Source organism: Schistocerca americana, chromosome 1, assembly GCF_021461395.2.
Source record: "Schistocerca americana isolate TAMUIC-IGC-003095 chromosome 1, iqSchAmer2.1, whole genome shotgun sequence".
In the NCBI taxonomy this organism is placed as follows: domain Eukaryota; kingdom Metazoa; phylum Arthropoda; class Insecta; order Orthoptera; family Acrididae; genus Schistocerca; species Schistocerca americana.
This window is the reverse complement of record NC_060119.1, coordinates 1,124,646,986-1,124,774,324: the sequence shown is the minus strand read 5'-3', so window position 1 is coordinate 1,124,774,324 and position 127,339 is coordinate 1,124,646,986. Positions and strand designations below refer to the sequence as shown.

General features: G+C 43.0%; 1 protein-coding gene across 1 annotated transcript; it reads left to right on the top strand.

Moving 5' to 3' along the window:
* The first annotated feature begins 43,595 nt into the window (after positions 1–43,595).
* Positions 43,596–126,954, top strand: LOC124551087 (caspase-1-like). The gene is made up of 5 exons (XM_047126020.1): positions 43,596–43,777; positions 72,933–73,201; positions 89,207–89,385; positions 100,266–100,407; positions 126,607–126,954. The coding sequence occupies exons 1-5, from the start codon at positions 43,644–43,646 to the stop codon at positions 126,876–126,878; spliced, it is 996 nt and encodes a 331-aa protein (XP_046981976.1). The 5' UTR covers positions 43,596–43,643; the 3' UTR covers positions 126,879–126,954.
* Positions 126,955–127,339: the final 385 nt, after the last annotated feature.

Sequence of the window (127,339 nt, the reverse complement as noted above, 5' to 3'; positions counted from 1 at the left end):
ACGCGCCGCTCTTTTTTGGATCTTCTCTATCTCCTCCGTCAGACCGATCTGGTACGGATCCCACACTGATGAGCAATACTCAAGTATTGGTCGAACGAGTGTTTTGTAAGCCACCTCCTTTGTTGATGGACTACATTTTCTAAGCACTCTCCCAATGAATCTCAACCTGGTACCCGCCTTACCAACAATTAATTCTATATGATCATTCCACTTCAAATCGTTCCGCACGCATACTCCCAGATATTTTACAGAAGTAACTGCTACCAGTGTTTGTTCCGCTATCATATAATCATACAATAAAGGATCCGTCTTTCTATGTATTCGCAATACATTACATTTGTCTATGTTAAGGGTCAGTTGCCACTCCCTGCACCAAGTGCCTATCCGCTGCAGATCTTCCTGCATTTCGCTACAATTTTCTAATGCTGCAACTTCTCTGTATACTACAGCATCATACGCGAAAAGCCGCATGGAACTTCCGACACTATCTACTAGGTCATTTATACACTCCTGGAAATGGAAAAAAGAACACATTGACACCGGTGTGTCAGACCCACCATATTTGCTCCGGACACTGCGAGAGGGCTGTACAACCAATGATCACACGCACGGCACAGCGGACACACCAGGAACCGCGGTGTTGTCCGTCGAATGGCGCTAACTGCGCAGCATTTGTGCACCGCCGCAGTCAGTGTCAGCCAGTTTGCCGTGGCATACGGAGCTCCATCGCAGTCTTTAACACTGGTAGCGTGCCGCGACAGCGTGGACGTGAACCGTATGTGCAGTTGATGGACTTTGAGCGAGGGCGTATAGTGGGCATGCGGGAGGCCGGGTGGACGTACCGCCGAATTGCTCAACACGTGGGGCGTGAGGTCTCCACAGTACATCGATGTTGTCACCAGTAGTCGGCGGAAGGTGCACGTGCCCGTCGACCTGGGACCGGACCGCAGCGACGCACGGATGCACGCCAAGACCGTAGGATCCTACGCAGTGCCGCAGGGGACCGCACCGCCACTTCCCAGCAAAATTAGGGACACTGTTGCTCCTGGGGTATCGGCGAGGACCATTCGCAACCGTCTCCATGAAGCTGGGCTACGGTCCCGCACACCGTTAGGCCGTCTTCCGCTCACGCCCCAACATCGTGCAGCCCGCCTCCAGTGGTGTCGCGACAGGCGTGAATGGAGGGACGAATGGAGACGTGTCGTCTTCAGCGATGAGAGTCGCTTCTGCCTTGGTGCCAATGATGGTCGTATGCGTGTTTGGCGCCGTGCAGGTGAGCGCCACAATCAGGACTGCATACGACCGAGGCACACATGGCCAACACCCGGCATCATGGTGTGGGGAGCGATCTACTACACTGGCCGTACACCACTGGTGATCGTCGAGGGGACACTGAATAGTGCACGGTACATCCAAACCGTCATCGAACCCATCGTTCTACCATTCCTAGACCGGCAAGGGAACTTGCTGTTCCAACAGGACAATGCACGTCCGCATGTATCCCGTGCCACCCAATGTGCTCTAGAAGGTGTAAGTCAACTACCCTGGCCAGCAAGATCTCCGGATCTGTCCCCCATTGAGCATGTTTGGGACTGGATGAAGCGTCGTCTCACGCGGTCTGCACGTCCAGCACGAACGCTGGTCCAACTGAGGCGCCAGGTGGAAATGGCATGGCAAGCCGCTCCACAGGACTACATCCAGCATCTCTACGATCGTCTCCATGGGAGAATAGCAGCCTGCATTGCTGCGAAAGGTGGATATACACTGTACTAGTGCCGACATTGTGCATGCTCAGTTGCCTGTGTCTATGTGCCTGTGGTTCTGTCAGTGTGATCATGTGATGTATCTGACCCCAGGAATGTGTCAATAAAGTTTCCCCTTCCTGGGACAATGAATTCACGGTGTTCTTATTTCAATTTCCAGGAGTGTATATATTGTGAAAAGCAATGGTCCCATAACACTCCCCTGTGGCACGCCAGAGGTTACCATAACGTCTGTAGACGTCTCTCCATTGATAACAACATGCTGTGTTCTGTTTGCTAAAAACTCTTCAATCCAGCCACACAGCTGGTCTGATATTCCGTAGGCTCTTACTTTGTTTATCAGGCGACAGTGCGGAACTGTATCGAACGCCTTCCGGAAGTCAAGAAAAATAGCATCTACCTGGGAGCCTGTATCTAATATTTTCTGGGTCTCATGAACAAATAAAGCGAGTTGGGTCTCACACGATCGCTGTTTCCGGAATCCATGTTGATTCCTACATAGTAGATTTTGGGTTTCCAAAAACGACATGATACTCGAGCAAAAAACATGTTCTAAAATTCTACAACAGATCGACGTCAGAGATATAGGTCTATAGTTTTGCGCATCTGCTCGACGGCCCTTCTTGAAGACTGGGACTATCTGTGCTCTTTTCCAATCATTTGGAACCCTCCGTTCCTCTAGAGACTTGCGGTACACGGCTGTTAGAAGGGGGGCAAGTTCTTTCGCGTACTCTGTGTAGAATCGAATTGGTATCCCGTCAGGTCCAGTGGACTTTCCTCTATTGAGTGATTCCAGTTGCTTTTCTATTCCTTGGACACTTATTTCGATGTCAGCGATTTTTTCGTTTGTGCGAGGATTTAGAGAAGGAACTGCAGTGCGGTCTTCCTCTGTGAAACAGCTTTGGAAAAAGGTGTTTAGTATTTCAGCTTTACGCGTGTCATCCTCTGTTTCAATGCCATCATCATCCCGTAGTGTCTGGATATGCTGTTTCGAGCCACTTACTGATTTAACGTAAGACCAGAACTTCCGAGGATTTTCTGTCAATCGGTACATAGAATTTTACTTTCGAATTCACTGAACGCTTCAAGCATAGCCCTCCTTACGCTAACTTTGATATCTTTTAGCTTCTGTTTGTCTGAGAGGTTTTGGCTGCGTTTAAACTTGGAGTGGAGCTCTCTTTGCTTTCGCAGTAGTTTCCTAACTTTGTTGTTGTACCACGTCTGTAAAGAATTCGCGTTAGTATTTGGCAGCCGTGACTTATTAAACTGATAGTTCGGTAATTTTCACATATATCAACACCTGCTTTCTTTGGGATTGGAATTATTAAATTCTTCTTAAAGTCTGAGGGTATTTCACCTGTCTCATACATCTTGCTCACCAGATGGTAGAGTTTCGTCAGGACATACAACAATGATAAAAACAAAGGATTTTAGTAAATAAAAGAACCAACCTTTGATTCTCTATGTACCTCTACTCCAGCATATTCGATTAGTAATCAAAACGTCCGCCGTTCGGGGTTGGAACCAACCCACCGCTTAAGTCCTGAATAAAAATTATCAGCAATGGCGGCTGAAGACTTCCGGCATGGAAGTCACCGTCATTCGGCTAACGGGATTGTCAAACGTGGCCGAGGAGCTGATTGAGGTTCTGGGCCTTGAGTGGGTAACTACACCTAACGGCGGAAGAATCAGCAATGGTCAACGACATGAGGATGCAGACGGCAATGAGAACCACAGCATTAAAGACACATAAAGTGTATCCACGGGACACGTCTCCTGTAACTGAATAATTAGAATAATTGTCATGATGATCTCTCCATGGGCCTACGATTCCGGACTTGTCCCCTAATCGATAACCAAAGAAAAGGATAACGTTCTATGAATCGAGGCTTGGAATGTAAGGAGTTTGTACGTGGTAGGAGAACTAAAATATCTGAAAAGGGAAATGCTAAGACTCAATTTAGATATGGAGGGGATCAGTGAAGTGAAATGGAAAGAAGACAAGGATTTCAGGTTAGATAAGTGTAGGGTAACATCAACAGAAGAAGAAAATAGTATAACCTTATGAATAGGGAGGTAGTGCATAGAGTGATTTACTGTGAACAGTTCAGTGATAGGGGTGCTGTCATCAGACTAGACGGCAAACAAACACAGATAATAAGAGTATAGGTATTCGTGCCGTCGTCGCAAGCATAAGATGAAGAGACAGGGAAAGTATATGAGAATACTGAGCATAATATGAAAAGATAGAGAAACAATATGAGAAGATTTAGCAGGTAATTCAGTACGTAAAGAGAGATGAAAATTTAATAGTCATGGGGTATTGAAATACTGTTGTAGGTCAAAGTGTTACGGGGAGTATGGGCATGGTTGTAGGAATGAGAGAGGAGGAAGTATAATTGAGGTCTATAATAAATTTCAGCTAGTAACAGTGAATGTTCTGTTCAAGGATCACAAGAGGAGGAGGTATACTTGGGAAAGGCCGGGCGGTACGGCTATATTGCAGTCACACTACAGCACGGTCGGGCAGATATTCCGAAGTCAGGTACTGGATTGTAAGGCGTACCCAGGAGAAGATATAGACTGATCTAAAAATTTATTAGTGATGATGGGTAGGCTACATCTACATCTACATGAACACTCTTGCAAATCACATTTAAATGTCTGGCAGAGGTTTCATGGAGCCACATTCACAATTCTCAATTATTCCAACCTAGTAGAGTGTGCGAAAAGAACGAACACCTATATCTTTCTGTGCAAGCTCTGATTTCCCTTACTTTATCGTGGTGATCGTTTCTCCTTATATAGGTCGTTGTCAACAAAATATTTTCGAATTCGGAGGAGAAAGTTGGTGATTGGAATTTCGTGAAAAGATTCCGTCGCAACGGAAAACGCCTTTCTTTTAATGATATTCAGGCCAAATCCTGTATCATTTCAGCGACACTCTCTCCCATATTTCACGATAACACAAAACGTGCTGCCCTTCTTTGAACTTTTTCAATGTACTCCGTCATTCCTATGTCATTCCTATCTCGTAACGATCCCACACCGGTCAGCGGTATTCTAAAAGAGGACGGACAAGCGTAGTGTAAGCAGTCTCCTTAGTAGATCTGTTACATTTTCTACGTGTCCTGCCAATCAAACGCATTCTATGGTTAGCCTTTCCCACAATATTTTCTATGTGTTACTTCCAGTTTTTGTTGTTCGTAATTGCAATTACTACGAACTGTGGCCTCTCTGACAGGAAATCACAAATCCAGTCACATAACTGAGACGATATTCCGTAAGCACGCAATTTTACTACAGGCCGCTTGTGTGGTACAGAGTCAAAAGCCTTCCGGAAATCCAGAAATACGTAACCAATCTGAAATCCCATGTCGATAGCACTCAACACTTCATGCGAACAAAGAGCTAATTGTGTTTCACAAGAACTATGTTTTCTAAACCCATGTAGACCGTTTTCCTCGAGGTAATTCATAATGTTCGAACACAATATATGTTCCAAAATCCTGCTGCATATCGACATCAATGATATGGGGCTGTAATTAAGTGGATTACTCCTACCACCTTTCTTGAATATTGGTGTGACCTGTGCAACTTTCCCGTCTTTGGGAACGGATCTTTCATCGAGGGAACGGTTGTATATGATTGTTAACTATGGAGCTAATGCATCAGCATACTCTAAAAGAAACCTAATTGGTATACAGTCTGGACCAGAAGACTTGTTTTTATTAAGTGTTTTAAATTGCTTCACTACTCCGAGTATATTTACTCGTTATGCATGTTGGCAGCTGTTCTTGATGCGAATTCTGAAATATTTACTTCGTCTTCTTTTGTGAGGGCATTTAGGAAGGCTGTGTTTAGTAACTCTGCCTTGGCAGCACTGTCTTCGATAGTATCTCCATTGCTATTGAGCAGAGAAGGCATTGATTGTTTCAAAAAATGGTTCAAATGGCTCTGAGCACTGTGGGACTTAATATCTGAGGTCATCAGTCCCCTAGAACTTAAATCTACTTAAACCTAATTAACCTAAGGACATCACACACATCCATGCCCGAGGCAAGATTCGAACCTGCGACTGTAACGGTGACGCGGTTCCAGACTGAAACGCCTAGAAACGCTCGGCCACCCCGGCCAGCCATTGATTGTTTCCTGCCGCTAACATACTTCACATGAAACCAGAATCTCTTTGGATTTTCTGCCAGGTTTAGAGAAAAATGTCGTTGTGGAAACTGTTATAAGCATCTCGCATTGAAGTCTGCCCTAAATTTCGAGCTTCTGTAAAAGATCGCCTATCTCGGGTATTTTGCGTCGGTTTGAATTTGGCTTGTTTGTTTCGCTGCTTCTGCAACAGAGTTCTGACTCGTTTTGTGTACCAAGGAGAATCAGCTCCGCAGTTTGTTAATTAATTTGGTATAAATGTCTCAATTGCTGCCGATACTATTTCTTTGAAATAAAGCCACATCTGGTCTACACTTTATTATTAATTTGGAATGAGTGGAGATTGTCTCTCAGGGAGGTGTCAAGTGAATTTTTATCTGAATTTTTGAACAGGAATATATTTCGTTAATTTTTGTAGGATTTGGCCGTTACAGTATTATCTCGCTATGACAACCCTGTGTTCACTAATCCCTGTATCCGTTTTGATGCTCGTTATTAACTCAGGATTATTTGTTGCTAAGAGGTCACGAGCGTTTTCACAACGGTTTACTATTCGCGTAGAGTCATGAACTAACTGCTCAGAGAATGCGTTCAGCACAATTTCGGATGATGTTTTATGCGTACCTTCGGAATTAAACATGTATTTTCGCCAGCATATCGAGGGTGAAATAAAGTCGTCACCAACTATAATCGTATGAGTCGGGCACGTGTTTGACTCAAGTTTTCTTTGAATCTTTCAGCAACTGTATCATCTGAATTGGGAGGTCGGTAAAAGGATCCAATTATTATTTTAATCCGGTTGTCAACAATGACCTCTGCCCATACTAACTCACAGGAACTGTCTTCTTCAATTTCGCGACAAGTTAAACTACTTCTAACAGCGACAAACACAGCACCGCCCACAGTGTTTAGCCTATCCTTTCGGAACACCGTTAGGTTCTCCTCAAAATTTCGGCTGAGCTTATCTGCGGCTTTAGCCAGCTTTCAGTGCCTATAGCGATTTGAGCATCAGTGACTTTATCAGCGCTTGGAGCTCCGGTACTTTCCCAACACAGCTACGACAATTTACAAATGTTATACCGATTGTTCCTGTATCTACGTTCTTCCTGTGTTCGGCCTGCACCCTTTGTGACTGAAACCCTTCTTGTGTTTTCCGAGAACCTCTAACCTAAAAACACCGCCCAGTCCACGCCACACAGCCTCTGTTACTCGTGTAGCCGCCTTCTGCGTATAGCGGACTTCTGACCTATTCCACGGAACCCGGAACCCAACAACCCTTTGGCGCAAGTCGAGGAATCTGCTGCCTACACGGTCTGAGGCTCTGATTCAGACCCTCCGCTCGGCTCTGTACCAGAGGTCCGTAATCGGTCCTCTCGAGTATTCTGCAAATGGTCAGCACTTCTTTCATCTTGCAAGTAAGACTGGCAGCCTTTACCACTCCTGTTAGCCGCTCGAAACCAGAGAGAATCTCTGCTGATCTAAAGTGACACACATTATTGGTACCTACGCGAGCAACTACCTGCAGTTGGCTGCACCCTGTGCTCTTCATGGCATCTGTGAGAACCCATTCCACATCTGGAATGACTCCACATGGCTGAAGTTTGAGAGCCCAATCAGGAAGAATGAACGGGTAAAGGAGTGGGATAGGGAGATACGACTGAAGTTGTGTGAGACTGTAGATACTGCAAAAAGGAATATCTCAGTTCGCATTTCAGTTGAAGACGAATAGACAACTCTAAAAAGGGCCATCACAGAAGTTGGAAAGAAAAACCATAGTGTTTAAAAAGAGTAGTTGGTTGCACAATGTTCTTTATTAACTCAAGAACGACGTGTTTCGCTCGGATAGGATATCGTCAGGTTATGTTAAAAATGTATTCATATATATGCACTATGTAAATACGGACGGGTCTCTGAGCCCCTTGCATTGTACGGTTGTATTTACAGTTTGTGAGAGAGTTCCTGTTCTACGCTGCTACGCGTTTTGTCGTCTCCATGAGATTGCCTTTTAGTACGTCTTATGCGGTATCATGTCATCTTGACGAATGTTTTCTGGCAGAAAATTTCTGATTTTTTGACATAACATGAGGATCCCCTAACCGGGCGAAATGCGACGTCCTTGAATCAATAAAGAACGTTGTGCAACCTACGACTGTTTAGCAATATAAGGTTGCTGTACCACCACGCCAAGATTGAATGGAATAATTTTCAGAAAAAAATGTAGATTCAAAGAAGGTAATTGCAATGAAACCACAGATAACAGAAGAAATACTTCAGTTGATCGATGAAAAAAGGAAGCACAAAAATGTTCAGGGAAATTCAGGAATACAGTAATACAAGTCACTTAGGAATGAAATAAATAGGTAGTGCAAAACAATCTTCGTTGTAATTAAAAGTAGGGATGGTACATTAACAGTGCAGTGCGAATTCCTTGTTAAATGCTGGGAAGAGAGCGGATATATGGAAAGAGTACATTGAAATCTTGTATGAGGGGGAAGACTTGTCTGATGGCGTGACAGAAGAAGAAGCAGGACAGTCGATATAGAAGACAGAGTATCAAGTGTTAATATCAGAATTTAAAAGAGCTTTGGAAGACTTAATATCGAATAAGGCGGAAGGGATGGGTAACATTCCATTACAATTTCAAAAATAATTAGATGAAGTGACAACAAAACGGATTTTCACGTTGGTGTGTAGCACGTATGAGCCTGGCGATATACCGTCCTACTTTCAAGAAACATCAACCTCACAATCCTGAAAATAGCAAGAGCCGAGAAGAGCAACAATTATCGTACAACCAGCTTAACAGATCATGCATGCAAATTGCAGACGAGAATATTACACAGAAGAATGGAAAAGATAATTGAGTCTGCGTTAGATGCCGATCAGTTTGCCTTTATGAAAGGTAAAGGCACCAGAGAGGCAATTCTAACGTTGCTATGATAAAGGGAACAAGACTGAAGAGAAATCAAGATACTTGCAATGGATTTGTCGACCTGGAAAAAGCGTTCGACGATGGCAAATGGTGTAAGATGTTCGGAATTCAGAGAAGAATAGTGGTAAGCTGTAGGAAAAGAATGGTGATATACAATTCGTACTCGTACAAGAGCCAAGACGGAACAATAAGACTAGAGGGCCAAAAACGATGTGCTCGAATTTAAAAGGGTGTAAGACAGTGACATAGCGTCTCGACCCTACGGTTCAGTCTGTACATCGAAAAAGCAATGATGGAAAGAGAAGGAAGGTTCAAGAGTGGAGTTAAAATTCAATGTGAAAGGATGACAAGATTCGCTGATGATATTGCTACCCTAAGTGAAAGTGAAGAAGAATTATAGGATCCGCTGAACGGAATGAACAGTTTAAGGATTATAAAATGTGGATGGATTACGAGTAAATCGAAGAAAGGCAAAAGTAATGAGAATTAGTAGAAATGAGAACGGCGAGAAATTTAACGTCAGGACTGGTGATCACGGAGCACATGAAGCTAAGGAATTCTGCTTCCTACGCACCAAAATAACCAATGACAAACAGAGCAAGGAGGATAAAGAAAGCAGTCTAGCAATGACAAAAAGAGCATTCCCAACCAAGAGAAGTCTACTAATATCAAACATACTCCTTAATCTGAGGAAAAATTTTCTGATAATGTACATTTGGGCTGCAGCATCGTATGATGGTGAAACATGGACTGTGGGAAAACTGGAAACGAAGAGAAACGAAGCATCTGAGATGTTGTGCTACAGAAGAATGCTGAAAATTATTTGCACAGAAAAGGTAAGGTTCTCCGTAGAATAGTCGAGGAAAGGAATATATGTAAAACACTAACAGGAAGAAGGAACAGAATGGTAGGACAGCTACTAAGACATCAAGGAATAATTTTAATGGCACTAGAGGAAACTGCAGAGAGTAAAAGCTGTTGAGGAAACCAGAGATTGGAATACGTCCAGCAAATGCTTGAGGACAAATGTTGGAAGTGCTACTGCGAGAAGAATAACTTGCCTTTTTACTGCTGCGAAGGTTTTTCCTCATACAAACAAACCAAATACATCAGTATTTTTATGTTGTTACTCATTAACAAGCCAGCAGAAAATATCCGTGAACAGACTCCGAAGATTTGTCGGTAGAATTCAGTTCAACCAGGTAATTAATACGAAAACTGCGACTCGCCTACATTGCAGCTAAGCAGAGTGAGTATAAAGCTGGTAATGTCATGCGACTAGCGGGAAGAATACTGATGCCGTAGGAACAGTTTTTCAAATTAGTAAAGTCTCGGTAGGGTCTATGTCTTTCCATCCAAACGGCGTCTGGTCTCGCAAACGTTTCTCTGTCTGGCGGAAGTTGCCATCTGTAATCAGCAGTGACGTCCCAACCCTACTATGAATGCGTTCGTGCCCACTTGTCATGATAGGCAATTAATTCAAATAAAAAAGATCTGTCTCCGTGTTAACAGATGGGTTTACGCTGTCTGACATAGTTGCAACACGGATAGCTATGTTACTGTGTACATTGCTCAATAAAAAATTAGTTGATAGTGTTCTGTACATCCAATAACGAAGAGGAAACTTCAGGGACATGGAATGAGACAAGGTTCACGTTAAAGAAACGGAAGAAACTCTTAGAACGTTACTCCATGCACTGCATAAACAATAAACTGTATCTACACTGAAGAGCCAAAGAAACTGGTATAGGCATGCGTATTCAAATACGAGATATGTAAATGGGAAGTTTCTCTGCCTCGTGATGACTGGGTGTTGTATGATGTTCTTAGGTTAGTTAGGTTTAAGTAGTTCTAAGTTCTAGGGGACTGATGACCATAGATGTTAAGTCCCATAGTGCTCAGAGCCGTTTTTTTTTTTTTTTTTTAAAAAAAACGGGAAGAATACGGCGCTGCGGTCGGCAACACCTATAGAAGGCAAAAAGTGTCTGGTGCAGTTGTCAGATCGGTTACTGCTGCTACAATGGCAGGTTATCAAGATTTAAGTGAGTTTGAACGTTGTGTTATAATCGGCGCACGAGAGATGCGACACAGCATATCCGAGGTAGCGATCAAGTGGGGATTTTCCCGTACGACCAGGTCGTGGATGCACCGTGATTATCAGGAATCCGGTAAAACATCAAATCTCCGACTTCGCTGCGGCCAGAAGAAAATCATGCAAGAACGGGACCAAATACGACTGGAGAGGATCGTTCACCGTAACAGAAGTGCAACCCTTCAGTAAGTTGCTGCAGATTTCAATGCTGGGCCGTCAACAAGTGTCAGCGTGCGAACCATTCAACGAAACATCATCGATATGGGTTTTCGGAGCCGAAGGTCCACTCATGTACTCTTGATGACTGCACGACACAAGGCTTTATGCCTCGTCTGGGCCCGTCAACGCCGACATTAGTCTGTTGAAGACTGTAAACATGTTGCCTAGTCGGACGAGTCTCATTTCGCACTGTATCGAGCGGATGGACGTGTACGGGTATGAACCACGGACGCTGCATGTCATCAGGGGATATTTCAATCTGGTGGAGGCTCTGTAACGGTGTGGGGCGTGTGCAGTTGGAGTGATATGGGACCCCTGTTATATGAATGCATGGTACAGGGTGTCCAGAAAAGGACTCCCTGATTTCAAAATTAAATGGTTCAAATGGCTCTGAGCACTATGGGACTTAACTGCTGAGGTCATCAGTCCCCTAGAACTTAGAACTACTTAAACCTAACTAACCTAAGGACATCACACAACACCCAGTCATCACGAGGCAGAGAAAATCCCTGACCCCGCCGGGAATCGGACCCGGGAACCCAGGCGTGGGAAGCGAGAACGCTACCACACGACCACGAGCAGCGGACCAAAATTAAATATCTCGAAAACAAAGATCGATAGAGGAATGCAGTAAACGGTATGTTTATTGTGAAAGCTGTAAGAAGTTTATACAGCAGTTTGAAATAATAGTTACAAAAGCTGCTAACAAATGGCGCTGTAATCGCCATGCGTAATGCCTAGTATAAATAGAGATCCGAAGCCCAGAGCGATCAGTTCCACTATTGAAACGTGAAAGGAGGTTAGCGTACCGAAGGAAGAGATTAAAACCATGTACTCCATTAAACAACGCGTTTTTCAGGTGCTAGAGTACCACAGGTTAGAAGAGAGTCCTACGGCAACAAGGCGAAGTTTTCAAGCACGATTGAATGTTCCAAAAGGACCCGATGCGAAAACCATTCGTACGCTCTTCGCAAAATTTCAACGAACAGGCTGCGTAACTGATGATCTAGTGGGGCATGTTGGCCGCATGCAAACCGCAGTTACGCCTGAAAATATCGCCACAGTTTCTGGAATTATTCAGCGAAATCCAATGTCATCCGTCCGTAGAATTGCATCAGAGACTGGTTTGAAACGTTCCAGCACGCAGAAAATACTGAGAAAGAGTCTACAGATGTTTCCATTCAAAATTCAAACGCACCAGGCCATACCCGTACGAGCTCTGCAACAAGGGGTTGCCTTTGCTAATCAGATGCTCACAATGATTGATAGTGAAGGATTTGATGTTGGCTGCATCTGGTTTACAGATGAAGCACACTTCCACCTGAATGGTTACGTGAACTGGCTTTTTTTTGGTTCCGAAAAGCCATATTGGTGTGAAGCGAAACCCCTGTATTCTCCTAAAGTTACTGTGTGGGCTGCAGTATGCAGCAGAGGCATTATTGGCCCTTTTTCATTCGAGAAACGGTCTCTGGTGCACGTTACGTTGCTATTTTGGAACAATTTGTCGCCACACAGCAAGCGTTAGAGGATCGACCAGGTACTGAATGGTTTATGCAAGATGGAGCCCGACCACATCGGACCGAACAAGTGTTTCGCTTTCTTGAGGAATACTTCGGGAATCGAGTCATTGCTTTGGAATATCCCAAATTTACTGGTGCAGGCATGGATTGGCCTCCATATTCGCCGGATTTGACTCCCTGTGACTTTTTTATGGGGGGCACAGTGAAAGACATGGTCTACTCAAAGCATCCCGCCACGCTGGACGAGCTTGAATCGGCGATCTCTGTGGCATGTGAATCCATTTCGGTTGAGACACTACGAAATGTGATGGCGAATTTCATTCTTCGTTTGCGCCACCTCTGTAGTGCCAATGGTGAACATTTTGAAAACATTGTGATGTGATTGTTTGCAAAGATTGTTTTCATACGGTTATTTCAAAAAAATGGCTCTGAGCACTATGGGACTCAACTGCTGAGGTCATTAATCCCCTAGAACTTAGAACTAGTTAAACCTATCTGACCTAAGGACATCACAAACATCCATGCCCGAGGTAGGATTCGAACCTGCGACCATAGCGGTCTTGCGGTTCCAGACTGCAGCGCCTTTAACCGCACGGCCACTTCGACCGGCACGGCTATTTCACTTATGTATGCTGATATGAGCTGTACAGCGTACAGCGCCATCTGTTAGCAGCTTTTGTAACTATTATTTCAAACTGCTGTATAAACTCCTTACAGCTTTCACAATAAACATACCGTTTACTGCATTCCTCTATCGATCTTTGTTTTCGAGATATTTAATTTTGAAATCAGGGAGTCATTTTCTGGACACGCTGTATCTGTTCTTTTGGACTTGTCTAGACACGTGTTCTGATCAGTGGCGGCTCGTGAATGTACATTCTGGTTGTTTACAAGGTTTTAGATTCACATAAATATCAAGGTGCGGAATTAATAGCTGCTGCTGTATAACATATTTATACAACTACTGTCAATGCCAATAATAATAATATGCATAACTTGTCTGAAAAATGAAAGAACTGTTTTCGTGGAATTTTGTTGTTTTGTATACAACTAAGTACAGTTTAGGGCGAGAACGAAATAACGTTTAAGCTTTCGGTACTCTCCGTTCTACAATTTTGTGTAGGCGGGAGTTCTCGTGCTTTTTTATTTTATTCTTTTTGACAAACACACACGATCCCTACCTCATGTATTACTTAGCAAATTAACTTCCGGGCTGAAAATCAGACACACTCACGTTGCACCCACACAACAAATTAGGCTTATTACACACTTCTTTGTTAAATGTTCACTTGCAGCCACGCTTATTTGGTTTCGCCACTTTCTCAGACAGCGGATGTGGCTTAGGAGGGCCTAGTTGCTATGCGGCTAACGTTTGCTGGTAATTTACTTTTCTGTTAGCATTTTATTTATTATATTTTATTTATTTATTTATTTAAATTTGTGGTAAGCTTCTATGGGACCAAACTGCTGAGGTCATCGGTTCCTAGACTTACACACTACTTAATCTAAAGTAGTACTGTATACCACCATGTCACATGACAAATTAGGCGCCAAGAACCATAAGGACACAAAGCACACCGTCGTCGACCCCACATTTAAGTGAATATCAGAGACACCAATGGTACAGCTTTTAGCGAATGTTCATGTACACAATGTGAGGCTTCAGTACAGGTAAACCTGACCTACTATAAGATAAACAGAAGTCACAAGCGTGGATAAATGCAACACTCTCACAATCGACGTAGTTGTGCTTTATGGTTCTCAGCGCCTCAAATGCATCACTGTATCGTAAAACCCAAAACTTCATATACTATATCTCATTCAGAAGCTCACAAAATAGATTTTCCTATCAGTATAACTTGGAGCCCACATTCCGACTAGCGAGGCGAGATGCCGCAGGGGCGCTCTCGGGCAAAGCTGGGCCCTCAACGCCACGTCCGAAAATCGAGAGGCCGAAACGGGCACACCTCCAAATTTAATCATGCATTCTTCCAATGAGACTGCATGCGCTATCCTCCCATGGTATTGTAATTCCGATGGCCAACAGTGTATTTTAATGAAATCTTGAAATACGGTATTTTTTATGACACCAGTAGTGAAAACGCTATTGACGTCTGCTTTGGCCAAGCTGTGTGTTTCTTCGTCCTGATTTTCACTTTCGTAGGATAGAGCTACAGGAGTTCCTCAGCGAGTCGTATTCCTAGCATGTGGATGGTAGTAAAGGGAGCGAAGCACACGACCTGCCGCGGCTGATGACGTGCGGGTTTCCGTTTGGGAACACTTACGGTTTCATGTAGGTTCTCGGTCTTATTTATTTATGGAACGCTGGAATTACCTGTAGCATTCTGCATACGTATGAAATGGTGCATTATTTGCTGAGGTGGGAAGTTCAGCTCTGAGAGTAGTTCCGTACGTGCTCAGTAAACGTACTTTTGTTGTGAAGTGTTACTTCATATTGGCTTCAGCGTTCTCTCACCTGTTCCTCGATTCAGAAGTATATTGTGCCGCATTCGACACCACTACCTAAGTTGGCACTGCCACACCTGAGCCAGAGGTCGGTTACATTTCCTGGCGCCTTATGGGCTGATATCTCTCGTGCCGGAAGCCTTTATCTGCGTGCACTAGGGACATGGAAATGGTCTGTCAGCCGGCACGCGGATCCACGAAGAAGGGCAGTTACTCGATCGCTCTGTAGGAGCATGACCGAAAATTACGAATGCATCTAAATCAACAGCTGCATCAACATGGAATTTCTGCAAACCATAGTTAACGCCTTGCAGAGCGTTCATCGAACACCTTCACAACAATTCTCTGTTATTCCACTCTCGAAGAGAGCGTGGAAAAAACGAACGCCTATATCTTTCCGTGTGAGCTCTGATTTCCCTTATTTTATTACGATGATCGTTTCTCCCTATGTATCTCGGCGTCAAGAATATATTCTCACATTCGGAGGAGAAAGATGGTGATCGGAACTTCGTGAGACGATCCTCCTCCAGCGACAAACGCTGTTGTTTGAATGATGCCCACCCCAAATCGTGTATCATGTCCGTGACATTCTCTCCCCATTCTTCGATACTATAAACCCGCTAACCTTCTTTGAATTTTCTCGATGTTCTTCGTTAATCCTACCTGGTAACTATCCCACACCGCACAGCACTACTCCAAAAGGGGACGGACAACCGTAGTGTAGGCAGTCTCTTCAGTGCATCTGTTGCATCTTCTAAGTATTCTGTCAGCAAAACGAAGTCTTTCATTCGCCTTCTACACAAAATTTTCTGTATGTTCTTTCCAATTTAAGTTGTTCGGAATTGTCATTCCTAAGTACACTACTGGCCATTAAAATTTGCTACACCACGAAGATGACGTACTACAGACGCGTAATTTAACCGACAGGAAGAAGATGCTCTAATATGCAAATGATTAGCTTTTCAGAGCATTCACACAAGGTTGGCGGCGTTGGCGACACCTACAACGTGCTGACATGAGGAAAGTTTCCAACCGATTTCTCATACACAAACAGCAGTTGGCCGGCGTTGCCTGGTGAAACGTTGTCGTGATGCCTCGTGTAAGGAGGAGAAATGCGTACCATCACGTTTCCGACATTGATAAAGGTCGGATTGTAGCTTATCGCGATTGCGGTTTATCGAATCGCGACATTGCTTTTCGCGTTGGTTGAGATCCAATGACTGTTACCAGAATATGGAATCGGTGGGTCAGGGTAATACGGAACGCCTTGCTGGATCCCAACGGCCTCGTATCACTAGCAGTCGAGATGACAGGCATCTTATCCGCATGGCTGTAACGGATCGTGCAGCCACGCCTCGATCCCTGACTCAACAGATGGGGACGTTTGCAAGACGACAACCATCTACACGGACAGTTCGATGACGTTTGCAGTATCATGGACCATCAGTTCGGAGACCATGGCTGCGGTTACCCTTGTCGCTGCATCACAGACAGGAGCGCCTGCGATGGTGTACTCAACGACGAACCTGGATGCAGGAATGGCAAAACGTCATTTTTTCGGATGAATCCAGGTTCTGTTTACAGCATCACGATAGCCGCATTCGTGTCTGGCGACATCGCGGTGAACGCACATTTTAAGCGCGTGTTCGTCATCTCCATACTGGCGTATCACCCGGCGTGAGGGTACGGGGTGCCATTGGTTACACTTCTGTCACCTCCTGCTCGCATTGACAGCACTTTGAACATGTGTTACAAACAGTGACTCTACCCTTCATCCGATCCGTGCGAAACCCTACATTTCAGCAGCATAATGCACGACCGCATGTTGCAGGTCCTGTACGGGCCTTTCTGGATACAGAAAATGTTCGACTGTTACCCTGACCAGCACATTCTGCAGATCTCTCACCAATTGAAAACGTCTGGTCAATGGAGGCCGAGCAACTGGCTCGTCACAATACGCCAGTCACTACCCTTGATAAACTCTGGTATCGTGTTAAAGCTGCATGGGCAGCTGTACCTGTACACGTCATCCAAGCTCTGTTTGACTCAATGCCCAGGCGTATCAAGGCCGTTATTACGGCGAGAGGTGGTTGTTCTGGGTACTGAATTCTCAGGATCTATGCACGCAAACTGCGTGAAAATATAATCACTTGTCAATTCTACTATAATATATTTGTCCAATGAATACCCATTTATCATCTAAATTTCTTTTTGATGTAGCAATTTTAATGGCCAGTAGTGTATGTAGTTGGGTTATGGCCTTTAGAGGTGATTGATGTTCCGTGGAACAGAAGTTTAGCGGATTCCTTTTAGCACTCATGTGGATGACCTCGCACTTCTCATTATTTAGGTACGATTGACATTTTTCGCTCCGTACAAATATTTAATTCGTTTTGCAATTAGTTACTATCTTCTGACGACCTGACTAGATGAGTCTGCAAACAACCTAAGACTGCTGCTCAGATTGTCTCCTAAATCGTTTATATAGTTATAGATAAGGAACGGTAGAAGCCTATAACACTACACTGGGGTGCGCTACAAATCACTTCTATTTTACTCGACGGCTTTCTGCCAGTTACTACTAACTGTGGCCCCTCTGACAGGAAACCACGAGTCCAGTCGCAGGACTGAGAGTATATGCCGTATATCTGATTACGTGCCGCTCGAGAGGTACTGTGTCGATAAAAGCCTGCTTCATATCGACGTTACTGATATGGGGCTGTCATTTAGTGGATTACTCCCATTGCCTTTCTTGAATATTTGGGTGCGTTCGCAAGTTTCCAGTCCTTGGGTACGGTTGTTTCTATGAGCGAGCGTTTATATATGAGCGTTAAGTATGGAGCTATCGCATCAGCGTAGTCTGAAAGGAACGTAATTAGTATACAGTCTGGACCAGAAGGGTTTCTTTAATTAAGTGATTTAAGTGTCTTCACTACTTCGAGGATATCTGCTTCTAAGTTACTCATGTTGGCAGCTGTTCCTGATTCGAATTCTGGAATATTTAGTTCGTCTTCTCTGGTGAAGGCATTTCGGAAGGCTGTGTTTAATAATTCTGCTTTGGCAGCACTGTTTCGATAGTATTTTCATTGCTATCGCGCAGAGAAGCCTTTGATTGTGTCTTGCCGCTATCATACTTCACTTACTACCAGAATGTCTTTGGAATTTCCGACAGATTTCGAGACAAGGTTTCGTTGTCGAAACAATGCAATTTGTTTATGGGACTAACCGCGCACACCGAGCACTCGTGGGTCAGCTGTATTGTGGATTCTGGAGGTGGCGCACCCTGGGCTTACAGCGGTGGTTGTATTGTGTCAGAGCAAGTCGGACTCACGGAGAGAATTCTGGATGTGGTACACGTATGCTAAAAATGAAAACAGGTACTGTGGTTTGGTGTGGCTTTATCATCATTTTCTACTTACCACTTACAGACTGTGCGCCGATAGACTACGTTCAAGCCAGCCGGTCTGCACGAGCCGTTCTAGGTGCTACAGTCTGGAACCGTGCGACCGCTACGGTGGCAGGTTCGAATCCTGCCTCGGGCATGGATGTGTGTGATGGCCTTAGGTTAATTAGGTTTAAGTAGTTCTAAGTTCTGAGGGACTGATGACCTCAGATGTTAAGTCCCATAGCGCTCAGAGCCATTTGAACCATTTGAACTACGTTAAAACTATGCTCATGTATTTGGCCATACCCTGGGTTCGTGTGAGTCTGTACAAGGTCTAACTTTGTATTAGGGAACGGCGTTAACAGGCAGTTATCCGAGTAACTTACTCTCTTTATATCCATCTGACTGCTCACTTCATATTTGTTGTATAGCGATGGGTTTTGTATGAGTGCTGGTTATTGGTGCATAACCGGCATCTAGTACACCTACACTGTATGGCTGCGCTAAGAAGCGATGGTTTCCTGTTTCTAATACTAAGTTGTTTCAGAGTAGGCTGAGGCATTTCCTTATACTTGTATAAGCTGGAGTGGAGTGATGTTCTTACGCCGAAGTACATCTTACGACAGAAAGAGCGCCGGAGATCCAACGGGCTGTGCCAGGGAAGTTACCGTTGTCCTCGTGGTTCTACGTAAATTCAGTTTTCGCACCAATCTGTTTGTGAATTGTTAAAGTGAGCATATTCCTTTCGAAAATACAGTTAAATAGAAATATTATTATATTTTAGAGCAATGTAGTGTCAATTTTAATGAGTTAGACTAGAGAGCGTTTCTGTAAATATTTCATTTTCAAAGCTGAATAAGACTTGGAAGTACTTGTTCCACTGGTCGTTATGCTTATGCATAATTTCTTGTGATCGTAAATGCTGTAGAATTTTATTGAGTCAGAGTATTTAAAACATTTTACTGTCCTCAATTTTATTTTAGTTTTTACGACAGGTTGACCGTTCAAACAAAACTGCATTTTTGTATTGACCTTGAATGAAGTTATTAATAGATGAATAGGTGATCAAATGTTAACCTGAACTCAATCAATCAACTCCACCCTTTTATCCAGTCCACCCAATCCAGCACGCTACAATACGTGTCAGTTTTCCTGGTGGAAATGAAGGCTAATAGTGAGCAGACACGTCTTCTCAACTATGTCTTCGAGTACATTTTCATTTATTCCTTTCAGTGTGTACAGATTTGCCACAGTAGGTTTCTCAAATTTATAATGTAGGTCGAAAGGCAGACGCGCAGAACACATGGCAAACTAATGCCGGCCTATTTTGTGCTCGCATATCCTGTGGGGACCTAAAAGCACATTTACAAAGTAAAGTCACGTGAACAATCTTTAACAAGTTGGTTAACACCAGTAGTGAGAATACAGGGTGGTCCATTGATCGTGACCCGGAAAAATATCTCACGAAATGAGCATCAAACGAAAAAACTACAAAGAACGAAACTTGTCTAGCTTGAAGAGGGAAACCAGATGGCGCTATGGTTAGCCCGCTAGATTGCGCTACCATAGGTCAAACGGATATCAACTGCATTTTTTAAAATAGGAACCCCCATTTTTTATTACATGTACATGTAGTACGTAAGGAAATATGAATGTTTTAGTTGGACCACTTTTTTCGCTTTGTGATGGACGGCGCTGTAATAGTCAAAAATGTATGGCTCACAATTTTAGACGAACGGTTGGTAACAGGTAGGTTTTTTAAATTAAAATACAGAACGAAGGTACGTTTGAACATTTTATTTCGGTTGTGAACTTATCATTTCTGAGAACGCTTGCTGTTACAGCGTGATTACCTCTAAATACAACATTAATGCAGTAAATGCCCAGAATGATGTCCGTCAACCTCAATGCATTTGGCAATACGCATAACGACATTCCTCTCAACAGCGAGTAGTTCGCCTTCCGTAATGTTCGCACATGCATTAACAATGCGCTGACGCATGTTGTCAGGCGTTGTCGGTGGATCACGATAGCAAATATCCTTCAACTTTCCCCACAGAAAGAAATCCGGGGACGTCAGATCCGGTGAACGTGCGGGCCATGGTCTGGTGCTTCGGCGACCAATATACTTGTCATGAAATATGCTATGCAATACCGCTTCAACCGCACGCGAGTTATGTGCCGGACATCCATCATGTTGAAATACATCGTCATTTTGTCATGCAGTGAGACATCTTGTAGTAACAATGGTAGAACATGACGTAGGAAATCAGCATAAATTGCACCATTTAGATTGCCATCGTTAAAATGGGGGCCAATTATCCTTCCTCCCATAATGCCGCACCATACATTAACCCGCCAAGGTCGCTAATGTTCCACTTGTCGCAGACATCGTGGATTTTCCGTTGCCCAATAGTGCATATTATGGCGGTTTGCGTTACCGCTGTTGGTGAATGCGTGCAAAAAATCGTCATCGTCCCGTAATTTCTCTTGCGCCCAGTGGCAGAACTGTACACGACGTTCAAAGTCGTCGCCATGCAATTGATGGTGCATAGAAATATGGTACGGCTGCAGTCGATGTTGATGTAGTATTCTCATTCTCGCGCAATTTGTCTGCTACTGATGTGCGGATTAGCCGCGACAGCAGCTAAAACACCTACTTGGGCTTCATCATTTGTTGCAGGTTGTGGTTGACGTTTCACATGTGGCTGAACACTTCCTGTTTCCTTAAATAACGTAATTACCCAGCAAACGGTCCGGACACTTGGATGATGTTGTCCAGGATACCGAGCAGCACACATAGCACACGCCCGTTGGGCGTTTTGATCACAATAGCCGTACATCAACAGGATATGGACCTTTTCCGCAATTGGTAAACGGTCAATTTTAACACGGGTTATGTATCACGAAGCAAATACCGTCCGCACTGGCGGAAAGTTACGCGATACCACGTACGTACACGTTTGTGACTTACAGCGCCATCTATCAGAAAACGAAAAAAGTGGTCCAACTAAAACATTCATATTTCTTTACGTACTACACGAATATGTAATAAAAAATCGGTGTTCCTATTTAAAAAAAACACAGTTGGTATCCTTTTGACCAATGGCAGCGCCATCTAGCTGGCCAATCACAGCGCCATCTGGTTTTCCCCTTCAAGCTAGACGAGTTTCGTTCCATGTAGTTTTTTCATTTGACGCTTATTTCATGAGATATTTGGTCCGGTCACTATTAATGGACCACCCTTTATAGTCACGAATAACTTAGCTCCTTACACGTTTTTGCAGGTCCTGTATGTCCTGTATTATACGTGATGCAACCAGTTGCTTAAGGAACAGGTAAAGACACGGGTGAAAAATTAATTTTACGTTATTTTGATGCTATAACGTAACCCATATCTCTTTTCATCGTGCGAAATGTACAAGATTGTTAAATGTTGCCACCTTAGGGTTACTTGGGAGAACAAAAGATGTTAAGTAATATTCTAAGATATAAAATTACACAAAATTACTTTGCAAATTGAAACACTTTCTTACCGAAGTAGGGTAAAAGAATGGTTTACATTCGGAGCACCTCTCATTTATCAGACTCGAACGGCCCAGTTCCCTGTACGATCATCTGCTTCTGTGTTTCGGTAGCGAGTTTTAACATGCGTAAAACACATTTGTACCTTTTGGCCAATTTTCCTCTTCCTCGGCGGTAGTATGTCCAATAATGGTGTTTCTTCTTTCATTTGTGACATTTTCTGTATTTCATAAATAACATGTTTTCTTTGTAAAGAGTCGGTGCAAGGTCAAAGCGACATAAGCGACCGCTAGGGACACCAAACTAAGAGGCGCGCGAAGTACGAAAGATTTAACGATTTTACCGATCACCCAGCTGAAGACAGCTAATGACGAAGGGATTGGGACAGGGGGGGGGGGGGGCGTGAGGCGAAAAATTATGTGTTGCTTGTACGGAAAAATGTCTGGACCTAGGTTCTGTTCTTACACTCACTGTATGGTTCTGGAATGGCTATGTAATTACCCTTGTTCCCAGCGCATTTTCATCTAAGAAATAGTAACAAATGACATAGTAATTATGGAACCAGTCATGCATGTCCTAAAAACTACAAAATGTTGAATACAGTAAAACTATAACGACTGTCAGTTTCTCTAGGTCCGCCCCCGATAACTGAGTGGTCAGCCGGCACAGACGCTCAGCGTGTTCGGTCAGAGGGTTAGCTGCCCTCTGTAATAAAAGAACTGAGTTAATCGATCAACAAAGAACTTAAACGATGTCTTAAGACGTCCGCCCCGAGCAGATGCAACGAACGAAACCGAACAAAATGAGATTAAAAAAAAAAAAGTGGTCAGCGTGACAGAATGTTAATCCCAAGGGCCCGGGATCGATGCCCGGCTGGTTCGGAGATTTTCTCCGCCCAGGGACTGGGTGTTGTGTTGTCCTCATCATCATCATTTCATCCCCATCGACGCGCAAGTCGCCGAAGTGACGTCAAATCGAAAGACTTGCACCTGGCGAACGGTCTACGCGACGGCATACCCTAGTCACACGACTTTTTTTTTTAGTTGCTCACATACGTATGAAATGTAGTGGCAGAGACCCAACGTTTCAAATTTGATACTTCTAAAAAAAACACCATTTTTAGGAAGTAAAAGCAACTATCACTTCTTTTTTTTTTTATAGAATTGGAATCAGTGAACTGTTAACACCTGTTCAACACTGCCCGAGAAGGAAATAAACCTAAATCAACCACACTGATCCTTTCTTCGTAAAGTCATTTTCAACTATTGGAAAATCAATTGTTTCTGGTTGCTTTTCGCACATATTGTTGGCGTGAATATTCTTCGGAATGTATCGGATTGTAATGGGTGTGTCGTTGTATGATACAAGTTGTCTGTAGAGTGTATGATGACTTTTCTAGAAAGGAGTAACTCCTCTTTAGGAACGGTCGTGTTTCCCGGCAGCACGCTCCGTGTTCGATCGAGCTCGCTCCGTCTAGTCCTGAGACCCAGGTGGCAGTAGGTAGCATAACTCAGGTTGATGCCGTCGTTCTTGTTACCAGGAAAGACTTCCACAAAGTTCTGCATCTTGCCAACAGGTGATATGCGATGTACTAAAGATTTCCTAGGAAACACAACTCAGTACGCTATTGTTAGAGAACAGCTGTTGCCAGAATCTAAGGTGGTTGTAACTGGACTAAGTACTGTAACATCCAAACTCACGAAAAGTAGACCCAAAATACATCTACTTAAAAAAGCAGATAAAAATTCTCTTGAAATCTTCCTAAGGGACAGCCTCCAATCTGACTACGTAAGCGTAGACCAAGTGTGGTTTAATTTCGGGGAAATAGTATAGACGGAAATAGAGAGATATATACAAAATAAGAATAAAATTTTCACTCTACGGTGGAGTGTGCGCTGATACGAAACTTCCTGGCAGAATACGAGTAAAACTGTGTGCCGGGCCAAGACTCGAACTCGGGACATTTGCTCTTTGCGGACAAATAAGCACGAATCACAGGCCCACTTCCGCTAGTATCTCGTCTCCCAGCTTCAACAACTTCACAGAAGCTCTCCGGCGAACCTTGCAGAACTAGCGCTCTGGAAGAAAGGATACAGCGGAGACACAGCTTAGTCACAGCCTGGGCGATGTTTCCAGAATCAAATTTTCACTCTACACCTGAGTGTGCGCTAATATGAAACTTCCTGGTAGACTAAAACTGTGTACCGGATCGAGACTCGAACTCGGGACCTTTGCATTTTGCGGGCAGGTGCTCTTACCGACTGAGCTACCGAAGCACGACTCACGACCCGTCCTCACAGCCCCACTTCCGCCAGTATCTCGTCTCCTACGTTCCATACTTCACAGAAACTCTCCGGCGAACATTGCAGAACTAGCACTCCTGGAAGAAAGTTTATAGAGGAGACATGGCATAGCCACAGCCTGGGCGATGCTTCCAGAATGAAATTTTCACTCTGCACTGGAGTGTGCGCTGATATGAAACTTCCTGGCAGACTAAAACTGTGTGTACCGATGTTAAGTGGAGTTGACGGACAGGATTTATTTAGTTACGTATTACATAGACCATATTCAGGATGAACGCTATAATGTGAAAGTGTCAACTAATCAGACATAGAGCTCATACTTTAAAAAGTGAAGAAATTGTTTATGGTGGCTATTTACAGTTTTTTTTCTGCACAAATGGCTAGTTATTTCTATTCTAGAATTCCTCTGCGGTATAGTAAAAGTTTTTATAAGAAACATGATTAATCTAGAACAGAAAGCACTACTGTACCCTGTTTAATATTTTATTTCAAAGGGTAAGTTGTCAAAGAGTTTCATGGCTGCATATTTCAAGCACTTCTGTGCCAAAGTAAGATTCACTAGAAATGAGATAGATCATTTTTCCTAGTAGAGATGTACTTGTGAATATCTCTTTTACTCTCAAACTGAGATAGCTTTCTGATAGCAAATTTCGTAGATGAATAAATGTATTGTGGATTGTGTTAATATTCCCAGATGCTTAAAGGGATGCCGACAAGATTTACGTGTTTCAAATCCACATACAATTCTAATTACCTTCGTTTGTGTAACTAACACGTTTTGAAGTTACCCCAGAATATTATCCCCTAAGATATCAGTGAATGGAAATAAGTAAAATATATTAAAATATAGACTTACACATTCAAAAAGTAGGCAATTTTCTCATGGCAAAAGTAACGGAACCTAAACATTTTAGTAGGTTTTCCATTGATCAAGAAGTTATTCACTTCCTCCCTTTAATTTCAAAAGAGAATATTTCATCTTTAGTGGATTAAATAAGATACAGAAATTGTAATAAATTTGCAGCTATTAGAAGAACTGGCCACAACCCCATATTCTGAGTTGCTTGCTAATTTGCAAACAGCTACACCCACTCTCATATTTAGTAGCAAAACCTCTGGTATACAACGGGCAATAACAAAAGATTTACTTTATATGCTCCTTGAAAGTTGTCTCTCTATTCCAAGCCTGCAAAACGTTGAAGTAGAATAATCTTACGCGAGGGGTCCCTTCGCATTTTTTCCACAACGGGCGTAATGCACATGTATTAATAGGTTCGGAACGCATTAATTGGCATCAATAAGAATTTTAAATATATATAGTTGTTCAGACTCCCCCTCCTCCTCCTTTTCGTTACAAGTTCCCTGAAATCCGTAAGGCCAAGCATGTGAATAGACAAGGAGAATATATCACCCCGTCTGCAGAATGTCGACCTCTACAATTGCTACTGCCTTCAGCATAATTATGCCTGTAGGTATAATTTCACTGTTTTTAATTATTACTTACGTTGCTAGTTCTCAAATTTTTTAGTTTCCATAATCAATGATTGTCTCTTCTTTTCATCGATTGACAGTCTGAAGATGATACAGCACAGGCTTACAAAGGCCGGTATTTAAATACTTGTTGATTTCAGTTATGCGGCTATTAGGTCGCAGTCTAAATCGTTTTTCTGTGCCTAACGCATTGTTTTCCCAGAGGATGTCTCCAACATTAGGAGACGAAATTTCAGGCCAAAAAGATTCTTCGGGATCCTGTGTCCGCAGACCGTGGTCTAGTGGCTAGCATTGCTGCCTCTGGATTACGGGGTCCCCGGTTCGATTCCCGGCAGAGTTGGGGATTTTCTGTGCCTGGGGACTGGGCGTATGTGTTGTCATCATTTCATCATCATCATCATCATTCGTAACAGGGGCTAAATTGGACAGAGTAAAAATATTAGTCTACATCTACATCTACATCTACATCTACACGATTACTCCGCAATTCACATTTAAGTGCTTGGCAGAGGGTTCATCGAACCACAATCATACTATCTCTCTACCATTCCACTCCCGAACAGCGCGCGGGCAAAACGAACACCTAAACCTTTCTGTTCGAGCTCTGATTATCTTTTTTTATTTTGATGATCATTCCTACCTATGTAGGTTGCGCTCAACAAAATATTTTCGCATTCGGAAGAGAAAGTTGGTGACTGAAATTTCGTAAATAGATCTCGCCGCGAAGAAAAACGTCTTTGCTTTAATGACTTCCATCCCAACTCGCGTATCGTATCTGCCACACTCTCTCCCCTATTACGTGATAATACAAAACGAGCTGCCCTTTTTTGCACCCTTTCGATGTCCTCCGTCAATCCCACCTGTTAAGGATCCCACACCGCGGAGCAATATTCTAACAGAGGACGAACAAGTGTAGTGTAAGCTGTCTCTTTAGTGGACTTGTTACATCTTCTAAGTGTCCTGCCAATGAAACGCAACCTTTGGCTAGCCTTCCCAACAATATTATCTATGTGGTCTTTCCAACTGAAGTTGTTCGTAATTTTAACACCCAGATACTTAGTTGAATTGACAGCCTTGAGAATTGTACTATTTATCGAGTAATCGAATTCCAACGGATTTCTTTTGGAACTCATGTGGATCACCTCACACTTTTCGTTATTTAGCGTCAACTGCCACCTGCCACACCATACAGCAATCTTTTCTAAAGCGCTTTGCAACTGATACTGGTCTTCGGATGACGTTACTAGACGGTAAATTACAGCATCATCTGCGAACAACCTAAGAGAACTGCTCAGATTGTCACCCAGGTCATTTATATAGATCAGGAACAGCAGAGTTCCCAGGACGCTTCCCTGGGGAACACCTGATATCACTTCAGTTTTACTCGATGATTTGCCGTCTATTACTACGAACAGCGGCCTTCCTGACAGGAAATCACGAATCCAGTCGCACAACTGAGACGATACCCTATAGGCGCGCAGCTTGATTAGAAGTCGCTTGTGAGGAACGGTGTCAAAAGCTTCCCGGAAATCTAGAAATATGGAATCAACTTGAGATCCCCTGTCGATAGCGGCCATTACTTCGTGCGAATAAAGAGCTAGCTGCGTTGCACAAGAACGATGTTTTCTGAAACCACGCTGATTACGTGTCAATAGATGGTTCCCTTCGAGGTGATTCATAATGTTTGAATACAGTATATGCTCGAAAACCCTACTGCAAACCGACGTCAATGATATAGGTCTGTAGTTCGATGAATTACTCCTACTACCCTTCTTAAACACCGCTGCGGCCTGCGCAATTTTCCAATCTGTAGGTACAGATCAATCGGTGAGCGAGCGGTTGTATATGATTGCTAAGTAGGGAGCTATTGTTTCAGCGTAATCTGAAAGGAACGTAATCGGTATACAATCTGGACCTATGTGAAAAATTGGGACTTTGTACGGGCGCTGATGACGGCGCAGTCATCATTCGGGCTCCTGCCTAACGTCCATATAACTAAAATCAACAACTCTGAAGATGACCATTGGTTGATCGAAACCGGTTAGGCATTGTAAAATACTCACGTGGTTCTATAGAACGAAAATAATAAATAACTAAATAAATAAAACAACATATCCTTAAGGAAATCGCAACGAAAGTGCTGACGTATTCGCTTCATCGTGAATGCGAAATCGGAGAGTTCATAGTTAATTTCAGACATCATTCGTGTGAAACTACCGATGTATAAGGCCTGTTTGATTCGTCTAGCAAAATGGACCCAGTTATAACGTGTAAACTCGGCAGCGAAAAACAAGTTACGAAATTCGGATGTCGTCTTCTGGAAGTCATAGCGTGTAAGAGTTGTGTATGAAGCTGTTCACAGACGGTGTAGTTGTGACATAGTTACCCAGTTATGGCAAGATGCAAACAGACTGTAGATGGCTAACGTGTAGAGCAAGAGCGCACGTCCGACTTTTTAGACGGCAGAACACAACACAGTTTCCTTAAAACAACGATGTTATATAAAATTGAATGAGGTTTGTGATAAAAGTAATGAGACTGATTTTTAACCTACAAAAGTTTCAATTTTTTTCAAACAGCGTTGTTGTCCCTTTTGAAGCAGTTCCCTTCGGCAGCTGTACACCAGTGGTGTCACTGTTTCCAGCCATGGTAGCAGCGTTGAAAGACTTCAATTGGTATGGCCTTTAATATTCTGCTCATATCCTTTTCAATGTTTTCCAGAGTCCCCTAATGACGTTCTTTTAAGACATTTATCAATTTCGGGAAAATAAAAATTCACAATGAGTCACATAATGTGCATAGGGTGGCTGTGGAACAGCAGGAATGCCTTCCCAAACGAAAGATTCTGTTATTAAAGTGACAGTGTGACATGAGGCGGTTGTCGGCAATGTCTGGTCTGACTATATTCACCCTCTTGCTCAGCCTTTCAAGGACATCTTTGTAAAACACCTCGCTGACAGTTTGTTCTAGAGGAACAAATTCTTTTTGCGTGCTACCCATACTGCCAAAAAAGCAAGTCGGCAATGTTTTGATCTTTGAATTGCTCATTCGGGCTTTTTTCGGTCGAGGAGATGTCTCAGTGAGCCAAATCCTCACTTTGCCGTTTTGTTTTAGGATCATACCCAGACATCCAGGATTCATCACCTGTCACTACACGACTTAACCACTCGTGGTCATAGACAGTCTTCAAGAGGATCAACGCATACGTTTCTTCAATTGTGTTGCTCGCTTGTGAAGTTTTCGGCGTGTGCAAAACGTCGGTAGGAATTTTATGTAAGCTGAAAGTGCTTAAGTTTAACACGTCACGTATTATACTTATTGTTAAACGTCTGTCTAATCTCACAGTAGCAAGCCACCTTCGACGTTTTCGTCGGTTTTTGAAGTTGAAGACAGCGGCAAGACACAATCAATGCCTTCTCTGCGCAATAGTAATAGGGATACTATCGAAAAAAGTGCTGAAAAGCAGAGTTACTAAACACAGCCTTCTGAAATGCCTTCTCAAAAGAAGACGAAGTATATATTCCAGAATTCGAATCGAGAACAGCTGCCAACAAAAGCAACGTAGAAGTAAATTTCCTCGGAGTAGTGAAGCAACTAGCTTAATAAAAGCAAGTCTTCTGGTCCAGACTGTATACCAATTAGGTTCCTTTCAGAGGATGCTGATGCATTAGCTCCATACTTAACAATCGTATACAAGCGTTCGCTCGATGAAAGATCCGTATCCAAAGACTGGAAAGTTGCACAGGTCACAACAATATTCAGGAAAGGTAGTAGGAGTAATCCACTAAATTACAGCCCCATATCATTAATGTCGATATGCAGCAGGTTTTTGGAACATGTATTGTGTTCGAATATTAAGAATTACCTCGAGAAAACGGTCTATTGACACACAGTCAACACGGATTTAGAAAACATCATTCCTGTGAAACAAACTATCTCTTTATTCGCATGAAGTGTTGGGTGCTATTGACATGGGATTTCAGTTTGATTCCGTACTTTTGGATTTCCAGAATCCTTTTGACACTGTACCACACAAGCGGCTTGTAGTGAAATTGCATGCTTGTGGAATATCGTCTCAGTTATGTGACTGGATTCGTGATCTGCTGTCAGAAAGGTCACAGTTCGTAGTATCTGACGGAAAGTCATCGGGTAAAACGGAAGTGATTTCTGGCATTCCCCAAGGTAGTGTTACAGGTCCATTGCTGTTTCTTATCTACATAAACGATTTTGGAGACAATATGAGCAGCCGTCTTAAGTTGTTTGCAGATGACGCTGTCGTTTATCTAGTAATAAAGTCAACAGAAGATCAAAACAAATTGCAAAACGATTTAAAAATGGTATCTGTATGGTGCAAAAATTGGCATTTGACGCTAAATAACGAGAAGTGTGAGGTAATACACATGAGTGCTAAAAGGAATCCATCAAATTTCGGTTACTCGATAAATCAGTCAAATCCAAAGGCCGTAAATTCAACTAAATACCTAGGAATTACAATTACGAACAACTTAAACTGGAAGGAACACACAGAAAATGTTGTGGGGAAGGCTAACCAAAGATTGAGTTTTATTGGCAGGACACTTAGAAAATGTAACAGACCTTCTAAGGACACTGCCTACACTACGCTTATCCGTCCTCTTTTAGAATATCGCAGCGCGGTGTGGGAGCTTTACCAGACTACACTGATGGAATACATCATAAAAGTTCAAAGAAGGGCAGCACGTTTTGTGTTATCGTGAAATATGGGAGAGGGTGTCACTGAAATGGTGCAGGATTTGGGCTGCACATCATTAAAAGAAAGGCATAATTTGTTGCGACGGAATCTTCTCACGAAATTCCAATCACCAACTTCCTTCTCCGAAGCGAAAATACTTTGTTGACACCGACCTACATAGGGAGAAACGATCACCACGATAAAATAAGGGAAATCAGAGCTCTTAGGGAAAGATATAGGTGTTCGTTTTTTCCGGGCGCTATACGAGATTGGAATAATAGAGAATTGTGAAGGTGTTTCGATGAACCCTCTGCCAGTCATTTAAATGTGATTTGCAGGGTATTCATGTAGATGTAGATGTAGCCTGCCCTTCATCACTAATAAATTTTTATATGAGTCTATATCTGCTTCTGGGTACGCTTTACAATCCAGTATCTGATTTCGTAATATCTGCCTGACCATGCTATAGTCTCTGCCTTACAAAAATAATTTGTGCCAGTGAAAAACTTAGCCGATAAAGAATGTACTCAATAGGTCATTTTCAACTTTCCGAAGGTCACGCTCATGGCAAGTTTAACTTAAAATTTTATTGCATAACGTTGCTCCACATTTCGCTCTTCCATTTTCATAAAACACAACAAACACACGACTTCACTGATGGCGCTCTCAAAAATCACGTGATGGCTGTACGGAGCTGAAACTCGGACTGAGCATCTGGAAGGGTTGAACCCACCGGTCTACATAAACAGAACAACACGGCGTTGTCAGATCGCTTGCAGTGTTGTCAGTTTCATTGCTTTTCTCACACATCTCTTAAGTACGCCCATAGGCAGTTGAAGTATCACTCGAAAGTAAAATCAGTAGAAATACATAAAATTATCGGTCAATGGCGGGTCAGGTGTACAGTTTTACATTTCGGGCCACGAATGGGTTGTTTCTAGACACAGATTGTCGTTATTTGGGTGACAGCTTCTGAATAGAAATTGAGAATAATCGTATTTTAACAGAACCTCGACCGTCTGACTCATCGGACATAGAGGAACTATCTAATACAGCACACATGTAGGAAATCCATCCAGCCTATATAGAGTGGTCAGAAACAATCTGAAATTATTGTAAGGTCTTTGCAGCGTAGGTTGAGCTGAGAAATAATTGCTAACAAAAACACATAATTCGATACGTTTCCCAGTATCCGAGTTAGTTAGCATTGAAGTTAGCCAATCACGCCGTTTTGCACGTAAATTCAGACGGCCCGCCATATAAAGTGCCAGTTATTCTCATAGTGCAGATGATAGACAGCTCAGCCTTAGGGCCGGCCGGTGTGGCCGAGCAGTTCTAGGCGCTACAGTATGGAACCGCGCGACCGCTACGGTCGCAGGTTCGAATCCTGCTTCGGGCATGGATGTGTGCGATGTCCTTAGGTTAGTTAGGTTTAAGTGCTTCTAAGCTCTAGGGGACTGATGACCTTAGAAATTAAGTCCCATAGTGCTCAGAGCCATTTGAACAATTTTTTTCAGCCTTAGGCTCGGGTTCAGTTTTTACTACCGTTCCGTGTCAAATTTTCGTATCGCTGTCTTATTCGGTTTTAGGAAACCAAACGAAGAACACATTTGGCGACACCATCTCTGGCGGATGGTTTGAAGATGTGCGCACAACGAGCTAACTGGCTAACTTCAATGGTTATTAACTCGAAAACGGTGCTACGTATCGAATTTTTTTCTTAACAATCATCTCCCAGCACCACTTACCTTGCAACACCCTCACAAGCTTTTCATACTGTTTCATTTCATCCTGCATAACTGTTCCAGTCGCGGGTACCCAGAAAGAATACTAAGCCTAGATCTTCTTAAGAAATACAACTATCAGCAGTTTCAGAAAACAAAAGGAAAGACATAATCAATGGGGGCAATCGTTTTATACTATGAAAAGACATCCACTAAACAGACCACACCATTCCCAAAAATTTCAGTCAAGTATGAAACTCATATAAGCAATGTCTGATACTGCGAGTGACACACTGATTCGTTCTGATATTTCTCAATCGTAAGTTGCGGCGTCAGTGCAGGGTATCCGATCGAATTACATTTTGTGAAAATAAGATGAAAATGAAGGATTCACTCTATCGACTTATGTTTAAATATCAAATACTACATGCTTGAATATACTGAACAATATATTTTATTCAATATTTGTACCTGAAGGTAAGTAAAAGCCTTTCAGTACTTGAACTGCTACGACGAAGGGAATTCTGACACGGAATTTGAGGTGAAATAACTGTAGCAAGCACACCAAAGGAGTTGACCTACATACTGATGTAGCTCCAAAATTCCGAAGTGCGTGATCTCAATTCTTCACCAGATCAAAAGATTTGTCCTTTCACTTGACTTTCACTTATTACCTGTTGTACCAAATATTTCATCTGTCAAATCTTCTTCACACTTATAAGCAGAGCTGAAACGCTGTTGTTTCAGCATTCATGTTTATCCGAAATACTGATCTATCTATAAATCGGCCACGCGGGCTAACAGCTCTCACCCGATTTGCAAAGGTTGTATACACTCTGATGTCCATTATCTGCCGAGCAAAGCCTGCCGATCGAAAAATAGTTCATCTGCGACTAGCCGTAGTAAAAAGACTTCCATCGTGATTTATGGATAGAGATGTTATTGTTGCTTAAACTATCAAAATTAACGGAAGAAACAGATAAGATACAAAGAAGAACTGTTCGTTTCATCACGGGTGTGTTAAGTCAGAGTGACCGTACGAAAGAAAACTAGAATGTGCGGTGCTGCTTAAAATCATGACGCGTGTTTCAAATCCTTACGCGTAATACTCAGAGCGTACGTTCCAAGAATACGTCTACGTCTATTTTCTGCAGTCCACCTTGTGGTGTGCTGCGAATGCTACCACTATCAGTTGCCCTTTCCTGTCCCACTCACGTAGGGGCCGCGGGAAAACCTATTGTTGTTAGGGCTTCATATGAGCTTGAATCCGTTGAATTTACCTTCATGGTCTTTTCGCGAAATGCACTGATGATCCAAAACATTATGACCACCTGCTTAAAAGCTTCTTGGTTCACCTCTGGAACACAATTCGGCAGTGATTCTGTGCACCATTGATTCGAGAAGTACTGTATTGGTTTCCAGGGGTTTGTGGCACCAAATGCCTATGCACAGGTCACACACTTCCCGTAATTTAAGGGCGGTTGGTTTGTTGGGTTCCATCGGATTCAGATTAGCCGAATGTCATGGCCAAGACATCAACGTTAGTTCACTATCGCGCGCCTCAAACTATTGCAGCGAGATTCTTGCCTTGTGACACGGACAGTTATCGTGCTAGAAGATGCTATCGTTGATGAGGAAGACATCAAGCATAAAGGTTTCTCGTGGTCCCTAATAATGTTCACGTAGTCCATAATTGTCATGGTGTCTTCGATTACTACCACAGGTTCCGTTGAAGCCAGAGTGAATGTCTCCATAACGTAATATTGCTCCCATCGGCCTGCGCCCGTGGCATGCTGCATGTTTCGAGCGGATGTCGCCTGGATGACGGTGTATCTGGACACTAGCATCAAGCTGCTTTAATAAAAAGCATGATTCATCCGAGCAGGCGACACGATTCCATTGTTCCGCGGTCCAAGCTCGAAGATGCTGTGCCCACAGCAATCGTAACTGACGATGCTGTTGGGTCAACATGGGAACATGAAGGGGTCCTCTGCTGTCGAACACCATGTTCAACACTGTACGCTGAAGTTCGTGCTCCAAAACACCTGTGCCTGCGACAGCACTGTGTTCCGTTGTCAGATCAGCCGCAGATCGCCGCCTATCCTGGTTTAGAGAGCACGCAAGCCTCCGATCCCTGTGTTCTGTGATGACGTATGGGCCTCCTACTTCATGTCGCCTGCTCATGGTTTCTACATTCTTTAACCACTTTCCGAAGATGATCACGACAGTAGCACGCGAACGGCCGACCAGCTTCCCCGTTTTCGAGATGCTCGCTCACAGTCACCGGGCCACAACAATTCAGCTTTTATCAAAGTCACTTAAGTCGGCGGATTTCTGATTATCGTCTCTAGAATAACACCCCATTCGTCTTTGCTCCGCTCATATACACTATGTGATCAAAAGTATCTGGACACCTGGCAGAAAAAGACAAGCTTGTGACACCCTCCATGCCGACCAGGGTGGCCGAGCGGTTCTAGGCGCTACAGTCTGGAACCGCGAGACCACTACGGTCGCAGGTTCGAATACTGCCTCGGGCATGGATGTGTGCGATGTGTTTCTGTTAGTTAGGTTTAAGTAGTTCTAAGTTCTAGGGGACTGATGACCTCAGATGTTAAGTCCCATAGTGCTCAAAACCATTTGAACCATCTTTGGTGCGGCCTTGCAAAAATTCGGCGCTCCAAAACATCCCAAAGATGCTCTATAGGATTCAGGTCAGGACTCTCTGCAGGTCAGTCCATTACAGGAATGCTATTGTTGTGTAACCACTCCGCCACAGGCCGTGGATTATGTACAGGTGCTCGATCGTGTTGAAAGATGCAACCGCCATCCCCAAATTGCTCTTCAACAGTGGGAAGCAAGAAGGTGTTTAAAACATCAATGTAGACCTGTGCTGTGACAGTGACACGCAAAACAACAGGGGGTGCAAGCCCCCTCAATGAAAAACACGACCACATCATAACACCATCGCCTCCGAATTTTACTGTTGGCACTACACATGCTGACAGATGGCTTTCACCGGGCATTCACCACACCCACACCCTGCCATCGATCCCCACATTGTGTACCGTGATTTGTCACTCCACACAACGTTTTTCCACTGTTCACTCGTCCAATGTTTACGCTCCTTACATCAAGCGAGGCGTCGTGTGGCATTTACCGGCGTGATGTGTGGCCTACGAGCAGCCGCTCGACTATGAAATCCAAGTTTTCTCACCTCCCACCTAACTTTCGTAGTACTTGCAGTGGATTCTGATTCAGTTCGGAATTCCTGTGTGATGATCTGGCTACATGTTTGACTATTACACATTACGGCGCTCTTCAACTGTCTGCGGTCTGTCAGTCAACAGACGAGGTCAGCCTGTACGCTTTTGTGCTGTACACGTCCTTTCACGTTTCCACTTCACTATCACTTCGGACTCAGTGGACCTAGGGATGTTTGGGAGTGTGGAAATCTGGCGTACAGACGTGTGACGCAAATGACACCCAATCACCTGACCACGTTCGAAATCCGGCGTTCCGCGGAGCTCTCCATTCTGCTCTGTCACGATGTGTTATGACTACTGAGGACGCCGATGTGGAGTACCTGGCAGTAGGTGGCAGCAAAATCGCCTAATATGAAAAACGTATGTTTTTGGGTGTGTCCGGATACTTTTAATCACATAGTGTACTTCTCTTACCACTTCAGGCGCCTTCAGTGTTTGTTGTCAATTCTAAGAAGGTACGAATTTTAACAGTAAACCATACCTGATGATAAAAGTCACTCTTGTAGCGGCTGTCATTGGAAATGAATGAGCAACTCCGTGATCTTTTCACACTTACTGGATGAATCTGTTAAGAAATGCGATGCACTTCGTTGAATCTTCTATGTCAGTCCTATCTGATACAGTCCCAGATTGATATGAAATATTTAAATATCGTTCGCAGCAGGGCATCGTGAGATACCTCTTTCCTGTTGATTCTTCCAATGACTCAGTTTGGAATCTGCCTTATCTTAGTTAGTTTTACGTGGTCGTGCCACTTTAAATCGCTCCGTACTCGTAGACCTAGGTATTGAAACGAAGTGACTGCGTCCTGATTATTCTGCTATCTCGTAACCATGTAATCATGGGTCTTCCCACCTATTTATGCACATTAAGCCATTGTTGAGGATCAGCTACCAATCCCTACACCAAGCGTCAATCCTCTATATGTTTTCCTGAATTTCAATACCATACAGTCCTCGAGGTTTGAGGCTTCATCCGCAAGCAGCCTCATGGAATTTACAAACTTATCCACTTAATCATTTATATACATTGTGTAAAGTAATAGTTCTCTGAAACCATCTTCGTGTGTGCCCAAAGTTACTTCTAGGTCTGAAGATCTCTCGCCGTTAAGAATGACACGCAGTACACCCTCGTATTTTGCTCACTAAGCAGCAGTGGGGAACTGTACTGAACGCCTTTCGGAACCCAGGAATGGCAGCATCAACTTGGGCGCCTGTTCTACTACTTTCCGAGTCTCGTTAACGAACAGAGCGAACTGGGTTTCACAAGATCGTTGTTTGCGCCCTCCGTGTTGATTCTTACAGAAGAGGTTTTCGGTTTCCAGAAGTACCATAATGCCTGACCATAAAACATGTCCCCAAATTCAGCAAAAATCTGATGTCAACAATATATGACTACTGTTTTGTACGTCTGTTCAACTATCCTCCTTGAAAATGTAAATGATCTGCGCATTTTTTTCCAGTCACTAGGAAATTTTCGCTCCTCCACTGACCTATGGTGTACTGCTGCTACAAGACGAGTAAGTTCTTTGGCGTACTATATGCAGAAGCGTATGACATCAGATTCTGTAGCCTTTCCTCTGCTGAGCGTTTCCAGTCAAATCTAGATATGATCTACAAGCTTGCTTCCATCAGGAACTGCGTGCTCTACGGCCGTATTAATAAGATCCAACATAGGAGGAAGGGTAGCATTGGTCGTAATAAAAAAAAATAAAAAAAATTAAAAAAAAACAGGTTACCGTGAACGACGTGAGATATTGTTGTTGTTGTATTCTTCCGTCCTGAGACTGGTTTGATGCAGCTCTTCATGCTACTCACGTGAGATAGGACGTTCATATTCGCAGGACACTTATAATAGCATGTTCTGTAGATATGATTAGCATTTGAACCGTGTCGGCCTGAGGGTTCAAGGACAACACCGATTCGTGAAGTAACGCCGCCTACCGGTAAAATATGTTTGCGACTCTCGTTGTCGCTATAATCCGAAGGCAATGGATCAGTGTGAGTTGAGCACACGTGCACGATGCCTCGCCGCAGACGTATCCGCGATCCGTACCGTCGAATCAGTGAGACTGAAAGAGGGCACATTACTGGCGTGAGGGAATGTGATGCATCCATCCGGAAAATTGCTGCTCGTGTGGGACGAAGTGTTTCAGCAGTGCAACGAGTGTATGCAGAGTGGTTGACGGAAGATGGTACAACACGACGAGATGGGCCAGGTCACACCAACCAGACCACACCCCGAGAAGATCGACACCTCGTCCGAATGACATTGCAGGATAGATCTTCTTTCTCCGCCGCTCTGACGCAACAGTGGAACAGTGTAATACATCGTAAACTATCAGGGGTCACAAACCGTCGCCCTCTATTACGACTTCGTCCACTTCTCAACCTACCATTGACGAATGTAGAGAAACATGCTAAATGACAATGGTATATAACGACGTCACACGTGACAGGAATGACATCATATAGTTGAAGATAGTAACTGTTCTCGAAAGAACAGGTACCATTGATCATCGTGCCGCTTCTCTAAAATAAATGATAATTAATTGAAACCCTCAGCTGCCGACAGGTTTTGTTGATACATCTCGATGGGGACAGCTGAAAATGCGTGCCCCGACCGGAACTCGAACCCGGGATCTCCTGCTTACATGACCGACGCTCTTTCCATCTGAGCCCCCGAGGACACAGATGAATAGCGCGACTGCAGGGACTTATCCCTTGCACGCATCCCGTGAGACCCACATTCCCAGCTGTTCACAATCTACATACGTAATGTTCCTAACTGATATATTGGCCCTCCACTCATTACTCGTTCCAACTAAGGAGACGATTCCCGTAAGAGTTCGGGCAACCTGTACGCTCTCTCTCTTACGGGAATCGTCACCTTAGTTGGCGCGAGTAATGAGTGGAGGGCCAATATACCTGTTAGGAACATTACGTATGTAGATTGTGGGCAGCTGGGAATGTGGGTCTCACGGGAGGCGTGCAAGGGATAAGTCTCTGCAGTCGCGATATTCATCTGTGTCCTCAGTGGCACAGATGGATCGAGCGTCTGCCATGTAAGTAGGAGATCCCGGGTTCGAGTCCCGGTCGGGGCACACATTTTCAGCTGTCCCCATCAAGGTATATCCACAACACCTGTCGGCAGCTGAGAGCTTCAATTAATTATCATTCACATCGTATAGTGTTTTCGGCGAATCCAGATGATATTTGTTTGAAAATGGTGGTCGCATTTTGGTTCGCCGCAGACAGGGGAAGCGTCATCGCAGTGATTGCATTCGCACAAGGCGTACAGCGCCAAGACAAGGCCTTACAGTTTGCGGTGCTGTTGGGTACAACCGCAAACCACAGTTGATGCGTGTCCACGGCACTGTGGCCAGCGTGACCTACGTGAAAGACATGTTGCTGCCCGTGGCCATACTCTTTGTGCACTACACCCTCGTTTCTATTTTTCAGCAAGACAACGCACGACCTCATGTTGCTGCACGAACGAGTGCCTTCTTGATGGATGGATGGATGGATGGAAAGGGTTTTAAGGGCGCACGACGGCAAGGTCTTCAGTGCCCGCTCAGTAACAGATTGAGGCGTGTGTCAAGAAAAGATTCAGAACAATAAGATAAAACAGAACGTAAGACACAGGAAACAAGCTTGAAAAATACGTGTCTACTCACACCGATGCGTGGGACGAAGCATGCCGCTAACAATAAAACATGGACAACCCAGGAAGAAAGTGGTAGAGGGAGCTAAAATAATATAGCAGATGGTAGTGGCTGGCTGATCGCAAGGAAAAAGGGAGGAGCCAGCCACTGTGCAATACACTAAGAACCTCCAGCCTAAAAGTTTAGGCCAGAGTCCAGACACATCACAAAACTTGTCAGAGGAGCCAGCCTTTTGCTTTGGCCCACCAGATCACGAGACTTGCCGCCAGTCTAAAATGTGTGGGATATGGTCAAACGACAGGTGCAATACTGTGACCCAATGCCAACCACCAGGGGTGAACTTTGGAACCATGTGAATACAGTATGGGTGACTATACTAAAGAGCGCCATTCGCGCCTTATACGTGTCTTTGCCATCACGTGTGGAACAAGTTACACTACTGGTCATTAAAATTGCTACACCAAGAAGAAATGCAGAATATAAACGGGTATTCATTGCACAAATATATTATACTAGAACTGACATCTGATTACTTTTTCACGCAATTTGGGTGCATAGATCCTGAGAAATCAGTACCCAGAACAACCACCTCTGGCCGTAATAACGGCCATGATACGCCTGGGAATTGAGTCAAACAGAGCTTGGATGGCGTGTACAGGAACAGCTGCCCATGCAGCTTCAACAAGATACCACAGTTCATCAAGAGTAGCGACTGGTGTATTGTGACGAGCCAGTTGCTCGGCCACCATTGACCAGACGTTTTCAACTGGTGAGATATCTGGAGAATGTGCTAGCGAGGGCAGCAGTCGAACATTTTCTGCATCCAGAAAGGCCCGTACAGGACCTGCAACATGCGGTCGTGTATTATCCTGCTGAAATGTAGGGTTTCGCAGGCATCGAATGAAGGGTAGAGCCACGGGTCGTAACATATCTGAAATGTAACGTCCACTGTTCAAAGTGCTGTCAATGCGAGCAAGAGGTGACCGAGAAGTGTAACCGATGGCACCCCATACCATCACGCCGGGTGATACGCCAGTATGGCGATGACGAATACACGCTTCCAATGTGCGTTCACCATGATGACGCCAAACACGGATGCGACCATCATGATACTGTAAACAAAACCTGGATTCATCCGAAAAAATGACGTTTTACCATTCGTGCACGCAGGTTCGTCGTTGAGTACACCATCGCAGGTGCTCCTGTGTGATGCAGCCTCACGGGTAACCGCAGCCACGGTCTCCGAGCTGATAGTCCATGCTGCTGGCAACGTCGTCGAACTGTTCGTGCAGACGGTTGTTGTCTTGCAAACCTCCCCATCTGTTACCTCAGGGATCGAGACGTGGCTGCACGAGCCTTTAAAGCCATGCGGATAAGGCGCCTGTCATCTCGACTGCTAGTAATTCGAGGCCGTTGGAATCCAGCATGGCGTTCCGTATTACCCTCCTGAACCCACCGATTCCATATTCTGCTAACAGTCATTGGATCTCGACCAACGCGAGCAGCAATGTCGCGATGCGATAAACCGCAATCGCGATAGGCTACAATCCGACCTTTATCAAAGTCGGAAAGGTGATGGTACGCATTTCTCCTCCTTACACGAGGCATCACAACAACGTTTCACGAGGCAACGCCGGTCAGCTGCTGTTTGTGTATGAGAGATCGGTTGGAAACTTTCCTCATGTCAGCACGTTGTAGGCGCCAACCTTGTGTGAATGCTCTGAAAAGCTAATCATTTGCATATCACAGCATATTCTTACTGTCGGTTAAATTTCGCGTCTGTAGCACGTCATCTTCGTGGTGTAGCAACTTTTATGGCCAGTAGTGTATCAGGGCCCACGGCAGACCCTGTGACTACTAGGCAACAGGACATATTCTCAATAGAAGTGACTGAAATGCTAATCATTTCTGCAGAACGTGCTAACGTACCTGTCTTGTGAATATGAACTACGTTTCTCTAGTAGCTCAAGGCGTCATGTTTTTTTCTGAACATTACTGTAAAATCGCACATAGGACAACCTTGCCATTAGAGATAACAAACAGTTGACTGAGGTTGCTGCTTATATTTCCATCCCGCTAAACTCATTTTTTTGGCATACTGACATTTTATTTAAGATGAGTCATCATGGCTTGAATGTAACTACGCTGAAGACAGCTACACATTAGCTGAAATCAGTCCGCAATAAATAGATTAAAATTAACGACCAATACTTCCCTTCCTCCTATCTTGGATCCAGTTAGTATGATATATAACCTTTTAACGTTGCGAGCTAACTCCCATTTTGACAAAACCCTTCTGGGGAGGTAAACGCAAGCAGCGCTTAAAGATACTGACATTTCGTTTGAAATTTGAGGAAACGGTTGACTAATCAGACTGGTCAGTTTAATGACGAGCGTGTCGAAACCGTTCATATTTGGGTGGGCGACCAGGCTACAACAGAGGTGAGAAAGAAGACAATTATCCTATTTGACGGAGGTGATTTTCTGACGCCACAGCTCACAAAGCTGTCCTGAAGTGCTTGAGAGCGACTGGAATCAAATATATGTTCTCATTCTGCGACCATCAAAATTTTCAGATGAATTTTTGTCCTTCACATGGCATGATCAAGATAGACCAACAACAGAATTTTGGGCCTATACAGAACCATTCCAACAGCGTTCTTCCCGCCCACGATTCGCAGAAGGAACATCAAGAGGAGAAATGGAACTGGTGTGGTGTGAGCCTCTGCCACACACTGTATAGTGCGGCCCCTACAAACATACACTCCTGGAAATGGAAAAAAGAACACACTGACACCGGTGTGTCAGACCCACCATACTTGCTCCGGACACTGCGAGAGGGCTGTACAAGCAATGATCACACGCACGGCACAGCGGACACACCAGGAACCGTGGTGTTGGCCGTCGAATGGCGCTAGCTGCGCAGCATTTGTGCACCGCCGCCGTCAGTGTCAGCCAGTTTGCCGTGGCATACGGAGCTCCATCGCAGTCTTTAACACTGGTAGCATGCCGCGACAGCGTGGACGTGAACCGTACGTGCAGTTGACGGACTCTGAGCGAGGCGCGTATAGTGGGCATGCGGGAGGCCGGGTGGACGTACCGCCGAATTGCTCGACACGTGGGGCGTGAGGTCTCCACAGTACATCGATGTTGTCGCCAGTGGTCGGCGGAAGGTGCACGTGCCCGTCGACCTGGGACCGGGCCGCAGCGACGCACGGATGCACGCCAAGACCGTAGGATCCTACGCAGTGCCGTAGGGAACCGCACCGCCACTTCCCAGCAAATTAGGGACACTGTTGCTCCTGGGGTATCGGCGAGGACCATTCGCAACCGTCTCCATGAAGCTGGGCTACGGTCCCGCGCACCGTTAGGCCGTCTTCCGCTCACGCCCCAACATCGTGCAGCCCGCCTCCAGTGGTGTCGCGACGGGCGTAAATGGAGGGACGAATGGAGACGTGTCGTCATCAGCGATGAGAGTCGCTTCTGCCTTGGTGCCAATGATGGTCGTATGCGTGTTTGGCGCCGTGCAGGTGAGCGCCACAATCAGGACTGCATACGGCCGAGGCACACAGGGCCAACACCCGGCATCATGGTGTGGGGAGCGATCTCCTACACTGGCCGTACACCACTGGTGATCGTCGAGGGGACACTGAATAGTGCACGGTACATCCAAACCGTCATCGAACCCATCGTTCTACCATTCCTAGACCGGCAAGGGAACTTACTGTTCCAACAGGACAATGCACGTCCGCATGTATCCCGTGCCACCCAACGTGCTCAAGAAGGTGTAAGTCAACTACCCTGGCCGGCAAGATCTCCGGATCTGTCCTCCATTGAGCATGTTTGGGACTGGATGAAGCGTCGTCTCACGCGGTCTGCACGTCCAGCACGAACGCTGGTCCAACTGAGGCGCTAGGTGGAAATGGCATGGCAAGCCGTTCCACAGGACTACATCCAGCATCTCTACGATCGTCTCCATGGGAGAATAGCAGCCTGCATTGCTGCGAAATGTGGATATACACTGTACTAGTGCCGACATTGTGCATGCTCTGTTGCCTGTGTCTATGTGCCTGTGGTTCTGTCAGTGTGATCATGTGATGTATCTGACCCCAGGAATGTGTCAATAAAGTTTCCCCTTCCTGGGACAATGAATTCACGGTGTTCTTATTTCAATTTCCAGGAGTGTAGATGTCAGTAGCTACTAGTTAGGGAGGATAACATGGTGTGTACAGCTGGACAGAGGGCTTTGAAAAGATATGGAAGTAAGTATTCGCGGAAACAGGAGTTCGCACTAGCATGTTATGCTGAATGTTGTTGCTGGTTTCCAATAACTGTTTTCTGCATTAAAAGCAACATTTCATTCTTTAGTTTCAGGTATTTACGAGGTAACGAGTCTCTGAAGCAGGTACTCTTATCCCCGTGTGATGGAAGAAATAAGTGTCCAGGTCAGCGAGTTGAAAGAAAGCAGACAAGAAGACTCACTGGCAAAGCCATCTGATGATCACGCCAAACCCAGAGAACAGCATGAAGCGGTCACCACCTTACACGATGGCACCAGGTAGGCAGACTATGGGTATTGCTTGCAAAATTTAGCACACAACATAAAAAGGTAGTTGTAATCAGAGCAGCGCCGTGATGAGTTGTGAGCCATGGATGGCTCATGCTATGCGTTGGATTAAACCTTAGTTGCTATTGTGTATTCAGTCTTCCGCGGTTATTGCGATTATGCTGTTATCCTCTTTTTCCACGGGTGGCATCAGCAGTGTGTATCTATATTTGCACCTTGGGCTATCTTTGGCCTGGCGCTTATAGTTTCTATCTGGGCTGTGTGCGGGCAGTTGGGCAGTTGGTGTGGAGCAGCGAGGAAATCTCCGCGGCGTGTAGTTTGGCCGGGCCCGCTGGTGGCCTCTATGTGGTGTCAGAATATGTGGCTCACCGATCCAGGACATGAAAGTTGAGTTTGACTTAATCTACCAGCAAGTCATGACTGTTCACTTTGTGTCGTTTGGAGTTCGTTGTCGGCTGTTGGGATATTCCCGCGAGCGACAATGTGTGTTTTTAAGTTGGCAAATTTTAGCCACCCTCTGGTGGAGTTTAACTGTACTCGGTTATTTTAACAAAAGTGCACCAGAGGAATCTTCTGCCTTGTGGAAGTTAACGTTCCGGCTACCTGCCCTAGCCGTTGATGTAAATTCAGGCAGTGTATTTTCGTCATCGTGTTGTCGCTGTCCAGCATGGTGTGTAGTTTGACAGGTCAATGCATAATTGTTTGTGGGCGCCAATACCTTCTACGTTGTTCCATTGAACTCCCTGTTGTGTGATAGTCAGGTGAAGCGGAGGTTATCCTGTAAGTGGGTCCGTTGACTGTCTGTCAGTTGGGTTGTCGTCAGATCGACAATAGTTGGGCCGACTGCCTGTCTCACCTAAGTGAGCATTTGTGTTTGAATTCCAGGCCGACCCTGAGAACTTCTGAGCGCCCTTGGGTGTACTGCCTTTTCTTGTTTGTTCTTGCTGTTTGTACTTGTATGGCTTCTAGCAGATTTTTAGATTAAGATTGTTTTGCCCTTGAGCCTTCAGCATAATTTAAAAACTGTTTTATGTAAAGCCATTGGTATTTTTTTTTAACTACTGATATTGAGTCTTAAGTAATGGGCCTTCGGCGGATTTTGAATTCAAGTTGTTTGCTGTTAAAGTATCAGATTCTTTGGCCTTCGGCCTAATTAAGGAACTGTTTTAAGATAAGGCTTTGCTTTTTAAATTTCTGATTTTGGATGAGCTTTAAGTTATTGGCTTTCAGCCGTTATTAAATTAAAGTGGTCTTGGCATGAGATTGTACGGTGCATTCAGCCGCTAAGTAAGCTCCAAAACTAAAGCTGACTTTTGAAAAATTCGGCGACCCAATCATCGTGTAAAGTGATGTGTTGAATGTTTTTGGGAATACCACCATGTGGTGTTGACAGATTACGCTCTAAAAGTCAAACTTGCATACATTAAACATAGTCTGACAGTGTTATGGGTCTCTGTCAAGGCGATGTGTCATTGTAAGCTGTTCAAGGGCGTGGTTTGCTCCTCGAAAACTCCCCAGCTCATCCAGAACATTTAAAGCAAGTTGCCAACCGTCGCACCACTTTGGAACATTTTCAAGATTCGACAATATTTCTACAGCTTCTTTAACATAGTGTTTCATTGCAAATAATTCCATTATCTGAGAAGTTTGAGCTTACAACTAATAGTGTCTGTCAGGTCGCTAACGTGCAACATGAACATTAAGCGTCCCTACATACTTCCCTGGGACACGCTTCAAGTTACGTCGACAACTACCGACGTCTCTCCAGACGACGTAACACCCTGGGACTTTCCTAGCCAGAAATCCTTAATACAGTGCCACATTACACTTGATATCCCGTACGATCATACTTTCGATAATATACGTAGATGTGGTACTGAGTCAAACGTTACTTGGAAGTGGAGAGATACTACGTCTCACTGACTGCCTTTATTCATAGCTTCCCAGCAGTCACGTGAGAACACAATAAATCTCTTTTCGAAAGGTCTGCGTTTGCGGAATCTGCACTGGCTGGCAGGGAGAAGGCCCTTGTGTTTGAGATACGTCGTTAAGTTCGAGCTCACCATATGCTCCAAAATGAAAAGCGTCCCCTGGCATAAACTTCACAGTGATACCGAGAGAACATGTACATATGTAGAAATTCAACAAATAATTTCATTGGACCGTCCATCTTTCGAGCTACTTGATCTGCCTTCTTCCGCTTAATTCTGTCTACGTACTTACTTCTTACAACATAGGCTGTTCTCTGGTGCGTTCATTTGTGTCTGTTAGTGTTTGTTTGGTCCAATCGATTTGTATTTGGACCGTTGCGTCAACATGGCAGTGTATGGCGGCAATTGCAGATTAAGTGTAATTTTTTCGGTTTCTGTTTTCTACACTCGGACGAGCTGAAGGTTTCTCAAAATAACAATCTTGAACGTGGGTGGAGATCAGCAACCGTATTGAAGGTTTGATGGAGGGTAGATACGCCAACCGGTTGCACAAATTTTATTGCATTCCCTGGTTTTGGTACCAACTAAGACGATGATGATGATGATTGGACTGTGGGGCGCTCAACTGAGCGGTTATCAGCGCCCGTATAAATTCCCAACCTTTCCTCAGTCCAATCTTGCCACTTGCATGAATGATGATGAAATGATGAGGACGACACAAATACCCAGTCATTTAGAGGGAGGTGAAAATCCCTGACTCCGCCGGGAATCGAATCCGGGACCCCGTGCTCGGGAAGCGAGAACGCGACCCCGAAGCCACGAGCTGCAGACTGTACCAATTAAGGGCATCTTCGTCAGTATGATCTACAGTTACCTATAAAAAAATATTAATCAACATACCAGAATAACAAATATGCATAACGTACATAGGTTCCATCGCATCGAGAGGTAATAAAACAATACAAACTGAAGTGCCGAAGTCCATTCAATAAAAGTTTAGTAAAGTCAGTGTTAAAAGCATAAGCAAAGCAAACCACTAGGGCTGGCATCAGACGCAGTAACAGCACTACAGGAGGGTAACAGCGCAATGCGCCCCACTTTTGGGACGCGATTGCCGTAGAGCGGCACGCGAGAAAACATCTATGTTACAAATGAAAATAATTACTACAACAGAACTAGCTAAATAACGGACGTATAATAGTAGATAATAAAAGAAAGATACAAGAAATGCTGCACGTTGAAACAACAGTTCTTACACATCATCTGTCGAGTGCATAAAGCATTAAAGTGCTCAATATGAGTAGAATTAACACAGCAGGAATAGCAGCCATGGAATACAATAACAACAATTAAAAGAGGAGGAAAACTATGTTTCAGAACTGTCTTTGTAAAGACCGACAACCAAGGAACGGCAGTAATTGCTAAAATAAATTCGTAGTCAAGTCTGCTGTAAACGAACAGAATGTCATCATGTACCTAGAATGTAACTGAAAACGTACATAAACAAAGCAATAAATTTTAGAAAAATTTTTCCTTCAAAGAATTAGCGAAGATGCCTGCCACTGGGCTGCTCACTGACAAGCAGTCAGGTTGTTTTTTCATTTTACCATTAAATTCAAAGTAGTTGTATTTCTGCACTGTTTCTAGCAAACAGATCAGTAATTTTTTCGCAACAAATACCTTTTTTAAAGGTGTTCTTTACGTTACTAGAGCACAAATGTAAGGATATAGATGCATATCTCGCTAGGGGTAAGATAGATACTGCCTACAGGAAAATTAAAGAGACCTTTGGAGAAAAGAGACCCACTTACATGAATATCAAGAGCTCAGATAAAAACCCAGTTCTAAGCAAAGAAGAGAAAGCAGAAAGATGGAAGGAGTATATAGAGGGTCTATACAAGGGCGATATACTTGAAGACAATATTGTGGAAATAGAAGAGGACGTAGATGAAGATGAAACGGGAGATATGATACTGCGTGAAGAGTTTAACAGAGCTCTGAAAGACCTAAGTGGAAACGAGGCCCCGGAGTAGACAACATTCCATTAGAACTACTGACGGCCTTGGGAGAGCTAGTCCTGACAAAACTCTACCATCTAGTGACCAAGATGTGTGAGAAAGGTGAAATACCACCAGACTTCAAGAAGAATATAATAATTCCAATCCCAAAAAAGCAGGTGTCGACAGATGTGAAAATTACCGAACTATGAGTTTAATGAGTCACGGCTGCAAAATACTAACGCGAATTCTTTACAGACGAATGGAAAAATTGATAGAAGCCGATATCTGGGAAGATCAGTTTGGATTCCGTAGAAATGTTGGAACACGCGAGGCAATACTGACCCTACGACGTATCTTAGAAGATAGATTAAGCATTTGTGGACTTAGAGAAAGCTGTTGCAATGTTGACTGGAATGCTCTCTTTCAAATTCTGAAAGTGGCTGGGGTTAAATACAGGAGCGAAAGCTATTTACAATTTCATGTCCATTATAATTATCCGGGCTGTTATGCCTGGTCGGTTGATGAATTCTGTGCTGATTCCCAACGTTTCGTCTCCGACTGCGGGAGAGATCTTCAAGGGGGTCCGTAGCTAGATGGAAGGTCCAACACACACACTGGCTCGCTACTGACTGACCAGTGTGTGTGTTGGACCTTCCATCAAGCTACGGACCCCTTGAAGATGTCTCCCGCAGTCGGAGACGAAACGTTGGGAATCACCACAGAATTCATCAACCGACCACGGCATAACAGCTCGGATAATTATAATGGACATGATATTTCCGGCCGTGAAAGTTTACATTTTAGTATTTACAATTTGTACAGAAACCACATGGCAGTTCCAAGAGTCGAAGAATATGAAAGGGAAGCACTGGTTGGAAAGGGAGTGACACAGGTTTGAAGCCTATCCCCAATGTTATTCAATCTGTATATTGAGCAAGCAGTAAGGAAAACAAAAGAAAAATTCGGAGTGGAAATTAAAATCCATGGAGAAGAAACAAAAACTTTGAGGTTCGCTGATGACATTGTAATTCTATCAGAGACAGCAAAGGACTTGGAATAGCAGCTGAACGGAATGGACAGTGTCTTGAAAGGAGGAAATAAGATGAACATCAACAAAAGCTAAACGAGGATAATGGAAAGTAGACGAATTAAATCGGGTGATGCTGAGAGTATTAGATTAGGAAATGAGACACTTAATGTAGTAAAGAAGTTTTGCTATTTGGGGAGCAAAATAACTGATGATGGTCGAAGTACAGAGGAAATAAAATGTAGACTGGCAATGGCAAGGAAAGCGTTTCTGAAGAAGAGAAATGTGTTAACATGGAGTTAAATGTCAGGAAGTCGTTTCTGAAAGTATTTGTATGGAGTGTAGCCATGTAAACGTGGACGATAAATAGTTGGACAAGAAGAGAATAGAAGCTTTCGCAATGTGGTGCTACAAAAGAATGTTGGTTAGACGGGTAGATCACAAAACTAATGAGGAGGTATTGATTAGAGTTGTGGAGAAAAGAAATTTGTGGCACAACTTGACTAGAAGAAGGGATCGGTTGGTAGGACTTATTCTGAGGCATCAAGGGATCAACAATTTAGTATTGGTGGGAAGCGTGGAGGCTAAAATTCGTTGAGGGAGACCAAGAGATGAATACACTAAACAGATTCACAAGGATGTAGGTTGCAGTAGGTACTGGGAGATGAAGGAGCTTGCACAGGATAGAGTAGCATGGAGAGCTGCATCAAGCCAGTCTCTGGACTGAAGACCACAACAACAACATGTTATTCTCTATGATGTTGATGATTGTTTGAACTGGTGTACGTGAGTAGCCTTTACTTGTGCGCATGTAATCGTAAATGCAAACCTGGGAATGTGAACTGACAACCTAAGTGCGCTATTCAGCATAACGCCACATCACTTACATGAAATTGAAGATAATACTTTGTGTGTGTATGTGTAAAAACCGATCTTATTCATAAGCAAACAAATAAGCAAATAAATAAGCAAACCAATAATTTCACGCTCAGCAGGCTTGGTCAGTGCAAAATGTTTGAAAAAAAATCGTAACTGTATTTAAAGAGAATTGTAATGTCGACCATTATAAGAAAACACACGAAAATTTCTGCAGTGACATATGACCCTGGTAAAGTAAAGAAAATGGCAAAACCTACATTGCGCAAAGGAAACGAAACAGTCAAGTATTATGTATCTCACCTGCACAGTAATACTCCGAATCGGCCATATATGAAAAAAACTGCTAAAAACAAACTACAGTTGGTCCATCTTGACACAGAATACCAAAGAAACGGATGACAAACTCTAAGTCGAACTTATCAAAGAAAACAATTACAGACTAATACGAAAATTCATTTAATCTGATAACTTCCACGGTTCAGCAAATTATCGAAAACTCGACTGTGACGAGGGTGAAATGGACCAACAATACAAGGCTACAAAAACAAACATTTTACCTCATCAAATACCTTGTTCTTCATTTCAAAAGCCTTTTTTCGTCCTTATGCTATCGAGCCATTGTTATGATTCATCATTCCTCCTCGTAATAAATCTGCAAGTCACATAGTTCCAAAAATGCGACCATGCATTACACTGTATACTCAACGAAAAAAAATCCGACTGCTGCAAATTGCAGCTGTCCATTACCGGCTGTCAAAGATTCTACGACTCCACAGTGCTGCCAACATAGACACAGATACTGTTGCCTAACAACTGTTTCTATGGCCGCAGTTCTCCGAATATATCATTTTCCTTTACAAATATTAACACATCCAACAACATCACCAAAAAATAGCCATCTTACACCGGTACATTGCTGTTCTATTGGTAATATCGAATGAAAATTATTTTATATCTTGACCGCATTCCAAGGTCTTAATTTGATTTACTAGAGGCTGGTTTTTAGTGACTGAGTAAATATTTTGAAATACGAACGACATTTTTATATTGTCGTTAAGAAATTTTGCCAAATTATGATTAGCATTGTTCATACTATTCGTGATTGGTCGAACTGGATGAAGCAATCGTATGTACTTTGGACTGTGAGTGCAATTTTGGGGCGTGTGAATTCATATTAACTATCTGTTTTTTTATGGAATGCTTCGAGGAAATGCTTAGCGTCGCCAATAAATGATTTAATTTCTTTTCGTAATGCAGGAATTAATAACTGAAGCATTACCCTTGTCTGATTTCGAATTGAGGGCTTCATTTTTTTAAGTTTGGCATTAATGTTTTTAATCACTTTTAGAGTGAACGCGTTGTCTAGGGGTAGTGCTTCTCATTAGTAATGAAAACGTCCTCGGTCTTAAATTTCGAATAAAAGCCACCAGCAAGGGAGGCCAAAGACGTGCGGCTAACAAGTCACCCTCGTTCTGCCAACGGCCTTGTCAAAGAGGGCAGATGAGCGGACAGAGGTTCAGAGCAAGCTCTTGCCCTCGGAGTAGAAAAATGCCCCTGAAAAATGAAAAATGGAATGATCACCAATGATCAATGGCATGAGAATGCAGAAGGCAACTATTGCATTAAATACACATAACGTGTATCCACAGGACATGTAGCCTGAAACTAAAAGTGTCTTGATGATCTTTCCATTGGCAAACGTTTTCGGACTAGTCCCCCATTCGGATCTCCGTGTGGGTATTGCCAAAGGAAGGTGATCATGCGAAAAAATTAAATAACCAACGAAAGGGTAACGTTCTACGAATCGATGTGTGAAATATAAGGAGTCTGTGCGTTGTAGGAAAGCTAGAATATCTGAACAGGGAGCTGTTAAGGATCAGTCTAAATATAGTGATTCTCAGTGAAGCGAAGTGGGAAGAAGGCAAGGATTTCAGGTCAGACGAATTTAACGTAATAACAATTGTAGCAGAAAATGGTATTAACGGGAGTAGGATTCGCTATGAATAGGAAGGTAGAGCAGAGAGTGAGTTATTGTGGACAATTCCGTGGTAGGGTTGTTCTCATCAGAATTGACAACAAAGGAACACCGACAACAAAAGTTCAGGTATACATGCCAACGTCGCAAACAAAAGATGGAGAGACAGAGAAATTCATTACATGAAAAACTAATAGTCATGGAAGACTTCAACACGGTGGTACGGCAATGAGTGGAAGAAGGGGTTATGTGAGAATACGGGTTTAGCTGGCCGCTGTGGCTGAGCGGTTCTAGGCGCTTCCGTCCGGAACCGCGCTGCTGTTACGGTAGCAGGTTTGAATCCTGCCTCGGGCGTGGGTGTGTGTGATGTCCTTAGGTTAGTTAGATTTAAGTAGTTCTAAGTCTAGGGGACTGATGACCTCAGATGTTAAGACCCATAGTTCTTAGAGCCATTTGAACCATTTTGAATACGGGTTTGATAATATAAATCAGAGAGAAGGAAGGCTAATTGAGTTTTCCAATAAATTTCAGCTTGTAATAACAAACACTCTGTTCAAGAATCAAGAGAGGAGTAGGTGTACTTGGTAAAGGCCTGGAGACACAGTAATGTTTCAGTTACATTACGTCATGGTCAGATGGAGATAACGAAATCAGGTATTGGTTTATAATGTCTAGCGAGGAACAGATATAGACTGAGATCACAATTTGGTAAACATGAAGGGTAGGGTGATGTTTAAGAGAGTAGTCACGAAGAATCGAAGAAATGGGCTACGAAAGTACTGAAGACATCGTATGCTTGAAGTTCTCTGAGTCTATAGACATTGCAATACAGAATACTTCAGCAGGCCGGTCATTTAGGGGCCAATGGGCATATTCCAAAAGAGCTATCACAGACGTTGGAGAGAAAAACATAGGTGCGAGTGAAGTAACTGCGAGAAAACCATGGGTAAAAGAAGAACTACTTAGTGATCGACGAAAGAAAAAAGTACACAAATTTTCAGGGAACTTCAGGAACAGAGAAATACAAGTTACTAACGAATGAAATAAACAGGAAGCTAAGCGAAATGGCTGCATGAGAAATGTGAAGTAATAGAAACAGAAATAATTGACTGATGGACTGACTCGCCATACAGAAAAGTCGAAACAAACTTAGGCGAAATTAAAAGCAAGGGTGGTACCATGAAGAGTGCAATGGGAAAGCCACTGTTATATTTGGGAGGGCGAATAGGTGGAAACAGTAAACCGAAGGCCTCTATGATGAAGAGAGCTTGTCTGATGACGTGACAGAAGAAGAAACAGGAGACAATAAGGAAGAGATACGGGATCCAGTATTAGAAACGGAATTTTAAAAGGCTTTGGAAGACTTAAAATCAAATGAGGCAGAAGGGATGGATAAAATCGTTTGGGCATTGGCAACACCCAAACGACTATTCACGTTGGTGCGCAGGATGTGTGACACTGGATAAATGCCATCAGATTTTCGGAAAAACATCATCCATGCAGTTCCGAAGATGCAACAGCCGAAAAGTGCGAGTTATCGCAGAATCAGCTTAAAAGTTCATACATCCTAGTCGCTGACAGGAATAATATACAGAAGAAGTGAAAATAAAACTGGGGGTCAGTTAGAAGACCCTTAGTTTGGCTTTAGGAAAGGGAAAGGCACTGCAGAAGTATCTCTGACGTTGCGGCTGATAATCAAAGCAAGACTGAAGAAAGTATAAGACATGGCCACAAGATATGTCAACCTTGAAAAGGCTTTCAACAATGTAAATTGGTGCATGATGTTCGACATTCTGAGGAAAATGGGGGTAAGGTATACGGAAAGACGGGTGATATACGATATGTACAAGAATCAATAGGGAACAATAGGGAACAATAAGGGTGGAAGATCAAGTACGAAGTGTTAGAATTGAAAAGCGTGTAAGATAGGGATGTAGTCTTCCGCCCCTACTGTTCAGTTTATCCATCGAAGAAGCAATGAGGGAAATAAAAGAAAGGTTCCAGAGGGGGATTAAAATTCAACGTGGAAGGATATCAACGATAGGTTTTGCTGTTGACGTGCTATCCTCAGTGAAGGTGGGGGCGTATTACAGGATCTAAGTGCTGAATGTAGCTTGAGAGTAGGTCGAAGTAAATAACGAGAAGTAGCAGAAATGAGAATAGAGAGAAACTTATCATCAGGATCAATGGTACGAAGTAGAAGAAGCTAAGGAATTCTGCTACCTATGCCAAGGAGGGTACAGGAAGCAGACTAGCGCAGGCAAAAAGGGCATTCCTGGCCAAGAGAAGTCTGCTAGTATCAAACATAGGCCGTAATTTGAAGAAGAAGTTTCTGAGAATGTATGGTGGTGAAACATGTACTGCGAGAAGACCGGAAAAGAGCAGGATCGAAGCATCTGAGATGTAGTGCTACGGAAGAATGTTGAAATTTAGGTGGACTGATAAGGTAACAAAAGAGGAGGTTCTCCACAGAATCGGAGACGAAAGGAATATGTGAAAAACACTGACAAGAAAAAGGAACAGGATGGCAGGACCTGTGTCAAGACATCCGGGAAATACTTACATGGTACTAGAGGGAACTGTAGAAGGTAAAAGTTGTAGAGAAAGACAGAGACTGGAATACATCCAGAAATAACAGGTCGTAGATTGCAAATGCTACTCTGAGATGAGAAGCTTGGTACAGGAGATGAATTCATGGAGTGCTGCATCAAAGCGTGCGGAAGACTGATAACTCAAAAAAGAAGTCGTTATTAAACGAACATTGACTTTTAACTAAATTTTTGTTGGAAATGTTACATACGTCATAGGCTATCCTTATTTGAAGAGAATTTTTTCAATTTAATACTGTCAAGACCCGCCACTTTTTCGACCAAGTTTTAATCTGACATTTGGCATTACATTGTATTTTAAATTGTTTTCTAAGAGTGATGATTCTTCACGCGGAAAATGTATTTCAGTCTTGTTTGAAGATATATCAAAAAAACTTATGATCTGACTTTTGAAAGCTATTAGTAACAAAAGATTTTGGCACAGTTAAAACACATTGAACCTTAGCGAATTTCTTTTCACAGCTACTGTAAATACGATTTGTACTGTTATCTTACCCATGGTTAGTAAAATCCCAGACATATCAGTCTGATAATTTAATTCATAAGAAAACTTTTTGTAAGTTATAAGTGCAGTAAGAAAGCTTCTTCATTTAGTCTGTTTGTCATCTTGCAAAGAGAACTGATATTTTTCGGAAATTACTTTTTGTTCTATGCTCTTAAAAGTTGTTGGTTCTTTCATACACTGCCTGAAGGTTCAGAATGGCTTTTACGTGACTAGGTTACAATCCCATTTCTTTACAACGCATGTTATAAATAATTACTGTACATTTGTATAATAATTTTCCTCTTACGTCTTTGTACTTTGTGACAGCATTGCATATTTGGCCTAGGAAAAATCTGACAACCCGTTGACTTATTACAACGGATGTAGATTTCAACTGCAGCATAGACATATTTAGTGCATACCTTAAAATGACTTCCATATTATTATACTACATCCTCGTACAAAATACAGAAAAAATATATAACCAAAAGAACTGGTGGCTTGCCCACGTGGGTATACACTGCTGAGCCAAAACATTATGACCACTAGCTTAATATCTTGTTTGCCCGTCTTTGGAACAAAATGTATCACTGATTCTGTGTAGCAGGGATCCGATAGTTTGTTGGTAGGTTTGTGAAGGTATGTGGCATTAGAACTCTACGCACAGGTCATGCAATTCGCGTAGATTACGTGCCGCTATTTGCATACGCGGTGATCGCACCCGATAGTGACCCAAATGGGTTCGATAGGACTTATATGAGACGAATTTGGTCACCGAGATATCAACGTGAGTTCACCGTTAAGCTCCTCAAACCACAGTGGAACGGTTCTGGCCCCCAGACATGGACAATTTTAAGGCTGAAAGATGACATCGCTGTAAAAATTGTTTTCCATCACTACGGTTCCGAGAGTACAGAAAATGGGAATAGAGATCAACATAAACATTATTTCCACCCTTTTTGAAACCTTTTTGAAAACCACACATTGCATGTTGTACCACCATACAGCGAGACGTTCAGAGGTAGTGGTCCAGACTGCTGTACACACTGGTCCTCTAACACCCAGTAGCACGTCCTCTTGCATTGATGCATGCCTGTATTCGTAGTGGCATACTATCCACAAGCTCATCGAGGCACTGGTGGTCCAGATCGTCCCACTCCTCAACGGCGACTCGACGTAGATCCATCAGAGTGGTTGGTCGGTCACTTGGTCACTTCGTCCATAAACAGCCCTTTTCAATCTATTCCAGGCATGTTCGACAGCGTTTATGTCTGGAGAACATGCTGGCCACTCTAGTCGAGCGATGTCGTTATCCTGAAAAAAGTCATTATTAATAAGATGTGCACGATGGGCGCGCGAATTGTCGTCCATGAGGACGAATGCCTCGCAAATATGCTGCCGATATGGTTGCACTGTCGATGGCATTCAGGTATCGTACAGCCGTTACGGCGTCTTCCATGACCACCAGCGGCTTACGTTGGCCCCACATAATGCCACCCCAAAACAGCAGGGAACCTCCACCTTCCTGTACTCGCTGGACAGTGTATCTAAGGCGTTCAGCCTGATCGGGTTGCCTCCAAACACGTCTCAGACGATAGTCTGGTTGAAGGCAAATGCGACAGTCATCGGTGAAGAGAACCTGATTCCAATCCTGAGCGGTCCATTCCGCATGTTTTTGGGACCATCTGCACCGCGCTGCATGGTGTCGTGGTTGCAAAGACGGACCTCACCGTGGACGTCGGGGGTGAAGTTGCGCATTATGCAGCCTATAGTTCACAGTTTGAGTCGTAACACGACGTCCTGTGGCTACACGAAAAGCATTATTCAACATGGTGGCGTTGCTGTCAGCCATAATCCGTAGGTAGCGGTCATCCACTGCAGTAGTAGCCCTTGAGCGGCCTCCGCGAGGCATGTCATCGACAGTTCCTGTCTCTCTGTATTTCCTCTATGTCCAAACAACATCGCTTTGGTTCACTCCGAGACGCCTGGACACTTCCCTTGTTGAGAGCCCTTCCTGGCACAAAGTAACATTGTGCACTCGATCGAACCGCAGTATTGACCGTCTAGGCGTGGTTGAAGTACAGGAAACAAGAGCAGTGTACCCCCTTCCTGGTGGAATGACTGGAACTGATCGGCTGTCGGACCCCATCCGTCTAATAGGCGCTGCTCATGCATGGTTGTTTACATCTTTGGGCGGGTTTAGTGACATCTCTGAACAGTCAAATGGACTGTGTCTGTCATACAATATCCACAGTCAACGCCTATCTTCAGGAGTTCTGGGAACTGGGGTATGCAAAACTGTTTTGATGTGTGTATAAAGGGATACAGGTGGTTCGCAGCTGTCAGCGTGTTTTCGATTACTACCACACTTTCCATACAAGCGCAGGTGACTGTCTTCCGTAGCGTAATACCGCTCTCACCAGCTTGCGCCCGTGGCGTCGCCGTTCACCTCGATGACGGCATTGGTACAGCCGCGCATCGGCCTAGTGCAGGAAAAATGTGCTCACCTGAAGAACTCATACATTTTCATTGATCGACGGTCGACTCCCGATGTTCCCGTGCCCACTGCAATCGTAACTGACGGTGTCCTTGGGTCAACCTGTGAACACGTAGGGGTGGTCTGCTTTGGAGTTTCCGAAATTCCTTCACCAGGGAAGACGAATGGAATATTCCAGAATTTGAAACACGAACAGCTGCTAGCATGAGTTTCTTAGAAGTAGATACCTTAGTGGTTGCGAAGCAACTCAGATCGCTTGATACGGGCAACTCTTCAGGTCCAGATTGTATACCGATTAGGTTCCTTTCAGATTACGCTGATGAAATAGCTCCCTACTTAGCAATCATATACAACCACTCGCTCACCGATAGATCTGTACCTACAGATTGGAAAATTGCGCAGGTCGCACCAGTGTTTAAGAAGAGTAGTAGGAGTAATTCATCGAACTACAGACCTATATCATTGACGTCGGTTTGCAGTAGGGTTTTGGAGCATATACTGTATTCAAACATTATGAATCACCTCGAAGGGAACGATCTATTGATGAACTAATGGCCGCTATCGACAGGGGATCTCAAGTTGATTCCGTATTTCTAGATTTCCGGAAAGCTTTTTACACCGTTCCTCACAAGCGACTTCTAATCAAGCTGCGGGCCTATGGGGTATCGTCTCAGTTGTGCGACTGGATTTGTGATTTCCTGTCAAGAAGGTTGCAGTTCGTAGTAATAGACGGCAAATCATTGAGTAAAACTGAAGTGATATCAGGTGTTCCCCAGGGAAGCGTCCTGGGAACTCTGCTGTTCCTGATCTATATAAATGACCTGGCTGACAATCTGAGCAGTTCTGTTAGGTTGTTCGCAGATGATGCTGTAACTTACAGTCTAGTAAGGTCATCCGAAGACCAGTATCAGTTGCAAAGCGATTTAGAAAAGATTGCTGTATGGTGTGGCAGGTGGCAGTTGACGCTAAATAACGAAAAGTGTGAGGTGATCCACATGAGTTCCAAAAGAACTCGATAAATAGTAAAATTCTCAAGGCTGTCAATTCAACTAAGTACCTGGGTGTTAAAATTACGAACAACTTCAGTTGGAAAGACCACATAGATAATATTGTGGGGAAGGCGAACCAAAGGTTGCGTTTCATTGGCAGGACACTTAGAAGATGAAACAAGTCCACTAAAGAGACAGCTTACACTACACTCGTTCGTCCTCTGTTAGAATATTGCTGCGTAGTGTGGGATCCTTACCAGGTGGGACTGACGGAGGACATCGAAAGGGTGCAAAAAAGGGCAGCTCGTTTTGTATTATCACTTAACAGGGGAGAGAGTGTGGCAGATACGACACGCGAGTTGGGATGGAAGTCATTAAAGCAAAGACGTTTCTCGTCGCGGCGAGATCTATTTACGAAATTTCAGTCACCACCTTTCTCTTCCGAATGCGAAAATATTTTTTTGAGCCCAACCTACATAGGTTGTCAAAGTCACTTATCTCAATGGACTTCGCCATTTTCAGCCAATATCTTCGGTATGGTGATCCCCCGTCCGTGTTTGCTCCAGTTGTACACTTTTGTTACCGTGTCACTTGCCAACATCGCGTTGGGAAGTAGTCATAACGTTTAGGCTTATCGGTTTTATCGCATCTTATCTTACGTAGTATACTGGTTTAGCTACTTTACTTATGAGTCTATTTATCACACCTGTTTTGCTCTTCTGGCGGTTTTAACCTTCTTGGCTTGTCCCATTGCGCCCTTTTATCTTTTTCGCTTTCACACTGCAAGCTTACACTCTCATTCTTTCTTATGCTCTAGGATGGTGGATTTTGAGCCAGTGTGACAGTGTAATGAAACCCCCACTCTCGTCCATCGTTGTCCTTCATTGAACTGCTCTACATGCTGCAGTAACCGTGACACATTGTTGGCTCCGGTATCTGAATAAAATGACAGAAATTTTGAAAATAAAAATTAGTAAATCAGTATGGTTCCTTTCTGATTGAGCAACTGAACAACGATCATTGTTGACGGTGGCACGCATTCTCTCTATTGCATCTGATACACATGTAAAAAGACTGCGCGGCCAGAGTGGCCGAGCGATTCTTGGCGCTACAGTCAGGAACCGTGCGACCGCTACGGTCACAGGTTCGAATCCTGCTTCGAGCATGGAAGTGTGTCCTTAGGTCAGTTAGGTTTAAGTAGTTCTAAGTTCTAGGGGACTGATGACCTCAGATGTTAAGTCCCAAAGTGCTCAGAGCCATTTTGTAAAAAGACTCCAATGATTTCAAAATAAAGCTGGCTCCTGAAGTTTTTATCATTTACGAATCGTCGTAATTTAACACCACCATCATTTCTGTGTGTGGGGCCTGTATCTTACAAAAGCGAGAGCAGTAGACTCGCAGTTCGCAGACAGTGGCCAGATCAAATGTAGTTTACGCTTGCTCAGAATTATATAAGCCACTGTTAAATGATCCGCAAATAATATAAGGAATGCGCTTTGCTTACAGCAATGGCGGAACACAAATTTCATTCTGCATATTAGTCTCTTTACCATGATCTGATGACCTCACAGTTACAGGTTTTCTGAAACAAATATTAGAAAAAATTATAAAGCAAGTATCAGTTAATAATTACAGGGAGTACATATCCTTTTAAATGGAACATAAATATAACCCATTGTGACAGATTTAATTCTAAATCAAACTAATTCCATTACAGAGAGACTTAACATAAAATATGTCTTTTCAGTTCGGTGGAGACAACAGAAACGAGTATAGTTTGTTGAGAGGAGCTTGGCTTCCAGCTTACGTTTTGCAATAAAGCACTTGAAAATACAATTCCTCCGATTCGTTTCAGGCATAGGCTGATTTCACTGTTATTGCTTATATGAATTCACAGCTCATAAACATTTTATTATATTTTTTATAGACCACATGAAACATTTCCTTACGGAAAGAGCGCACATTCGCACAAGAAAATCAATCTGCAATATTTTTTTATATTTAAAAGTGATGATTTTCTTAAAGCAATCCTTTAGCTGATGCACTGAAATGTGCCCTGCCTGCACTTCAGTATATCGATCTGGCCAACGGATTAGGTCAGGTTCTAACGTTGGTTTACAAATGTTATATTCGGCGCTGGCAATAATTCCAGAGGTACTTCTGGACTGTGCAACTGTGGTTGCGTGATTACTGTAATTTCTGCTGGTAGATGGAAGATTGGTCCTGTTATATAGCATCTAGACCTGCTGATTGATAAGCCACTACCCTTCAGTTGAATCCATCTGGCCTCCGTGATCTTGCACTGCTCGTAACAACTAGTCAATACTACCATGTCACCACAAGTATAGCAAATCCAATGAAAAGCTGCTTGCTGGAAATGCACTTTAGGTTCCACGATATCCCTCACACTATCTTGTCCATTCTGTTTGGCTAAGAACAACTGTAACACGCATGTGCTCAAGCTAATTTGTTTAACTCTTGTCGGACCTACCGTGATCTTCCCCATTCAACGATCTGTAGCTCCTTCGTCGTTATTGTGTACTTGCAGCCATCTTCCGATGTTAGTAATGTTCCACGGATTCCAATCTACACGAACTCCTCAAGGGCTGCCCTCCTGACTGGGTATGTGTGAATGGCGTAACACTTCAGCTGTATATGTCTTCCTGTTACTATAAATCGAAAGTGAACTCACAATCGTGCCCGGTCAGTTTTCGCTTTTAGTGATGCTATGCGGGGATAGAAGGGCACGTTGTGTCTACTGGGTTCCATAATCAGGTATAACTCAGGCGGCAGCTTTCTCCATGCTGTCTATAACACTCACAAGTACTGTTCAGACGACAGAAAATTAGCACCCAGTTATCCATGAAACACATGATGTATATCTTCTTCCAAGTTTGAGGCTACCCCTCATGTGCCCCATAAGCTATATGATAATACTTGTAATAGCCTCCTCACTACAATTAGCTTGCGCATTACTTCTACTCATGCTTGCAGCACTCACAAAATCCGATTTATCGTGTCCTCCGGTTTCCTAGCGTAATCTATTACACTACTTGACGATTTCCGTAATCACCATGTGTTGTTAAGCATTTCACTCTCACTGTCTTTGTAACCTGCCACGGTTCTGGCTACTTATTTCCCTCCGCCAGTCTACTTACTGCTCGCACAGTTTTTCGTTTCATTCTCTAATATCACCCTCGCATGTGTATGGATAGTGAGAATATCCTAGTAGTATTCTTGCAAATCCTAAGATGCAATGAGAGAAGAAAGTTAGATTTACTCCAATAAATGTAACTGTGAAATGGATTTTTGATCATGTATTACTTACGGTTACTCCTGTAAATACACCTAAACCTGCGTACATTACACTTAGTGCCTCGCAGAGGGTCACCGAACCACCTTCGCGATAATTCGGTTTTATTCTACTCTCGAACAGTGTGCAGAAAAAACGAACATCTATTTCTTTCCATGCGAGCTCTGATTTTACTCACTTTGTTGTGGTCACCGTTTCTTCCTACGTAGGTCGGCGGCAATAAAATATTTTCACATTCGGAGGAGACAATTGGTGATAGAAATTTCGGAAAAATTCCCACCGCAACCAGAAACGCCTTTGTTTTATTGATGTCCACCCCACATCCTGTTTCATTTCCGTCACGTCCTCTCCCCTATTTCTCGATAATACAAAACGTGTAGCCCTTCTTTGAACTTCTTCGATGTATTCAGTTAGCCTTTTCTGGTAAGGATCTGAGACCACGCAGCACTATTCCAAAAGAAAACGGACAAGCGTAGCGTAGGCACTCTCTTTAGTACATCTGTTGCATCTTCCAAGTATTCTGCCAATAAAATACAGTGTTTGGTTCGCCTTCCCCACATTTTCTGTGTGTTCTTTCCAATTTAAGTTGTTCGCAATTGCAATTCTTAGATATTCAGTTGCATTTACGGGCTTCATATTTAAATGATTTATCGTGTAACCGACGTTAAGCGGATTTCTTTTAGTACTCATGTGGATGACCTCACAATTTTCATTATTGGGCTCAATTGCCAATTTTCACACCATACAGATAACTTTTCTAAATTGTTTTGCAGTTTGTTTGAATCTCTTGATGACTTTATTAGACAATACACGACAGTGTCATCTGCAAACAACCTAAGACTGCTGCTGTTCAGATTGTCTCCTAAATTGTTTGTATAGATAAGGAACAGCAGAAGCCTATGACACTACGTTGAGGAACGCCAGAAATCACTTCTCTGGTACTTGATAACTTTCCATCCATTACTACGAACTGTAGCCTCTCTGACAGGAAATCACGAACAATTTGAAATCCCTTGTCAGTAGCATTCAATACTTCGTTTGAGTAAAGAGCTAGTGGTGTTCCACAAGAAAGTTGTTTCTAAATCGGTGTTGACTGTGTCTCGCTTGACTGTTTCCTCGAGGTAATTCATAATGTTTGATCACGATACATGTTCCAAAATCCTGATGCATATCGATGTTAATGATGTGGATCTGCAATTGAGTGGATTACTCCTATTTCTTTTCTTGAATGTTGGTGTGACCTGTGCAACTTTCCAGTCTTTGGGTACGAATCTTTCTACGAGCGAGAGGTTGTATACGAGTGTTAAGTACGGAGCTATTGAATCAGCGTAGTCTGAAAGAAGCATAATTAGTATACAGTCTGGATAGGAAGACTTGCTTTTATTAAGTGATGTAAGTTGCTTCACTACTTCGAAGATATCTACTTCTAAGTTACTCATGTTGCCAGCTGTTCTTGATTCGAATTGGGAAATATTTACTTCGTCTATTTTGGTGCAGCAATGTCAGAAGTCTGTGTTCAGTGACTCTGCTTTAGTAGCACTGCTATCGATAGTATTTCCGTTGCTATCACGCAGAGATGGCATTGATTGTGTCTTGCTGCTAGAATATTTTACATACCAGCACAGTCTCTTTGGATTTTGTGTCAAGTTTCGAGAGATAGTTTCGTTGTGGAAACTGTTATAAGCATCTCGCATTGAAGTCTGCTCTAAATTGCGAGCTTCTGTAAAAGATGCCAATCTTGGGTATTTTGCTTTCGCCTACATTTGACATATTGTTTTCGTTGTTTCTGAAACAGTGTTCTGGCCTGTTTTGTGTACCACGGGGAATCAGCTCCGTCTATTCTTAATTTATTTCGTACAACTCTCTCAATTGCTGTCGACACTGTTCCTCTGAATCTAAGTCACGTCTGCTCTACACTTATATTGTTAATTTAGAAGGAGTGGAGATTGTCTCTCAGGAAGGCGTCAAGCGAATTTTTGTCTGCTTTTTTGAATAAATGTATTTTTAGTTTATTTTTGGAGGATTTGAGAGTTATGATATTCAGTGTCGCTACGGCAAACCCGTGTTCACGATTCGCATTACTCACTTTCATGCTCATTAGCTCAGGACTGTTTGTTGCTAAGTGGTCAAGTGTGTTTTCACATCTGTTTTCTGTTCCAGTAGGTTCATGAACTAATTGTTCGAAATAATTTTCAGACAATACGTTTAGCACAAAATGCGTATATGTGGATTTAAACATGTATTTTCGACAACATATCGAGGGAAAATTTGAAGTCACCATCAACTTTGATTGAATAGGTCAGGTATGTGTTTGAAATTAGAGTCAAGTTTTCTTTCAACCTTTCAACAATTGTATCATTTGATTTGGGAGGTCGGTGAAAGGATCCAATTATTATTTTATTCCGGATGAAAGGAATGACCTCTACCTATACGAACTCACAGGAACTATCTACTTCCATTTCGCTACAAGATAAACTCCTTCAAAAAGGACCAAAGACGCCACTGCTGTCTTTAGCCTAGCCTTTCTGAACACCATTAGGTCCCTCGCAAAAATTTCGGCTTAACTTATCTCCGGACTTAGCCAGCTTTCAGAGCCTATAACGAAATGAGCAACAGTGCTTTCTATTAGCGTTCGGAGCTCTGGCACTTTCCGAGAGCAGTTAAGACAGTTTACAACTGTTATACCGATTGTTCCTAGATCTAAGTTCTTACTGCGTTCGACTTGCACCCATTGAGACTGAAGCCTTTCTATGTTTCCCCCAGACCCTCTAGCCTGAGAAACCGTCAAGTCCACGCCACTAACCCCCGTTACACGTGTAGCCACCTCCTGCGTGTAATGGACTACTGACTTATTTAGCAGAACCCGAAACCCCACCACCCTTCGGCGCAAATCGAGGAATGTGCAGCCTACACGATGACAGAACCATCTGCGCCCCTGAGTCAGTCCTTCCACTTGGCTCAGTATGAGAGGTCCACAATCGGCCCTCTCAACTACGTCACAAATGGAGAGATCTGCTTTCATCTCGCAAGCAAGACTGGCACCCTTTATTACTTCTGATAGCCACTCGAAACCAGAGACAATCTCTTCTGATCATTGGTACCGACGTGAGCCATCATCTGCAGGTGGCTGCATCCTGTGGTCTTCGTGGCATCTGGAAGGATCCATTCCACATCTGGATTGACTCCACCCGGTATGCACACAGAGTTCACACTGGTTTTTTTCCCCTCCTTAGCAGCCATTTATCTGATGGACCCCATAACGCGCCTAACATTGGAGCTCCCAACTATCAATAATCCCACCCCCTGTGACTGCCCGGGTCTCGCAGGCTGAGAGGTTTCCTCTGGAAAAGGACAGGCGACTGCATCTGGCTGAGCGACAATGTCAGCCACAGACAGCACCTGGAACCTGGTCGTCAGACTAACCAGGGAGTCCTTACTTTCCACCCCCTGGGAAGTCTTTCACTGCCTGCCACGCCCCAAGGCGACCTCCCACTCGACCACAGCTGAGGGGGTCAACATTAATGCGAGCAGTAACAGGGCTGGGCACCAATGCGGACCCATCGGCAGACTCCACCCGGTATGCACACCGAGTTCACACTGATTTTCTTCCCCTCTTAATAGCCATTTCCCTTTTTGACCCCATAACGCGCCTAACGAACTATCAGTTTAATAAGTCACAGCTGCAAAATACTAACGCGAATTCTTTACAGACGAATGGAAAAACTGGTAGAAGCCGACCTCGGGGAAGATCAGTTTGGATTCCGTAGAAATGTTGGAACACGTGAGGCAATACTGACCTTACGACTTATTTTAGAAGAAAGATTAAGAAAAGGCAAACCTACGTTTCTAGCATTTGTAGACTTAGAGAAAGCTTTTGACAATGTTAACTGGAATACTCACTTTCAAATTCTGAAGGTGGCAGGGGTAAAATACAGGGAAAAAAAGGCTATTTACAATTTGTACAGAAACCAGATGGCAGTTATAAGAGTCGAGGGGCATGAAAGGGAAGCAGTGGTTGGGAAAGGAGTGAGACAGGGTTGTAGCCTTTCCCCAATGTTATTCAATCTGTGTATTGAGCAAGCAGTAAAGGAAACAAAAGAAAAATTCGGAGTAGGTATTAAAATTCATGGAGAAGAAGTAAAAACTTTGAGGTTCGCCGATGACATTGTAATTCTGTCAGAGACAGCAAAGGACTTGGAAGAGCAGTTGAACGGAATGGACAGTGTCTTGAAAGGAGGATATAAGATGAACATCAACAAAAGCAAAACGAGGATAATGGAATGTAGTCAAATTGAGTCAGGTGATGCTGAGGGAATTAGGTTAGGAAATGAGACACTTAAAGTAGTAAAGGAGTTTTGCTATTTAGGGAGTAAAATAACCGATGATGGTCGAAGTAGAGAGGATATAAAATGTAGACTGGCAATGGCAAGGAAAGCGTTTCTCAAGAAGAGAAATTTGTTAACATCGAGTAGAGATTTAAGTGTCAGGAAGTCGTTTCTGAAAGTATTTGTATGGAGTGTAGCCATGTATGGAAGTGAAACATGGACGATAACTAGTTTGGACAACAAGAGAATAGAAGCTTTCGAAATGTGGTGCTACAGAAGAATGCTGAAGATAAGGTGTGTAGATCACGTAACTAATGAGGAGGTATTGAATAGGATTGGGGAGAAGAGAAGTTTGTGGCACAACTTGACTGGAAGAAGGGATCGGTTGGTAGGACATGTTTTGAGGCATCGAGGGATCACAAATTTAGCATTGGAGGGCGCCGTGGAGGGTAAAAATCGTAGAGGGAGACCAAGAGATGAATACACTAAGCAGATTCAGAAGGATGTAGGTTGCAGTAGGTACTGGGAGATGAAGAAGCTTGCACAGGATAGAGTAGCATGGAGAGCTGCATCAAACCAGTCTCAGGACTGAAGACCACAACAACAACAACAACGCGCCTAACATTGGAGCTCCCAGCTATCAATAATCCCACCCCCTGTGACTGCCTGGGTCTTGCAGGCTGAGAGGTTTCCTTTGGAAAAGGACAGGTGACTGCATCTGGCTAAGCGACAGTGTCAGCCACAGACAGCACCTGGAACCTGGTCGTCAGACTAACCAGGGAGTCCTTACTTTCCGCCCCCTGGGGAGTCTTTCACTGCCTGCCACGCCAGAAGGCGACCTCCCACTCGACCACTGGTGAGGGTCAACCTCAATGCAAGCAGTAACAGGGCTGGCCACCGGTGCGGACCCATCGGCAAACTCCCGAGTCATGTTGGACGTCCGTTGGATCCCCACAGCTGGGCCACAACAATGGTGGCCATTAACTGGAGCCTCAAGCTGTGTACATGAAGCCATACCATCTCAAAAACCGTTTTCTAGATTTTGCCCACAGCATCCCACCGTCACCTCTTCCATGTGTACGCGCCACAACTTCCACTACCCATCTTATTTGTTCCTGTAGTTGCTCATAGGATGTATGCAGCTTACTACACCCGATTCAGCACCCCTTGCCAAAGTCAGTTGAGTACTTTTCCCAAAGTTCTCACGTTATTCCGCATTTCCCTTCCGTTAAAAATCACCTTCAGCGCCACTGATGCCTAGTAAATATGATGAAATGCATACTGCAAAAGGGGCTAATGTCACTCTCCCCCCCCCCTCAGAAGGCAACTGCTGCTAGAAATCCCATTAAATATAACAAAAATAACGAATAAAGAGTTTGTGTTAAAATAAGTAATTCACTACAATCTTATATACGAGGTAATATATAAATATAAGAAACGAAATCTGTAACAAACACCCCTCATATCCTTGATATATGGTACTTCCTGCATAGGCTCAACCACATTTTCTTGTCTCTTCCTCTTATTCCTTCTCCTCATGTTATTCTCTGACTCTGCCATAAAAACTCTTGGAACTGAGTTCAGACTATTTCGAAAAGGTCGTAGATGTTCCAAATACCCTTCTTCTCGTTAACTAATGCTTTAGGTTGACTCGTGAAGTAGCCTTCACCACCTGATACCTTGTGATGAACTTCTTCATCCTCTCCTTCAGCCTGTGAGGGGCGGATAACATCACCCAGTGCCCTAAGTTAAACTGCAGTGAATTTCCATATGTTTCACTGATTCCTCCTGCTTCTCTCAAGCCATCTAATTCGTCTTCTGTACTCGTTCTCATTCTTCTTGTATTTTATTCTTCGTGTTTATGAAATCGAATAATGATGCTACTGCCCGTACACCAAATCATATGGGGATAACCGAGTATTCGCGTGTACTTTTCAGTTATACACGAACCTAAGATATGTATCCAAATCAAATCGCTGTGATGTGGCATCACATAGGACCAGCATTTTTCTGATTGTTGTATGAACCCACTACATTCTGTCCTTAGCTTTTGGATGAAGAGGACTAGTTCTTAACTTCTTCACATGCAACAACCAACGCAGCTCCTTCAATAAGACCAACAAGAAATTCGTGCCATGGTTGTGGTCAGTGTACTTGGATCTCCAAACTCAATTAACCAGGTGTTAGCCATTGCTTGTGTTGGTGTCACTGACAACATACCGAGGAAAATGATTTATCATTCTTGCTGGTATATGATTTAATGGTTCCAGTACATCAATCCTAGGCAGTTTAGTTGATTTTGATGCCTTCAGTACCCTCTGCAATGGCACTTCCCTGCGATTCAAGTCTGTTCGCTGCACACTCTCCAAGCAGTTCCTCATAGATGGATCCACATCTGGGTGATTTCATCTCAAATCATACAGCTCATGTCAACTCATGGTCATAAATTTCTCTGAAAAAATATATATTAGACCTCTATATCGTTAAGTGTTAAAAAATAAAATATATTCGTTTTATCTTAATTTTCGTAAATGTTATGACCTTTTGAAGAATGTTTATTTTGTAAATTACTCTTAAAACAGTAGAGAACAAAAAAAAAAAAAACAACTAATGAACCAAAAGTACTGGGGGCATGGCAGATGTTTTGCTATAAAGCTCCCTGTTAGTGTGTTGAAATTTATTTAACCCATATACCTAAAGGGGTCCTTTAACTTACAAATTTAAGACGAAAAACGAAATTTAAATTATTTTTTCCAATTAAAAACTTTTTCTTCTAATTTAGAAATTCGCAGAACGCTAACTTTTCTGATATATTACCAGATACTACTGACGTAATTATAAACAGTATCTTCCCTCCTCCACTTGCCTGTATTATGTAAATATTTATTACTAAAAATGTAAAAAATTGCATTTTTACGAGTTTTTACGAATTATTTACTAGAAAATCCACATCCGAAAACTTTTGAGAATTACGCTAAATATTATTTGGTTAATATGTTTGTAGTCAATGCAAACCAGTGGGCAATATTTTTCTGTGTAAAGTGTTAAAAAATTTTCAATATTCTGCATAATTCGCAACACTGAATTTCTAGTGTAAAATATGCATGTTGGTAAAACTGTTTCCAGCGCTCTTCTGTTTATAACAAACGATTGAGAACGTGCACATGAATCGTTATGCATTGAGTTTTGTGTTTGTTTTGAACTTTTTGTTAGATACAGTGTCAGTGAGAAAATACAGTAGTGAAAGAGTGAAATGTATCGGCTATGAAAAAAGACACAGGAAGGTGGTGTTTAAGAAAAGTGAAAAACGCTTCACAATTGTTGGAAATGTGTCAGAGGTATTGCAGAAATATCTTGGTCCTCAAGTAACGGTATTATCATTACATCAATCGTGCAGGAATTGCTACACTCATCACAAGAAGAAATTCAGTGACGACTCACCTGGACGACCCCCATCACCCAAATGTGTAACTGAAGAAGACATTGCAGATGTTTATATTTCTGGGTGTGAAGTTGTTGATGTGTTGAATGTTAACGTTTCTACTCTAGGTCCAACGATATCCCTCCTTAAAGGTCCAGGAAAGATAAGATGCACAAGAAGAACACGGTATGTAAAAAGAAAAGTGCAAGAAAGTGAAACAACTTTGAACAGGCAACATTTTCAAAACTTTCTGAAGTGTATAATGTAGATGCACTTGGTGCAGACCCTGAAGATAGTGATATGTGCACGAAATGTGATGTGTGGTTTCAAAACCTAAATACTTCTATCCCAGAAGCCACTTGTACTGAGAAGGTACAGTTACTGACACTGATACCAGGTAGCTACTCTAAGCAGTAGATACAGAAATACATAGCCACTTCCTCACATTATTTGATTTCAAAAGCTTGTAAAATAAGCAATGAGAAAGGTATTAGGGCATGCCTATATTCTAACTGTGGGAATCCGTTGCAAGACGAAATGTTTACCGTTGCTCTGGAATATTACCTAATTGATGACAAAGATTGCAACAGGCGAGGTCGTAACCAGGCATATGTTATCTCTGTTAGTGAAAATGGTGAAGAAGTTAAAAAGGTAAAAAGACATATGACAAGATGATTCAGAAAAGCATATCTCTTAATAAAAAAAAGAGAACCCAAATTTGAAAATTGGTCTCACAGAATTCTACTCCTTACTACCAACATGAGTAAAATGATAGGCAGTGAAAGAAGTATGCACATTTATTTACTGCACTAATTGGAAACTTATTTCTTTCGCCATAAGTAATGTCGCAGAAAAATAGCACACAGAGATGGACCTGACGCTTATATGTATATGTGAAGAGCCGCAAGATAAATGATGGTTTCAGGAGTACGTAATGTGTCCTGGTGCTTAAGTGATGACTGTTGAAGCATTACATCTTCAGGATCCTGTCAATGACGTAACTTATGCACTGTGGGAGAGAGGAGAGTTGGTGAAGCAGACAGTAGGACGAGATAAGTTTGTTACAGAGGTTAAGCATTGTGTTGTGAAAGGAATAGCTCATCATCATTTTTGGGGGATTCAGAGACAGATCATAGCAGAAATAAAATCAGCCACATCCCAGAATACTAATACATTAATTCTTCATTTCGACTTTGCTGAGAATTGGTCTGTTGCTCAGAACGAAATTCAAAGTTACCACTGGCACACATCACAGGTATCAATATATTCACGTGTTGCTCACTTCCTTGGAACATCACACTGTTTTGCTATTGTCAGTGACGATCTGATTCATGACAGTGCACATGATGCTACGCTGTCAGCGTGATAATTGATGACATAGTGCGGCGGCGCGGTTCTTTCCGTCCCTTTACGACGGACCTGCACCTACCTGTGAACATTGTCTCAACAGATCATCAGAAGGGAAGCCGAGTGAAACCTACTGTACTTCGACGTGAACCGGGCTGCAATTAAGGTCACTAATCTACGTTTCGGGAGAAACACGAAATGAAAGGTTGGAAATTTCGTCCCCAATTAATATATTCTGAAACTTAGGTGAACACGTATCACTGCCAAGCCTGTGCTAGTCTTAACACAGTCACTCACAACCCCTTTCACTCACGTTAGCAAGTTTATGGCGTTGCATTTCCCGAAAACGTAATAGCTACAAAAATCCTGATTGTTTTTGATTGATAATGCTCGCCAAATATTAAGTCTGTCGGTTCCAAAAGCAGTCACAGAGTTTAGCCACCGACCTGCTCAATACGCCACGCGGAATATATGTCTTTTCTCGTCACAAAATTCACTTAAAAATTCCGAAATTTCTACACATACATCGGAATAATTATGCCGTCACTTTCTAACACTTTTGATGTATGAAACACTGCTAGATCCGGCAACTTATCATTTCCATCGGAACTACTACTGCACAAGTCCGATATCTTTCATGGCTACGCTTCCACTCTTGTCTAGAATACTCTAGGTCTTCTCTATCAGCAGAGAAATGCGCGCGAAGAATACTGATTTACCATTGGTCAGTTTACTCAACAGCCAATAGCAAAACAACACTCTCCCGCGCCAGTCGGCGCTTTTCACCCATAACCAATCGCAAAATAGTAAACCTCACGACTGAACTTTTTACCGACGTAATTATCTAATATGCTGAAGATTTGCTTATGCATAAAGTTATTTACTGTTGTTATTTATACCTGAATTAACTTTCCCTTTACCATAAACTTACTTTACAAATCTATTCTACAAAAATCCTCTTTGTCCATATCCATACTTCTTCGAAATGTTCCCACACTATATCCTACTACATAACTTGTTAAACAATTACCTTCATATTAACCTTAAACCACACTAACGCATCATTCATATTGCTAAAACACATTTATAACATTTTACATACACAAAAAGAAATAATAACACTTTATGAAAATACTAGAACAGTTTATGAAAACCATTCTATTACTTTAGTGCATTCTACTGGGCACAATCGAAACTAAAATCACAGTCCCCCTATCCAATATTGTCCTCTATCGGCTGATACATAAACTACGTGCGCGTCCAGTCTCGTGTCACCATCTATCACAATCCAGCTCTGAGACACATCTCTCACTTAACTGCCTCCAAGGCAAGATCGTTATACGCCGCTACGCCTCAATAGCATCTAGAGGCCATGCATTTCTTAAATATGTGTATGTGACTGATGGTGCAGCATGACCGCTTTCAGCTTTAAGATCTTGGTCAACACTGTAGTACACGAATTAAGACAACAAAATGGATAATTTCAGTAACAGGTGTTGGAAAAAGTGCATGTGATGTGATGGGGTGAACATCTTGCAACAAGATTTAGTCTCCAGCATGAGGCTGTTGATGCTTGATTTGTACGCCCCATATCAACATTAGTAACAAACATGAAACTCTGAATTCGACGTTGTTTTCGTCAGTGATGAGTCTCACACTAATTATTTGGCATTCGTAAATAAGTAGCCAGACAACTTCATCATCGACCTAAATTCACAACGTGTAACTGTGCACAATCGCGAGCTGAAATAATTGGTCCACGGTTATTTGAAGAAAACGAACGGGCAGCTTCGGTGACTTCTGATAGTTATGTCCACATGATTCAGGAGCTTTTCCTGCCAAAGAAACAGGCGTGGAAGATGCATGGTTCCAGCCGGACTGTGTCATGGGACACACAGCATGTGTATCAATGACGGTTTTGCGATAACTCTTCCCAGGACATCTCATTTTCTTGGGGAGGAATCTCCACTCGCCACCATGATCGCCAGATGTAGCCCCCTGCGACTGGCTATTTAAAATAATTTGTTTAGAACGATTGCCCTAGGACCCTAGCCTCCTGGAGAACAACATTCCTGAAGCTGACGCCAACATATCCGTCGATATGCTGGGAAGAGTTGAACGAAACTTCCTATGATAATTCAGTTAAAGCAGAGTATTGGCAATAATGGAAACCTTCTGCCCCACATCGTCTTGAGAACTCTGTAAATACAAAAGCTGGATGTTGTCCTTGGTGCTGTTCAAATAATTAAATACACATCTGCGTTACTTTTATTTGAATGGATTTCTAAAAAGATCAAGTTGCTTTGCTCTACAATGTACAAACACTGAATGACACCCAATTGGTTGCAGAATGATGCAAGCGCTGCCGAACCCTGGCGTCTCGAAAGACGAAGAGGAGTACTTCATGCGCAATACTAAGCGTGGTTTGGCTCTCGTCTTCAACCATTATGAGTTCTCCATCCGTGAGTTCAAAGACGGCGAGTTGTACAGGCCGCCGAGAAGGGAAGGAACCAGCCGAGACAAAGACGCAGTCTTGAAGACTTTTAGGAAACTCGGCTTCGAAATCAAACCTCACGACGATAAGCTATACGAGGAAATAAAGGAGATACTGGCAGAAGGTAAGTAAACATTTTCAGAAACATCTTAAATATTTGTTGTTGTTGTTGTGGTCTTCAGTCCTGAGACTGGTTTGATGCAGCTCTCCATGCTACTCTATCCTGTGCAAGCTTCTTCATCTCCCAGTACCTACTGCAACCTACATCCTTCTGAATCTGCTTGGTGTATTCATCTCTTGGTCTCCCTCTACGATTTTTACACTCCACGCTGCCCTCCAATGCTAAATTGGTGATTCCTTGATGCCTCAACACATGTCCTACCAACCGGTCTCTTCTTCTTGTCAAGTTGTGCCACAAACTTCTCATCTCCCTAATCCTATTCAATACTTCCTCATTAGTTACGTGATCTACCCATCTAATCTTCAGCATTCTTCTGTAGCACCACATTTCGAAAGCTTCTATTCTCTTCCTTTCCAAACTATTTATCGTCCATGTTTCACTTCCATACATGCCTACACTCCATACAAATACTTTCAGAAATGACTGCCTGACACTTAAATCTATAATCGATGTTAACAAATTTCTCTTCTTCAGAAACTCTTTCCTTGCTATTGCCAGTCTACATTTTATATCCTCTCTACTTCGACCATCATCAGTTATTTTGCTCCCCAAATAGCAAAACTCCTTTACTACTTTAAGTGTCTCATTTCCTAATCTAATACCCTCACCATCTCCCGACTTAATTCGACTACATTCCATTATCCTCGTTTTGCTTTTGTTGATGTTCTTCTTATACCCTCCTTTCAAGACGCTATCCATTCCGTTCACCTGCTCTTCCAAGTCCTTTGCTGTCTCTGACAGAATTACAATGTCATCGGCGAACCTCAAGGTTTTTATTTCTTCTCCATGGATTTTAATACCTACTCCGAATTTTTGTTTTGTTTCCTTCACTGCTTTCTCAATATACAGATTGAATAACATCGCGGATAGGCTACAACCCTGTCTCACTCCCTTCCCAACCACTGCTTCCCTTTCATGCCCTTCAACTCTTATAACTGCCATTTGGTTTCTGTACAAATTGTAAATAGCCTTTTTTTCCCTGTATTTTACCCCTGCCACCTTCAGAATTTGAAAGAGAGTATTCCAGTCAACATTGTCAAAAGAAGTCTACAAATGCTAGAAACGTAGGTTTGCCTTTCCTTAATCTAGCTTCCAAGATAAGTCGTAGGGTCAGTATTGCATCACGTGTTCCAACATTTCTGCGGAATCCAAACTGATCTTCCCCGAGGTCGGCTTCAACTAGTTTTTTTCCATTCGTGTGTAAAGAATTCGCGTTAGTATTTTGCAGCCGTTACTTATTAAACTGATAGTTCGGTAATTTTCACATCTGTCAACAACTGCTTTCTTTGGGATTGGAATTATTATATTCTTCTTGAAGTCTGTGGGTATTTCGCCTGTCTCATACATCTTGCTCACCAGATGGTAGAGTTTTGTCAGGACTGGCTCTCCCAAGGCTGTCAGTAGTTCTAATGGAATGTTATCTACTCCCGGGGCCTTGTTTCGACTCAGGTTTTTCAGTGCTCTGTCAAACTCTTCACGCAGTATCGTATCTCCCATTTCATCTTCGTCTACGTCCTCTTCCATTTCCATAATATTGTCCTCAAATACATCGTCCTTATATAGACCCTCTATATACTCCTTCCACCTTTCTGCTTTCCCTTCTTTGCTTAGAACTGGGTTTCCGTCTGAGGTCTAGATATTCATACAAGTGGTTCTCTTTTCTCCAAAGGTCTCTCTAATTTTCCTGTAGGCAGTATCTATCTTACCCCTAGTGAGATAAGCCTCTACTTCCTTACATTTGTCCTCTAGCCACTTCTGCTTAGCCATTTTGCACTTCCTGTCGATCTCATTTTTGAGACGTTAAATATTTAAAAATAAAAATTTACGCATCTTTTCGAATGTTGGGTTGACAGTGATAACTTTAAAAGTGACCGTAACAGTTTCAAGACAAATGTTGATTTCTTTTATGTTGGAAATGAAGAGCTTCACCTTCGCCGGCAGAGTAAGAGCGTTAAATGGCATCGTTAGTGAAACGACTACATAAAAAAGGAGAGAGAGGTAATGTAGACAATTATGAAATAAAATCTTTGAATCCAGTGTTTTCGAAAGTTTTTGACACACGACGCATAAGGGACGAATGCCACATCTCAGGACACGTAATTTATTGGCAGACTGGAAGTTTACCTTCGAGGAATTAGCATTTACAGGAAAAGGAATTTGATGTTTTGAGTGTGAGGCATTACTAGGGCAGCACAGGAGGACAGAAGTTATTGTCTTTGATTTAACAAAGGCCTTTGTAGTGAAACAATTTTGCATAAATTGGAATATCGTAGGATAACGGAAAAACTTCGGCAATAGCTCAGATCTGGGAAGAAGAAAGCAGAAAGTTCTCCTCCAGTTTAACAAACAGGGAATAAGTTTGAATATGTAAAGTGGAAAGTTGCCACAGGTTCTGTTACAGTCCGTTTTCTTAAAATAATTGTATCAATGATCTACTACTGAACCTGAGAGATGGTTCGAAACACTTTCCCTTTGCAGATGACACAATTGTTAGATGGGGAACGATATGTAAAAGATCTAAGCTGCTTACACTACGCTTGTCGCCCTCTTCTGGAGTGCTGCTGTGCGGTGTGGGATCCGCATCAGATGTGATTGATTGAGGACATCGAAAAAGTTAAAGAAGAGCAGACCATTTTGTATTACCACGAAACAGGGGAGAGAGTGTCACGGATATGATACACGAATTGGAATGGTTGTCATTAAAACAAAGGCGTTTTTCGCTGAGGCAGGAACTTCTGACGAAATTTCAATAACCACCTTTCTCCTCAGTGAAAATATTTTGTTGGTGCCCACCTACGTAGGAAGAAATGATCATCATAATAAAATAAGAGAAATCAGAGGTCGCACGGAAAGATTTAACTATTCGTTTTTCTCGCGCACTGTTCTAGAATAGAACGGCAGAGAAGTAGCTTAATGGTGGTTCGATGAACCTCCTGCCAGACGCTTAATTGTGAATTGCACAGTAATCGTGTGGATGTAGATGTAGAGCTATCTAAGAGGTTAGTAAATAACATTAGCAGGTGGCTTCCAGAGAGTAAATTAACGTCGAACTGCAACAAAAAGCAATGCTCTTCACTCTTGTAAGAGCTGAAATGTGTTGTCCCATGATGGTCACACAGTAAAGTCTTGTATTTTAAATATTTGTGACTACGGTTAGATGAAAAGCTTTCTTGTATCACGTAAAAGAGTTTGTGCTACAGCTGAATACCGGTACTGCTATTTTCATGGTAAGAATAATCTCCACCGTCTCTGAAGGCTTCTTTACTGTGCTTACATTCACTCCATTATCTGTTACCATATTCTTACCCCAGAAGAAGGCTTTCCGACAAATCTTCAGCGTCAGTTAGCGATAATCATGTGGGCTAAGCCTACCACGAAATGCCCTCTTTCCTCTACACTTTCTGCTTTCAAAATAAAAATTCTATTGCCACAGCTGTGATCAGGATCATTACACCACAAAACACTCATCGTTCATCGTCCTACTTTACCCTCACCGTATTCGTCCAGTAATAAAACAGAAATCAAGCTCTTTACACTAACAAGACGAGTAAACGATATTCCAAGTAAAAAATTTAAAATAACAAAGTCTAACTGTCTCCAAGTACTGAATAACTCATTCATCAGTCAGTAATGACTTCCTACTATGTTGCCAAAATGTTAACTTACACCAATAGTGCTTTACTCCTATGAGTGTTCCAAGGATGCAATAGTCCACCAGCCTTAATATTTCAAGTAACAACAATTCATGCTAAGAAATAAACTTCCTTCTAACGTATCACACAAAAGTTTCAGACACAATCCAAAGCAGCACTTAAGTTCCAAAGAAGCATTTCTGGGTTCCACAACGGCGTTGTTACAGACACAAAAAATGAAAAACTTTATTCCATCAAGAGTTTCTTTGTAAAACACAAGCAAAGCAAGAAGTACTATACTAAGAACATAAACCAAATCCCATGACATCGTCCAAAATAATCCTTAACTTATAACAAAAGAAATCTACCCATACCTTATACTCTGCAAACTAACATCCAAAAAAGAAAACAAGAAACCCCTTCATCACTGGTACAAAATTCTCATATCTCTATTACTTTGGTATATGACACAACAGATACACACAATAAAACACCAAAAAACTCGATACACTTGTGGCGCTGCCACTTACGGTAGCATGCATCTAGCTTATGTTAGTGCGGCATGCCTTTCTTTTTTCTTTGATGTGCAACTACACGTATATGTGCATAAAAATCATACAGCTTGATGAACTGCACATGTACACACAATTAAAGCGCACCACCTGACGTAAAGAACGGAACACAACATACATATTAAAAAAAAACGAAAACAAAAAGAACGGTGGTAATGTATCTGGATCTGATGAACCCCAGAAGGGCATATTCTTCCAACTTCTATGACCATTTCTGTGTCGAAAGCTGCTGTTTAATGTTCACCGGCTAGGTCATCACAATTACCTGACATGCGTTTTGATTCCGGATAATAAATTTCTTAATTTTTCCTTTTACAGTGTATGAGCTTGTCAGGATAACCCACTGACCTATACAGTACTATGGTGGTTTGCATTGTGGTTTCCCAACCATTCCTGACCTTCAAGGATTCTGATATTGGCTTTTTTTTCCTCTTACGATATCTTCCAGAAAATTTGCACTGACTCACCATTTTTCACAACCTTAGGTTTACCTTAAATGGCGGTGGCATGTTCCTACTATATATTACTTTGGTGAGAGCTCTGTACCTTCACGAGACTTAGAATTATATGCTGTGACAGCTTATGACACTAAAATATCCCAGTCACTATGATGACTATTCACATGGTGACTTAACATTTTCCCTATCATTTGATGTACACTTTCTGCTCTACCATTTGGCTGCGGATGTAATGGGGATGTCCTCAACTTACAAACTGCAACAAATTGCACAACTGCTTCCTTAATTACGATGTTAAATTGGTGTTCTGATTCATAATGAACTTCTCTGTAACACCGAACTTTAATAGCCAGTTGTTCACTATTGCCTGTGCTACCATGTCAGCTTACTGATTCAGGCCAGCAACAATTCTCACATAGCGCCAAGCGCCAAATGTTATCTAGTATCGGCAGAAGATAGCAGTTCCCCCCTGGTGTCTGGTCAGAAGGTCCTGAACTCTCCATCCCAATCATTATAAAACGTTTACTCACCTCTAGTGGCAGGTAACTTTCGCACTGGAATATGTTGCTGGCTTAACTCTGTCCACTGTCCACATGGCACGCAGTTTCTTAGCATAATTGTTCACACATTTTCTATGTGTGCATCACCAGTGATATTGAGCTACTCTTCACTCCTTGGTCCTTTGCCTCCGTCCCCCTGACTGGATAATATGTGGTCATGTGCCTGATTTAGTACTTCTTCACGCAACGGAATTGTAACCACAACACATGGTCCAAGCTTTTACATACTGCGTAATACACCATCATGTATAACGAACTGCAGCTGCATTCCAAATAGTTTGCAATCCCCATCTGCAGCTTGCGCTCTGTGACTCTGCAATGTTACGACGAACTGTCCATAATACACCATTATCCCTATTGAGGCTGCCTGCATTACAGGAATTTTTATCAGGTTTACAAACAACTTCTAAATTCACTTAGTTTCTGTGCTAAGTCTGTGAGCCTACTAGATGGATCCTTTAATACAAACACTCATTTCAACATCGTGAGATCTGTGATTACGTTAAACTTTTTTATACAAACTGCAGCAGAAGTATGTGGCACCATATATGAGGCTCAACATGCCCTTTACTTTTGGAAAATTGTTCTTCTCAGCTTTGTCTAATTGTTGCCTTGATTAGGTTATGGAATGTTCATCCCCTTCTACCTCTTTCCTCAAAATAGAGTCTAGTGTGTGATTTTTAGTGTCCCATCATAATATGCAATCATATTTTTAGTTCAGAAATACCATTACCGGCCTAGTAGTCAGCAATTTCTTTGGCTTTTCTAATGAAGCATCGCATTTTGATGTTCAGTTTAACTTTACATCTTTTGTCAATAAGAACACGAGAGGTCTGTTAAACTTGGGAGAAATTTCCTCTTACATTTCGCTAACTTCAAAAACCAATGCAAGTCTTCTCCTCCCTGCACTGCTGGAAATTCTGGAAGGTGTTCATCCTTCTAGAATCCGTCCACACCCTCTCATGAATAATTCGGTGTCCTAAAAATGGGGAAATCCAGGATAGAATAATGACAGTATTATGAAAAGGGTAAATTGCTACTCGCTTTATAGTGGAGATGCTGAGTTGCAGACACACACATCAAAAAGACCGCTAAACAAGTAAGTTTTCGGCCGAAAGGCCTTGTTCTGAAATAGACAAAATACGCACACAAACACGCACACACACACACACACACACATACACACACACACACACACACACAACTCACAAACACACACACATACACACATGACCACTGTCTCTGGCCACGGAGGTGATTTTGTGAATGTGTGTGTGTGTGTGTGTGTGTGTGTGTGTGTGTGTGTGTGTGTGTGTGTGTGTGTGTGTCTTTGTGTTCGTTGTCTACTTCAGCAGAAGAAGGCCGTTTGGCCGAAAGCTTGCTTGTTTAGTGGTTTTTGTTGTGCCTGTTTGCGATTCAACATCTCCACTCTATGTTGAGTAGCAATTTATCCTTTTCATAATACTACATGTGCTAAGTAATTTACTTCCTGCAGTGCAAACTAACACTTTTCTGTGCTAAGGTTTATGTTTGCTGAGCATATTCCCTTTAACACCAACGTACACACCCCTCTGTATCTCTAGCAATCACAAGGATCTCGTCCAGATAAACGATACATTACTTTAAATTTAATCCACTCCACACTCCATCCATGAAACGCTGAAATGTGTCTAGTGCGTACTTCATGTTAAACAGCATATACCGACACTGGTAATGACCTCAAGGTTCGATGCTGTTTTCAGCTAATGATATCCACTCCTTAGATCTATAGTGAAAATATACCTACAATGCCACAAATTGTCCAGTATTTCTGTTATATTCAGGATTGGGTATATGTCTGTAATTGAATGACTATTGAGGCATCTATAGTCACAGCTAAACCTCTACACCTTCGTTTCATTCACTCTCTTTTCTCTTTTGGTACTACCACTACAGGATCACCTCATGGACTGTAGTTTCCTCAATGTTGCCATTACACAGTTGGTGGTTAATAGGCTCCATCATTATGTGATACGGCGCAGACTACACCAGTGATTCACACCAGCTGGTATTCTGTGTTGCGTCACTGTAGTTGGTACTCTTTTCGTTACCTTTAAATGTTTCACCTTCTCACATAATGCAGTTACGCCGATGGTTATCTTATAGGTAGGCTTCAAATTCATCCTGTCTAGATCATCTTCATCTAGAACATCTAAACCGGTGACCAACAATGCTTTAGGTAACTCTGTGTCTTCATTCACGAAATCATCAATGCTGAAGTGCACTATCTGCTTACTGTCTACCTCCAGTACAAGTAAAATGTTTTTGTGTTTTATCCAGTTCATTATTCTCGAACAGTGATTCAACTACAATGGCACATTTACTGGTAGATCTGTTACTACTTTCATCTGTAGTAGTTCCCTGTACCTTGTGGAATGCTATCATATGAACTGATCACTAATGCTTTTGCACGTAGTTCTATCGGTTCATTATACTGGAAAGATGAGACTTGAAGCAGTATGTCACCGACAACACTTTCCCCAGACAGAACTATGTTTCATAGAGAGTAGTTTTAGCGTGGTGCTTATACAGAAAACCCAATGAAGGATATGCTGTAACTGACATCTGCATTATATGTAACCTCCACATTCTTCCAAAGTGGCTTTGTTCCCGCCTGAAAACTTAATACTGCCAATCCCACCGAATGCACGTCATTACCCTCTATTCTACATAATCTATCCTGTGAAGGGTTTAATAACCTCTTTCCTATGGGGTGCAAACTTAATACAGACATGTACACCACTGTGTATGATAGGCATTTGTGCTTCCCTTCCATCAAATACTCTGCTAACATTCACTGAGAGTGCTGCCTAGTGGACCTGGGCCTTCCATTCTCATTTAATGGTTGGCTATTTCTGTTTAATAACGTTCTGTTATCCTCCATATTTTTCTACAGTCTTGTTCTTAATGTCCAGCTTTCCCACATTTTCTACATTGTGGATAAAGACAATCTCATTGTATCCAGAATGAGATTTTCATTCTGCAGCGGAGTGTGCGCTGATATGAAGAGATACTGGCAGAAGTAAAGCTGTGTGTACCGGGCGTGAGTTGTGCTTCGGTAGCTCAGATGGTAGAGCACTTGCCCGCGAAAGGCAAAGGTCCCGAGTTCGAGTCTCGGTCGGGCACACAGTTTCAATCTGCCAGGAAGTTTCAATGTCATTGTATGTGGCCCGATACTCTACAATGGTAGCATTTGAGGTCAACGGAAAAAATGATTCTCTGATTAGCCATCTGTTTCTTCTAAATCCGTTGCTGTGCCATTGGCTCCACCTAATTCTTTCAGAGATTCTGTTCTTACCTTCCTTGACACAGTGGGTGGCAATGCATCTAATACCCTGTCCGCTGCTTCTTGTAGAAGGATCTTATTTGTGTTGTAACTCTCCTTTAACTCACAGGGCCGGCAGTTGTAGCCGAGCGGTTCTATGTGCTTCAGTCTGACCGCTACGGTCGCAGGTTCGAATCCTGCCTCGGGCATGGATGTGTGTGATGTCCTTAGGTTAGTTAGGTTTAAGTAGTTCCAAGTTCTAGGGGACTGATGACCTCAGATGTTAAGTCCCATAGTGCTCAGATCCATCTTACAGGTATTAATACTGAGTCTTCTTATTCTCTCAGTAAAATTGTTGATGGATTCGCCCCGCTTCTGTGACATACCATTTAACTGATTACACTGGTGCGGAAAGCTATTCTTTCTTCTATGCTGCTGTAATGTATGTCCCTTAGAACATGAAACGTCTGAGCGTTTCTCAGTTCCTCGTGGTACATCACATAAGTTTACACATCCCCTCTTAAACATAGTTTGGTCCTTCATAACAATTGTTCATCAGCCCAAGAACAGTAGTTTTGCGACTGTCAACAGATTTTCGCTATTACTAACGCATCGTCTCCTATCCTGTCCAGGAAAGGATTAACTAGGCTAACAGCACTAGTATGGGCACCGATAAGCTGGACGGAAACCCTCCTCCTACAAAGCATCCAACTGCAGATATGTTTCATCTGCTCTCATTTGAACTACTTGGTATAGTCATGACTATACTTCAACAAGTTCCTGACTGGTAACCACCGGTGCCTTTGATTTATACATACTGTATCTAAACCACTGATACAACCGCAATAGGACAAACACAGGGACTCTTAACCTTATCACTACTGTAACAATTTTTGACAAGCCCTGATTTTTGCACCTGTACACTCGTCACACTCCTGGCGTAATGCCCATACCTTCTGCACTTGAAGCGCATTACAGGTGATGACTGAGTACAGGGGGCACTAACACTAGTAAATTACATTTCGTATATGGAACAGGGCGCATGTCTGCGAAAGTCTCGTGCATTTCCTCTGAACTGTCCAAGACAATGCCCTCAGTAACTCTGATAATTTACTGTAAACCCAGTCCTCCAATCCAATCTAACCAACATCGCACAATATTTGAAGATAGAACAGTCACTGACCCCACTGCTCCATTGATGTTGTATGCTGGCCCAAGACGTAGCTCAGTTTCACTGGTCGCTTCCGACAGCAGTTATTACATGTCAGGATGGTCCAGGTATGTTGTTGTTGTGGTCTTCAGTCCTGAGACTGGTTTGATGCAGCTCTCCATGCTACTCTATCCTGTGCAAGCTTCTTCATCTTCCAGTACCTACTGCAGCCTACATATTTCTGAATCTGCTTAATGTATTGATCTCTCGGTCTCCCTCTAGGATTTTTACCCTCCACGCTGCCCTCCAATGCTAAATTTGTGATCCCTTGATGCTTCAGAACATGTCCTACCAACCGGTCCCTTCTTTTTGTCAAGTAGTGCCACAAACTCCTCTTCTCCCCAATTCTATTCAATACCTCCTCATTAGTTACGTGATCTACCCATCTAATCTTCAGCATTCTTCTGTAGCACCACATTTCGAAAGCTTTTATTCTCTTCCTTTCCAAACTATTTATCGTCCATGTTTCACATCCATACATGCCTACACTCCATACAAATACTTTCAGAAACGATTTCCTGACACTTAAATCTATACTCGATGTTAACAAATTTCTCTTCTTCAGAAACGCTTTCCTTGCTATTGCAAGTCTACATTTTATATCCTCTCTTCTTCGACCATCATCAGTTATTTTGCTCTCCAAATAGCAAAACTCCTTTACCACTTTAAGTGTCTCATTTCCTAATCTAATTCCCTCAGCATCACCCGACTTAATTCGACTACATTCCATTATCCTCGTTTTGCTTTTGTTGATGTTCATCTTATACCCGCCTTTCAAGACACTATCCATTCCATTCAACTGCTCTTCCAAGTCCTTTGCTGTCGCTGACAGAATTACAATGTCATCGGCGAACCTCAAAGTTTTTATTTCTTCTCCATGGATTTAAATACCTACTCCGAAATTTTCTTTTGTTTCCCTTACTGCTTGCTCAATATACAGATTCGGGAAGAGGCTACAACCGTGTCTCACTCCCATCCCAACCACTGCTTCCCTTTCATGTCCCTCGACTCTTATAACTGCCATCTGGTTTCTGTACAAATTGTAAATAGCCTTTCGCTCCCTGTATTTTACCCCTGCCACCTTCAGAATATTCCGGTATATTGGCCGTATTTCGTCAACGTGGTGTCTCAGGAACGTTGACAGCAGGTATGAAGAACCTGTTCCTCATCCATCATGGTATCATAATTGCAGTGGTAACGACAACATCTCACATTCAGTATAATTCATACAGCGGCTGAAGACAGCTCCTCAGAGGCATGCGGCGTCCCTGGGTGATGCCGGCCCCAAAAAAGCACTCATCAGCATTGGGTGGCAAACGCCGCAAGGACGCCACGCTGATATCGCGGCCAATTTTCTATGGATAATGCGGAAGGTCCACAAAGAGCACCGTTGAGTTGTACGCTAAAAGGTATCCCAACAGATGTTTCTCATGACTCACATGTTAGTTCCAGAGAAACTGCGAGTGCCTCTGGAATAAGTCAGCCTACGATTGTTCACACTTTGTGTGGAAACAACTTCCAGCCACATCATGAGCCACTTCACCAGCAGAAAACCAGCGGAACTGCAGAATACACATGGAATTCTCCCGTTCGGTTCTGTTGCAACACCAGGACAGTAGCTTCTTTCTTCAAAGAATTCTCTTCTACATCTACATCCATACTCCGCAAGCCATCTGACGGTGTGTGGTGGAGGGTAACTTGAGTACCTCTATCGGTTCTCCCTTCTATTCCAGTCTCGTATTGTTCGTTGAAAGAAGGATTGTCGGTATGCCTCCGTGTGGGCTCTAATCTCTCTGAATTTATCCTCACGGTCTCTTTGCGAGATATACGTAGGAATTAACTGCTTCAAGTTGTTGGCCTGCTATATTGTAGGTAAATGATAAGAGATATTTCTTTCTATGTATTCGCACCACATTACACTTGTCTACAGTGAGATTCAATTGCCATTCCCTGCACCATGCGTCAAGTTGTTGCAGATCCTCTTGCGTTTCAGTACAATTTTCCATTGTTACAACCTCTCGATATACCACAGCATCATCCGCAAAAAGCCTCAATGACCTTCCGATGTTATCCACAAGGTCATTTATATATATTGTGAATAGAAACGGTCCTACGACACTGCTCTGCGGCACACCTGAAATCACTCTTACTTCGGAAGACTTCTCTCCATTGAGAAAGACATGCTGCTTTCTGTTATCTAGGAACTCTTCAATCCAATCACACCACTGCTCTGATAGTCCACACGCTCTTACTTTGTTCATTAAACGACAGTGGGGAACTGTATCGAACGCCTTGCGGAAGTCAAGAAACACGGCATCTGCCGGGACATGAAAGGGAAGCAGCAGTTGGGAACGGAGTGAGACAGGGTTGTAGCCTCTCCCCGATGTTATTCAATCTGTATATTGAGCAAGCAGTAAAGGAAACAAAAGAAAAATTCGGAGTAGGTATTAAAATCCACGGAAAAGGACAGCAAAGGACTTGGAAGAGCAGTTGAATGGAATAAGCAGTGTCTTGAAAGGAGGATATAAGATGAACATCAACAAAAGCAAAACGACTACAATGGAATGTAGTCGAATTAAGTCGGGTGATGCTGAGGGAATTAGATTAGGAAATGAGACACTTAAAGTAGTAAAGGAGTTTTGCTATTTGGGGAGCAAAATAACTGATGATGGTCGAAGTAGAGAGGATATAAAATGTAGACTGTCAATGGCAAGAAAATCGTTTCTGAAGAAGAGAAATTTGTTAACATCGAGTATAGATTTAAGTGTCAGGAAGTCGTTTCAGAAAATATTTGTATGGAGTGTAGCCATGTATGGAAGTGAAACATGGACGATAAATAATTTGGACAAGAAGACAATAGAAGTTTTCAAAATGTGGTGCTACAGAAGAATGCTGAAGATTATATGGATAGATCACATAACTAATGAGGAGGTATTGAATAGAATCGGGGAGAAGAGGAATTTGTGGCACTACTTGACAAGAAGAAGGGACCGGTTGGTAGGACATGTTATGAGGCATCAAGGGATCACAAATTTAGCATTGGAGGGCAGTGTGGAGGGTAAAAATCATAAAGGGAGACCAAGAGATGAATACACTAAGCAGATTCAGAAGGACATAGGTTGCAGTAAGTACTGGGAGATGAAGAAGCTTGCACAGTGTAGAGTAGCATGGAGAGCTGCATCAAACCAGTCTCAGTACTGAAGACCACAACAACAACAACCTGGGAACCCGTGTCTATGGCCCTGTGAGTCTCGTGGACGAATAGCGCGAGCTGGGTTTCACACGATCGTCTTTTTCGAAACCCATGCTGATTCGTACAGAGTAGATTTCTAGTCTCCAGAAAAGTCATTATACTCGAACATAATACGTGTTCCAAAATTCTACAACTGTCGACGTTAGACATATAGGTCTATGGTTCTGCACATCTGTTCCACGTCCCTTCTTGAAAACGGGGATGACCAATGGCCTTTTCCAATCTTTTGGAACGCTGCGCTGTTCTAGAGACCTTCGATCCACCGCTGCAAGAAGAGGGGCAAGTTCCTTGGCGTGCTCTGTGTAAAAACTAACTAGTATGCCATCAGGTACAGCGGCCTTTCCTCTTTTGAGCAATTTTAATTGTTTCTTTTATTTATTTATTTATTTATTTATTTATTTATTGTTCCGTGGGACCAAATTTAGGAGAAGTCTCCATGGTCATGGAACGAGTCAATACATGAAATTATAACACGATTGTAGAAACAGATAAAATGAAACAAGTCGTTAGTTTAAATAAAGAAAATCAAGAATGTAACACTGGAATTTGCTTAATTTTTTATCTCTTCCAGGAGCTCCTCGACAGAATAGAAGGAGTGAGCCATGAGGAAACTCTTCAGTTTAGACTTAAAAGTGTTTGGGCTCTATCCCTCTGTCATCTATTTCTATATCTACCATTTTGTCTTCTGTGCGACAATCTGGAGAAGGAACTACAGTGCAGTCTTCCTCTGTGAAACTGCTTTGGAAAAAGACATGTAGTATTTCGGCCTTTAGGCAGTCATCCTCTGTTTCAGCACCATTTTGGTCACAGAATGTCTGCACATTTTGTTTTGATCCATCTACAGCTTTGAGATAAGAACAACATTTCTTATACCACTCTCCAACAGCGTGCTACAGATACTAACTCCTATGTCTTTGCGTGCGAGCTAGGATTTCCCTTATTTTATTACGATGATCATTTCTCCTTATGTAGGTCGGCATCGACGAAATATTTTCCCATTCGGAAGAGAATGTTGACGATTGAAATTTCGTGAGAAGTTCCCTGCCGCAAATAGAAACGCCTTTGTTGTTATGCTGTCCGCCCTGTATCATGTCAGTGACACTCTCTCACCTACTTCTCGATAATACAAAACGTGCTGCCCTTCTTTGAACTTTCTCGACGCACTCCGTTAATCTTACCTGTTAAGTATCCCACACCACGCAGTAATACTCATAAAGAGGACGGACAAGCGTAGTGTAGGCAGTCTATTTAGAAGATCTGTTGCATCTTCTAAGTCTTCTACCAATAAAACGCTGTCTTTCGTTCACCTTGCCGGCAGCATTTATCTAAACTAGTCGTCAGATTTTGGGAAGTGGAACGCCGTCAAATGTGTCGTTTAGAACTGCGGTACCAGCGACAGAAAATACAGGGTGTCCGAAAAGTCTTTCCCTGATTACATTAACTGATAACTCAAGCTAGAAGTAAGACACAAATATGAAACTGGTGTCTAATTGTTTACAAACTATCAAAGGTTTTTTCACACATCAGTAAACTTCCACGCGAGCACTCTTGGTAACACGTAGCACATTTAGGCGATATTCAATTTCCGTCCACACATTAGCCAAGACCACAGGAAGGATCGATTCAATGACTGTGGTTATCCGTTGCCGCAGGGTTTCAACATCGGGTAAACGTGTTCGGTAGACCTTGTCTTTGACATAACTCCATAAAAAGAAGTCTAATCGGATTATGTCAGGAGAACGTGGAGGCCAAACCGTTGACGCATCACGACCAATCCATCGCCCAGGAAAGGTCATATCGAGATAGGCACGGACGTCCAAACCCCAATGAAGCAGTGCACCGTTTTGCTGAAGCAAGACATCGGGGTGATACTGAAGCAGCTGAGGAACAGCATACTGTTGCAACATATCCAGATACACTGCAGATGTGATGCTAGCCTTAGCGAAGAAGAATGGCCCGACAATTCGATCGTGTAATAGCGCGCACCAAACATTCACCTTTGGACTGCCTCTGGTGCAATCCATGACATCGCCAGGGGGTTGCGAACCCCAAATGCGCACATTATGGCGATTCACTACTCCACTGACAAAAAAGGTCGCTTCGTCGGAAAAGGCAATTCGTCTGAGATAACGAACATCGTCTTCAATACGTGATAGCATTTCGACCGCAAAGTCATATCGACGTGTACTGTCATTGGGCAACAAGGCCTGAACGATTTGCACTTTGTATGCACGAAACAATAAATGTTTGTGTAAAACGTCATGGAGAGAGCCTTTTGGCATCTGTAATTCACGTGAGGCCCTGCGCACCGATTTCTTCGGACTTCGCAGAAAAAACTGCCTTACAGCTTCCACTCTGTCTGCTGAGGTTCTTGGTCGACCAGACCTCGGAAGGTCAGCAACCGATCCTGTGTTCTTGAACTTCTCATACCAGGCTTTAATGCTCTTGACATCAGGTGGATTCCTTCCAAATGTTGTCTGGAAGTGTCTCTGCACTGTGGTTGGTGATCTTGTCTCATGGTACCACAGGACACACTGTGCCTTCTCCTGATTGGTTAACATGGCTTCTTGGGCACTGCACCTCATCCACTACTTACGTACTGCGAACCTAAAACAGAACAAAAACTTTGATAGCTATAAACAATTCGACACAAGTTTCATATTTGTATCTTGCTTCTAGCCTGAGTTATCAATTTATGTAATCAGGGAAAGTCTTTTCGGACACCCTGTAGTATACTCCTGTTTGAAAACGAGAAATTTTAATTAATACATTTATGGAATGGCATTGTACGTCATTTAGAGAGGACTCTTAGTCGTTTGAAAACATTATTACGGTATCTTCAGGAACAAACAGGTGAAGAGCTTAGCTGCGTAGCCTTGTATACCAACCGCAAATAAAAATAGAGTAAGCCATTGTGTGAGGCACCGGTTGTGGCAGTGTGGTCGTTACGTGGTTGCAGTGGCTCAACAGGACCACAGCGAGCACGACTGCCTGGCGGTGATCGTGCTGACGCACGGCGAGCGCGGCGGCAGGCTGGATGCGAAGGACAGGGAGTACGACGCCAGGACGCTGTGGGAGCCCTTCATAGCCACCAGCTGTCCCACTCTCGCTGGCAAGCCCAAGCTCTTCTTCATTCAGGTAGGCTGGCCCGTCACCTCCGTTTACTTCCATTATTTATGTCATACTACAAACAATATTTTCAGTAAATAATGTACACTGATAAGCCAGGAACATTATGGCCACCGACCTACTATCGATATAAACCCGTCCAGGCGATAGCAGCGCCACCTAGCGAGGAATTACTGTTAATCAGACACACGCACGGCGCATTTACACATCTGACCATTAAAATTGCTACACCACGAAGATGACGTGCAACAGACGAGAAATTTAAGCGACAGGAAGAAGATGCTGTGATATACAAACGATTAGCTTTTCAGAGCATTCACACAAGGTTGGCGCCAGTGGCGACGCCTACAACGTGCTGACATGAGGAAACTTTCCAACCGAGTTCTCATACACAAACAGCAGTTGACCGGCGCTGCCTGGTGAAACGTTGTCGTGATGCCTCGTGTAAGGAGGAGAAATGCGTACCATCAGGTTTCCGGCTTCCATAAAGATCGGATTGTAGCCTATCGCGAGTGCGGTTTATCGTATCGCGACATTGCTGTTCGCTGGATCCCAACGGCCTCGTATCACTAGCAGTCGAGATGACAGGCATCTTACCTCCATGGCTGTAACGGATCGTGCAGCCACGTCTCGATCCCTGAGTCAACACATGAGAACGTTTGCAAGACAACAACCATCTGCACGAACAGTTCGGACGAACCTGGGTGCACGAACGGCAAAACGTCATTTTTTTCGGATGAATCCAGGTTCTGTTTACAGCATCATGATGGTCGCATCCGTGTTTGGCGACATCGCGGTGAACGCACATTGGAAGCGTGCATTCGTCATCGCCATTCTGGCGCATCACCTGGCGTGATGGTATTGGGTGCCATTGGTTCCACGTCTCGGTCACCTCTTGTTCGCATTGACGGCACTTTGAACAGGGGACGTTACATTTCAGATGTGTTACGACCCGTGGCTCTACCCTTCATTCGATCCCTGCGAAACCCTACATTTCAGCAGGATAATGCACGACCGTATGTTTCAGGTCCTGTACGAGCCTTTGTGGATACAGAAAATGTTCGACTGCTGCCCTGGCCAGCACTTTCTCCAGATCTCTCACCAATTGAAAACGTCTGAACAATGGTGGTAGAGCAACTGGCTTGTCACAATACACCAGGCACTATTCTTGATGAACTGTGGTATCGTGTTGAAGCTGCATGGGCAGCTGTACCTGTACACGCCGTCCAAGCTCTGTTTGACTCACTGCTCAGGCGTATCAAGACCGTTATTACGGCCAGAGGTGGTTGTACTGGGTACTGATTTCTCAGGATCTATGCACCCAAATTGCGTGAAAATGTAATCACGTGTCAGTTCTAGTGTAATATATTTGTTCAATGAATACCCATTTATCATCTGCATTTCTTCTTGGTGTAGCAATTTTAATGGCCAGTAGTGTAGTATCAGTGAGCATGCTGCCCGTGTGCAGAAATGGGGAAGGCAGGCCTTCTATCTTAGTTTGATAGAGGGCAGATCATGATGGCGCGGAGGCTTGGCACGACCATTTTGAAAACGGCACGACTTTTCGGGTGTTCGAGGAGTGCTGTGCTGAGTGTCTTCCACACGTGGCCAAACTAGGGTGCAACCACATCCAAGCGTCGTCGGGTTGGGCTGCCACCCCTCATTACAGATGTCGGACGTCGTAGGCTGGACAGACTGGTAAAACAGGACAGGAGGCGAACTACGGCGCAACTGACATCAGACTTTAATGCTGGATGGAGTACAAGTGTGTCTGAAAACGCTGCTAACGATGGGCGCCCATTGCCGACAACTCATGCATGTGCCAATGTTGACACCTCAACATCGGCAACTACGACTAAAATTGGCACGTGACATCAGCACTGGCCATTGGCGCAGTGGCAGAGCGTTGCGTGGTCAGATGAATCCAGATACTGAACCGTAATTTTACTTTCAAAATCTTTTCTTAAGGAATTACTTTATTTACTGGCGATTCATCATGAACAGTGACACATTTAATCACACTAGGTGAGCGTGGAAGTAGTTACCATTAAGCAACTGATGGAAAATGCACCTTTAACAGATGTGAATTTATTCCTAAAAGCTTTTCAAGACAAATTTAAAGTTATAAGCAGAAAAGCACACTTGAAATATCAAGTCACAATTTAACAAATGTGAATTTTATTCCCAAAGGCCTTTTCAAAACAAACTTAAAATTATAAGCAGAAAAGCACCCTCGAAATATCAAGTTACAGTTTTATTTTGAGGCAAGAACAATATTAACAATAGGAGCCTTTGGGCTGAGAAACTTGCCTGCTCCCTCTCAACACGGCCGTAGTCATGACAGCTCACAACAACCTCTGAAAGAGTACACTGGTGCAAATCTGCAACACACCAGATTACTTTAAACAATAATTTTAACAACTCATACAAACATGTAAACTATGCACCCCGTAAGAGGAATGGAAATGGTACAACCCTCGAATTATTTGCCACCGAAAGTGCAATTTTTTAAAATTTTTTTAGGACTATTACGGTGGAAGGGTGGCAAGCTTATAATCTAAAATGACTATTTAAATAAAATGCATAAAATGCAGACTTACATAAAATGTACAACATGCTCTACATTACGCATATACCACCTCGCAAGATGATAAACAAGATAGAAACATATTTCAAGAATTCGGCCTTTAAGCAATAATATCGATGACACCGAATCTGACAAACATGACAGAGGCAGTTATTAACGTACGGCAGACTGACAGACAGACACTAACTGCCTAACAAATGCCGACGAGAGGCAAACAAGCAAGCTGGGGACGAGAGACTGACCAAGAACACAAGTAGAATTTTACAAGTAAATGAAACAATATATCCGCAATCAGTTAACTTCTAATAAACGGCGATGTATAGCGAAGACCTGGCGCAGCACCCTCAAACATTCTCCCGAACCGTCCGCTGCCAGCCGCTTCAACGGACGCAGGAAGGCGCGCCGATCTCCTGTCTCACGGCGTTGCAACTCGTACCGGCCAGACTGATGTCGTAGGCTAGCCCCTGTCGCTCTCGTGCCGGCCGCGAAACCCCTACGGCTCGATATACGGCGCGGCCACTGGACTCACGTGGCGACCTCACATGCGCCGACGCTCCAGGCGGACAAGTCATCTCGTGTCTCTGTACGCGACCGACCAATCGATCGATCCAACCGCCAATGCCCATTGCCTGAGCAAACTCGAGCAGACTGGCGACCTAACACATGCTAGCATACCGGACGACAGATAGACACTGACTGGGCCACTCTGACACGGCTGACCAACTGCCCAGACTTGCCCCCCTCCTAGTGCCAGATTTAAAGTTTGATCCAGATGACAACATACTAGAACTCCAAACGACAGACAGACACTAACTGCCACACACTGAGCCGGATGACCAACTGACCAGACTCGTCGCGACTGAGAGACTGCCCCTCTACCGAGTTTTTTTTTTTTTTGTTTCTTTGTTGTGATTTCATTCCCCTGCTCCATATGGGCAGGGGAGGGCTGTCAGCGGCACAATTCGCCACTCTTCAGCCGAGTGACATGACAACTTAAAATAAGAATAAAATGTTACATACATAAGGCGATAAAAGAGGGGAACTTAAAACAGACTAATAGGGGAAAATGGAGGTAAAAATAGATTGACATGGAGATGGTCATGAAGGACAGTTAAAAAAGTCACCAGAAAGTTAAAAAACACAGGTGGCGACTCTTAAAACACATAGAAGACACTGAATGGACATGCACAGGTTAAAAGTCGGCCACAGTATTAAAAACACACCAGAACAACAAACTTAAAACCCACTTGGAGCACACACAAGGAAGAATATAAAACTGCCAGGTGGAACCTGCCAAGGGAAAGGTCAGAGAGGATGAAAAAGGAGGGGAGAGCAAGGGGCAGCAGGATGAAGAGTGGAAGGGCATCAGTGGGTACACGAAGAGGCAGGAGACACGTGGGGCGGGAGATGAAGAGGGAAGACAGGGCAGGAGGGAGTGCAGAGACACTGAAAGGGGGCACAAGAGTGGTGGGGTGAGTAGGAGGGGGAAGCCGCTCACGAGGAGGGAGGGGGCCTCTACCGAGCTCATAGCGCCCCTTAAATGCACGTGAACAGGCAACTTTTCCCTTTTCCCACCAGAGGCACACACCAAAGCTGCGATTGCCACAGCGGCGCCACCGCCAGAAACGGAAGGCGACTGCTTCACACTACACGCTGCGGCGCGCTCTTCAAAACAGCAAATTTTACTACGGCTCAAATACCTTCTTCATGAAGCCGATGGGAGGGCGCGAATCCGTCGTCTCCCAGGAGAACAGCTACTTCACACCTGTACTGTGGGACGGAGACAGACTGGCGGCGGCTCCATTATGCTCTGGGGAATGTTCACATGGGCATCCATTGGTCCAGTGGAGCTTTGCAAGGCACCATGACGGCCAAGCAGTATCGTACACTGAACGCAGGCCACGTACACCCCTTCAAGATGATCTTTCTTCCTGAAGGCAATGGCATTTTTCAACAAGATAATGCGCCATGCCACAAGGGCAGGAGTGTGATGGATCGGTTCGAGAAAGACACTGATGAACTCCAAGTGATGTGCTGGCCTCCAACTCGCCGTAGGAATCCGTCTGGGATGTGACTGAACGTCGTGTCCGTGCCCATCGTCCATCTCCCCGGAATTTACGGGAATTAGGTGATTTGTATGTGCAAATGTGGTGCCAACCCTCTCCAGAGACCTACCAAGGCTGCACTGTAGCGACTAATCGCTGCTCTCATCCATGCCAAAGGTGGACATACTGCTACTAGGTAGGTGGTCGTCATCTTCTGCCTATTCAGTGTATACAGCCAATTGGTTGAATGATGTTCATTCGTAATAGGCCTTGTCCAGGTTTCAGTACCACTAGAGATACCTCCTTCAGAATGAATGAAATCTTCAATAGTGTTTTAAACATTTTTTTCTTTATTATTAATATTTGAGGTACTGACATGGGAAAAGTAGTAAGTCAAAACAAATCATTTTTCAGATTTATTATCGAAAAGGTAGTGAGACATGTCGCCAGTGGCACAGAAGAAGCAGAATGTCGAAGTTGTCAGCCGTTACGTTCTTACGAACGATGCGAGATGGCACTTGTAACACCAAGTGAGCTGGCGTGGGTTTGGAAGTAAGTCAAGAAGCCACAGAGATACCAGCGTTTACTCTGTAACCAACCGTTCATTACTGTGTTATTCATTCGATAGTAACGTTACTAGGAGTTGTTAGAACGACAAAATGACTCCCAAACTTGTTTCATTCACGTATCTCTGACCGTGTGGTGTGCGAAATGCGCGGGGCAAAATAAAAATTGGATGGTTTTGACGGATTTAACCTACTCAGTGGACAACAGCATGGTTGAAAATGTCAATTTGTGACTTCTAGTATTGGAGTATTCGTAGATGCCTTGTCTCCCAGATTTCGGAATAATAGAGAAGACAAAGAAGATTTCACAACCAATGACTCCTCACAAAATAGCTGATATGATTAGAGGAGCGCAGCATTTACAGCCATTCAATGTTGTTAAGATGTCGGAGGAACATTTCTATGATTTCACCTCGGCATGCGGTATATTATTGCATGCAGAACTAGTTAAGGTCAGTTCTGCTTCTTGGAATAGAATTGTGAGGGATAAGCTGTCCATTGTACGAATAAAAGATTCATACAATGAAGTGTAACCGTGGGGGGAGCACGAAATTTTGAAAAAGGGTAAATTCAGCTAGAATTAAAAAAAAAAAAAAAACTTCTTGGTGATTTTGGACTACATGGAGGTCAAATATCGCGCATTTCACCACAATATTTGTACACCATAATTATATTTCTTATAAAATGTGCAGCTTTCTGTAAATATATAACCATTTGGTAAATACATAACCATTTGGTAAATACAACTTCATTTTTCATAATGTCAAACCAGTGTTTTGCTTCTCCTCTCAAATTTGCCTTCATGAGTTACTCCCTTCCCCATGTCAACGCCTCGAGAAGAAAATGTAAATAAGATGAAAGAATAATAAACATAAATGTGAGATATACACAATGAATTAGAAAAATTTTAAGGCGAAAATAAAATGGGAGTTTTTGTACATACGACACATGACTTCCTTCACTTTCAGTTAAAAACAGTTGCCATAAAATGTAAAAAACAGACACACGGCAAAATTACATTGAAAAACATATTTAATAACCTTGGTGGGGAACACTGATGTTAAGAAGAAACACGTCTGTGGCACTAAAGCTGAAGGACCTGCCCTGGCGTGGGTAGTCTAATGTTGAATCGGAATGGCTGGTCGTCAAGGAGGGCACAACTGAGGTAGTATATAGATGGAGGAATGCGATAATCGCTCAGCCGTATGAAACACGTAACTGAAGCGGTAATACAACAGTGTGACATACATTTTCGGGTCTTAAATAGAAAAAAATTGTACGTAGTCTAAAGACAAGGACATTATAAAAGAGAATCATCATCATCAGTTATCTGCTATATTAGCAGGTCCTTTGCCTCTCCATTTTCTGCGATCCATTGCTTTCTTCTTAAGGCTGCTGTATGTTGTACCGCCCATCATGTCATCCAGTATCTGGAATCTCTTCCTTCCTCGTTTCCTTTTCCCTTCTACATAACCTTCTAAAACTGTTTTTATCAGTCCGTCATTCTTTCTTAATATATGCCCAATACAATTTCTTTTTCTTTTCTTTATTACATCTAGTAACTGTCTTTTCTCTCCCACTCTTCTCAGTACCTCCTCATTTTTTACTCTGTCCATTCAACTTATTCTTTCCATCTTCCGCCATGTCCAGATCTCAAAAGCCTCCAGCCTTTCTCTGTCTTTTTTCCTCATAGTCCATGTTTCAGCGCCATATAGAAAAGCACTCCATACAAGACATTTTATGAGTCTGAGTTCTCTGTCCAGGCCGCTGCAGAAGATTCTCCTTTTCTTATAAAACGCCTCTATTGCCATTACTATCGTTGTTTTAATTTCTGTGGTGCACTTCCAGTCGGTGTCTATCCTGCTTGCAAGATACTCAAAATTTTTCACCTGTTCTAGTGTTTCTCCATTCAGCATAATTTTTATTTCCTTATTTCCTTCTAGTGCCAATACTTATGTTTTATTTGTGTTAATTTTCATTCCATATTTTTTTCCGTTAGTTGCAATGGTGTCCACCAAATCCTGTGGCTAGAAGGACCACGTCATCAGCAAAGCTCAAACACCCTACTCTTCTTCCTCCAATTTCTACTCCTTTGTCATCTAATGAGCATTGGTCAATCATATTTTCCAAGTAGAGGTTGAAAAGAGTAGGTGATAAACAGCATCCTTGTCTTACTCCTTTTCCTAGTCTGATCCAGTTTGTACTTTCTCCTCTCACTTTAACTGAAACTTTTTGATTAAGATATAATGAGTTTATAAGTCTTCTGGTTTTCCAGTCCACTCCCTTTCCCTCATTATAGTGGCCAGCTTGTCCCAAACCAAAAGAGAATACAAAACGAATAAAATAATTTTCCTTTAAAATGACTACGACAATATGTAGCACAAACGAATAAAATGATTAATTGCAAAAATATGTGCTGAGGCAAAATAAGAAACTTAAACAAGGTATTGTTATGTGCAAAGAAGAAAAATATTCTTGTGTTTACATGTATAACCAGAATCCCGCACCGTCTGCATTCTAGCGGTAAGGAAATACAGGGACCGCTAAGTAAAGTTTTTTTTGCAAACCTTTATTTGTGATGAAAGCAATGTTGCGTCCACATTTCTAAACCAACAGATGCTGAATCATGTGCGATAATAAAGTGCGTTGGTCCCGCTCTGAACCTCCTGCAAGCAGTTATTTGCCTTGGCGTTCAAAATGGCTCTGAGCACTATGGGACTTAACTTCTGAGGTCATCAGTCCTCTAGAACCTAGGACTACTTAAACCTAACTAATCTAAGGACATCACACACACCCATTCCCGAGGCAAGATTCGAACTCTCGACCGTAGCAGTCGCGCGGTTCCAGACTATAGCGCCTAGAACCTCTCGGCCACCCTGGCCGGCACATTGACGTTCATTGATAGAGTTGTTGGTTGTCCACATAAGGGATAACGTGTCAGATTCTGTTCTGAATTGGGGAGGGATCTGGTGATCTTGCTGGCGAAGGTAGAGCTTCACAAGCACGAAGAAAAAACGAGAAACTCTTGCTGTGTGCGGGCGGGCTTTATCTTGCTGAAACGTAAACCCAGGATGGCTTTCCACGAGCGGCAACTAAACGGGGCATACAATGTTGTCGACGTACCGCGGTGCTTTAAGAGTGCCGCGAATGACAACCAACGGGGCCCAGCTATGAAGTGAAGTGGCTCCCCAGACTTTCACTCTAGGCTGACAGTCAGTTCGAAGCGAGACTGATCAATGAAGAATTTTTTTTGAGTCATCAGTCCTCTGACTGGTTTCATGCGATTGACACGAATTCCTCTACTGTGCCAATCTCTTAGTCTCAATTATGTACTCCATATCCTCAATTATTTGCTGAATGGATTCCAATCTCTTTCTTCTTCTAAAGGTTTTACACTCTCAGCTATCTCCAGTAGCATGGAAGTTATTCCCTGATGTCTTAACAGATGTCCTGCCACCCTGTCTACATCTATATCTACATCTACATCCATACTCCGCAAGCCACCTGACGGTGTGTGGCGGATGGTACCATGAGTACCTCTATCGGTTCTCTCTTCTATTCCAGTCTCGTATTGTTCATGGAAAGGAGGATTGTCAGTATTCCTCTGTGTGGGCTCTAATCTCTCTGATTTTATCCTCATGGTCTCTTTGAGAGATATACGTAGGAGGGAGCAATATACTGCTTGACTCCTCGGTGAAGGTATGTTCTCAAAACTTCAACAAAAGCCCGTACCGAGCTACTGAGCGTCTCTCCTGCAGAGTCTTCCACTGGAGTTTATCTATCATCTCCGTAACGCTTTCGCGATTGCTAAATAATCCGGTAACGAAGCGCGCTGCTCTCCGTTGGATCTTCTCTATCTCTTCTATCAACACTATCTGGTACGGATCCCACACTGCTCAGCAGTATTCAAGCAGTGGGCGAACAGGCGTACTGTAACCAACTTCCTTTGTTTTCGGATTGATTTCCTTAGGATTCTTCCAATGAATCTCATTCTGGCATCTGCTTTACCGACGATCAACTTTATATGATCATTCCATTTTAAATCACTCCTAATGCGTACTCTCAGATAATTTATGGAATTAACTGCTTCCAGTTGTTGACCTGCTATATTGTAGCTAAATGATAAAGGATCTTTCTTTCTATGTATTCGTAGCACATTACACTTGTGTACATTGAGATTCAATTGCCATTCCCTGCACCATGCGTCAATTCGCTGCAGATCCTCCTGCATTTCAGTACAATTTTTCATTGTTACAACCTCTCGATATACCACAGCATCATCCGCAAAAAGCCTCAGTGAACTTCCGATGTCATCCACAAGGTCATTTATGTATATTGTGAACAGCAATGGTCCTACGACACTCCCCTGCGGCACACCTGAAATCACTCTTACTTCGGAAGTCTTCTCTCCATTGAGAAAAACATGCTGCGTTCTGTTATCTAGGAACTCTTCAATCCAATCACACAATTGGTCTGATAGTCCATATGCTCTTACTTTGTTCATTAGACGACTGTGGGAAACTGTATCGAACGCCTTGCGGAAGTCAAGAAACACGGCATCTACCTGGGAACCCGTGTCTATGGCCCTCTGAGTCTCTTGGACGAATAGCGCGAGCTGGGTTTCACACGATCGTCTTTTTCGAAACCCATGCTGGTTCCTACAGAGTAGATTTCTAGTCTCCAGAAAAGTCATTATACTCGAATATAATACGTGTTCCAAAAATCTACAACTGATCGACGTTATAGATATAGGTCTATAGTTCTGCACATCTATTCCACGTCCCTTCTTCAAAACGGGGGTGACCTGTGCCCTTTTCCAATCCTTTGGAACGCTGCGCTCTTCTAGAGACTTACGGTACACCGCTGCAAGAAGGGGGGCAAGTTCCTTCGCGTACTCTGTGTAAAATCGAACTGGTATCCCATCAGGTCCAGCGGCCTTTCCTCTTTTGAGCGATTTTAATTGTTTTTCTATCCCTCTGTCATCTCTTCTTTTTCGTAGTGTTTTCCATCTATTCCTCTCCTCACCGATTCTGTGCAGATCCTCATATTGCATACATTATCAGTCAACCTAATTTTCAACAGTCTTCTCTAGCATCACATATCAAACGCTTCGATTCCTTTCTGTTCTGATTTTCCCACAGCCGATGTTTCACTACCATACAATGCCGTCCTCCCAACGTAAATTTTCAGAATTTTTTTCCTGAAATTTTGACATTTGTTTGATATTAGCAGTCTTTTCTTGCCCAGGATGGCCCTTTTTGCCAGTTCTAATCTGTTTCTTATATTCTCTTTGCTCTGTCCGTCATGGGTTAGTTTGCTCCAAGGTAGCAGAATTCCTTAACTTCATCTACTTCGTGATCATCGACCCTGATGTTAAGTTTCTCACTGCTCTCATTTCTGCTACTCCTCATTACTTTCGTCTTTCTTCGATATGCTCTCAATCCAAATTCTGGACTCATTTAGACTGTTCATTCCATTCAGCAGATCGTGTAATTCTTCTTCACTTTCATTGAGGACAGCATTGACATCAGCGAATCTTATCGTTGATGTCCTTTCTCCTTGAACTTAAATCCCACTCTTGAACGTTTCTTCTATTGTGGCTAAGTACCCTCTGTCAACCACTTTACAGTGTTGTCCAGGTAATACATACAGATGTAGATACATGGTTGAGATACGATCTGTTTATTGCAGGCGTGCAAAGGTCGAACCAGGGACCCTGGCGCCATTGTCCGAAACTGCATCGGTGACTCAACAGATGCTGCTGCAGTTATCCCAGCCAGCTTCCAGGTGCCATCGTTCGCTGACTTCCTCATCGCCTACTCCACATTCGAAGGTGTGGTACCATGTCAACTACCAGAACATCTGTTCTTTTTTTAAATTTTTATTAAGAGTAATCAGTTTACCAAACATACGTCTATTCTATGCAGCTCAATTCTGCCCATCTATAAATGCTACGCGAATGATAGAACTTAAAAAATTTTTTTTGCGTCTGTACTGCTGAGACTTTGAACAGGTAAAAACACATTCATGAACTCCCACAACAACTTTGTTCAGCAGCATTTGTACATCGAATCATTGCAAATCTTTGGGAGTGGCAAATCAGGAGGGTAACATACGAGGGCTATCCACAAAGTACATTACGTTTTCGTTTGTGTCCGTTAGGGGCGGGGCTAGCGCGGCCATCTTGGTGTCATGGCATTCCGCCGCTCAGTCGGCATCCTGCCGTGCTAGTGAGAGGTTCGTTCTGTACTCTGTTGAGTTACTGTGACAGTTTGAAATGTCAGTGTTAATTGAAAATGCCACGAAGTGTGAAGTGCGTGCTGTAATAAGGTTTCTGACTGCAAAAAACTGTACACCAATAGAAATCTATCGGCAGCTTTGTGAAGTGTATGGGGACAACATAATCACTGAAGTCAGTGGGTCATAAAATTTAAAAATGGCTGAACTAACGTTCACGACGAAGAGCGAAGTGGAAGACCCAGCATAGTGACTGCCGAACTTGTCGAAAAAGTCGATGCCGCGGTCCGTGAAATCCGTAATTTCACAATAACGGAACTCTCTATGAGTTTCCACAAATTTCACGAAGTTTGTTGCACGAAATCATTACCGAAAAGCTAGGTTACCACAGGTTTTGTGCAAGATGGATACCAAAAATCTTGACAGAGATTCACAAAAGTCAGCGAATGGCTGCAGCGTTAACGTTTTTGGGCGCTTACGAGAAACATGGCGACTCATTCCTCGATCGCATCGTTACTAGTGACGAAACATGGGTTAAGCATGTGAACTGCGAGACAAAATTGCAGTCAATGCGGTGGGGGCACACAAATTCCCCGCAAAAACCCAAGAAATGCATGCAGACAATGTCGGCAAGGAACGTGATGGCGACTGTCTTTTGGTACAGAAAAGGTGTGATTTTTGTGGATTTCCTCGAAAGAGGCACTACAATAAACTCTCAAAGGTATTGCCAAACTCTGCACAACCTCAGAAGAGCAATACAAAACAAGCGCAGGGGAAAGTTGGGCTCAAAGATCTTGCTGATTCACGACAACGCCTGGGCCCACACGGCAAATGCCACTTGTGAAGTTCTCGAATCTTTTAAGTGGGAGTTGTTTCCTCATCCGCCGTACAGTCCCGACCTGGCACTGAGCGACTTCCACTTATTCCCAGAAATGAAGAAGTGGTTGGCTATGCAGCGTTTTGATGACGCCGCACAGCTTCAAGAAGAGGTAACCACGTGGTTGAAGGCGCAGGCGGCCGAATTTTACGACGAAGGAATTTCCAAGCTCGTCCATCGATACTATAAGTGCCTTAATTTAAATGGCAACTATGTAGAAAAGTAGTATTTAAGTGTGGCTTTCATCTGTATATAATAAAAAAATTTCCAATATTTTATTTATTTTTAATTACAAAACCTAATGTACTTTGTGGATAGCCCTCGTATAATGCGTATTTAAGTAGCTGTACGCCCTTCTCGGTTGCCAGAATGTAGTGAAGTTGGGTGTGCTCTTTCTCCGCGTATTCACTGCTGTGGTTCAAGGTGGTTACTATTCAGAGGTATTTTTTCCTGCAAACGTCACTTAGAAATATAGGCGACGTAATTGTTTGTTAAAAGGTTCTATCTGGGCTCGCGCGGAATTAATCTAATGGGAGGAGGCATCTACCTGTTGCAGAAAATTCTTTCCGTCATAGTTTACTGTACCTGTGAATCCGTATATCGACTGTCTGAGCTCTTTGCTCCAATGATGTTCCACAGCTTATGTTTCTAAACCGAGTTATTATTAATGAAATTTTTAATTATAAAAGTTTCATTATTCATGGTCTTGTTTGTTAGTATCTTTGTAAAATTGAAAGGATGTGACTTCATAACTTGAAATTACTTTTAACTCGTTAAAATCATTCGAGGCACATTTTAGTTTACGCAAGATCACTGCTTCAGAGGTTCATTAATACTTTTGTGATGCTTTTACTAACAAAAGTTTAAAATTCAACAGAGCAGTTTTCCTTCGCCACACAATTTAAAAAAAAAAATGTTGTGACTCGACTTCATTGTGTTCTTCTCATTGAATCACACACAGTACATGACAAAAGTTTCTGCCGCAGTCAACGATAACATGTTCGATGCTGTGAATGGGTCGGCAGATGGACGTATATACAGTTACAATGAAATGTTTTCCTTTTTAAAATATGTACACTAGTTAAGGGACAGCGACCCAGGCGAGTTCCGGCGCATCTACATGTGTGGGCTCGCTGTCGGCTGGTAGATTTTCAGCGATCGTCGCTCTCAGGCCAGTTACGAACGAAGTACGGTATACGACGCTGCTCTCCACTGTCCCCACCTGGCGCCATGAAACAGAAAACACGAAACAGAAAACGATTACGTACTTCAGTTAATTGTTTCGGAGTTAAAACATTACAAACCTCACAGAGAAAGAAAGAAACTGACCTAATTGTCGCACTGTTGAACATGGAGCTCCGTAGCAGACCGAATGTATGAATTCCCCACCGTTACTGGTTAAAAGGTAAAAAAAAAAAAATCTGTTCATTTATGCAGAAATTTGGTTCGGAACATATACACAGTGACGTTGCCCAAGCGGAGCACAAAATAAGTAAATAAATAAATGGACAAGTAATTTGTCGTCAGGTTTTTGAAGGTCTATTTGTTGGCTGGTTCAATGCTGAAATTTGTTAAACTTACGTCAGAGAAGCACTCGACCCAAAGGACAGGAAAGAAGGCTCAAAAATATTATAGTTCAAGAATGCATTTGCAGATGATCAAAAAATTGAAAAGACTAACAAAAATTAAGAACCTATTAGGGAGGTGGTTCTTGATCAAACTGAAGGACTTAAAGAAAACGTAGAAAATCTTCCACATAATTGCTATGCAAAAGAAGATAGTGTATTAGTTGAAGAAAGAGCAAATGAAGAAGAATCCAATGAAAGTAGTAGTAATATTGTCTTTTCTGACATCTGTCAGTGACCTTTGAATGTCTTGGAAATCTAACAGTTGAGTCATCAAAATAATGACAAAAAACTTAAAAAGAAATATCAGCCACAGCGTGAGAATGTTTATAGGACTTGGCTGGCACATTCAACTAAAAATCACAGTTTATCTATTATTGTTGCAGTCTCTTTACCACAGGCACGAGTTTGAACAACGCATATACTCGTAAATTTGTTAAAAGTTTTCAAGCCCCACTAGAAATCTGCCAACCCTCTGCCTCGTACCTGCGTCCATTGTGTCCCGCCCTAGCTGCATCCGGACCGTCCCAATCACCTTGCTCTACCTGTTCCCTGGGCGCGGCCGAACTCCGCCCGCACAGTCCCATCTGCCTATTAGTTTCGCTCTAGTTTTCGTAGACTTCACATCGTGCCATTGGATCTTACCATCTCAATAGTTGTGATATGGAAGTTTCAACGACAATTCGTGGTAAGCCTAGTCGCCGCTATCAAGGTTATTCTTACACGGAAGCATAGCCGCGGAAAGCTTAAATCCAAGAATTCTACAGTGCTCTTTTCGCACCAGCATCAATATGGAGCTCTGGATGACGCAAGGTTGGAAGTACAGAGGACTCTGAACCAGGCAAAAAGAGGGCACGAGAGGAAAATACGTTTATTTCTAAAATCTATTCAGAGGAGTTAGGTAGCTTGCATTATCGAGGGTACGACTTTGTGACAGAAATGCCAGAGCAGCGAACAACGAAGAGGGCGGGCAAAGTCACAGGGAAGTGAGAGGGATCCAGAGACAAGAGAAGAGACTGAACTTAAAGCAGAGCTATTAACTATGGATGATGACAGCAGTGTCCTGTTAAGCGACGATAAATCAGGAGACAGGATAATAGTTTCTTGTGGAAGAGCAGGGAGAGAGGCTCTAAGAAGTAAACGAGACTTTTTTTATGGATGGCACGTTCAAGTGCTGTAGCAAACAGTTTTCACAGATATACAGGGTGTTACAAAAACGTATCGCCAAACTTTCAGGAAACATTCCTCACACACAAATAAAGAAAAGATGTTATGTGGACATGTGTCCGAAAACGCTTAATTTCCATGTTAGAGCTCATTTTCATTTCGTCAGTATGTACTGTACTTCCTCGATTCACCGCCAGTTGGCCCAATTGAAGGAAGGTAATGTTGACTTCGGTGCTTGTGTTGACATGCGACTCATTGCTCTACAGTACTAGCATCAAGCACATCAGTACGTAGCATCAACAGGTTAGTGTTCATCACGATCGTGGTTTTGCAGTCAGTGTAATGTTTACAAATGCGGAGTTGGCAGACGCCCATTTGATGTATGGATTAGCACGGGGCAATAGCCGTGGCGCTTTACGTTTGTATCGAGACAGATTTCCATAACAAAGGTGTCCCGACAGGAAGACGTTCGAAGCAATTGATCGGCGTCTTAGGGAGCACGGAACATTCCAGCCTATGACTCGCTACTGGGGAAGAGGACAGCTCCAATGGACGAGGCAATTCTTCGTGCAGTTGACGATAACCCTAATGTCAGCGTCAGAGAAGTTGCTGCTGTACAAGGTAACGTTGATCACGTCACTGTATGGAGAGTGCTACGGGAGAACCAGTTGTTTCCGTAGCATGTACAGCGTGTGCAGGCACTATCAGCAGCTGATTGGCCTCCATGGGTACACTTCTGCGAATGGTTCATCCAACAATGTGTCAATCCTCATTTCAGTGCAAATGTTTTCTTTGCGGGTGAGGCTTCATTCCAACGTGATCAAATAGTAAATTTTCACAATCAACTTGTGTGGGCTGGCGAGAATCCGCACGCAATTGTGCAATCACGTCATCAACACAGATTTTCTGTGAACGTTTGGGCAGGCATTGTTGGTGATGTCTTGATTGGGCCACATGTTCTTCCACTTACACTCAATGGAGCACGTTATCATGATTTCATACGGGATACTGTACCTGTGCTGCTAGAACATGTGTCTTTACAAGTACGTCACAAGTGGTTCAAGGACGATGGAGCTCCTGCACATTTCAGTCGAAGTGTTCGTACGCTTCTCAACAACATATTCGGTGACCGATGGATTGGTAGAGGCGGACCAATTGCATAGCCTCCACGCTCTCCTGACCTCAACCCTCTTGACTTTCATTTATGGGGGCATTTGAAAGCTCTTGTCTACGCAACCCCGTTACCAAATGTAGAGACTCTTCATGCTCATATTGTGGACGGCTGTGATACAATACGCCATTCTCCAGGGCTGCATCAGCGCATCAGGGATTCCATGCGATGGAGGGTGGATGCATGTATCCTCGCTAACGGAGGACATTTTAAACATTTCCTGTAACAAAGTGTTTGAAGTCACGCTGGTACCTTCTGTTGCTGTGTGTTTCCATTCCATGATTAATGTGATTGGAAGAGAAGTAATAAAATGAGCTCTAACATGCAAAGTAAGCGTTTCTGGACACATGTCCACATAACATATTTTCTTTCTTTGTGTGTGAGGAATGTTTCCTGAAAGTTTGGCCGTACCTTTTTGCAACACCCTGTATACAGTTCATGCAGATTTTGGAAGTAATAAAAATGAGACTAATATCGAACCAGTTGCATTTGCATCTTTACCAAATCAAAGGAGAGAGACATACATCCGACTTTTCAGAAATGTGCTGGAAAATATTCCAGAATGGAACCCTGCAGGTGTGACTGTAGATTTTGAGTCAGGAGCGATTTCTGCAATTATACATACGTTACCAACTTCCTCAGTGCATGGACGCTATTTCTACATGAGAAAGTCTTTCTGGAGGAAAGTACAGGATCTTGGACTCACTCGAGAATATAAAGAAAATGAGGAAGTGAGACAACAAGTTCGCACGTGTGCTGCACTGGCGTTTCTACGGCCTGAAGATGTATGTGATGGCAGGCTGGAGATACATTCACAGGCAGCGGATGTTCCTAGGCTTTCTGATTTTTTCGACAATTTTGTAGAGAGGTGGTTGGAAAATGAAGAAAACCCTATCAGCCTTTGGAGCTGCTACAAACGGCTCCATCGAACAACTGACCACCCCTGCGTGTTCATATTACGATTGCAGTGGGCGCGCAAACATCGGGGCTCGACCGTCGATCAATGTAAACGTGTCGACTCTTCTGGTGAATCACATTTTTGCTACACTAGGTCGATGGCCGCCCCCACAGACGCCGTCATCGAGATGAACGGCGCTCGAAACGTCCAGCGCGCCACGGACGCAGGCTGGTGGGATCAATATTATGCTACGGGAGACATTCTTCTGCGCTTGCATAGGACCTGTGGTAGTAACTGAAGACCCGCTGATAGCTGCGGACCACCCGCATCCCTTTATATCTTCCCCAACGGCGGTGTCATCTTTCATTAATATAATTGTCCTCAGTGGTTTGAGGAGTTTAAGACTGAACTCACGTTGAAATTTCGCCGATCAAATTCGCCTGATGTAAATCCTATGGAATCCATTTGGGTCCGCATCGGGTGCCATCGCCGCGTACTCAGATAACAGGCTCGTAATTTATTCGAATTACATGACCTTCGCGTCGACATCTAATGCCACATATCTCCATAATCCTATCAACAAACTGTCTGATCTCTGATACGCAGAATCAATGGTGTATTTCATTACAAAGATGGACAAACAAGCTGTTAAGCGGGTAGTCATAATACTTTAGCTCATCAGTGTAAAATATAGACTGGCATTGCCAAAAAAATCGGTTCTGGAGGAGAGAAGTATGTTTGCATCCAATATAGCTTTAAGTGTCAGGAATTCTTTTCTGAAGGTACTAGTCTGAAGCTTGCCCTTGTATGGAAGTGAAACGTAGACGATGAGCAGCTCAGGCAATAAGAGAAGAGCTTTTGAAATGTGGTGCTATAAAAGAAAGACGAAGATTAAATGGGTAGGTCGTGTAACCAATGAGAAGGTACTGCATAGAATTGGAGAGAAAAGATATTTGTGGCGTAACTTGACTAAAGAAAGGAATCGGTTGATAAGGCGCATTTTGAACCATCAAGGAGTCATCAATTTAATACTGAAAGGAAGTGTGGGGGCTAAAATCTGTAAAGGGAGACCAAGAGATGATTACAGTAAGCAGGTTCAAAAGGATGTAAGTTGTAATAGTTAATTGGAGATGAAGGGGCTTGCACGGAATAGAATAGCTTGGAGAATTGTACAAACCAGTCTTTAGACTGAAGACCGTAACAACAACGTTTAGTTTGTTTCTAATGTTCAATTGTCATTTCACGTTTTAATGGAGTCCAATAATGGTAGTAGCCGAAACTAGTTATTACGGAAACTAAAATTTCTATCCTGATGGAACGTTTTGACAAAAAGTACAAAAAGTGATCGCGGGATCTTACTAATACTTTACGTATTTGACTGATGGAAGCAATAAGATGGGTATGGTGAGAAATAAGTAGATGCTGAGGGTAGTGGGAGAGCAAGACAACTACTGAGTGTAATTAAAAGAATGAAAAGAGCCTTAGAAAGGTGTGTGGAAGGTGAGTTGAAGGGTGAAGAGATTTCTAATCCTGGACGGTGTGGAGGACGGCGGAACGTACATAAGCATGAAGAAGAACCGCCTGAGACGCAGATGAGAAATACCTGTTAATGTAGTAGTTAATGTCTGATAATACTGATGATGACTTTTCTCATAAAATGTAGAGTTAGTGTTACGTTAGAAGAGCGAGTATATGTTATTATTTCTCTAATCTCAAAAGCAACATCCAGCTATGCACAACAATGAAAGATGCTTTCTTATATTATGAAATGAGTAGTAGAGATACTATTATTATTGATATTCGGTTATACCTATTTCTTTACACAATTGTATGATATGCCGCAATATAGTTCTTTAACTTCATGTTATTATCAGTTGTTAGTCTAGAACCGGTAGGAGCATTAACAGAAACATGACCGGGACTGATCATTTCAGTGGAGGTGTATTCGCATATTACATCACTCCAAACGGAATAAGACAATGAAGCAATAAAAGAAGGAAGTAATTGAAACTTTGATTGACCAGGTTATTTTTTGTAACTCTTTATAGTTAACAATGAACAACTTAAAAAAAGTTACGATTTGTAGAATGGGTTTGATTTCATTGGTCCATCATTTGACAGGCCTCTTAGCGATGGACACTTTTATTGTTCCATCATATGACAGGCTTTATAGTGAGGAACACATTCATTGGACTGTCAGATGATGGCCATTGCTGCGAGGGAACGCTTTTGTGATCTGTGATATTATGCGTTTCATAGTGATGGCTGTTGTGTACATAGTTCCGCGTAGTCAGCGTGTACACATCTTTCCCACTAGAGCACGCCCCGCTAAGCACAACAGCGAAGGCGCAGCGCTCGTCGGTTTCCGCACTACGAGATGGCGCTGCCATAGAGACAGACCAAATTCTGCTTCCGCCAATCCGCGTATTAATATGTAACGCAGCCAATGAGATTGCTGCTAACATAGCACCTTTTCGCCTCGTGGATCACACTCGCGCAATGATTCATGAACACGCGTGGTATTATAATGAGTGTACAGACCTCCGATTAGTCAGTCTGTACAAGTTCTACATTTGTCTGTACCAGTCTATAGTCAAGTTTCAGTCTGGGCCCAATAAAATTACCATATTCCTGTACATCGCCATGAAGATAAATGTATAGACACTTTTGTCAAGTATCAGAGATATATGTGAGAATAAGACTAACGTACCAATACCAAAGGAACTTCAGACTGTCAATTGTAAATAGCATCCAGAACCAAGTTAAGTAATTTTTAAGCTTTTTATTATTTTAATAAATGTGGGTGAAAATTAAGCAAGTTCTTTTTAAAGTTGGTCACCGTCAATCTGCTACTCTAAGCATGCAAGAGGCATTTCTATCGTCTGATCTAATGGCAGAAGATAAACACTCCACGATAAGACCACGAGACATATTGCTGATATTCACCTACTTCGTAAGAGTGACAAGTCAAATAATCTGAGGGTGTGTGTACCGAAGGTCTTACAGTACGCTCACCACAATGCCACACTGTGATGAATCCACAGTTAAATGTGTCTTGTAATGGGGGCACTCTTTTCTCGGCACATAGTGAGGACACACTTTTATTGGTATGCCAAAATACAGAACTCGCAGCAAGAGCACACTGACATCAGTCCATTAATGACACTTCTCACAGTGTGAGTGTGTGTATGCGTTCTTAAGGGAACAAACTACAGAGGTCATCGGTCCCTAGACTTACACACTATTTAAACTAACTTAAACTAACCAATTCTAAGAACAACACACACGCCCGTGCCCGAGGGAGGACTCCAACCTCCAGTGGGAGTGGCTGTTTCTCATAGTGAGGGCACACTTTCGTTTGTCGTATGACCGCCCTCACAACAAAGTAATGCTTTCATTCTTCTGTGATACTATGAACCTCGCAGTGATCAGTCCTTGTACTGAGTGCGTTTGGTGATTGATTTGATTTGCACAGGGAGACAAAAACAACAGTGGTCAAGCCTATTGTTGCCCACCTGTGATACCAGCAACGCTAACCAGTAGCCTAAATATGTAGTAGGAAACCCTTTAGTAGTTCCTTATTGGACACTATTTCTTCAAGACTTAATGACACGAATATCCTGTGTCTTTGGACGTCTAACGCTTCTCATTACAAGCTCAGGTGTGTCGCGATTTCATCCCTCTCATCACAATGTTTACACTTAGGGGCTTCTTTCTCCATAGTAATAGTATCTTGGTGTTTCTCAAAGTTCTCATGGCCAGTCATTACTTATACGTTGTCCAAGTCCGGGATTACAGAACTTCTCGTGAAACTTGCCTTTGGCTTCATTAACTTGCCAAGTTTTTGCTTTTGGATCATCAATATTCTACATGTTGCCTCCTGATCCAGCTACATAGTTTTGATTTTACCGTTGCGTTAGTATGGTTAGGGTAGGTTCTGGTGCAATAAATGTATCGTCACACCTGTCTTGGCCAGCTTATCAGCTTGTCCGTTGCCAGTTGTTCCTGAGTGACCAGGGATCCACAGCAGTTTTATTCTGGTGTTTTCACCTGGTCTCACAAGGGCATCTTGGCATTCTACTATGATCTTTGATATCATTGCAAGGGATGATAGAGATTTCATAGATGCTTGACTGGCTGAAGATGCTACGAGCCTTTAAGCATCTACGCTAGTTCTCCTCAAATGGTTCAAATGGCTCTGAGCACTATGGGACTTAACTTCTGAGGCCATCAGTCCCCTAGAACTTAGAACTACTTAAACCTAACTAACCTAAGGACATCACACACACCCATGCCCCAGGCAGGATTCGAACCTGCGACCGTAGCGGTCGCGCGGTTCCAGACTACAGCGTCTAGAACCGCTCGACCACCCAGGCCGGCCAGCGCAGAGTCCCAGATGATCGGAGAAAAGCGCAAGTGACTCCTCTATACAAAAAGGGCAAAACCACGGACCCGCCAAATTAAAGAGCAATACCCCTAACATCGATTTGCTGCAGAATTCTTGAACAGATTCTCAGTTCGAATATAATAAATCTTATAACCGCAAATCAGCATGGTTTTAGAAAGCGCCTCTAGTGCGAAACTCAGGTTGCCCTGTACCGCGAGTTAGGGATGCCGCGGTGCCCCATTGGAGCTGTTAACGAAGGTACGAGCATATGGAATAAGTTCACAGTTACATGAGTGACTCGAAGGCTTCTTAAGTAATCGAGCTCAGTATGTTGTCTTCGACGGCGAGTGTTCAACAGACATTAGGGTATCGTCAGGAGTGCCCCAGGGAAGTGTTCAAATTGGCTCAAATGGCTCTGAGCACTATGAGACTTAACTGCTGAGGTCATGAGTCCCCTAGCACTTAGAACTACTTAAACCTAATTAACCTAAGGACATCACAAACATCCATGCCCGAGGCAGGATTCGAACCTGCGACCGTAGCGCCAGGGAAGCGTGGTTGGATCGATATTATTCTCTATGATTTGGTGGACGGGGTGGGCAATAATGTGCGGCTGTTTGCTAATGATGCTGTCGTCTTCAGTAAGCCAACGAAGTCAAATGACTGTGGGAGGATTCAAGATGGCTTAGACCAAATTTATGGTTGACATGATGAATGGCAGCTCGATCTAAATGTAGAAAAAATCGTAAGTTTTGCGAATGAGTAGGAAACAAATATTCGGATAAGGCATTAATAGAGTGCTGCTCGACACTGTAACATCGTTTAAATATCTACGCGTAATGTTTCAAAGTGATGTGAAATGGAACGTGCATGTGAGGATTGTGGTAGGAAATTTCCACAGAAACCAGATGGCAGTTATAAGAGTCGAGGGGCATGAAAGGGAAGCAGTGGTTGGGGAAGGAGTGAGGCAGAGTTGTAGCCTCTCCCCGATGTTATTCAATCTGTATATTGAGCAAGCAGTGAAGGAAACAAAAGAAAAATTCGGTGTAGGAATTAAAATCCATGGAGAAGAAATAAAAACTTCGAAGTTCGCTGACGTCATTGTAATTCTGTCAGAGACAGCAAAGGACTTGGAAGAGCAGTTGATCGGAGTGGACAGTGTCTTGAAAGGAGGATATAAGATGAACATCAACAAAAGCAAAACGAGGATAATGGAATGCAGTCGAATTAAGTGGGATGATGCTGAGGGAATTAGAGTAGGAAATGAGACACTTAAAGTAGTAAAGGAGTTTTGCTATTTGGGGAGCCAAATAACTGATGATGGTCGAAGTATGGAGGATATAAAATGTAGACTGGCAATGGCAAGGAAAGCGTTTCTGAAGAAGACATATTTCCTAACATCGAGTATAGATTTAAGTGTCAGGAAGTCGTTTCTGAAAGTATTTGTATGGAGTGTAGCAATGTATGGAAGTGAAACGTGGACGATAAATAGTTTGGACAAGAAGAGAATAGAAGCTTTTGAAATGTGGTGCTACAGAGGAATGCTGAAGATTAGATGGGTAGATCACATAACTAATGAGGAGGTACTGAATAGAACTGGAGAGAAGTTTGTGGCACAACTTGACTGGAAGAAGAGATCGGCTGGTAGGGCATATTCTGAGGCATCAAGTGATCACCAAGTTAGTATTGGAGGGCAGCGTGGAGGGTAAAAATCGTAGAGAGAGGCCAAGAGATGAATACACTAAACAGGTTCAGAAGGATGTAGGTTGCAGTAGGTAGTAGGAGATGAAGAACCTTGCACAGGATAGAGTAGCATGGAGAGCTGGATCAAACCAGTCTCTGGACTGTAGACCACAACAACAACAACAGGTTCGAATAACATTAAAGTGTCACGGACAAGCTTCAGAAACTCAAATGGCAATCCCTGGAGGGAAGGTGACATTCTTTTCGAGGAACACTACTAAGAAAATTTACAGAACCAGCCTTTGAAGTTGACTGCAGAACGATTCTACTGCAGCGAACATACACTGCGCGTAAGGACCACGAAGATAAGATACTAGCAATTAGGGCTCGTACGGAGCCATATACACAGTTGTTTCCCCTCTCTCCATTTGCGAGTGGAAGAGGAAAGTTCATGACTAGTAGTGTTACGGTGTACCCTCCGCCACGTGCATTAAATTGAAGTGGTGTGTATTTATGTAGATAAAAATGTAGGTGTTGCATGATCAGCTGCTACTTCCCTAACCATTCCTATATTTATCATAGTCATTATATTTCTGTAGATTGTGGATATCTTGAGGGTATCTAGTTACTTAGACTTTTTTTTAACATTTATGTCCCCACCGCTGCCTCCATTGTAACCCAAAGGTGTAATGCGCATGTCCGGCTTGGCCTCCAATCAAGCAGTGGGCGTGCTGCTAATTCCTCCTGTTATGGATAAGCAAGCCAACCTCCTTAGCACCCACCCTCTGTTCACTTCATTCCACCATTCTGTAACCCCATATGTTAGCCTGGGTCCGACTACAGTGGTATATATTCAGTACAAACTCCCTGAGTTTGGACACCAGTTTTTACCACAGGCCCTTCTAATTCCCATACGAGTACCTTTTGCCTTGGAACATATATTCTTGAGGTGAGGGATCCATCACAGTTTCGCATCCATGGTTGCCCGTAGATACTTCACTACCCTCTTTGCTTGTAAAGTTTCGTCGAGAAGCTTGAGGTTCCATTACGTGAACTGGAATGCTGTCTCGTAAATGGTACTACGACAGTTTTCTTGGGACTGACCTTTAGATCCTGTTTTCCACCCCTGTTTTGCACAATATTCAGTGCGCCTTATGCCACTCTTCGAACAATATTAACAAATTAGCCAAGTATTACTATGAGTAAATCGTCTGTGTATCCTTGGTAAAATATCCTCCGATATGTGACTTTCCAATCAGTTCATTTTCTGCTACGTTCCACAGGAGTGGGAAGAAAACACTTGTCGTGGACACCCTATGATAGTGATGATCACCATTTTCTCATTCATCATGGAGGCTTATACCTTTCTTCTACTCAGTATGGTCTTAATCCACCGGCATATGGTAGTCTCAGTACCATGCTCTTATGCAGCTTGATTCGAAGATAACATTGCTAAAAGCTCCCTCAATATGCAGGAAGATGGAGAGAGCAATGCCTCAAAGTGTGCAACTTTTCCTGCCTTTTTCTGCCTTCGTACGATTTGCGTGGTTCAGACGCACTTTGGTTTCCATGTAGAGGGACCTAACTTAAATCTCTTTTCCTAACATACACATTAACCTGTACTTCTAATCTCTTTAAAATAAAGGAAGCCAAATTGATTGGTCTCGTATCCTTAGCCTTCGTATGATCAGTTCTCCATGGCTTCGAAATGAAAGCAACCTTCTCTGTTCTCTGACGGTATATTTTTTACTGGAAGAGATATATAGTTTCTTGTTTGACTCTATGGCTATCCTCGTCCAGAGCGTGCGTGAATTTGTGGCGTCTTTGAGCTGTTATATCTAGAGCAAAAATAATTTTACGAGCGGTATTCAGGCAGAAAATGTTAGGCAAAAGGGCTAAAATATTGACACCCGAAAAACTTTCAATGTTTGGCTCCTTGTAGGCCTGTCTCAGGCACTACAGGTACGACGAACGTAAAACTTGGGTAGTAGCAATCTAACAACACAAGGTTCGCAAATACAAAGTTTCATTTAAGCATCACTTTCCAGTACTGAATACGTTGAGCGTAAAGTCGAAGATTGTGTAAAAATTTTAAAGCTGTAGTATTTTCGATCTGATTTTGCAAAAAACAGTTTTCTATAAAACTCTCCAAATTGGGCTCATTAGAAATAGTATGATGTGAATCGCAAAACAGACTGTGTTTGATTATCCAACGCGGTCTAACAATGCCATATAATTTGGACCAAAGTTGGTTGTGAAATTACGGCAAGAAAAAATATAAATTTCGGATTCTTATATATCTTAGAACAAACTACGCTGAATACGTGCTCGGTAGCACAAGGATGTAGAGTACAAAATTTAATTCCCCTACTATTTCAATAATCCACAAATTCGTCGAAAAGATGTCAATTTTTGTGAAACTGTAAAAATAGGGTATATTCGACCAGGCCCATTTGTAACAATATGTTTTAATCCACCGCAGAACAGCGGGTGTAATTTCCAATATGAACTAACAATGTTACACAAATCGAGGCAAAGTATCCGGGAAATCAGTTAGAGAATAAAGTTTTAACTTTGACTTCTTACGTCTTGTTGAAATTTTGGATACAACAACTTAGCATCATTAGGTTTTCCTATATGAAGTATCGTCCCCGTACCGTTTTCCAAATTTCTACTAAATCAGTTCAAGTTTGATTTACGTAAAAACTGCAAAAATAGATCACATTCAGTTTGCTTTTTGAAAATTTGTTTTGCTCTCCACAAACTCGCACGTCAAGTCAAACAAATGACTGTACCTGGCCAATATTGTTTGGAAGAACGTTAAACTTCATCAGTGTTCACTGGGGACATGTGCGACCGTTAACATAAAATTTCATCGAACTCCCTGATGATCGAGAACGGAAAGCCTCTCCAGTTTGTCTGACGAACCGGTTTCAGGCTCTGTCTCAGGCTGATACTGATCTTCGGCCTGACATGGCTGCTTGTCCTGTTCCAGAGGTTGCCCCTCAGTCTGCAAGATCCGGGCAGTCGCAGAGGGTGGGCTTACTGGTAGTTGGGAGCTCCAACGTCAGGCGCGTAATGGGGCCCCTTAGGGAAATGGCAGCAAGAGAGGGGAAGAAAACCAATGTGCACTCCGTGTGCATACCGGGGGGAGTCATTCCAGATGTGGAAAGGGTCCTTCCGGATGCCATGAAGGGTACAGGGTGCACCCATCTGCAGGTGGTCGCTCATGTCGGCACCAATGATGTGTGTCGCTATGGATCGGAGGAAATCCTCTCTGGCTTCCGGCGGCTATCTGATTTGGTGAAGACTGCCAGTCTCGCTAGCGGGATGAAAGCAGAGCTCACCATCTGCAGCATCGTCGACAGGACTGACTGCGGACCTTTGGTACAGAGCCGAGTGGAGGGTCTGAATCAGAGGCTGAGACGGTTCTGCGACCGTGTGGGCTGCAGATTCCTCGACTTGCGCCATAGGGTGGTGGGGTTTCGGGTTCCGCTGGATAGGTCAGGAGTCCACTACACGCAACAAGCGGCTACAAGGGTAGCAGGGGTTGTGTGGCGTGGGCTGGGCGGTTTTTTAGGTTAGATGGCCTTGGGCAAGTACAGAAAGGGCAACAGCCTCAACGGGTGCGGGGCAAAGTCAGGACATGCGGGGAACAAGCAGCAATCGGTATTCTAATTGTCAACTGTCGAAGCTGCGTTGGTAAAGTACCGGAACTTCAAGCGCTGATAGAAAGCACCGAAGCTGAAATCGTTGTAGGTACAGAAAGCTGGCTTAAGCCAGAGATAAATTCTGCCGAAATTTTTACAAAGGTACAGACGGTGTTTAGAAAGGATAGATTGCATGCAACCGGTGGTGGAGTGTTCATCGCTGTTAGTAGTAGTTTATCCTGTAGTGAAGTAGAAGTGGATAGTTCCTGTGAATTATTATGGGTGGAGGTTACACTAAACAACCGAACTAGGTTAATAATTGGCTCCTTTTACCGACCTCCCGACTCAGCAGCATTAGTGGCAGAACAACTGAGAGAAAATTTGGAATACATTTCACATAAATTTTCTCAGCATGTTATAGTCTTAGGTGGAGATTTCAATTTACCAGATATAGACTGGGACACTCAGATGTTTAGGACGGGTGGTAGGGACAGAGCATCGAGTGACATTATACTGAGTGCACTATCCGAAAATTACCTCGAGCAATTAAACAGAGAACCGACTCGTGGAGATAACATATTGGACCTACTGATAACAAACAGACCCGAACTTTTCGAATCTGTATGTACAGAGCAGGGAATCAGTGATCATAAGGCCGTTGCAGCATCCCTGAATATGGAAGTTAATAGGAATATAAAAAAAGGGAGGAAGGTTTATCTGTTTAGCAAGAGTAATAGAAGGCAGATTTCAGACTACCTAACACATCAAAACGAAAATTTCTGTTCCGACACTGACAATGTTGAGTGTTTATGGAAAAAGTTCAAGGCAATCGTAAAATGCGTTTTAGACAGGTACGTGCCGAGTAAAACTGTGAGGGACGGGAAAAACCCACCGTGGTACAACAACAAAGTTAGGAAACTACTGCGAAAGCAAAGAGAGCTCCACTCCAAGTTTAAACGCAGCCAAAACCTCTCAGACAAACAGAAGCTAAAGGATGTCAAAGTTAGCGTAAGGAGGGCTATGCGTGAAGCGTTCATTGAATTCGAAAGTAAAATTCTATGTACCGACTTGACAGAAAATCCTAGGAAGTTCTGGTCTTACGTTAAATCAGTAAGTGGCTCGAAACAGCATATCCAGACACTACGGGATGATGATGGCATTGAAACAGAGGATGACTCGCGTAAAGCTGAAATACTAAACACCTTTTTCCAAAGCTGTTTCACAGAGGAAGACCGCACTGCAGTTCCTTCTCTAAATCCTCGCACAAACGAAAAAATGGCTGACATCGAAATAAGTGTCCAAGGAATAGAAAAGCAACTGGAATCACTCAATAGAGGAAAGTCCACTGGACCTGACGGGATACCAATTCGATTCTACACAGAGTACGCGAAAGAACTTGCCCCCCTTCTAACAGCCGTGTACCGCAAGTCTCTAGAGGAACGGAGGGTTCCAAATGATTGGAAAAGAGCACAGATAGTCCCAGTCTTCAAGAAGGGTCGTCGAGCAGATGCGCAAAACTATAGACCTATATCTCTTACGTCGATCTCTTGTAGAATTTTAGAACATGTTTTTTGCTCGCGTATCATGTCATTTCTGGAAACCCAGAATCTACTATGTAGGAATCAACATGGATTCCGGAAACAGCGATCGTGTGAGACCCAACTCGCCTTATTTGTTCATGAGACCCAGAAAATATTAGATACAGGCTCCCAGGTAGATGCTATTTTTCTTGACTTCCGGAAGGCGTTCGATACAGTTCCGCACTGTCGCCTGATAAACAAAGTAAGAGCCTACGGAATATCAGACCAGCTGTGTGGCTGGATTGAAGAGTTTTTAGCAAACAGAACACAGCATGTTGTTATCAATGGAGAGACGTCTACAGACGTTAAAGTAACCTCTGGCGTGCCACAGGGGAGTGTTATGGGACCATTGCTTTTCACAATATATATAAATGACTTAGTAGATAGTGTCGGAAGTTCCATGCGGCTTTTCGCGGATGATGCTGTAGTATACAGAGAAGTTGCTGCATTAGAAAATTGTAGCGAAATACAGGAAGATCTGCAGCGGATAGGCACTTGGTGCAGGGAGTGGCAACTGACCCTTAACATAGACAAATGTAATGTATTGCGAATACATAGAAAGAAGGATCCTTTATTGTATGATTATATGATAGCGGAACAAACACTGGTAGCAGTTACTTCTGTAAAATATCTGGGAGTATGCGTACGGAACGATTTGAAGTGGAATGATCATATAAAACTAATTGTTGGTAAGGCGGGTACCAGGTTGAGATTCATTGGGAGAGTGCTTAGAAAATGTAGTCCATCAACAAAGGAGGTGGCTTACAAAACACTCGTTCGACCTATACTTGAGTATTGCTCATCAGTGTGGGATCCGTACCAGGTCGGGTTGACGGAGGAGATAGAGAAGATCCAAAGAAGAGCGGCGCGTTTCGTCACTGGGTTATTTGGTAACAGTGATAGCGTTACGGAGATGTTTAATAAACTCAAGTGGCAGACTCTGCAAGAGAGGCGCTCTGCATCGCGGTGTAGCTTGCTCGCCAGGTTTCGAGAGGGTGCGTTTCTGGATGAGGTATCGAATATATTGCTTCCCCCTACTTATACTTCCCGAGGAGATCACGAATGTAAAATTAGAGAGATTAGAGCGCGCACGGAGTCTTTCAGACAGTCGTTCTTCCCGCGAACCATACGCGACTGGAACAGGAAAGGGAGGTAATGACAGTGGCACGTAAAGTTCCCTCCGCCACACACCGTTGGGTGGCGTGCGGAGTATCAATGTAGATGTAGATGTAGATGTAGATGTGAAAAGACTGATTATATTGATTTCAGTAACTGTCTCCTCACGTAACGTGTACTGTAGGTAACCTATTCAGTTGCTGAGCGAAACTGACTGTTGGATGGCCCCGTGTTGCGCGTGTCAACAGTTTCGTGAAATAAACCATTAATCTACATGAAATGCAAAATTTAGAGTAAAAAAATGAATCTAACTAAATGACCAACGAAACTCATTGTGGGCTCAATGAAAACTATATAACTAAAACTCAGTACTTCAGCGCATTATGAACGTTGTGTGAGATGAAGTGCAATGTTTGACTTGGAATATACACAAAAACAAATTACTGCTATCCTTAGAAGAAAATACTTGTATGAAATTACCAATACTGTTCACTGAAACTTACTCTGCTCGCTAGCACGACATCTGAGAATCCCGACTACCCACTGTTAGCTCAAGAATGCAACGTGAGATCTGCTCTTAAATAAAAGTGACTTACCTCTTGCTCAGCATGCTGGTTTTGTGTCCAGAGTACTGACGTTCTCGAAAGCAAATACAACTCAGCAGATGAAACAGCTAAAGACAAGTAATCTACCCCAAATATGCTTTTTCAGAAACAATCTGTGTCTTCGTCTGGCGTAAGGTGCAATGCACACACTTCAGAATTCAAAACCTTACTGTGAATCATGGAGGTGGGTTTCACTTTAAAGAAAATCGTTCTCAAGAAATCGAGCTCTACGAACTAGCAGCTCCGTCATAAATTACGTTGAGAAGTATCTACCTTTCATTTCTTGATGGTGACTAGTTTCATACACCTGTGTCCATTTTCAAACCATCCGTGCTATCCGACCGCTGTGGCCGAGCGGTTCTAGGCGCTTCAGTCCGGAACCGCGCTGCTGCTACGGCCACAGGTCCGAATCCTGCCTCGGGCATGGATGTGTGTGATGTCCATAAGTTAGTTGGATTGAAGTAGTTCTAAGTCTAGGGGACTGATGACCTCAGATGTTAAATCCCATAGTGCTTAGAGCCATTTGAACCATTTGAACCATCCGTGCTGTAAGTGTGACAAATACAGGCGATAGTCCACGAACAGAAACTGCCCCTGCAGTATTCGAAGTGGTATATGGCCGACTTAACAGCAGCAAAATACGGTACGTACTTTGCTGTTGACGGAAAAAACAGCTATTATGACGGAGCTACAACTGTTTACGACAAATCAGACTCTAATTATTGACGGAAAGAGTGTACGACATAAAAAGATTCTAACAATTACCAAATTCTCTCATTACAAAGAAACTAAAAACACATATTTAAAATTTCTTCAAAGTTCTTGCCATCAATGTAAATAACAGCCAGCCCGGCTAGCCGCGCGGTCTAACGCGCTGCTTCCCGAGCGGGAAGGCGTGCCGGTCTACATCTGCATCTACATTTCTACTCCGCAAGCCTCCCAACGGTGTGTGGCGGAGGGCACTTTACGCGCCACTGTCATTAGCTCCCTTTTCTGTTCCAGTCGCGTATGGTTCGCGGGAAGAACGACTGCCGGAAAGCCTCCGTGCGCGCTCGAATCTCTCTAATTTTACATTCGTGATCTCCTCGGGAGGTATAAGTAGGGGGAAGCAATATATTCGATACCTCATCCAAAACGCACCCTCCACGAATCCGGCCCGCGGATTAGTGTCGAGGTCCGGTGTGCCGGCCGGCCTGTGGATGGTTTTTAAGGCGTTTTTCCATCTGCCTCGGCGAATACGAGTTGATTCTCCTTATTCTGCCTCAGTTACGCTATGTCGGCTATTGCTGCGCAAACACTGCTCCGCGTACGCCTACACCATAATTACTCTACCACGCAAACATTTGGGGTTACACGTGTCTGGTATGAGACGTTCCAGGGGGGGCGGGGGGGGGGGGGGAGTCCAACTGCACAATAACCCTGCGTTCGGCATGGGGGGGCGGTGGGGTGGATGTTCTGCTGTGGGCTGTTGTGGACCACTGAGGGATACGGCTGGACGAAGCCTCTCCGTCATTTCTAGGTCCCCAGTTTCATACACAAATACACAATATAAATAACAAGAAAGTATTATAAATATGTTTTTATCTTCATAAGAAAGTATTCCAGGTATTTTCTCCGATATTCCAAAATAAAAGATCTCTTTCTCTGAAACACTCAACTTGCGACGACTCCGATTATACACTGTGACTAAGTATCGCCAAAATACCCGAGAAGTACCGTGTTAACTAATGCAGTCAACATCAAGTCGTATCTAAATAGACGTTTCTCCAAATTTTACTTCCCAACACAATATCTGACCGTGCATTTATCCCAGTTTAGCGTAGAATAACCATATTAAATAAGATTTAATGACATTGACCAAAGAAAAAAAATGGCTTCTAACATCAATAGACAAAAGAATACCAAAGTTGAGTGACGAACCCACAATTTTACACGACTCTCATTCAAAGTAATGACAACCCGTGTGGTTTGACAGCTACCCACCTTTGAATTACCCACTATACAATGTTAGCACCAGTAGCAAGCGACCTTCACAGTCATTGGTCGACGTTTAAGAAATTAATGGCGGGCGCCCTTGTCCAAGTAGCAAAACATTACAATACTTCTGGTAAATGTCACGGCACACGAATTTAGACACATACCCCCCCCCCCCCCCCCAAAAGTTATAAAAAATATCCATGCAGCGGCAGCGGATTTAAAATGTAAAAAAAAAAAATGGAAATAATTAAAAGGGAAATGACTACTGCTAATGAAAGTCAACAATGTCTGCATAGAACACTCCACTACGTGGAGAACACTTTTATTCTGAAGAAGACAAACGTTATGCGAATGTCAGCCAAAAGCAAAAGAAATTACAAATTAAAATTGTTAGCAATAATTTTGAGTCTTTGAGAAGAGAGCGCTGATTTTAAATCCTATCTTGTGTGTTGTGACGATGGTCGCGATATCGACGGCAGCTGGCTGGTCCTGGTGAAACGCTGAGATCTGCTCCCACGGTCGTGTGATTGCTGCTGATGATTTTTCCTCGTAATCGGGCGGGCGGTGGTATTCATTAAGCTGCAAATCTGATTACAGTGGCGTTTTGCAGGCCACAGGCTGGTCGATGTAATTGTTGTTACAGATGTCCGTATGTGCACAGTTTTAATGTTTCTGGCGCACACAATTTAAGTTTATTTAAGCCACACACAGTTTATAAAACTTGCCGACCGCGAATTCTGTAGAAAATCAATTCGTATTATGAGTGCCGCAATCGCGAAAAACCGTCCTGGGCTGGAATGTACTCCCACACAATAGACAGTTCGCCTAAGTTCAGAACGACCATTACTGATTTACCAGAAGTATTGTAATGTTTTGCTACTTGGACAAGGGCGCCCGCCATAAATACATAAGTTCACAGTACTTGAGTGTACGAAAACACAGTCAAAATACAAACGCAGTTCAATTCATAGTCACAGAGCTACAATACCGTCCATTCTCGGTTGCATTATCATAGTTACTTCCTCTCACGGCGCAGTCTCAGTGTTTACTTCGCCCAGTTTCTACTCTCACTGTTATCATATCACGTCCTGGCATAAAACAGTAATTAAAAACGTACATCGCTTGCCACTAAACTCAATCTTCACCAGCTCGTAAAAGTCACGACTCCCACAGTAAAACATGTGTCCGCCTCTCTAGCTACCCAGCAACACACCCCCGCTTTGTTCGATCGACTATCGATATTGCTCTCTCTCAATACTCTCGCCCGCAGTTTATACAACATCAAAGTAAATTACGTATATCTTTACACAACTATTTTCTACCAAACTTATTACAGTAAACGATAAACAAAAAAATTAAAGCTTTCCACAATCAATAAACTCTAAACATATTTATCTACTTACAAAAAAGAAATATTTTCCAGTTACATATTACATCTAGAAAACAACTTTTATCTCTATATTACAGGACAAACGAAAAATGCGCTACAACATCGAAGAGATATGAACAGACGGAAAAAAGGAAAAAGAAAAAAACATGGTAAATACATATCTATCGCAAATAACGATGTCTTCACAAACTGCTCGCTACTATGCCGCAAATAAGAAGTACGTCAATCACAGATAAAATTAAACACAGAGACAAGGATCTTATTCGCAACTCATGGAGTTCGCTCATTCGTCTTTGTCCTAGCACTGGAAAGGTGAATTATTTACAACAGCAGAAAAAATATGAGAACGTTACAACTTTCATTGATCCCTCATATGACAGGCTTTGTATCGAAGGCATGCTTACATAGATCGGTGGTTTTACAGGCCTTGCGCTGAGTACACACTTTGAGGCACCTTATCTACCGTTTGAGGGCTCTAGTGTGGGCATGCTTTCATTGGTCTGTTGAATTACAGGTCCAATAGTGAAGGCATACTTTCGTTTGTCTGTGATGTTATGCACCTTGTGATTTCTGTGATCCATCACAACACACCTCGTAGTGAGGGCACACCTACATTGGCCTGGGTTATGATGGGCTTTGTATCGAGGACATTCTTTCATTTGTCCATCAGACGATGGGCTATATGGAGTGGGTGCGCACTTTCTGCAAAACTTCACGCGCGCACTTTGCTCCATACTTCTCGGAGGTACCCAAAACCGCACCACGTTTCACTTAGCATTGCAGTACGGCATTTTTCGGTCGACACAATTATCTGAGTTCGGCAAAATCGTAGTGTCAGCCTTGTTCACCCTTCGCTACTTGGTCGTGGTATGAAGGACGTTCACAGGTCCAGTGACTGCACAAAAAAAGGAAGTCTAGCGATCTATCGTCAGAAGCCTTTCAAACGAATAGGAACGACAGAAGAGAGGGATGAGAATTCTCAGTTCCCATAACTGACGGGTACTGCACATGTGCTATGAAACGGTGTGACAGTTCTTTGCAGCAAAAATGTAAATGCTTAGTAGACAATGAAAGAACAAAAACTTACAACAGTCTACAGACTGGAGTCATTGTTCTGCACATAAAGAAGCGCTTTGTGATGAACTTGCATGCATGGAGCATTTGAAGAAGTTGGAGATATGAACAGTAAAATTTCTGAAGTCACACTCATTATTCCACCGTCAGCTGCAATTGTTTTTAATGAAACTGAATGAAAATTATGGAGGCTCCATATTTTACTGAAAAGTATGTTCCAAGAGGCACACTTGGAGCGATTTTCCGATTTAGAAGCCCCTATTGATAATTTTATTAAGGAAAAAGGATTGCAGGAAAGAAAATTAGAACATCCGAACTGGATTGGAGACTTCAGATTTTAAGTGGACTTGACTGCACACTGCCCACAGTAAACTATTGCAAGGTAACTTCTCTCTAATTTGATGGGGATGCATTTAAAAGAAAACCGTCTCGCAGAAGGGACACATTCTGACAAAGACAGCCCTCTCCCCTAAGACCGTTGGCATTAAGGAACGCGAGGTTCGAAGAATTTATTGTGACCTTGAAAGAATTTTAAGGATATTTTCCTAAACGTTTTGAGGACACTGGTCTTTTATCTGGTTTCAAGCTGTTTTCTGGACCGTTGCTGTTCCAGTTGAAAGCGCCCCTGTGGGTGTTCAGATGCAACTGTTTGATCTGCGAGGTAATTCCGGTTTTGAAGACAAATATCCTTAATTTTAACATCGTTTAGAGCCTCTACATTGTTTTCTTGAGGCAGAGTTTCCACGTCTCCATAATGGGGCTGCAAATGTGCTATAATATTTGGATCAAAACATGTGTATGAAAAACGTATTTTCGATTATGACACCAAATAAATCACCATTACATGGCAACCTGAGTGCGAAAATCTGTGATATTGTCTGAGTCTTTCCGTAAGCCGACAGTTCGTATCAGAAAAAAAAATATCTGATGTCTTCAGCGCGCCAAAAATAATTAAATAACACTGAAAATTTAATTTTTGTAGCTATGTCGTTGAGAAATGTGAGATATAAAACCAAGTCGTATGCAGTGCGACTGGACTGCCATTCAAATTGACTTCTTCGCTGTTTCCCCCCTTTCCCCCTCCTAGCGATCAGACAGCGTAGCGTGGTGGTGTGGGAAATGTGCCGGCCAGGTTGAGAACTGTGGCACTCCTGTCAGGGCACGGGGCGTGAGCCGGGTTCTTTGCCGCGCTGGGTTAAAAGTTACGTACAGTGCCTCTCATAAGTATTGGGACAAACATTGTTCACAGTGTGAATTTAGGGTAGTTAATACTGAAATAAAGATGTACGTCGGCAAGTCGTACATGTGACTATGGGTGATGGAAAGCGCAATCACGTATATTTGCTTGCTTACAGCAGAAAAAGGCCCATTTCTTACTGCGTGTTATGAAACTCTGTACTTCAAAAGTTTTGGGACAAATGTTGGCAACAGTGCCAGTGTGCATATCTCTGTTATTCGTTACTTCCTGCGATGTCGAGAGCTCAAAGGAAACACAAGTGTGTTTGTACAAAATGGTACATAGAGGTAAAAACAGCACTTTTGTACAGTTACTAATATTCCACGACGAAAAGGAAACAACGTGCCAAGAAATACCAACGTTACTGTATGTGAGGAAAATTACTACAGGGAAGATCGTCCGTCGATATAAATATGAAGACAGGACAGAAAATCTCCCACGGACAGGCCGTCCAACGATATTTGTGAGGAGAGAAGAGAGGGCAATAGTGCTGAAGGTTAAGCAAGATCCACGAATCACAGCTACACAAATTGCCATTGAGGCTGAGGAAGAGTTTGGAGAGATGGCCAGTCCTAGCAAAATCAGACGACTACTGTACAGAGAAAATTACCAGGGGCGAATTGCAAGAAGGAAGCCTTATATCAGTCTTGCCAGTAGGAAGAAGAGGCTGCTATTGGCAAGGAAACACATCAACAAGATCATGGAGAGGTGGAATCAAGTAATATTTTTGGATGTATCAAAAGTTTAACATGTCGGGACCCGATGGACGAATAACGGTCCGGCGGCAGCCCAACAAAGAGCTGCAAGGAAAAACTGTGCAATCCACAGTGAAATATGGCAGGTGCCAGTTATAGTTTGGAGTTGTATGTCGGCCCAGGGAGTGAGTGAGCTGGTCTTCATTGACGTAACAATGGATAAAGATGTATACCTGCAGATTCTAAGGAACAATTTGAAGAAGAACGCAGAAAATATGGGAACTGGAAACTGTTTCAAATTTTATAAGGACAACGACCCCAAACATACCGCCTATATTTGTACGGTTGTGGCTCCTGTACGACTGTCCGAAAGATGTCAACCTCCTCCACAAAGTCCGGACACGAATCCTATAGGTAATTTATGGGATGCTTTAGAAAGAAATATTGGAAAAGTCGCCCTACGGTCCTAACAAGACGCCAGGAGAAGACTGCAAGAAGAATGGAAAAATCTGAGTATTTTGTGGGTCATTAAATGATGTAAAATGTGCAATTTACTGCTCTGTCAATTTCATTCTGTCTTTCTTTTGAAATAGCAATAATATGTTTAAGTAGCGTGACACGCACCTGCCTCACGCTTACGTCGGTGATTTTGTGATGTCGCAGGTCTGTACTCCTTCCGCCATCCCACTAAAGGCTCGTGGTTCATCCAGACGCTGTGTACTCAGCTGGGAAAGCACGCGGGCGACAAGGACGTTGTGTCACTGCTAACCGACGTGAACCGCATCGTGGGCCAGGAGTTCCGCTCCAGCGACCCGTCCGAGCCGTGTATGGACGGCTTGGTGCAGGGCCCCTGCTTCATCTCCTCCCTCACACGCCGGGTACACCTGTGGCCGCCTGTTGCAGCTGCCCCGGACGCCTTGCCTAATGTGGAATAACTCCAACTTCCATCTTTTCTTTCATCTGATTTTCTTGGAACTAAGTCTTTAACTTAAATAAAACCTTCTGATTATATTGTCATGGTGTAATTGTTCCAATATTTCGTTTGCTATTGCTGATGGATGTGCAAAAAACTGGTGATTTCTCATACTGGGGAACAATCAAGAATGGGGTGCCGCAAGGTTCGGTCCTGGGTCCTCTGCTGTTCTTAATGTATATTAATGACTTGCCATTCTATATTCACGAAGATGCAAAGCTGGTACTTTTTGCCGATGATACAAGTATAGCTATCACACCCGACAGACAATAATTAACTGGTGAAATTGTAAACAATGTTTTCCAGAAAATCATTAAGTGGTTGTCTGCAAATGGGCTCTCATTAAACTTTGACAAAACGCAGTACATACAGTTCCACACAGTAAATGGAATGACACCATTAATAAATATAGACTTCGATCAG

Excerpts from the sequence above, each read along its gene's own strand:
- LOC124551087 (XM_047126020.1), top strand. The coding sequence starts at position 43,644 with ATGGAAGAAATAAGTGTCCAGGTCAGCGAGTTGAAAGAAAGCAGACAA. Across the intron at positions 43,778-72,932 it reads ACCTTACACGATGGCACCAG|AATGATGCAAGCGCTGCCGA; the intron begins GTAGGCAGACTA and ends AATTGGTTGCAG. Across the intron at positions 89,386-100,265 it reads CCAAGCTCTTCTTCATTCAG|GCGTGCAAAGGTCGAACCAG; the intron begins GTAGGCTGGCCC and ends TGTTTATTGCAG.